This window comes from Mustela nivalis (assembly GCF_964662115.1).
Source record: "Mustela nivalis genome assembly, chromosome: 6".
Lineage (NCBI taxonomy): Eukaryota > Metazoa > Chordata > Mammalia > Carnivora > Mustelidae > Mustela > Mustela nivalis.
In genome coordinates, this window is record NC_139025.1 from 9,289,770 (window position 1) to 9,424,588 (window position 134,819).

The window sequence follows — 134,819 nt, forward strand, 5'->3', positions numbered from 1 at the left end:
ATGCGTGCACAGCTGCAGGGACAGACGCGACTACTAGGAGGTGGCAGCCGTCTGCGGGCGTGGTCTGGAGGTTGGGCTGCTAATCCTGTTTTCACAGCAGCTCAGCACCAAGCCCGCAGACGAGTGGCTGCCTCAGAGCAATTAAGATGTCCCTTTGCCTGTCATGAGGAACAGCCATGTCTCCCAAGATCACAGGGACACAGGACACCTTTTTGCAATTGTCCCAGACAGCACCAGGGCTTCCCATCCAGTCTTTTAAGTTTCCCCACCACTGAGGGGAAGTTTGGACCATTTATTCTCTTTTGCACAGCACAGGGAGAAAGCAAGGGCAGCATTGCTCCTGGCCCGCCGGCGAGGGAGGCTGCATGTAAGCTTCCCCCACTCTGCTCGGCACAGGGCAGCTATCTGGGGAAGGGGGCTACCGGGCGGAAGCCTTTCCTAAGGACAGAAGTAGAGCGAGTCCTTCCCCATGCTGCCCCCTCCCCCAAGGTATGCCATCCTGGGCTGGTCTGCACGGGAGTCTCCCTTGCTGGTCAGAGACCACCCCCACTCCCCTAACACCCCCCCATAGCCACTGACTTGGAGGAAGGTTAAGGAGGCTGACTCGGACAGAGCACATCCAGGTCTGCAAGAGAATGTGGGAGCCAGACCCAGTGTAAAATGCAGGTGTCTGAGCACCCTGTGCACCTCCTGACCCCAAACAGCTTCCAGACCTTCTGGGCATTCTCCCCGAGGGCAGCTGAGAAGCAGGGATTTGCTTAACGAAGTGCTTCACTGGGGCCCGTCCCCCTGCTCTGACAGTGCCAGTCACGTGCTCTGTGATCACTGGCAAATCGGGCAAATCGTGCCTCTCCCTCCCACTGTCAGAAGATCAGGTGGGCGCGAGGCCACCATCTCTAAAATCCCTAAGTTCTCAGAGAGGAAAGAGCATCTGCTGGTGGCTGGTCTGAACTCGACCGCTCTGCCCAACTATAGTCTGAAGGTCCTTCTTCCTTTTTGAAAAAGAAGAGTAGGTCTGTTCGGCCGAGAACCCCCCACCCCTGGAAATCCTACCCCATCACCAGTCATCCCCCTGTCCTTGGATTTCCTGATCCATCTGGGTCTCAAAAGGGGCCAAGTGTCTGGTGACAAAGGTGCCCTGTCCAAGTCAAACAAAGAACATTCTATGGCCCAGGTCACACCACCCATATTCCAAAGGGCTGAGTAGGAGACCACGGCTGGGCTGGAAACACTCCAGTTCCGAGGGCAGCTCCTGCTGGGCACCCCACACACCAGGTGCAGCAACTTGGCATAAAAACAAGACACATACGTGAGTATTTACTGCCAGCAAGCGATCGGCCCACCATGTCCATATTTCACACCTAACCGGCTATTTCCTCTGGTCTTACGTTCTTGGAATATAGGTTCAAAAATTCCCCACTTGGCTCCTTGCAAAGGCTTTGCCCCATCGTGCCTCCAGGGGCTGGAGGCCACACGCCCATGTCTTCTGGATCAGCTTGATGACAGCCCAGAACACTGGAAATTGGGGCTGCTTGGGGGAACTCCTGATGCATGGTCGCTGCCCCCGGAGAGGCCATGCGCGTGGTCAGAACTCCTGGTTTCAGAAGGTGGGACCAGCCAAAGGCCAACAGCACCAGTGTTCCCAGCAAAGCCTGGCCCTGCTGTGAGCCCAGCACGCGCTGAGCTGGCTCGGAGCTGGTGGGTGCCCCGAACCTCAGAAGGTGAAGGCGTACACCACCCCAACCACCACAATGTTCCCCAGGGTCGCTATGATGGCAATCCAGAGCAGGACCGCATCGTTGGAGGACCGCGGAGACTCCTCCGGCTGGCCCTGGCCACTGGAGGCCGCGTGGACGTTGGTGGAGGAGTTAAAGAGGGAGTACTCCGTGCTGAAGTCTTCGTTGGGCGAGTCCATGAAGGCGCCTCCCATCATGGGCAGCTGCGGAGAGGGAGAGAGAGAATTAATCTGGGCACACGGGCTGAAGAGGAGCCTGGTCTGGTCTGGTCAAGCCATCGGGTGCTGGGACACAGCATCTCATGGGCTCTTCTCCTGTTTGTTATCATGGATGGTGCTGCTACAAATGGTCATAGAGATGGTAATGCTTGGAGGAAGACGCCCTCATGCCCATTTTGCAGATGGAACCGTTAAGGCACACAGCTCGTCCACAGCTGTGGGCAGTCCCTCCACACCAGCGTGGGTTATAAAACACTTCCTTCCTCTTCTCTTTGCAAAGTCGTGATACTCAGCACAGACCGTTAAGGAAAGAGAAAAGAGGAAAAAGAAAAAGTGAGAATCAGCCTCGCTGCTTTAGGATAATGGCTGCTAACACGGTGATATTTTTCTTTCGCACTTTTTTCAGTGTGAGTCCGTATGTGTGTGTGAGAGAGACAGAGAGAAAACATGTTCAAACACGTGGTTTTATATTAAGTTCTGTATAAAAATTCCACAGAACACCATTTTACCCATTGTATACTATTCAGCCAGTTCAGGGCGCCTGGGTGGCTCAGTCGTTAAGCACCTGCCTTCAGCTCAGGTCATGATCCCAGGGTCCTGGGATCGAGCCCCGCATTGGGCTCCCTGCTTGGCAGGAAGCCTGTTTCTCTTTGTCCCACTCCCTCTGTTTGTGTTTCCTCTCTCGCTGTGTCTCTTTCTGTCAAATAAATAAATAAAATCTTGAAAAAATTAAATAAGTAAGGAATGAAGTAAATAAATAAATAAATAAAGCAGTCAGAACGGCTAATTAAGAAGTCAGGAAATGGCAGATGCTGGCGAGGATGCGGAGAAAGGGGAACCCTCCCACACTGTTGGTGGGAATGCAAGCTGGTGCAGCCACTCTGGAAAACAGCATGGACTTTCCTCAAAAAGTTGAAAATACAGCTACCCTATGACCCAGTAATCTCACTACTGGGTATTTACCCCAAAGATACAAATGTAGTGAAAAAAGGGGCCTGTGGACCCGAATATTTATAGCAGCAATGTCCACAATAGCCAAACTGTGGAAAGAACTTAAATGTCCATCAACAGATGAATGGATCAAGAAGATGTGGTGTATATACACAATGGAATACTATGCAGCCATCCAAAGAAATGAAATCTTGCCATCTGTAACGACGTGGATGGAATTAGAGGGTATTATGCTGAGAGAAAGATAATTATCATATGATCTCCCTGATAGGTGAAATTTAAGAAACAAGACCGAGGATCACAGGGGAAGAGAGAAAAAAATGAAGCAAGATGGAACCAGAGAGGGAGACAAACCATGAGACTCTTCATCTCAGGAAACAAACTGACGGCTGCTGGAGGGGAGGTGGGCGGGAGGGAGCGGGTGGCTGCGCGATGGACACTGGGGAGGGCATGTGCTATGGTGAGTGCTGTGAATTGTGTAGGACTGATGATTCACAGACTGTACCCCCGAAGCAAATAATACATTATATGTTAATAATAAAAAACAATTTAAAAAATAATGCACTGATTGAGCCCCTAGCTATCCCTGCACTTGGGCGTACATATGTGCTTCTACGTGCATTTGTCTTTATTGCCGCAGACTCCCGGGCAGGGAGCTTCTGAGTCAATGGGTATGAGCACTTCAGAGCTTCTGGGGCACAGGGACGCGCTCCGCAGAAGAGTGATTCTCACTCCCAAGCCTCACATACAAGGATGACCACACATTTGCGCTCCAGAAGTTGGAGTAAAGGCTCCAGGCTGGGGGTGGGGACGTGGCTGCTCAAAGGAGGGGGTGACCCTCCATACAGTCACAAGGAGACCTTTCCTGCTCTAGGTCTTCTGGGCCCTTTCAGAACGCCCCGGAGGCTGGTGTCTCCAGGGCTGGCCCCTGCATCTGTTAGGCCCATGGTGTGTGTTTTGGATGGCACCGGGGAGAATGAACAGTGAACAGTTACGCTCTCCTTCTGCACACTTCCCGAGCCCTTGCTACCACTGGCACGGAGGTCCGGCCACACCCAGGGGGTGTGCAAGAGATTTCAAGACTCACCACTTAGCTCTCCTGTTGGAGGGACCACTGTATCCCCATTTCACAGGTTGGTAGGCAGAGGTCAAGGCTACATGGCGAATTCATGGTGGAGTCAGGGTTGAGAGCTTCTCGCTCTGCACACAGTCACCCCGACTCTGGGTTCGGACTCCATGTTGGGGCTTGGAGATGTCAAGATCACTGTCCCCAGGAAGTCTTGGACCCCAGGGGAGCAAATCAGGTGCCACTTCACTCCCCCATTCTTCTGGCAAATAAGTTTGAAGGGTGCATGGATTAGGTTCCCGGGTTCCAGACTCTAGATACAGCGGCGAGCAAGACAGACGGGTCCACACTCCAGTAGGGGGATGAGAGCAGGGAGGAGAAAGAGAGACCAGAGGGGAACAGGGAGGGACCAAGACAGGGAGCACGTGTGTGGGGAACGTGAACCATCGGGATCGACGCAGGGAGGCTACCTTCGGGCAGCTCTGTGCTTGGCCACCCACATCCCAGCAGCCTCCGCAGAGCACCTGCTCGGCCGAGAAGCGGAGCCTCTCTGGGCTTGCTCAGAGAATCCCGACATTTCGTCCACGACACGGCTCTGCCCTTTATCTGGTGGGAACCCGCCAGCTATCACAACCCTGGCGGTGCAGGGACAGCAGGGTCCCTGGGGATCTCGGGCCTGGCCGGGGCCCAGCCTGGGGGGGCTGCAGCCCATGGGGGCATGCTCACGGCGTGAAGATCTGGCCGGCGCTGCGTGTGTATGTGTGTCCCTTCTTACACGTCTATCACGGTTTAGCCGTATATTAAATTAAGACGTTGAGTTCAATGAACATGTTTAGTGCATGGGAGTAGCTATCAGGACGAACACAGGTGAGAAGACCAACTGACATGCATCCTACGAGAAGTGCAATGAAGAGTTTAAAGAAGCGAGCCGGGACCCCCTCTTGGCCCCAAGCTGGTGTCGCAGATGGGATGGGTCACAGCCTCCTCAGGCATAGGCAGCCCGAGGGGGGCTGAGGGGCTGGCGCGGCTGGGCGGGCGGTGGAGCCTCTGAGTCCAGGGCCTTCCCATGAAACCCATTCCTGCTTTGGGTCTCAGCCCATGGTCCTCTGCCCGGGACCCCTCCCTCCCGTGTGCCCCATGTTCACCTCGCGGCCTCCCGTTCGGAGACACAGCTCCTCCTGTCTGCTTCCCCAGTGGCCTGGAAGTTCCGGGAGGCGGGACCAGATCCGCTTATTCTCCTCATGGGGTTCCAAGAGCATTGCACAGGTATGGCATACAGTGGTGCCTAATAAAAACCTGGCTGCTGCTGATGAATGATGGCCTCTCTCAACTCAAGGGCTGTCACTCCTATGTTGGCTAACGGCCTCTCTGGCCTCTCCCGATGGTCCTGCCACCTGCAGGGTTCACGGAGGGCAGTGGGTTCCTCTCCTCAGCCCCCCCCACAGCCGGCGCTCCGGGCACTCCACAGCCGGCGCTCCGGGCACTCCACAGCCGGCGCTTCTCTAGGGTCTTCCTCTGGCGGCCCACGGTGGAAGCAGGACTGTGGTGAGGCCCCAGAAACTCTGCTGGTAGCATCTTAGTGGGGGACTCAGGCCAGGACTCCCCATGCACCTGCACTTGGTCTGCAGCTGCCTCCCCTGGGCCTGCTGGACCCCCCAGAGTGCACCCACGTTCCAGTCCTCTGCCCGTGGCCGCCTCTCCATCCCTCTCCCCCAGCCAGGGCCCTGCTGGGTTTCTGGGCAGAGGCCCTCCTTCCACTCCACTGTGTGGGGGACCCGCTGCGGTCTGGGGCGAGACCTGTGCCCCCCTCACCTCTCTCTGAGGTAGGGCTGGTCTCTCTGGGTATTTGCATCAAATCACTGGGGAAAAGGAGGACACTGGGCAGAGCTTCTTGGCGGGGAAGAAAGCGCAGCCCCAGAGAGCAGAGCACATGGCCCTGCCGCCGCCACCCTGCCCAGGGCCGCTGCCGTCCACCGGCTCTCCCCCAGCACCCGTCCACCTGCGCTGCTCCCCTGCACGTAGTTGGTGTCCCCGTGCTAGTATCCTGTGGTGGCCTTAGCGAGTTGCCACGAATGATGACACACATTTATTCTCTTCCAGACCCAGAGGTCGGAGGTCTGACATGGGTCTCCAGGGGCTGCCACGCAGGTGTTCACTGTGCTGCGGCCTCCTCTGGCTTCCAAAGCTCCCGCATTGGCCTGTGGCTCCTTCCTCTGTCTCGCAAGCCCGCACTGTGCGATCTTCCAGCCTCTCTCAGACCCTCCCTCTGCCCCAGTATGGGGACCCTGGTGAGTCCCCTGGGCTCACTTGGATAATCCACGATCATCTCTGATCTCAAGATTGTTTTTTTTAAAGATTTATTTATTTGAGAGAGGGAGAGAGAGCACATGGTGGGGGAGGGCAGAGGCCGTGGGAGAGAGGGAGAATCTCAAGCAGACTCCCCGCGGGGCACGGAGCCCGAGGTGGGGCTCAATCTCTCTACCCTGAGATCATGACCTGAGCCAAAACCAAGAGTCAGGTGCTTAACCTACCACACCACCCAGTCGCCCCTGATCTCAAGATCCTTAACCTTAATCATACCTGCACAGTCCCTGCCCCGTCAGGTAACCTATTCAGAGGCTCACCTAATTGGAGGTTGGTCTCCGCTACACAGGGAACTCTCTGGAAAGTAAGCCTTGTGACCTACACACCTCAAGCTCTCTCGGCCCCACTGTTAATGTAAAAAAGGTGACAAACCTGACCCTGTGGAATTAATGACCTGAAGTCAGCAGAAGGGCTCCCCACCAGCTCTGCTCCATCAACCCAGTCCCACAGACCCCCTCGGGGGCACAGTGCATTCTCCAGACAGCGAGGTCCCCTCTGCCCTGCATCTGCCACAACAATCTGCCCTGCATCTGCCACTCGGTACTGTGCCAGGGACCACGGCTGTTGTCAGATCGATACTGTCCCTCTGAGGGTGGGAACAAGGGTGGGTTCCAGTTCAAGACATATTTGGGGGTGAATTTGTATAGTAAAGCTGGTGGGTCCTGCAACTGACTTGCCTGTAAGTAGTGAAGATAATTCATTGTCTTCAGTGGAACCAGCAGGATTCTTGCAAGGAGGAGATAAAACCATAGGTGATAAAATGTGGCCCAAGACAGTCACTCAGTAATTCCTCATATTTTCTCCTTTTATCAGTCTTTGCAGAAATTCAAAACCAGGAGCTTGCATGCCATCTTATCCAACTGCTTAAGTAGAAAGGAGGGAAGGGGGACCCTGGCGTTTCCAGATGTGCATTTTATGCGATCCATTAATCAGGCACTCTCTTGCAGGTGCAACAGACCGCCCCCCTGCTCCCCAACTTATGTTCAAGCTGAGAGATGCTCCAAGTTTGGCCAGTGCTGTCATTTGATCCATCTGTCTAAGATGTTTAGTTGTTCTGATTTTTTTTTTCCCTTGGTAAAACAGAGTCCACATTCAAAGTGTCCATAGATGTGAAAACAAGTTTAAATGGTGAAATCTCATGAATAGAAAACAACAAACAAAAAGATCAGCCTCAATTGCATTCTTGGGAAATTGGAAACGGCTGACCAGGAGGACTCATGGTCAGAGCGACGGGCCGTAGCTGGAGTCACCCCAGAGACAGATGGTGAGAGAAGCATCTGAAAGGTCTCTTAGAGATGCCCCTCCTCCCCTACTGGGTGACAACCGGGCCTTCTCACGCCAGTGGGCAGATGCGGTCACTGGCCCCCTGGGAGTGGAACCCTTGGATGAGGTTTCAACTCAGAGCAGATTTGGGGGTGAAGACTTCTAACTTCCCACCTCGTAGAAGCGAGAGGCCCATGGAGGCAGAACCAGATCCCGGGCATTTGAGGCTGAGTCACAGCGTGGGGCGTTGGCAGGAGGAGCGGGGAGCTTGTTTCCCCAGCAGAGGAGGTGGTTACAGCCAGCCGGCCGGGTCAGAAAGAAGCCCGTTGGCATGTTAAAGAGGGGACACCAGCACAGGTCAACATTCAAGGTCCTTGCTGTTGATCAAGGCTGCGCTTCCTGACGGTACGTTTCAGGAGAGCAGGAGCCTTCCTGGTTTCCTGAAGCAAACCCAAGGCCCAGAAAAGAGCTGGTGCTCAGAAGACAGAGGGGAAGCAAAGGAACTCCAGGTCCATCCATCGGCCAAGAATTCCGAAGGCGCGCTGAGCCAGCGCTTCCCAGCTGGGTGATCCGGGCCCGCTTCCTAACCTCACCTGTCCAAGCTCAGGTTTCCCCCCGGAAACCCAAGGGCAAATACCAGACACTGCCTCCCGGATGAGGGCTGCCAGGCGTGGCACAACGCTGTCTGCGGTGGGAGGTGGGGAAGCGGGAGTCGCCAAATAAACTCAGAGAGCATCCCCGACACTAAAAGCGAAGTCAAGGATGATAATGTGGAGGCCAGACTCCGCAGTGCACCTGTCCCGGAGGAAAAGGGCGGGCGCAAAGGAGACTGGTTTTGCCCTTAACATTTTACTCTAAGAAAAGATGAGCAAACAGGATGAGCTCTTAGAAAGAGTCTCTTCCGGTCACTGGGCACTCTTCAGTATTTTCAACCTCTAATGTGAAGAGCAAGGCTTAAACAACAGGAGTGGGTCACAGACAGGGTGGGTTCTGATCACCACTGCGGGCTGGCGGCTCCCCCGGGGGACCCTGGCCCTCGGTGCTGGAGACCAGAACAGTGTGGAGGGGTTCCAGGAAAGTGCAGATGTGAGGACCCCAAGGTTCCAACCGTGGCAATTCACATGGTTTCCACCCCAACCCCCTCTCCCTGCACACAGCAGAGCTGCTGGGAGGAGGCCCGCCTCCGGGGGCCCATCTGTTCCTGCCGAGATGAGGGAGGTTAGATAAATCTCCCCTAGGCTGGGCCTCTCCAGAGGAAGGAACAGAAGATGCTTTCAAAGGAAAATCTTCAAAGAGATGGCTCTGGCAAAAGTTCCCCAAATAATGCCCACGCTTCAGGGGAGGGGACACCGGAGACATTGGGTGTTTGTTGTTGGAGGCTCTGGGAAGTGGGCTTGCTGGCCTCGTGCTGGGTCCCACCAGACCCTTCTCCCCCAGAAATCCACAGGGTCCCTGCAGTATCTCAGCCACACATAGGAGCTGATCCTCTCCTGGACTGTGGATTTCAAAGCTAAACTTAGACGAGGATAGATACATCCATACTGTCCCCATCTCCAGTGGGTGGGGACACTCTGGTGCCTCTTAACGGCTGACACACCTGGCCCTGCTTCCCTCTCTGAGCCTTGCTTACCCAGGAGCTGCTCAGAGGAGTGACGGCCAAGGCCAAGCTTGGGGCTCAGAAGCCCTCGCCAGACTCTAAGAAAGCCAGGGTCAGGTGTAGACGGTCCTCAAGTGAGGGTTGCATGGTGAGGGCCCTTGGGTAAAATCCGCACCCCCTCCCAGTGCAATCTGAATTTCAGAGAAACAATAACAAAACCACTTTTTGATGTAAGTATATTCCAAGTATTTCACTGGACCTACTTAGAGGAAAAAAAATCTTACTGAAAAATGATCTGACATTTAAATTTAACTGGGCCTCCTGCATTTTTATTTGCTAAGTCTGGCAACTCTGTGTGCGGCCACTCTGAGAAAGAGCTGCAATTTCAGAATTTGTGCGAGGGGCCACGCCCTCGGGTCTGTCTCTCCAGAGCCCGCCATCTGCAGCCAGGCCTCTCTGGGTGACCTCGTTCCCTGGAAAATTCAGGAGGCCTCCGGCCGGCCTGCAAACATTATAAAGCCAATTTCTTCCCTTACTACCTTCTCACGGGATCTCTGTGGTCCAAATATAAAGGCTGGACAGCCTGGGAGTGCCATCCATCCATTTATTAGTCATTCAACAAACACCGAGGGCCTACTGGGCACCTGGAGGCGCTGGACTGACCCTAGGGGTTCCCAGGGGAGACCCTGAAGGGCTTAACATTTAAAAGGAATACAGATAAGCTCTCAGCCATAAAACGGCATTTAGCGCACTTTAACAGAGATGAGAACCAAGCAACAGGGTTCTCACAGCATGAAAGAGGGCAGGCTGTTTTTAATCCCTTGAACCAAAGAATCAGGCACAAGCCTGAGCCCTGGTTCTGTTCCTTTCTGGCTGTGTGCCTTGAGCCAGTGACTGACCCTCTCCAGGCCTCTGTTTCCTTTCTGTCCCAGGAGGATGATAGCAGGGGCCACTCTGTAGGGTGCCGTGGGGGTGGAGTACCGCGTCCCGGCTCTAAGAAGCCAGCTATTGTTAGTATCATCCCCGCTGTCATTGCTGGAGGGCACAGAGCCAGGCCTGCTCCCCGCTCACGCTCACGGCCTCACCATCACCATCGAGGGGCTTTTGTGATTTTCTCCATTTCCCACCTTGAAGACGCAGGCGCGGTGAGCTTCCCGGCGTCCTCCCTCCGTCTCCCAGTGTCGACAGCTAAAGCCCTAGAGAACCCCCCTCTTTGTAGACAGAGGGCAGGGAAGAGGGGCTCCCGGGACCCAGAGAATCTGGGGGAATCCCTAATTTCTTTCTCTTTTCTCTCTCTGGCTGCCCTGGGGCCAGCCCCAGTTGCTGGGTGGTCTTCTGTGGCAGTGGTGGGCTATGGCAGGGACAGGGGACCTAAAGTGTAAGGCAAAACCCTTCTCTCTGGCTGGAGGAACTGAAGAAAGGGCTCTTACAGTCGGAGATGTGTCGGGGAGTTAGTTCTTATCCCTCCTCTCTCACTCGCTTGCTCTCTCATCTCCTGCTTTGCCCTGCGGGCAGCGTGATGGTTCAGACCCGTGGCACACAAAGGGCAATAAAGTCGACAGACTCCCAAGTGGAGGGTTAGGGAAGAAGGTCCCTGGGAGCCAAGGAGTATCCCAGGGGGAGAGAGCGCAGAAAGGATCCCCTAGTTCTGCACAGAACCTGTGCACATTCTGGGCTCGCTCTGTGCCATATAGGCATGTGAGCGACCCAAAGAAGCCTCATGAAACCCTGGATAAGTCCAGACGCACCCCTGAGAGAGGCCCGTGCTGGACAGAGTCGGACAGCACCGCCGCGCTGTTACCAACAGACCCACGCTGGGACCACCACTTGCAGAAGGCAGGGCAAAAATCTCCCGAACAAAAGAAATATCCAAATGGTCTCACTGACTCATTCTACCAGACCCACAAGGAAGAATAATACCAACTCCTCACAATCTCTTCCAGAAAATAGAAGAAGGAAGGTCACTTTTTAACTCTTTTTGTGGAATGTTTTCCAAATCAGGTTAATAAAGCCAGCGCAACCCTGTTACCAAAATCAGAGATATGACAAGAAAAGAAAATGGAAGATCAATATCCTAATTAAACGTAGACAAAAAATAAAATGAGAGATACTAGTGAACTGAATCCAGCAATACATAAAAAGATACTGTATTTTTTGTTGCCTGGGTCAACATTCAAAGATCGGTTAATGTAATTCATTATCCTCACAGAAGTAAAAAGAAACAAAACATAATTGTATCCATAGACACAGGAAAATCATTTGACAAAATTAAACATTGACTCATGGTAAAAATTCTTGGCAAGCTACAAATAGAAGGGAACTCCCTAAATCTGATCAAGACCATCTATAAAAACCAAAAACCATCACCAAGAAACAGCTTAAAGCTAACAGCATACCTAGACTATTAAACAAATCAATTGGTTGTCTACAGTCAAACAATCAACAATTGGAAGGTGAAGACAGTGTAGCATTTGCACAAGAGATACACAGATCGATGAGAGAGAACACAGCATCCAGAGCTAGATTCACATAAATATGGTCAATTGAATTAAAAAAAAAAATCTCAGAAGAAATTCAGTGAAGAAAGGGTAGTCTTTTCAACTAATGATGCTAGAACACTTGGTTACCGATGTGCCAAAAAGATAAATAAATAAAAATGTCCCTGGAACCTGACCTCTTATATAAAAATTACCCCCCAAGACCCCCCCTCATGCTTTACACAAAAATTAACTCAAAATGGATTACAGACCTAAATGAAAATGAAAAAGTATAATACTTATAGGAAAATACAGAGAAGAATGTCCGTGACCTTGAGTTAGGTAAGCAAAGAATTCTCAAATCCAACACCGAAAGTGCAATACATACAAGAAAGCATTGGTAACCGAGATTTCATCAAAATTAGAAACATCTCCTCTGCGAAAGGCACTGATAAGAGAATGAAAAGACAAACCATCTACTGGAAGAATATATTTACAAATCATGTATCTGACAAGGGACTTGTAACCAGAATATATAAAGAACTCTGAAAAATCAACAATAGGAAAACAGTTTGAGAAATGAGCAAAATTTTGAATGGTCACTGCACAGGAGATACGCAGAAGGCAGAACAACACATGAAAAGTTGTTCAACGTCATCAATTATTAGGGAAATACAAGATAAAACCATCACGAGATACCACTGTACACCTATTATAATGGTTAGTTTTTCTTTTTCTTTTTTTTCTTTCTTTTCTTTTTCTTTCTCACTTTTTTTTTTTTTTTAAAGATCATTACTTAGTTCTGGCGAGAATGTAGACCAGCTGGATCTCAAATATAAGGCAGGTGGGAAAGTAAAATGGTACAGTCGTTCTGGAAAATTTCGCAGTTTCTCATAAGCATACATTTGCCGAACGACTTGGAAATCTTGGTCCCATGTATTTGCTCCCCCAAAAATGAAAACGTACACTCACAGAAAAATCTGGGCAAATGTTTACAATAGCTTTATTCATAACTACCCTGAACTGGAAGCAATGCAGATTGTCTTTCAGTAGCACAGAATAAAACAAAACCACAAAACGGCGATAGGATCACGCAGTAAAATACTAGTCAGCACGCAAAACAGATCAGCTCCTGACGGACAGCACGCGGGGGACTCTCCAGCGTGTGAATAAGTGAGACAGAAAAGGCTTCCATCCCCGTGACGATCTGGAGGAGGGAGAAATGACAGGGTGACGGCGGGAGCGGGCGTGGGTGCGGGGTGAACAGGAGGGCAGCGGCAGGAAGTGTTTGGGGTGAGGAAGGGGACTGTGGTTGCGGTCCCAGGACTCTGCGTTTGTGGGAACTTACAGAGCTGTATGTACGGCCTGGACGGGGTGTATGTTGGAAAGGAAATTACAGCACACCTCGAAGGCCACCGCTGTCTCTGCAGCCCATGGGAGCCATGCAGTGTTCTCCATGCCCTGGGAGGTGGGGGGAGGTGAGAGGGGCGGGAAACACCAGCATTCCCACTGTACCGGCTGGCCAGAGCTGAGGCTCCCCCTGCAGAACTGGGCTGGGGAGGCTGGGGAGGCTGGTTCTAACCTGCATAGGGCCCTGAAGCCTGGACTCTTTCCACAGCCCCCGGATTTTCCTGCATGTATGGCCAAGGCAGGTAGGGAAACTGAGCCACGTGGTCCATGGCAGAGGTCACTGTGATATCTCCACGGGCTGGCTGAGGGCTTAGGACCCTGACCTGAGGAAATACTAAGTACCCTGCCTGTTTGGCCTCCTGGTGGCCGCTCACACCTTTCCCAGACCAGGAAGCCCATCCCAGACCTCCGCGTACCAAAATGCCTCCCAACTTTCCAGGTCCAGCTACTATTTCTGGAACCTTCCCTTGACGTTTCAACTTCCTTTGGTTCTCAGAGCATTTTATTTGTGGCTCTCCTGCCATCTCCCCACTGCCAGAACACTGCGAAATGCATTCATAAGATGCGGGGTGTGTAGCCACACGCACGCACGCGGGTTACCATCCATCATCTGACCCCTGGGGCTGGTCTCCCTCTGGATGTTTGGGGCTTTCATTCCCACAGGCATGGAGCACAGCTCCCCAAATATGAGGGGTGCCACCTCCCAGGCCTGGCTACAGGGCAGGGTCAACAGGCTTCCCTCTCCCCCTGCCACCGGCCCCACCTGGAGGCAGGGCACGGGCTGTGGCCGGTTGGTCAAAGGCTGGGGGTCCCCACGGGGCTGTGTGGGGAGTGTCAATGACCTCAGCGGAGTGACGGCAGCAGATGGTGGAGCTTGGCACACTGAGGTTTATGCCGCCAGGTCCAGGGGAGGCCGAAGGTGTTGGTGAGAAAGCCCCTTTAGGAGGCAGGCACGGAGGCCAGTGGCCACTGGAGGGAAAGGAAGCAAAAGACCTCACAAAGCAGATTGCACACCCAACACACATGCAAATACGTGTTCACCAAAACACATGTGCACACCTGTCTATACAGCATCACTCCGAAGAGCCCCAAACCGGAAACAGCACAGTTGCCCATCAGCTGGAGAATGGGTATGTCAACTGTGGCGTATTCACACAATGGAATCCTACACAACGAGAACCATGAGCCACAAACGTAACGACCCGAAAAACCCAGACTCAAATAAGAACGTACTCTGTGGTCCCGTTTATTTCAGCGGTCTCAACTGGGAGTAATTCTGCACCCCTGAGGACCTTCGACGATGTCTGGAGACCATTTTGATTGTCACAACTGAGGGGGAGGGCGCACTACAGACTACCTAGTGGGTGGAGGCCAGGGCTGCGGTGACCATCCCACAGTGCCCGGGACATCCCTCCACAGCACAGAGTGATCCAGTCCAATATCAACAGCATGTCGACTGAGAAATCCTGATTTTTATAAAGGTCATGACCAGGCAACACTAGTATCTGGTGTCAGATACTATGGCTGCTGCCGGAAGGGGTGAAGCCTGGGAAGAGGGACCAGGGTGTTTCAGGGTAGAAGGCTGGCTGTTCTGATCTGGGCGCTGGTTATGGGCGCTCCCTTAAAAAACACCCATCAAGCTGTACACGGTCCTGTGTGTCTGCCCTATTTCAAAAGTTGTCCTTTAAGAAGATGAAGGGAACAACTAAGCTTGCCCGGGAATCTCGGATTTGATTTCAATGACGTTTGAGATGGAACCTCTGCTCAGAATAGCCACAGCTTATGGGATGTTCTTCCCCTTCCCGGCACCCGAGGCAGGGCTCCGAGTGAGCTCGCCCGTCTGCAACGTGCAGACAAGAGCCTCCTGAGGTGGCCATCATCACCCCACACTTGTGGGGCTGCCTGCAGGGATGGAGGGGAGATATGGTGACCCAGGGGCATCCTGGGGGGGGGCGTCACAGCAGGATGTAGGGCAGGTGGTTTAGTCGCCGGCACGGCTTCAGGTTGGACCTTCAGAATGGCCAGTGGTTGGACCTTCAGAATGGCCAGTGGCCCAGCTGGGGCGCTTGCCTTCCTTGACCCCTTCCAAAAAGGACCCAGAATCTGCCTGTGGGAAGAGGGAAGGACTTTGCCCAGGATCAGTTCCTCAGCTGGCAAAGGACAGGAATGGGAAGGTGAGCGTGAGCACGTGAACTTGGAAGTACATGTGTGTGAGAGAGGAGGGGGAGGCAATGTACGAACCAGAGAATCCACGTGCACAGGGGCATGACACTTTGTGATCCACACACCAGTTCAGACTTGGAACCCGGGTTACTGGTTCCCGGTTACTTGTCACCAGTAACAAGCCCTGGTTGTCTCCTCCTCCCAGAGTCCTGGCATTTCTGCAAATATGGTTTGCAGCTTATGTGCCCAAGACTTCCCCAGGGGGAGAGACGAAAGAGGCTGCGGTGGTGCAGAGAGCCCAGTGAGGACGGAACTGGTCCCAGAGGGACAAGGTGGGCTGGGTTCCTCTCCAGGGACCCCAAAAAACAGCAGCTGTCCGTGCTTCATGGGACACAAACAGGGAAACCAGTTATTTTAAAAATAAATGACGAGGTGAAGAGTGTAGGGTTCTGGGCACTGAGAGTTAATCACCAAGGTAAATGGACAATCCTCGAAGGACTCCCAGAGCGCCCTCCACATGGAAAACCCTTCTTTGGTCAAAGGGCCCATGCCTCATGGGTTCCCAGCCCAGCTTGGGTGCCAGGTGGCCTGTGGGCCAATCGTCTTGGCTCAGTACTGAAGTCGACTCCCATCCTGAGAGCGGGGCTCTGGGGCATGGGGTCTTAAGTGGAAGCAGGACTCCATCCGGCTCTGTGAGATTCCTCCCTGGGACCTGGGAATGTGCTGGAAGAAATGCTAATGAGCACAGGTGTGAAGACTTCTCCTCGATGAGGGGTTTGTGCCAAGGGCCCCATATCAACTCCAGGTTGTGAGAACACAGGTCAGCATGGCACAAGACGGCCTCTCAAATAAAGAGAGCCTTTCCCTCTAAATGATTAACATTTACACTCCCTACAATGTAAGAGAGGCAGCATTTCACAGAGCTCAGCTCAACATCCTTAGTGCCCTTGACCTCCACCTCGCGCCTGATTCATGAAGCCGTGGTCAGTCATCAGCCTCTGAGCCCCGGGACTTTGAGGACAGTGAAGGGGGCTGAAGTCTTCAAAGGCCACCCACCTCCCCAGGCAAGTTGCCCTGGCCCCATGGGGGACACCACGTGTCCCTCTCATGTTACCTTGCTCCTTGACTGTCCCATACTTGCCCTAGTTAGACAGACTGCCTCTCAGGGAGGTGGGATTTCCCCATCTTAGAGACGGTAAAACCAAGGCTTCGATAGGTTAGACATTCCCGACGTTCTGGAGGCTGAATTCAAAATGCCAATTACAGGGTTCCTGGCAACATTCCAGGATGATTCTTATGGAAATCAATAGTCTGAGTATCAGGGGGTTCACAGCAGTATTACAGGATGATTCTTATGGAAACTATGTCCCCGTGCTCAGAGGCTGGAACAGAAGATGTAAAGGCAGCAAGGTGTCGGCGGACAGTAACCTTGCACAGAAGCCCGACGGATGGGCTCTGCTGAGGAACGCGCCTGCGTCCTGCTCACCCTCTCCAAGAGCCGTGCCAGCCGGCTGTGCTCCGGCCACCAGCCGCACGCTTGCTCCCCTGGAGGCAGAAATGGAGAGTGCAATCGGATCCTGCTTTGGTCTCTTTCAGAAGTGGGAATTCCATTTCTCTTCCCCAAGGGGGTATCAGCAAGGGGCTCTGCCTCCTTCTACAGATGTTGAGGCTACAGACCCAAGGCAACACCAGCCTCGGCAGTGAGGCCCCCGACCCCGACCGCTGGCCGCAAGCTTCAGGCATCCTGCTTACGAACGCTCCCCTGGGCATCCCGCCTACACCCCAAACCCCCGAGAGCCCTGTCACGAAGTCACCAGCCCCAAGCTACTCTGGGATGCTGTCCTCCAGAGAACTGGCCTCCAACTTGGCTAATCTGTTGGAAGAGCACAAGGAAAAAGGCAGTTCTGCTCTTTCATCAAATCGACCCCACACAGCCAGTCACCCACCTGGCTCTGTCTTCCTTCTTGTCGGCTCTGGTCAAGGGCAATGCAGCCACCCGATGCCAACACGTGCCATTCGAGTTGGCTCCTGTTCACGTGCTGAAGAGTTGCTAATGAAAAACAGCTTAGGAAATAAAAATAAAAGCTAATATTTATGGAGAGCCTGCTCTGCACCCGGGACGTGTTGGGTCCTTTTAGGACACAATCGCATTTTGTCACCAACAGCTCCATGAGCTGGGTGCTGTCCCCATGCCTGCGGGCAGGGGAAGAAAGGGAGGCCCAGAGTGAAAGGAGATGGGGAGGTTATTGGACACCTCCATGAGCCAGTGGATACTTCCTTCTCTTGTGGGGTGTCTAAACAGTCCAGGAAGGCAGAGGTGACACTCGGGACTCACGAAGGTGACAGGGCACCGTGACATCAGGACCAGCACTGAGCACACACAGGGAGCTTCTAGAGTGACATCTGTGTTCATTTCAGTGCCTCCTCGAGGAGCACTGTGACATAATCTCCTTTAGCAGCCAGGGGTGGCGATGGGTCGGATCCCACACCCTCAGGGACCACACTGCCTGCCCCCCACCCCCCGACCGGATGTGCTGGGTGTTTCCACCCAGCCCCCCCGCTGCTCAGGCAGCCGCCTCTGCTTCATGCTGGACTGGACTGCCTGTCCACTGCCTGCGGGTCCTCTCCTGAGCCTCTCCCGAGCCTCTCTGGAACCGGCAGCGGGAATGAGCAGGAATTCACCAAAAGGGGCTGCTCTGGATGCTGTCACTTTATGGTCCAGCTTCCATCTCGCCCCAGCCCAGCAGGAGGTGGGTGACTGGGGGCTCAGAGGGGTGTAGTCATTTCCCTGAGCTTGCACAGTTCCAAGTTCCAAGTGACCGACCAGGAATCAAAACCCACATGTGCCAACGCCTCACTCTTTCATTGCTCTAGGCTGCATTACGGCTTTCTCTGCTGGGTTCCCATAAAACTTTATTCCTACAACCAACAGAACTTTCAATACATCGTCTTAGATTTATGACTTTACATGATATTCATTATATCATTGTACTCTGTTACATTAGGTGATGTTATGTTGTATTACATTGTTCTAGCTCGCAGTGTACTAACATGTTATGTCACTTTATATTATGGTTAGCTGTGCACTTGAATGATGTGACATTACATAATGTTACATTATATTCCAGTCGGCTGTATCCTAACATTATGTTAGTTTGTTGCAGTGTGTGATGCTATCTTAGATTACATTGTATTATAGCTGTGAACTAAGATTATATCATAGTACATCGTTAAGTCACATTATAGTAAATTGTATTACAATAAGCTGAGTTCTGATCTATCTTTCTTAGGGAATGTGAGCTTCCTCAGAATAAGAACAGAGTCTAATCTCCCTTTGGATTCCCAGTGCCTAGCATGTCAACTCGCACAGAACATTTTATTTAAAAGAACCTGCTCGGGCGCCTGGGTGGCTCAGTGGGTTAAGCCGCTGCCTTCGGCTCAGGTCATGATCTCAGAGTCCTGGGATCGAGTCCCGCATCGGGCTCTCTGCTCAGCGGAGAGCCTGCTTCCCTCTCTCTCTCTGCCTGCCTCTCCATCTACTTGTGATTTCTCTCTGTCAAATAAATAAATAAAATCTTTAAAAAAAAAAATAAAAGAACCTGCTTGATCGGTGGCTGTACCTTGTGCTATTTGAGACGTTATCTGTAGGATGCATAAAGTTCTACTTGTGACTAAACACGTGTAGACTCAGGAAAAACCTAGGACCCAGGAAAACAAGGATATTTTTGGCAAGGCTCAGAGCACTACTGAATTAAAAGGAAAAAGCAAATTCACCACTTTTGAAACCGTTGCCATAGAAACTCAGTACAACACAGCAGAAGAAAATGCTGGCTTGGTCAGAACACACATCAACTCCAATTACCAGTAATGGAGGGAACGCTTGCCTTGGGGGACAGAAATGTCAGGCGGCGGGGCTCCAGGGCTCCCAGGACCCTGTCCTCCATGGTGTGTCCATGGTCCTCCGTGAGAATCAGGGGGGCAATGCTTATTTTGAAGGCACTGGCTGAGAAACCGGGGGAGAATCAGCCAAGACCTGGTGGGGATGCTGCTGTCCTCCCTGGTGGCACCTACTAGCCTTTCTACGGCCCGGGCTTCCTGGGGTGGCAGGTCTGCCCCGCCTCTGTTGGTTCAGCTTCAAAAAGCTCCTGTCACTATCACTGGGTATGAACAGTTGAGCACACCCAAAACAATAAGGAGTTTTAAAGTTTTCCCCCTAGGAAATAGTGGGCCAAAGATGTCTTAGGTTAGTACTTATTCTGTCCCAACTCATTCACGAATATCTTTGGGATGATTCAATAGTGGGACTAGTCCCCTGTATGCGCCCACATCCTCCTGACCATACTAAACTCCCTTTCCCCGGCGCAGTGGACTATCAAGGCCTTGGGGAGAAGGCTGGGAAATTTGTTAGTTCAACTGGTCATTCATTCACCGGCCGGACAAAGCAGCTACTACGTGCCAGGGGGACTGGCTGGAAGCCAGAAATGCAAGGAGAGAAACCATGTGCTCTTTACTTTGGAGGAAGAGGGAGAAGGGAAGGAAAAGAGAGGGGGAGGAGCGGGAGACAGGGTAGAGAACAGAACTAACAAACGAAATTAATTGGAACAGAGCATCACTCGCGTCTGCCAGGGAAACGCCCTGGAGGGAAGGGAGGCAGGGCCAGGACCTACCGTGATTACCTCCCTACCCCGCGGCTTTGGGGTCTTTTTTCTTTTCTTCCTTCCTTCCTTCCTTTCTTTCTTTCTTTCTTTTCTTCCTTCCTTCCTTCCTTTTTTTCTTTCTTTTAAAGGTGAGGAAAGACATCATTTGAAAGTATTCTTGCCATTAAGTGGAAGATGACTAGCGCCATAAGAAAAATATCTAGGTCATTTTTTTTTTTTTTTAATCTCCCTTCCTCTGCACCACAAAATCGTTTTCAGTAGTCACTGTGGCATGAGACAAAGGACAAGAACAGAAGCCCAGGCACTCTCCACTGGGAGGACTATCGGGACCTCCAGGGGAACGTTTTTAGTACACTGGTCTCCTCCCAGTGATGATGGTCCGGGTGAATGGGCCGTGCCCCTCCTCCACAGGGACACCTGTGTCAACAGGAGAAGAGACCGGACACAAGTGTCCTAGGAAGCTTCCAGAAGGTCTCCATGCGGGGGTATCCCTTGAGGTAGGTCCCAATAGATGTACAGAAAACACGTGGGCAGACGGGGGCATTGTTCGTCCACTACTTGCTGACACGGGGAGCGGGGAGCTGGTGAGAAGCAATCTCTCCCTATCTTCTGCTGCCCGCAGTTACCGTGTCAGGAAGCTGGCCATTGTTGATCCAAGCTGGCTCAGAACACGTGATGTACACTCACTGGTGTTTCTTTTTTTTTCATTTGTTCATTTAAGATTTAGGTACCTTAGTGGCTCAGTCAGTTAAGCCTCAGCCTTCAGCTCAGGTCACCATCCCAGGGTCCTGGGATCGAGCCCTGCATGGGGCTCCCTGCTCAGCAGGGAGCCTGCTTCTCTCCAGCCTGCCATTCCCCTGCTTATGCTTGCTCTCACTCTCTCCCTCTCCCTTGCTCTGTGTCAAATAAATAAATAAATAAATAAATAAAATCTTTAAAAAAATTTATTAAAAAAAAGATTTATTTGAGAGAGAAAGAGAGAGAGAGAGAGCAGGGGGAGGGGCAGAGGGACGGGGAAAGGGAAAGAATCCCAAGCGGACTCCGTGCCGAGCAAGGAACCCGACGCGGGGCTCCATCCCAGGACCCTGAGATCATGACCTGAGCCAAAAATCCAAAGTCGGACACTTAAAATGACTGAGCTCTCCAGGCATCCCTGCACTCACAGGTGCTTCTGCAAACCCTGCTGGGTTGGAAGCCAGAGGAAGAATCTCCCCCATCCGTGTTCATGAAGCCACGTCACAGCCCCCTGCATGTCCATGGGCTGGAAATCCAGCCCGTGTGTCGTAAAGAAAACAGGGCCCGAGAAATAAAGGAGGCTGGAGCCCTGGGCAAGCCCTGCCAGAGAGAAAGGCTGGTCCTCGGAGCTGGCACGGAAGCAGGGTCCCAGCGTGGAAAAAGCCAAGTGCCAGAAAAACAAAGAGAGACTGGGCTAGGACTCTCGTGATTCCTTGCGAGGACCTCAGAGTCCCGCTCCTCAGGTCAAGAGTGCTTTTAAAGAGCAGGATTCCTCTGCCACTGACATTACCCTTCACAACCTGGTCCTGAGCGCAGCCATCCGCCAGCGGGGGCTTGGCCAGGGGCGAGGAGAGTGGAGAGTTAACTCACAGCTGCAAATCAGCAGGGGCCTAAACAAAAAAACCTTCCCGGTCTCAGCCTCCAAACCTCAAACAGACACACCATGATCCTAACCTCCTCCACCTTCCAGAGATTTTGCAAGGGTCAGATGAAATGGTTTTTCCTGCAATGTGCTGAAAGTCACAGTCTTACCATTTTACCATGTACTGATGTTTGTTTTATGACTCAGGACTGTGAAGACCCGAGTTGTCACCTTTGATCCCGAGTGCACACAGTAGGTCCTCACTATATGCTCCCAGGCTTGTCTGGGCTAAATCAAGTCTGTATTATGCTCCGCAGGAAACCTGCCTGTTGGAGAGAAATCGTCTCAGAAACAAGGCTATATTCTCCTCAAGAGTATTTAGGGCTAACGAGGCTCCGGGCGCCCCAGGAAGGATGTGCTTGAACAGCCCAGGAACAAAGAAAGCGCTTCGATCCTCTGTTGAAAAACCCCGATCCAGTTTCAGCTGGAAAGTTTGGAAAAGGGATGTGGGCCTCCCCTCTGGGTGGTCTGGCAAGGAAACCACTTAGAAAAGCGGTCTTGAGGGTACCCGATCGTTACCAGCGGCGGGCAGGGCACTGGGGAGGAGGCATTTTCTCCTAGAAGACTTGGAAAAATGCCTCCTTTCTAAGTGATAATGACAGTCCCAGTGTTGCAAAGGATTAGCGTAGAGATGCACGCGGGGGCTATAAAATCAATGTCTGCTTAGGGCGCCTGGGTGGCTCAGTGCGTTAAGCCGCTGCCTTCGCCTCAGGTCATGATCTCAGTGTCCTGGGATCGAGCCCCGCGTCGGGCTCTCTGCTCCACAGGGAGCCTGCTTCCCTTTCTCTCTCTCTCTGCCTGCCTCTCTGCCTACTTGTGATCTCTGTCTGTCGAATAAATAAATAAAATTTAAAAAAAATCAATGTCTGCTTTTGCGAAAGGCAGGGAAGAAAGAAGAAGAATAAAGGAGAGATCTTTGATAAAGACCCACTAGTCCTTCGGGTTTTCTTCCTTCCTCTTTCCCTCCCCACTTCCTTTCTTCCCTTCTTCCCTCCGTCCTCCCTTCCTGGCTGGGAGCCGTCAGCAGCTGCGACGCTCGTGGCACTGTCGCTGTGGGCTCAGGCCACTCCCCCTGCGGCCACGGACCCCCACTTCATCCAGAGCCCACCTTCTTCCTCTGCGCCAGGGGACATCAGCCCAGCGGTCGGACTGGGGTGGGGGGAGGGCAGCTTCAGAGACCGTGGGCGCCTCCTGCGGGCACTGGATAAGCACAGTGACTTTCTGAGAAAAGCTGAGAGCAGATAACAAAGTTGACGGCCAGGGCTTCGACTTCAAAACATGCCAAGGCTCGGGGCCGGTGGCTAGAGGATTTCTCCCCACAGACGTGGATTAACTCCTTATTAGGGTGGGACGTGGTTACCAAGAGAGAAAACCGAGCATCAGAATAACATCCCCTTGAGGATGATGCTGATGTGTTTATTTCTTTAAACCCTGCTCAGCCAGGGGGGCACCTGGGGGGCTCAGGTCGTGATCTCAGGGTCCTGGGATGGAGCCCCACACTGAGCTCCCGCCCCACACAACTCTCCCTCTGCCTTTCCCTCTGCTCCTCCCCCCAACTCCTGCTCTCTCTCTCTCTCTCTCTCAAATAAATAAAATCTTTACAGAAATAAATATCTCTCAGCCAAAGGCATCATCTCTTACGTACTGGTCTTAGGGCCACTAACGTGTTCTACCAGAAAGAAAATACAGTAAACTCAACACACGCACACACCCAGACCCTACTTCCTGCTGTTAGCAGGTGTCCCCCACACCCAGCCCCAGCAATTGCACGGGGCTCTCCTGGTGGCCGCCTTTGCTGCTCAGCAAACACCCGAATAAGGGCAGGTGGCTCCCCGAGTGAGCTTATGGACAGTAACACAGGGCGACAACACTTAGGCCCGGTGACAACAAGTCATACCACACCCCTGCTACTCCCACGGGGAGAAGCGCAGGGATTGGGAGCTGGGCCATCCCTGTCTGTCCACTGTCTGATGTGGCCACCAGGGAGCTGTGTGACCGGGGACCCATCCGTCACCCTCCCGAAGCCTTCCTCTTCACATCTGCACAGAGACCTATGAGAACACCCTCACTAGGGAGCCGTGAGGACTTCCTGGGACAACAGGTGTAAAGCTCTTAAGCTCAGTGCCCGGCACATGGTGTTAAGGTGGGTAATAATTTAATAAGCTACCTTATTCCTTAATGTTACTAGTCGTAATAGTAGTAGGAGGTCATGGTGACAGTGTCTTTATTTTTATTACTTTAAGGTGATGCATGCTCTGTAACGAACATTTGCAAACTCTGGAGTTCGAGCTCAATGTTTCTGGCAACTCAAGAGTCTGCAGCAAGTAAGCCACGAAGGGAAGGGTCAGGAGGGGACTCAAGGCACCCACCCGCTCAGAGGCGCAGTGGTCTAGGAGAGATGGGCTGGTGGCACTGTAGGAATTTGCAGACAGGTGTGTGTGTGTGTGTGTGTGTGTGTGTGTGTTTAAGATTTTATTTATTTGAAAGAGAGAGAGAGAGAGATCACAAGTAGGCAGAGAGGTAGGCAAAGAGAGGGGGAGAAGTAGACTCTCTGCTGAGCAGAGAGCCTGATGTGGGTCTCGATCTCAGGACCCTGAGACCATGACCTGAGCTGAAAGCAGAGGCTTAACTCACTGAGCCACCCTGGTGCCCCAGGTGTTTGTGTGTTAAGAAACAACCGATCCCATTAGGGGCTCCCAGCTTAAGCAATATCCTGCACTTCCTTCTGCATCTGACAGGTGGGATTGGCATGGCAGTGGGAGATGAGTAAGCTACCAGTTGCCCTCGGCCTGGCCACCAGCAGCCAGCTGTGTCCCAGAGCCTCCCCTCCCCCACATAAGAGATGTTGGGCCACAGCACGGAACTCCGTGAAGGTCAGTCTTCCTGCCCCCTCCCCCCGTTAACATCTGTCCTGTCAATGCAAAGTGTGTCCCATTGTTCTCTTGCTTTCAATTTAGAAATAACAGATATGTACACATACAGTTTAACCCAGTGTGCTGCACTGGCTCCACTGTGTGCCCAGTATTTACCCACGGCCTCTACATGCAGGGAGAGGTGGCCAAGGACAGAAGGCTTTGGCATGAACCCCGCCCACCTCCCTCTGGCTTCCAGGAGGGAAAGTCTGGAGGGACCTCGAGGCTGGCACCAAAAATACGTGGTAAGAAAGATGGATCCTATTTATCCACAAACAGGAACTGATCAGGGTATTTCATCCCATCACACTGGGCTCTGGAGTCTGCACGGCTCTGTGTTGATTTCAGAAGCCTCATTCCCACATCACGGGAAATACACGGGTCTCTCGAGAGTTTCCATGAAAATGAATTACACAGGAGAAAAGAGTTAAAAATACTTCATTGCATCAATGCAAGATCCATCGATATTTCAGAATCCTGTTGTTTCAAGGGATTAAATTGTTTTAACCCTATTACCGCTATTTGCAGATTTTGACTTTTTGCTACTATTCCTGGTCAACATGGTGGGTGCAAACCGAGCCCTTTCTGTAGCTCCTTCAGCTAGAACTATGGAAAGCCTGTCACTCCCCCCCGAGAGGACCCTGATCCCTCTGGGGAGGACTTGAGCCCTCCAAGCTCTCTGCTTGAGAGAACAGACTCTGTGAAGCGTTTCCCTGAGTCAGCCGTCAAGCTCTACCATACGTTCGAGGTGTGGCCGTGTGGGAAAACCCACCACGTTAGTCTCCATTCAACATTGTTCAGATGAACAATATCCATGAGAAAAAATGTTCTCAGATCCGGGGTTGGAATCGGGAGCTTATTAAAAGTCTCCGGCAAGGAAGTAGACTATGAACCCCCCCCAGGAACATTCTAATAACAGACATCATTATAATAAGCCACTATTCACAAGATTTTTTAAAGTAGAACAGAGAGGAAAGTGCTGGGGGTCAGGGAACAGGCTCAGAGGCTCAGAAATGATGTCATTAAGGAACATTCCGGTGGATAAAACTCTGCTGGGTCAGAAGCAGCTATTTTCAGGAGACAAAAAAAAAAAGCATTTGTGAGTAAGCTGTGTGCAAAAAAAGAGAGAAAACAATTCTTCTGTGTGCAACCAGAGCTGCCTCCGGAGTTGTGGCCAGGGAAAGATGCTCCCCAAGGCCTGGCAGGGATGGGGGAACAGGGAGAGGGAGATGAGGGGCAGGTGCTGGCTGCAGGAGGGCATCTTTGGGGGGAAGACGATCTTCTTCTGGACCCAGATGGCAGTCACAGGGGCGCTCACATGGTAGGTCGGGCCCCGAGCCTACCCCAGGTTCGACGATGCCCTGGGCAGACTCATGGCTCCCATGTGTCATAGCACAGGACGCAAAGCAAGATCAGCAAAGGGAAAATGTGCATAAAGGAGGAAGCCCGCAGGAAACTAGGCACCAGTTTGCAAGGGTCTCCTCCTGGTATGGTCACGCAGGACGCACCCAACTCCCCAACAACAAGTTGTGACAAAATGTCCCCACTGCAGCCAACTAAGGATACACAGCACCAGAATTTTTACTGGGGGCTGGCCACACAGGAACCCCCGGCCGGCACACACCCACATTCCAGACCCCCGGGAAGGAAAGCAAGAGTTCTGCATGAGCCCTACTGTTTGCACGAAACTTACTGTTGGCACAAGCAGCGTCTGCACGGTGAGCCGCGCTTCGCAATGAGGAGGGGGACCCTCCAGCCAAGCGCCAACTTTGTAAGTAGAGATTTCACCCGATGGCAGCCAGGCCTGGTATGTCCACAGTTTCTGGCACAATACGTAGATTCATCAGGCCGCACGGTTAAGAGTCTTGCTCTATCTCCTGTAAATTACACGTCACCAGAAGCAAACAAGAAACCAGAATCCAGACAGGTTTGCTTGAAATTTGAGAGACCATGAAGCTGTTGATATGGGGTCTTACCTTCGCTTAGGCAGATAAGAGGCAAGATCACGAAATATTTACATCACTGTTACCTGATCGTTTAAGTTAAAGCCAAATGGATTCTGCAGCTCATCCTCCAAAGGTCAAGCTGGATTCTGCTTACGGAGAAGAGCTCCCAGCATTGATATTATAATGAATGCTGTTTCAAGGGCTCTAAAGGCTATGGACTTACCAAGCTGAATTGTTATCATTTGTTAGAATATTTGCTGTAGAAAACTATTTGGTCAGCTAAGGATTTTCTCCACCAACCTGGCTGTAAGTGACCCTTTGACCGCAGAGCCCGTGATCTGACCAGAATCAGTTCAACATGCTGATTGTGTTAAAATGAGGAATATAGTGGGCACCTGGGGGGGCTCAGTGGGTTAAAGTCTCTGCTTTCGGCTCAGGTCATGATCCCAGGGTCCTGGGATCAAGGCCCGCATCGGGCTCTCTGCTCAGCAGGGAGCCTGCTTCCCTCTCTCTCTCCACCTGCCTCTCTGCCTGCTTGTGATCTCTGTCTGTCAAATAAATAAAATCTTTTTTTAAAAAATGAGGAATATAGCTAAAGGCTCTTGCTTCCTTGTATGTAATTCTCCTGCAAGTCGATCACTGTGAGTGACAGCCAAGCTTCCAAAAGCAACACCTGCAATCTCACCCTGTCATGTAGCACCAACCTTGACCCATAATGGAGCTAAAAAAATGGGGAAAGAACCATCAGATTTGAGATGAGGTTCTGGGAGAAGGGACCGGTCTGAGTCAGGAGCCTCTGCCAGCTGGAGCCAGATGTCATGGCTGATGTCTCGTCCCCCTTCCTGGGCCCCCCTTCCCTCCATCTAGACAATGCTCCGTGCCAGGCCTGTGCCCTTGGACTTCCCAGTCCCCACCGAATCCTTCCAGCCTAATGTCACTTGTCAATCTCACAGGCCACGGAGCAGGTCTAGAGCTGCTAAGTGACTGGCTCAAGTCACCCAGGAGCCTGGACGGCAGAGCACGAAGTTGAAGGCAGCTGTGTCCTCCAAACGCCGACCCACAGCTGGGGAAGGTGACCCAGAGGAGCTGCCTGGGACCCCCAAAGAGACTTGTTAGGGTCGTGGAAGGACGGATCAGTTATTACGACTGATAAGAAGGCAGAGGAAGAGCAAGGGGTCTAAGAGGACTTCTGCTTTTCTTTTTAAAGATTTTATTTTTTTTATTCAACAGAGAGAGAGAGAGAGAGAGAGAGAGCGAAGGCACGCGAGAGCGCACAGGCAGGGGAAGAGGGAGGAGGAGACTCCCCATGGGGCAAGGAGACCGACATAGGGCTCCACCCCAGGACTGTGAGATCAGGACCCAAGCTGAAGGCAGATGCCAAACCTGCAGGGCCACCCAGGTGCCCCTAAGAGGACATCTTTCTTAGAGGCCAGCTCCAACCACCAATGCAAGCCCTGCCCCAGGCGCATTCCCAGGCCCTCGACACTGTCCCACACGGGACCGACGCCAGCTCTGTGTGAAGAGGGCTTCGATGCCAGGTGCCTTCCTGCTCCTGCAAGTTGCAAGTCTGTGGTCGGCGGTCTGAGCCGCGGGCGCTCTCCCGGCCCAAACGGGAAGCCGAGTCTCCCAGGTGAACAAATGTCCCAGGGCCGACACCCAGAAACTGAACACCCACGTGGAAGGGGTCTCGGGCAGGAGCCTGGGCCCGGTCTAGAGTGAGTGTGGCGGGCAGGAAGCCCCTGGGCTCTGAGCGTGCCGGGGCCAGTGGGCCTTGGGCATTACAGGTGTGATGAGGACAGGGACACGGGATGGGGGTCTGAGCCTCAGTGGGTGGGGGGAGAGGGTAGGAGGGCGCCTGGGCTTCACTCCTGTCCTGGCCCCCCTCCTTCCTGAGGGACCTCACTGCCCCAAGGTCAAGCTTTGCAAGCCCCCAAATAGACAGAACGTGGTGCTGGCTGGAGCCCAGGATTACAGGAGTCCAGGACCTGCCAGCCTGTTCCCTCCAGAGCCTGTGGCCACCCCAGAGCTGCTGCAGCCTCCAAGCAAGCCGCAGGCACAGAAGTATAACCACAGGGCCTGAGACGCCACCTCCTCCAGGAAGCCCTCCCAGAGAGCCCGCCATAGCAGGCTGCTGGAGGTGCCTGCCCCACCCTCCCCTCCGAGTACCACCCATTCTCTGGCTCCGCTGCTCTCCCACCAGATGGCTGGGCCCTTGGACCTGGTACCCAGCACGGAGCCAGACCCAGGCGAGTGGCCCAGAGGACAGCTGTCCAACGAATTAAGTGGACTAAGGAAGGAACATGAGACTTGGCCCGAGGGCCCGAGGGGTAGCATCAGTCTGCTCGTGCTGCAGTCTGGGCCCCTCTGCATTCCAGGGCAGAAGGGTTCACCCCCAGTGGGCACCGAAGCTAGAGGACCTGGCATCTGGCTACCATTCTGTCTCTTGGTGCAGTACTCTCCCCAGTCCTCAGCATGGCCCCTCTTGCAAGCAGAGCACTTTCCAGATGTGGCCCTGGGCTGCCCTGTTCAGGAACCTTCTCGGACCACTCACCAGCTGCTTCCTCAGCCTTCTGCCGGGCTGCCCTTTCCCCCCTGGGAGCTGCTTCTGGCCCCCTGGCCACACCCTGCGGCAGGGCTGGGATCCAGCCTGGGGTAGGGTTACCCACTTCTGCTCTCTGCACCTGGGGTTCCGGTTTTGGAAGCAGAGGTGCTGACCCGCGCTCCTGTATCAGAGCCGACTCTGAGGCTTATGGCAAATCTAAAAGCACCGTGGCAACGTGAGGGATGCCCGTCACTGCCGGTCTTCCGAGTCCCTGCTCGGGCTGAGCTCAGATCTAGCAACGCGTCCACCACACGGCAAGGCCACTGCACCCAGGGAGGGCGGTTAGGACATGGTGGGCACTGCACAGCGACCCCAGGGACTGATGGCAGTGGAGGCCACTTGTCCACCACTGTGACATGAATCAAGCCAGAAGGGGCCCTGGGGTCTTCACGTTCCTCTCCACGATGGATCCCGGGATTGGAGGCCTGCATATTCCTCCCTAGAATATCCCCTCACACCACGGAACTTTCCAGACTAAAAGTATAGAGAATGGGCTCCACCTCGGAGTGCCCAGCAGACATCACCTGCCAGGAGGCAGCTGAGCAGACTTTCCTTTTGCAGAAGGCATTGTTCCTTCCTGTCCACCCAGGGGACGGTCCACCCTGCTTGCCACGGGGGTAGGATGAGCTGGGGGGTATGCATGGGGGGTCCATCAGCCCAAGCTGCTCCAGAGGATGTCCTGAGGACTAAGCCTTGCTTTGGGATGAAACACTGGGCGCTCCAGCCACTGGGACCGCATGCAGCCCACTTGGAGACTCCTACCTGCTCTGGCCCCAAGGAGGACTCCAAGTCTGGTACCTTCCTCCTGGCGATGGCCCCCGATAGAGGAGTGCTCTCTGGGACCAGCAGCCCTGCTGACGAACAAGCTCAGAACTGAGAGGCCCCCTGACCACCGACCCAGCTCCTGGGCCAGGCGTGGTGACCAGCACTTTTGTCATACGTGGAGAAGGAGGTGGGATCCGCCGCTGCTACGGAGGGTGCGCAGGGAAGGGACAGGACCTGTCCAGGTCACGCACACCGGGAAGAGGCTGAGGAACATCTGGACCAAGGTTTGCTCACCTCGACTCCAGGAGTCTTTCCATGTCCCCACGCAGTAAGAGGTCCTGTGGTCCACTCCCGCCGGCCCTATTTTGCAGACCCAGACCCAGAAAATGCAGCATCACAACAGGCACCCTTAAGTGGCTGGGCTCTGCTCACATCTGCTCACATCTGGCCTCTGCTCACAACAGCTCCATGAGGCAGGAAAAGTCATCATCCCCACTTTACAGAATAAGGACACTGAGGCCGAGGAAGATACACCGCCTTGTTTGAATCTCCCAGCCAGTTTCCAATTCAGGATTTGAACCCCATCTGTTTGACTCTTGGTCTCCAGCTCTCAACCACCACGCTACATGGAGGCCCTAAATGGAGCCTAAGGAGGGGAACATTGTCACCCAGGGTCACACAGTGTGCAAGCAGCATTGCAGAGACAAGACAGCAGGTGTCGGGGACCCGAGGTACCCCGGCTTCTCGAGCCAATGGGACAACGGCTGGGTCAGTTCTGTGTTCCCTACACAGGAGACTCATGGGGGCCCTGCCACGCAGATGCCCCGCACACGGAGCAGTCTGCAAGGTTTGCAAAACCAGCTCGTGCTCCGCAGCCCCCTTGGAGGTGGTTCTCCCGCATCAGTTCTCTCCAGGGAGCGGCTGGCATGGCCACCTTTCCCAGCAGGTAGGGAACGTGCGTTTTCACCCTCATACTGTTTTCTGGGAAGCTCAGACCCCAGGAACAGCCCCGTCACGGCCCTGCTGAGCACTTATCTCCCGCGGGCATGCTCCAAACGCGCTTACCCCCTCCTTTCATTTGTTCCTAAATCCCAGGAGGCAGGTTCTGTGACATGGATGAAGAGGTGGAGACTCGGAAAAGCTGGGCAGGAGCCAGGCTCTGTGCATTCTGCTTGGAGCCTCCGGAGCCCAGCTTTTAGGCACTCACCCTGGCCGTGGGGCTCAGGGCCAGGATGGAGACTGGGCCCATCTGACAGGAGAGAAGGGGCAGGAGCACGAGCACCAGGTCAGAGAGGGATGGCGGAGAACAGGGCTGAGAATCGAGCGATGGAAAGATGAGCTTCCTATCATGGTGGCGGCGGCTCCGCTGCCTCCTCTCATCGGACCACTGGGTACCCGCACAGCTCGCATGCTTCTAGAAGGCGATTCCTAAGGACGCCTCACAGCACTTCTACTTCAGGGTGCAGAAGCAGAGGACCAGAGAGGCTAGTGCTTTGCCCAAAGTGACACAACTCAGGAATAGCCACGGGAGACGCAGGCCCATATCGGTGCATGGTGGTGCGCGGGAGAAGCCGGAACACCATTCTCCATCCATCTCTCACGCGCCTTCTTGGCAAAGGAATCGGCCAGCTTTTTGTCTCAGACTGTCTTTTTTTTTTTTTTTTTTTCTTTAAGATTGATTTATTTATTTTACAGAGAGAGAGAATGAGCTGGGGAGGGGCAGAGGGAGAGAAGAGAGAGAATCTGAAGCAGACTCCCTGCTGAGCGTGGAGCCCATCATGGGGCCTGAACCCACAACCCTGAGACCATGACCTGAGCTAACATCAAGAGTCAGACGCCTAACCGACTGAGCCACCCAAGCAACCCGCTTCAGACTATCTCTTAAGGACGTTTGCAGAGCAAACTGCCCCGAACAAAGATGATGTTCCCTGTACAGCTGAGGGCACATCTGTCTCCTGACCGGGGTGACTCCCTCGGAGACAAAGGTGGGGCAGGTTTGCCAGCAGCTCCCTTGAAAAGAGCAGGTTTTCCTAAGCATGGGGTTTCTCGGCTGTTCCACAAACCCAGGGAGCACGCAGAGAGTCTCCCCAGCAGCTGGGCATCACCCCCCTGGGGCCCGTGCAGTAGGGTGTACTGATGAGAACATGAAGCTCACACTGCTGGCTGCTCTCTGAGTCATAGAGTTCTCTATCCAGGAGCCTCATGTCTTCTGCCAGCATCATTTAAATTACAGCAGGCAAACTTACACACAGGGTAGAATTTCAGACGTCTCGCAGCTTTTGACATATCTGTGCTAAGGTTCAAAAAGATCAATTGTACACATTCTGGAAAGCAGAACTGGCTACAAAGCACTCGGAAAAGAGATGCCCCTCATCAGTAGGATTCAAAGGTACAGCATCACGGGAGGCAAGATATGACTCTCAATGGCCACATTAACGGGTGTATCAGGGTTAGATCCGAGGAGGTGATGGATTCTTCTGGGGCATCATGTCATATTTTAAGAAAATGGATTTACAAGAACACTGCCTGACCTGGTGAAGACTTCAGAGAGAGTAGTCATTTGGGAAGACAGTTGAGGGAGAGAAATAGCTACACTCAGTCCGAAAAAGGAACGGTACCAAGGGAGAATAAAGGAGGATGGCCCAAATGGAGTAACACTTACTGGTATTCGTGCACTAAGGTGTACTTTTACAACCATCATCTCATTTCATTCTCCTGCCCACATCATGAGCTAGGTATAAAATGGGCTACCCATTTTACAGAGACACGGAAGCTACAAGTTAAAGTATCTTACTTCAAATCATTCGTGGCAGAGCCAGCCCTGGGACTCAGGCCTTCTGCCCCCCATCCCAGGGTGCTCTCTGTGGTCCCCCAGTGCAATCACAGAAGAGCCCATCACGTGCAACCAGGATTAGACTCGGTGCCAGGGATGAAGGGTAGATGATTTTTGACTCAAGGGAGGAAGTCTGTTGTGAATAATTCCCATTCACTGACACTTAGTAGGAGCCACATTCCTGCTGGTAAGCCTCAAAATCTTGAGCTTGATCATATAACTTATCACAACTACCATGACCCCACTGCACCCTGAGCATGCAGAGGCTTGGAGAGAGGAAGTGATCTCCCTGCTGCACAGTGAAGTCATGGTCTTGCCAGGTGGTAAGTTCCCTGCCCATGCAGATGCACAGGTCACTTCACAAGGCATGCTGGGAGGGATTTCTGGCATTACAGTAGGTCTTCCTGGGGATCTGGTCCTAGAGTAAGGCAAACATGGGAATCAGAGTTCACTCTCCAGTTCCCCGACTCAAGGGGTCACTGTGTCCATCCCATGGGCTACTAAGAACCTATGGTAGGCCAGGTCCCGGGGTTAGGGACCAAGGGTTCCCCTTGGGGAAAGAAAGCTGTGACCCAGACCCCAACAGGAAGTGATGCAAGGGGACACAAGACATGGTTTTCTATCCAGCTTTTCTTGTGCTTCTTGGGATTCCTGGCCCTCTCAATTCACTGATTCAGTATTTTCCCCATCTGGCCCTGGGCTGGGCAGTGGTGATCCCAGCATAAAGGAGACAGGAACCCCGAACTCAGGGAACACCAGGATTCTCTGATGTTCTGATGGAGGAGGAGGGAGAGGAGCTCTTCCAGAGCAGCTCCCCCTGCTGCAGCCCTGCACTCCGCCCCCCACCCCCACCCCCTTTAGCCTTCTGTGGGCCTCTGGCCAGCCTCTGGCGCCAGCCTGTCTGGGCTCTGGAACAACTCCCTGCAGCTACGGTCCCCTGTGCACACACAGGCTCTAGGGAGGGAGACCGGCTAACAGAAGGCTGTGAAAAAGAAGCATGCTGGTCCGGGGCTTGGGGCGCCTTGGAGGCCCGCTGTGGCACAGCAACCCGTTAGCTGCTCCCCACCTGGCACCTGGGCCCTGGCTCAGACCCAGCCCCATCTTACCCCTTCCTGCCTGGGTGACTTTGGGCCAGAAACTCAGGCTCTCAGAGCCTCGGTCTCCCCGTGTGTGACATGGGCGTGCAGTGGAATTGTCCTCACTGGGTAGTTGTGCAGCATGGAGCCCATCCTTAAGGAGCTCAAGATTCATCCACACTGTCCGCCCCCTCTCCCACTGGGGGGGCTCTGTGTGGCATGTTGCCCGCAAGTCCACCCTGCCTGCTAGGTTACTGGGATGTATGGCGAGGCCGCAGCAGGATCTCCATGGGAGAAAGAAGAGCTGGCAGGACCTCAGAGAGGAGGCAGGACATGCCAACAACACTGCCGGGCTCGGGCTCGGGAGAGGCGGGGGTGCAGGGGTCTGGGAGAGCAATTAGTCACCTCCCTGAGGTTCCCCCTCCCCCGCAAAGCTGCTGGAGGCCAAGTTAACTGCATTTGTAACCATCTCCCACAGCTCAGTGCTGAGGGAATGGATGAGGGGAGGTTGCAGGGTCTGGAGAGGACACATGGAGTCCCAGCTGCTGCCTACCAGCCTGCTTCACCCTTCACTTCCATCCCTCTGGGGACTGAGCCTCCCCACGGTGCAGGGGCGTGGAGGGAGGCCTCAGGGAACCCATCCTTGCTCACTAAGCCACCTGACACCTGTGGCACAGCACTGGCTCTCTCCATGTCCCCTATGCCCTGTCCCAGGGCACCTGAAAAAAAAAAAACTCACATGGCAAGGTAGCATGGAAAGGAACTTGCCCAGCCTGTGCAGTTTGGCTTCCTAACCCTGGCATCCGAGAGTCACCTGTGAGATTAAGTCCATACCCCACCCACATTTTATAACATTCAGAAGATTCTGAGATGTGCCAGACCAAGCAAGGGTCCAGGGCTGGGAGTTGGTGGGGGGAGACAGTTGGCCAGAGTCAGACTCAGGTCTTGAGTCCCCTTCTCCATAATGCAGGAAGGAGGAAGGTGGGAACATAGTTGTTGAAAACACCTATGAAAATTCTGCTTCCAGCCAAGTAACAGGGACTAGATCTACCCTTCCAAATGAAACAACAATAAAAATGTACAAAATACATGAAAATGGGTTGCAAGACATTGGACATCAGGCAGCAAAGAGTACTGACTTTTGAGAGACAGGAAACAAACTAGGTGATCCCTCCAAGTGACTCAGTTGCCTACCTGAGGAGAGTTTCCAGGTTGTGGAACAGGACAGGGAAACCTGGCAGAGACCAGTACGTTCCTTGATGGAAAAGATGGGACTAAAGTCTGGGGAGACCAGTGCAGCTGGAGACAATGAGGCAGAGCATGGAGGGGAGAGAGCTATACACAAAGAGAACCCTAGGGGTCTGCAGAAGGACCCTTCAGATATCCAGGAGAGGATTGATGGGTGCAGGTGTGTCAGGGAAGCAATGGAGGCAGGAATCACCCAAAAGGATGACAGGGAATAGTGCCCAACATCCACACAGGCTGGAAACAGTTCCTGTTTCCAACAGTCACTTTGAAAATTTTGCAATCCACAGGCACTGTGTAAATTACTCAGAACTGCCTGCCTCACCAGCAGGAAAGAAGGGCTCTTTGACTAAAGATGGTTCCAGTCTGGCCTCACAAACCTTAAAAGCAAGACCCCAAAGGATAAAACTGTTTCCAAGTAACATCACTGCATCCCAGAACAAAGCTCAAGAATATTTATTTATAGGAATAAAAGGGTATTGAGCATCCCACAATGTAAAATTCACAATGTTTGGCATCTAATCAAAAATTATCAAGCATACCAAGCAGCAGCAAATATGACTCATAATGAGGAGAAAGCAGTCAATCAAAATCAGCCAGAACCGAGGCAGAATTAAGAGTAGCCAATGAGGGCCAAGGGGGCAGTTGTTCTAATTACTCCACAAGCTCAGAAAGCTAAAGAAACACTGAGCATGCTAAGACAATTGAAAATATAAAGACACAAATCAAGCTTGTAGACATAAAAACTACCATGCCTGAGATAAAAAATACACCACATGGGATTCACAGAGATTAATGTTCAAGAAAAACACTGGTGAACTTGAAGACACATCCATACTAGTTACCCTAAATGAAACACAACCAGAAAAGGAGACTCATCAAAAATGAATAAACACCAGGGAGCTGGGAGACACCTGTAGGCAGCTGGATGTATGTGTAAATGGAGTCTCCAAAGGAGAGGAAAGGTGGGAACAAAAAAGCTATGTAAAGAAATAATGTAAAGCTCATATGATGCAAGAAAAAAACCCCAAAGAACCCAGATAGAAAGTGGGCAGAGGATGCGAATTGGAGTTTTTCCAAAGAAGACGTTCAGAAGATCTAACAGGTGCATGAAAAGGTGCTTGACATGACTTATCATCAGGGAAATGCAAAACAAAACCTGCAATGAGCTGTCACCTCACACCTGTCCTAGGGGCCAGCATCAAGAAGAAAGAAGACCGAAAAAAACTAGAGTTGGTGAGAATACGGATGGAAGGCAAGACTTGTGCACTGCTGGTGGGAGTGTAAATTGGTGCAACTACTGTGGAAAGTGGTGTGGAGGTTCAAAAATTCAATTAAAAATTAAAAAATATAGAACTACCATGTGATCCAGCAATTTCAGTTCTGGGTATATAGCCAAAGAAAATGGAATCGCTTATGCTCACTGCAGCATTACTTAGAACAGCCAGGACACTGAGACAGCCTAGTGTGTATCAGTGGATGAATGGATAAAGATGTGATATGCCCGCACGTGCATGCACGCACACACACACACACACACACACACACACCCCAGAATACTATTCACCAGAAGAATGAAAGAAATCTTGCCATGTGCACCACCATGGATGGGCCTTGAGGGCTTAATGCTAAGTGAAATAAGTCAGAAAGAAAAACAAATTCTGTATGATCTCATTTATATGCAGAATCTAAAAAAATCCAGATTCATAGAAACAAAGACCACATGGGTGGTTGCCAGGGGCAGGGGCTGGAGGAATTGGGTGAAGATAATCAAAAGGTACAAATTTCCAGTGACAAGATAAAAAATGTTCTAGGGATATAATGTACAGGACAGTGACTATAGTTAAAAAGTACTGTACTGTACATTTGAAAGTTATTCAGAGAATAGATCTTAACAAGTTCTTACTACAAGAAAAAAAGAATTGTAACTATATGAGGTAAGGATATGGTAATCATTTTGTGATAAACACACACACCAAATCACTGTTTTGTAGACCTTAAACTTACAAACCCACAGATGGGAAAGCTCCCAGATCCTAAGCACAAGAAACATGGGAAAAACAAACAAAACAAAACAAAACATTGCACTAAACCACATTATAAGCAAAGTTCCCAAAATCAATAAGGAGAAAGCTGTTAAAGCAGCCAAAGGAAAAAAGACACATTATGTTTAGAGGGCCAAAATCCGATGGCAGCAGATTTCTCAGTGGAAACACTGCAAGCTAGAAGTTGGAGGAACAATATCTTCACTGAAAAACAAACTGTCGATCTAGAGTTCCATGCCGAGTAAAAATTAACTTTCAAAAATGATAGTTAGAAAAAAGGAGAGAGAGACTCTTCCCAGCCAGACATATAAAAGTTGGAAGAATTCATTGCCAGCACTTGTGCACACTAAAAATGTTAAAGTCCTTCAGGCAGAATGAAAATGATACCACATTTGTGATCTACACAAAGGAATAAAGAACACTGGAAGAAATAATCTTATGAGAAAATATATAAGACTTTTTTCTTACTATTTAAATTGCTCTAAAAGATCCTTGAATTTTAACAAAAATAATAATGTGGCGTGAGGCTTATAGCACACAGAAGTGAAATGTGTAACAACAATAGCACAACAGCTGAGAGGGGAGAGTAGTGTGAAGTGGTATAATATCATTGCAGCTCGGCTGTGATAACTTAATGGTCCATACTAGAAATCCTAAAGCAACTGCTAAAATAACAAAACAGTTAGAGCTAGTAAACCAACAAAGGAGATCATATGGAATAACAAAAGATTCCTTATCCAAAGTAAGGCAGAAAAAGAGGGGAAAGAGAACAAAGTGCAGATGGGACCAACAGGCAACAATGAGATAGTAGATATAAACCCAACCACATCAAGAAATCACACTAAACAGGAACGACTTAAAGACTCTAAGCAGAAGGCAGAGATTGTGAGATTGCATTAAAAAACAAACAAACAAACAAAAACAAACAAACAAAAAAAAAACAAGCCGACATGGCAGAGAGATCTGGGTTTGAATCTCAGTTGTGTGTGCCCTAAGCCTCAGTTTCCTCATCTGTAAAATGGATCTTAAAATTGCCTATTCCACAGACCTGTCATAAAGGATTTAGTGAGATTCTGTGTGTTACACAACACAGGGCCCGCCTGGTGCCCCCCTAAGAATTTGATAAATGGCAGTTATAATGGGAAAGTACAGGGGCATCTTGAGGGGACAGAATGAGGGGGCAGTGAAGAGGTGAGTCTCCATCATCTCAGAAGAGAAGGAACTGGGGTTCAGTTCCTAAAAGCAGAGTGAGGAGAGTTCAGCACACAGGAGCTGCTCCATAAACACTCAAGTATTTGATTGGAGACTTGCAACTCACCTCCGGATGCCCCAGTTCTCTTAGCTCTGTGACATGGAGTGTCTTGACTCCCAAAATGCTGTCTAGAAATCTGGTCTACAAAAAGTACCATGAATTTTGAGTCTTCCTTAACCGCTCATTACGTCCCTGCAAAAACGTAGCATTATATTCTCTCTTGAAGCAGGTCTAATTACAAAGATAAAATATTTAAATCTTTTAAATGAAAATTGGAAGTATAACAAGACAGGCCCTACAGTTAAAAACATTTGAGATAAATAGACAATTTGTATTTAAATGATAAATCTTGCTTTAAGAAAAGAGAGCAGTTGCTGGCTGGGGAAAACATTCTCTAAGTAGGAGGTTGCCAGACTCCCTAGAATTCTATTTTTCTGGGCAGTGCTGCGTTCTTCTGGGGAGAGAAAATTTCTGCTGGTGTCTTGCAGATCTTTTGGAATCATCCCACAAGCCCATGCCTGTAGGGACGGCCATGTCCAGAGATAACAGAATAACCTCTTCAGCACGACTGGATTCTTTTGTGGATTTTTCCTTCTCCATGAAAAATGATTTAAAAAATGCAAATTAACTATGAGCCCCCCAAGGTCTAGGGAGAGAAAAGGGCAGGGGATTAGGGATGGCGGCTGATGAATCTCAGCTATGATTAGACCACACAGGCTGTCTTCCGGAAAGACTGCCCACTCAGCTGAGGGGAGAAGTGTGTGTGTGTGTGTGTGTGTGTGTGTGTGTCTTGGGGTTGTGGTGGGGAGATGCCCTCTCTTCAAACCTCAGGTCTCCCCAGCAGGTGCTGATCTCCCTCCCCGCGTCTCCTCCTCTCCTTCCCTCCATAACTCAAGAACTTACTGTTTCTCCAGCTAGCACCAATTAGGCTGAACTATATGAAATTGTCAGGTAAAAATGGCCACGGATCAGCAACGTGATGCAGTTCAGCCTAATGATGTCATGGCCTACCTTCTTAGCAGTAATTTATTTTTCTCTTGGAGTTGGCAGTTCACAAGGTTTTGCCAAGTTCTACACACGTCCCACTCATCTAGGGCACACGCGTGGGCAGCCCCAGGACCAATCCCGCACCTGCCGGGTTTGGCCCCTGGAGCAGCCAGTCCCCAAAGATATCCACTCCTTCTGTCCCTCCTGGATGTGCGCGCTGTTCCCCACACTGAGAGGTGGAACCTGATCCCTTGCTCGGAAACTGGGTCTGGCCTTTGGACTTTCTTGGCCAAATGAACAGAGTTACTGACATTCTGGGACTTCCGAGCCTCATTTATAGGAAACCTCGCAGCTTCTACCCAGGAATGCCCGTTCAGGGGGAAGGCAGTGCGGCACAAGGAGACCACCGCACTGGGAGAAAACCCCAGCTGCCTGAAGAAAAACAGGCAAGACGAAAGGCCAAGTGGTGAGAATGGTCAAGTTGAACAGAGTCACCAGACGTGCGAACGATGCTGGGTGTCTTGACTCCAGGCCCTGCTGCCCCTGAGCAGAGACAAATGGCCAAGCCGAATCCTTCCCAAATTCTGGTCCCACAACATCGTGAGCAAAGTAAATGATTGCTTTAGGCCACTAAGTAGCCGAAATAAAAAGCACTAAGTAACTGAAACAGTTCATATCATGGGTGGCTGGCTTACCAAAAATTTTTAATGAGTGGCCAAATTTAAAAATCCAGACTGCATATAAAAATCCAAATTTTCAGTTTTCTTGAAAACCTGGAAGAACCCACAGCCCTGGACCTGTGTGTCTGTGGGGCACAAGTTAGGGGCTAGAGATGCCTGTGCCTTCTTCTAGGCCAGCCCTCTGCCCTGTGGGTCACCCCACCCCATTGTCCTCCACGGCATGAGGTCAGCTATCTGGCCCTAGTCTCCCACGCCCTCCCCACCTGTCTCTCCACCAGCTAAGTGCCCTGACTTGCAAACTCCACACCCAACAGGAGACACTATTTCAAGCCCTATTCCATTCAACCCTTGTGCATGCTAATCCCTCTGCCTAAATGTCCTCCCTCCTTCTCTGTCTACGTAACAGCTAGGCTTCCCTCGGACAGCTGAAATCAAACTTCCAGAACCCTTCCCTGACCTGTGGGTTAGGTACCTCGTCTGGCCCTTTACCCACACCATGTCACATATCATACAGCAGGCCCGTGGCCTTCTCCTCCCTAGAGCTCCGGGTCGGGCCCACAGGAAGCTGAAGGACTACATGAACTGTTCCACTGGGAAGGCGATTTTGTGCCCATTTCACAGATGATGAAACTAAGGTGTAGAGAAGTGATCTGCCCCCTGCCTCTCGAAGACCGGTGGGCACTAGCCCACGAATCAAGATTTGGATTCTTTGTGGGTGTTCAGATGTTACTATGGGGTAAACTGTGTCTCCCCCCAAAACATGCTCCTGAAACCCTAACTCCTGGTATTTGTGAGTATGGCCTCCTTTCAAACTAGGTTCTCTGCAGGTATAGTCAAATTAAATGGAGGTCATCAGAGTGGACCCTAACCCAGTATACCGACGTCTTTCTAAGCAGAGGAGAAGAGACACAGAGACACAGAGGGCAGGTGCCAGGTTTGCTGAGGGAGAGATCAGAGAGATGCAGCCACATGCAAGGGGCACCAAGGGCCACGGGCAAATCCAAGGCTAAGAGAGGCCTGGAATGGATTCTCCCCGGGGCCAAGCCATTCGGTGCCCCTTTGTTAAGGGCAGTCCCAGGAAACTAATAGAGTCCTCCTTAGGAACATGTTTAAAAATGGACATAGGGGCGCCTGCGTGGCTCAGTTGGTTAAGTCACTGCCTTCGCTCAGGTTGTGATCCCAGAGTCCCAGATCTAGTCTCGCATCGGGGGGTCCCAGCTCCACAGGGAGTCTCCCTCTCATGCTCTTTCTCTCTCTCAGATAAATAAATAAAATCTTAAAAAAAATAAAAATGGACATAAACACGGGGTGCTTGGGTGGCTCGGTCAGTTAAGTGTCTGACTTGGGCTCAGGTCAAGATTTCAGGGTCCCGGCACTGAGTCCCGTGTTGGGGTCCCTGCTAGGTGGGGAGTCTACTTGTCCCTCTCCTTCTGCCCCTCCCCCTGCTCATGCTCTCTCTCTCTCTCTCTCAAATGAACAGATCTTTTAAAAAAATGGACATAAGCACAACACTCTGTGTTCAGGGACTTAGGATCCCCTGGGGCTGCTCCACGGCGGGGCCCTGGGTCCCCCCCGCACCCCTGCACCCCCTGGGTTCCCCCCGCACCCCCGCACCCTGGCACTGGGTCTGCTCTGAGAGCTGGTGGACCCACAGGCAGGACAGCCATGGGGTTTGGACTCCACGCCTGGTCCTCCGCTTGCTGGCTGAGCCTCCCTGGCGCTCCCCTTCTTCCCTGTCTGCGTGACGGGACTCGCAGAGCCGCTCCCCGTCTATGGGTCTCCCACATGCGGCAGGTGTGGGCAGGAGGAAGGGGGAACCTCAATTCTGGAGCAAGTCTCCACGTTATCCTTCTGGGTCTCGCTTTTTAAGTTGCTGAATCCATACTCAGTTGACTTCTGGGGACCGCAGGACCTTTTGTGACCTGAAAGGGGCCAGGGAGCCCAGGACCTGTTCCATCCAGACGAGGGGACGGAGATGGCCCTAAGTGCGGTTTCAGCTTTGAGTCTCCAACCAGACCACACACTGGCATCTTCTGGGGAACGGCAGAAAATACTGATGTCCGATTCCAGCTGAGACTCTGGGGGGAGCACTGGGGGTGGGGTGGGAGCACAGGTCATCCAAGCTCCCAGGGGATCCTCATGGCAATAATGTCGGGAACTCCTGAGTTTAGACTAGTCACTGTAGGGGTGGCACAGGACAAACACAAGACTGAGCTCGTGTGTCCTGTGTGTGCTCGTTCAACTCGGCCTTAACAGCCTCGAGCACGCCTCACCCTCTTGTTCATTTCTGCACACGCGGCAGGTCCCTTAAAGGTTCACTCTCTCGTCTCATTGCAGAGGTATCGGGCTCTCTGCATTTCCCCTAGAGCAAGCATTCTAGGACTCATCAGTGGACGCTGCAGTCTCCTTAAAAGCTAATCTCGGAGATTCCAGAATGCCACCCACACTGCCTTCTCCTGGTCAAGAAAGTCACTGATGTCAACCCAGATTTAAGGGCAGAGGAACCATGATGTGGAGGGAGCGAACAGGGCCATCTTTGGAGTAAGAGCCACCCCAGCAATGACACAGGGATTTGGGGCTCAGTCCTCAATGTCTGTGCTGTCCTCCTGGTCCCCAGCTCCCTGGGCATCTGCACAGCCCTGCCCTTCTGGTCACCACTGACCATAGAGAAACAGGTGCTCAACGTGCCAGGGGGTCTGGGGACCCAGGAACTGTGCAGAGAGGGGCGAGGGTATGTCCAGGGTGGAGGAAAGGGTGGCTGAGCACCTCCGGGGCTCAGGGGTGAGGTTGGGTCCACAGCTTCTTCCACACCCCCTCACACAGCCCCACGCACCCACACCAGTGAGGGCGGATTTGCGGCTGCGGAGTTGCGGGAGAACTGGTGTCCACTCCCTCCATCCATAAAGCATGTCTTTGTAAAGCTTAGCGTTTGAGAGGCCACTCTTTCTGAAATGGCTTATATCCTCTGGACCCTTTAAAGCCAGGGGCAGGAATCACAGTCCACAACCCTGAGGAGGGGGAGGAGCTCTTGGAGTCCCAGGGAGCTGGCTTCATTCCCTCAATTAATCAAGCAGGTGGGTGCTTCTGGCTCCACTAATGCCTCTAGCCTCTCTGCTCCACTGGGGCTGGGATCTTCCCAAAGTACCCAGTTTCAATCACAAACCATTCCCTGCTCAACGACCTACAATGTCTCCCACGGCCCACTGATTCATGTGAACTTCCCACTCAATGGTTGGCACCTCAATGACCTGGCCCCAGCCCCCCTCTCCCAGATGTCCTCTGCTCCTACCTTCCCCCTTCCTGAAGGAGGCTGTGACTATATTCTGGGCCTCCCTCCTCCTGCCTCTCTGCCTAGAGCCCACCAGGGGAGACCTGCCTGAAGTTCTACTCCGTCCAAGTTCGAGTCCTCCAAGTCCTGATGGTGACAGGTGTTCTGGGGGGAGGGGCATCCAACACAACAAAGGCACTGTTTTCCTGTTCTTGCCTTTTCACAATAGACATCCATCTGGTCTCACCCCCGTCCAATCACCTAACAGAAACTTGCCGAAGGCCTACTATGTGCCAAGCGTCTTGGTTGGCTCTGATCCCGATCCATTTCCCCTGCTGGGGATGACCTGGCCCATCACGTCTCCAGTCCTCTGGAAGTACCAGAAAGAAAACCTACATACATCCCCTTTCACTTTGTCGCCAGCACCCCAGTCCCACCCCATACGCCCAGCACGGGGCTTGGCATGAGCTTTTCGGCACTTTTGCCAAACAAGTAGATGGAGGCATTAATATTTCCCTGTCACACTGTCCACTGCTGATGTGCGGGGACATGCGCCGTGCTGGCAAATTATTTAATCTTATTCAAGTTTCACATCCTGATCTGTGAAAGAGGGAATAACAGTGCCCATGTCACAGGCTTGTCCGGATTTACTATAATACAGTGTGCAAATGGTGGGCACACAGCAGGTGCTCCCTAAACCTCAGGCTTTCTTCCTAGGATGGCTCGTTGTGTTTCTGTTCCTTGCAACTGATTCGGGACTGAACATGTCACCAATGCCCAAATATCTGTTGGCAGGAATACACTGAGCACACAAAACTTGAGAGTAAACAAAAAAGAGAGACAGAGAAAAAAGAACCCAATCTCTGTGCGGGCTCTGCCTGCAGATGGTGGAAAGTCCTATGTTTATTTTGTCGGGTTACCATAGCAACCTCCAAGGCTCCAGCCAGCCCCAGGGTTAGCCCCGATCAATTTATCTCATCTCGTAACCATGGATGCAAGCTGTTTGGTGGGATCCTGAGGAGGCAGGCAGAGATAGGTGTGTGTGAGCCCCCGTCTCCCCTAGACATAAATCTGGTGAGGCCACTCCAGTTAACCTGTAGCTAAAGTCACCACTGTCTAAAATGATGCCCACATGACAATATTTATAAACAAGGGTTTAGAAACAGGAGACGGAAAATTAGGCAAAGACCAGTGTTGCTGACTGGAGCAAGGCACGTTTTGGAAAACTAAACAAGAGGCTGCCTAGAGCTGGGATCTGGAACCATCCTGGGGACCCTGCATCCTTCCATGACTGGGTTCGGGATCTCGTTGTCCATACAACCTGGATTTTGCTATTACTTTTTCAAGAGGCTTCCACTCGGGGTGGGGGGTGGGGATTTTAGGGAGTGAGAAAGGAAAGTGTTCTCTTCAAATCCATCCCCTGAAAAATTAAACAGCAGCGGGGCTCCTGCTCCCCATGCAGGGGACAGAGGGACCCCCGGTGGCCTTCCTTCCTCTGGGCTCCCATCATAAGCAACTCATAGAAGAGGCAAGGTCCGAACGTGGTGCACTGGGATTTACTCGTCCAGACCCAATGCGGTCTTCCCGGGAGCCAGACTGTCCTCGGCACTGGGTCTCGGGAGAGGCCACGCAGCTCTGCAAAGGGGGTGTCTGCCTGTCTTTGTTCTAGCTCAGGAGAGCTGAGCACGAAAACATAAAGACCCAACGCTCAGAACTCCAGGGGACTCTCTTTCAGCAGGGATCAAGTGACGAGAGGTCATCTGTTTTTTTCCTGACATTGGCAACCTGTTTTGTGTCAAGGGAAGAGTTACGGTCGCGTTGGGCACTGATGCCTACAGACTCCCTACAAAGGAAAAAGAAGGATAAAAGGATAGTGGCGCTCCGGCGCTCGGTTGGTCACAGAGCGGGTCTCACCTCCTTCCTCAGGCTGCGGGGGCTGTGGTCTCCACTTAATGGGGGAAACTGAGTGGGGGGCGCCCGAGGTCTCCCGCGTCTCGGGAGGACAGGGAATGGAGAGCAGCGAGGGTGCCCGCCCACCCCGGTTTGCACGGATCTGGGCTGCACGGCCCTGAGGGAAAGGCCCGGGTCCTGCAGAGGGGACGGCAGGGAGGGGTCGCCTCGCAACGCCCAGGCCCCTAGCAGTCTGGGAAGAGCTCGGCCCTGCGTTCTCAGGGCGCACGGCGGGCCCCACCCCCCGGGAACCGCGCTCTGTGCCTCGGACGCGAGAAATCAGGTCGGGGATGCCCGGCTCCGGACAAAGGACTGGGACGTAGATCCCCGGCGGGCGCCACCGCCCGGCTCGAAGCCTCCCGGCGCGGCCAGAGGTGCAGGCAGGGCGAGCCCGTGGCCCCGAACCTCCCCAAACTTGTAGCCCAGGGAGCGCGGGGAAGGCGCCCCGTTACCTGCGCGGCCATAAAGGACAGATCCATGGTGTCGCCGCTGCCGCCCGCGCTCGAGTCCTCGCTGCTGCTGCTGCTGCTGCTGCTGCTGCTGCTGCTGCTGCTGCGGGTCCAGCCGCCTGCACAGCTGGCCGGGAACGGGCGGAGCAGCGAGCAGACACCTCGGATCCTGCGGCCCCGCGGACCTCAGCAGCCTCGGCGTGGCGGCCTCGGTGGGCTCTGCGCGCTCGGCTCCGGACCCAGACCCGACAGAGGCGGGGAGCGGGGCGGGGCTCGGGGGCCCGGGAGCCCCTCCACGTGACCGCCCCCAGCCCCACCCCAAGGGCGGGGCCGGACGGAACCCCCTGCGCGTCCCACATCCTCTCCTGCGTGGGGGGCCAAGTGGGGAAACTGAGACCGGGGTCGCCCAGCTGATGGGAGTAAGAACTTGGGCCTGGACCCCAAGTACAACGCTGTTGGCTCCCCGTAGGGGCTGGCGTGTCTTGTTTGAGGGTCAGAGTCAGGGTGACCCAGCTTTCTTTGCCCGCTCTGTGCCCAGAGTTCAGTGTGCCTCAGGCCCTGGAGCTGGGCGCAAGGAGGTTTAAGAACTAGCTTGGCTTGTTCTTTATTTCCTTCCCTTGCCTCACTTTCGGAGCAGAACTAACTCTGGGTTCCGTAGGAGTAGTGAGAGCCGACGGCCATGGTCATGGCTTCTCCCCGAGCCCCTGGAGGGGAGGTGGGCAATGATGGAGGTGCAGAGACCTGCCCAAGGTGGTCCTCTCTGCTTGCTGAGGACTGTACCCTGGGGTGGGGGGACTGGGCGGACCACGGGCATCTCACCCAGAAGGCGCTCTGCAATTGGGCAATTGCCCGCGTGGCGGGCCGGGCCTTGCTGGGGTGGTGGAGGGTGGGAGGCATCCTGACCTCACCCCAGACTCAGTTGTGAAGGGAAACAGACAGGACAAGAGGTGACGGATTGATGGACCGACATCTGCCTCTGCTTGTTTAGGTTTTTCTAAAACCCCAAACTCCCCTGAGCAACATCTTGTAGTCCATACCAGTACGGGGCTGTGTATCCTTGGACAAGTGTCTCCCCTCTCTCTGGGCCCCACTTCCCTCATGCACTGCAAGTTCCTGAATCCATTCTTGTTTTCTTTTCTTTTTTTTTTTTTTTTTTAAGATTTTATTTTATTTGAGAGAGAGTGAGAGCAAGAGAGATCACAGAGGCAGAGGCAGAGGGAGAAGCAGACTCTCCTCTGAGCAGGGAGCCCAGTGTGGGGCTCCATCCCAGGACCCTAGGATCATGACCTGAGCTGAAGGCAGAGGCTTAGTAGACTGAGCCACCCAGGCACCCCCGCTGAAGTCCATTTTTAATGCTCATTATGTCCTTGCCCTGAACCAAACTCTTTAACTACAATGTCCTTGAACAGAAGAAACATTCTAATGTTACCACACTGGCTGAGTAACAAGGAGGACCAGAGGATTTAAAAGGCTGTCCACAAAAGCTTGAATGGAGGTATTTAACTCACCCTATTGATGTATAATTTACATAAATGTATCTATTTTACAGGTCCATGTCAATGAGTCTTGATACATATATACACCCTTGTAACCAGAACTATAATCAAGATATAGAACATTCCACTCATCCCTCCAAGTTTCTTCTTATTCCCTTAGGGTCAATACCCACCATCCATCGCCAGCCTCAGGCAAACATTGATCAGGTTTCTAGCACTACAGTAAGATTTATCTTTTCTAGATTTCTGTATAGATGGGATCATACCAATTGTTGTTTTTCTTTGTCTGGCTTTGGGGTTCAGCCATGGAGACTCATTCATGGTGCGGCATATGTAGGTAGTTACACTGTGATTGCTGAATACAGACCCTGTGTATATGGACCAGTCTTGTTTGAATCTTTTCTCCTGCTGATGGACGCTGGAGTTGTCTCCAAGGTTTTGGCCATCATGACTAAAACACTGAACATTGGCTACAAGTCTTTGTTTCCATTTTCAAAGGGCAATGGCTTAGTTTTGTGTTGGTAATAGCTGCCAAACTGTTACAAAGTGTTCGTACATTTTATATACCCACCAGCAGTGTAGGAGAATTTTGGTTGCTTTGTGTTCTCACGGAACACTTGGCATTGTTATTAACAGAAGCTGTTCTAGTGGGTGGAAAGTAGTACTTCATTATGGTTTCCATTTGCATTTTCCTGATGACAATGATCTTGAACATCACTTTAACTTACTCTTGGATGTTCGTATATTTTCTTTTGCAAAGGGTTGGATCCAGTCTTTTACCCACTGAAAAAAAAATTGGATCAATTGTCCTTTTATTAGTGAGTTGGAAGAGTTCCTTACGTGTTTCGGAAACAAATTCTATGTCAGATATATATACCGTACACAGTCTCTCTGGGCCTCTGGTGTTTTAATCTTCTTAATGGTGTTTTTTGTTGTTGTTGTTTTGTTTTTCCCTGAAGAAAAATTCTTAGTTTTGATGAAATCCAATTGATTTTTTTTCTCTTTTATGGTTCATGCTTTCTGTAGCCTAAGCAATCTTTGCTTACCCCAAGGTCATGAAGGTTTTCTCTGTTTTTTTCCTGCCTAAAGTTTCATACTTCTAGCTTTTATGTTTAGGTCTCTGACCTATTTTTGTTTTTATATACAGTGTGAAGGGAAGTGTGAGGTTCTTTTCTTTTTCTTTACCAAATGAGTGTCCAAGTGGGCCAGCACCATTAGTTGTTAGACTACCTTTTCTCCATTGAATTACACAGGATGGAACTAGATTTAAGAAGACACAAATTTTAAGGTGGTACTCACTCTCAAGTGCCAGCTCTGCACTTATGTGATCCTGGGAAGGAGTATCTTCTTAAATTTTGATTTCTGAGCACCTTGTTGACGTCTCCCATGGACTCCTAAGCACCTCACAGGCAGACCTGGCTGTCCCCGGACTGCCTTATCCAAGTGTGTGATGATCCAGTGAGGACACCCAGACCTCTGCCCGGAGTTCCAGGTGGGCATATCCATCTGTCTACTCAGCAACTTCCCCTGGTGGTTAATGGTATCTCGAATTTAACCCTGCCAGCACTGAGCTATGATTTCCCTCTTCTGTCCAGCTCCATCACAGACAACTAATAGCACTCCCCAGGTCCTCCATGTACAGTTCTGCATATTGCACACTGCACAAAGGTGCCTGGTAGACAGGCAAGTAGGGGTTAAAATTCAGCTATGTTTCTCTCATGGAATCTTGTGTATGGATAAGGGGTTATGTCTATCCAGAAAGAGGCTCAAAAGTTTGCTCTTTTCCCCAGAGGCCTCATGAGGGCCAGTAGATCCAGTCTTCTGTCTCCCTTAGACCCCTCTAACCCTCTCATTCACTGTGCTCTGGCCACACTGAGTTTCTTTCTGTCCTAGGAACACACCAAGTATGATTCCCTGCAGGCAGACAGTCTTTTTTATTCCTTCTGTTTGCAGCTGTCTTTCTCCAGATCTTTCTTTTGATGGTTTGGGTTTCATTTCAAAAGCTACCTCCTCCAGGAAGCATTCCCTAGCTTAAGTAATCTGTCCTTAAAATAAAACTAATGGAGAAGGGGGGGGGACCTTTGTTTTTTTCCATAATATTTCTCTATTTAAAAAATTTACTTATGGTTTGTCTCCCTCCCAATCCCATCTTGTTTCATTTATTCTTCTCCTACCCACTTAAGCCCCCATGTCGCATCACCACTTCCTCATATCAGGGAGAACAAACTGAGGGTTGCTGGGGGGAGGGGGTTTGGGAGAAGGGGGTGGGATTATGGACATTGGGGAGGGTATGTGCTTTGGTGAGTGCTGTGAAGTATGTAAACCTGGTGATTCACAGACCTGTACCCCTGGGGATAAAAATATATGTTTATAAAAAATAAAAAATTAATAAAAAAAAATACCATGAGAAAAAAAAATTTTACTTACTTGTTGGGAGAGGCAATCTGCCAGGGCCTTGAGCATCCCAAGCTTATTTGTTTATTTATTTATTTATTTGACAGATAGAGATCACAAGTAGGCAGAGAGGCAGAGAGAGAGAGAGGGGGAAGCAGGCTCCCCACTGAGCAGAGAGTCCGATGCAGGGCTTGATCCCAGGACCCTGGGATCATGACCTGAGCTGAAGGCAAAGGCTTAACCCACTGAGCCACTCAGGCACCCCAAGCACTCCAAGTTTTAAGCCACCTGCATGCTCTGGGTCCTGGCAGTTTAGCCTGGGGGAAGGGAACATATCTATGCATGTTCCTCTTAGAGGATCTGGGTCCTGGGGACAGTCTCCAGATTGCCCTTATGCCAATTACTGGTGTAGAATCCATGTGCGAAGAGAACTGGGGATCCTGCGAGGGGAAATATTCCATTCCTTAAAAAGCTGTGAGTGTGAAGGCCACACAGGGGGGCCTGATCCTGACATTTGCTTTATCCAGGACCTAGATGGAGAGACCACAGGGCCACAGAGACCCTGGGGGGGATGCCCTCCCTTCCCGGGAGGCCCTTAAAAGGGTTTAAGAATTCATGAGATTCTCACTTAGTGGCTTATCAATTATTTAAGGCCCTTCACAGGAGCAGAGACGGCCCAGGACCCACCTGTCCTTTAGCAGGCAGAGAGAATCCAGGGCAGTGGTGGAGACAGTGAAATGCACAGGAAATCCTTCTGTCCTTTGAGGTCTGGCTCACTCTCTCTCCTCTGCAACCTTTGCTGTGAGACCCATTTCTTCTGACCATTCGAATGCTCCAAGATGATCACTTTCAAAAAGTAATTCCTCAGCATCTCACCCTCTGTCCCCCATGACTGGCTCATGAGCCGGATTCCTCCTGAATCTCATTCTCAGGAAGACGGGCTGCAGTTGGAATTGGACATGCTTCCTGAACGACTCTGATGCCAGCTTCTTTTATCTTTATCTTAAGCTTTCTCTTCCCCAGCCTCCCCTAGATGCTTATCAAATTGCAATTCAATGCCATTCCATTTAACAGGTGTTTTCTGAGTACCTACACTTTGCTAGGCATATACTCTCTCATACATTGCTCCCAAACCTCAGAAAACATAGCTCCAGAGAGGTTAAGAACCTCGCTTGGGTCTCTCAGCAAATGTGGGCCAAGGCAGGATTTGAACCCAGATCCAGCTGATTGCAGAGTCCATGTGCCTTCTGTTCCCATCAGGAACCTATATTTTAATCAGACCAGCATAAAAACAAATCATCACAAAGTGACGAAGAAGTCATTCATTCATTCTCTAATTCAACGAGTATCCCGTTGATCCATTCAGTCTGCCTTTCCAGAGCACCTGCCATGTTCTGGGCCCTATTGCCAGGCAGAGCTTCAATAACAAAGACAAGGAACTGCCATAGGGTCCCAAGCCCTGCATTTAGGAAGGCTGAAGAGTCAGGCTTGCCTCTGGGTTCAGCCTCTTGCTAACTGGAAGCCATCAGGCAAGCTACCTACATTTTCTGACCCAGAGTTTACTCACCCCTAAAAATGGAAAGATTGAATGAGATGATGGAAAGATGGTCTAGCACTATACCGGGCACACAGTAGGTGTGTTGTCAATGGAAGGGGAGAAGGGAGTTTAGTTTAAGTCCACATGCGGGCCTGGCTGGCTCAGTCGGAGGAACATGCAGCTCTTGATCTAGGGGTTGTGAGTTTCAGCCTGTGCTGGACGGAGAGATCATTTAAATAAATAACACTTAAAAAAAAAAGTCCACAGGGGAAAGGAAAGGTGTTAGCCTTATACAAGTGTTGCTCGTTTGCTTGTTTATTCCAGTTTAAACACGGATTCTGCTAGAACAAGTTCACCAGAGGATTACAGAGCAAGAGATATTTATTCATGAAACGCACCAGCACCTAGCAAAAGCCTAGCTTAAATGAAGTATGCTGGGAACATTCCCTAAATGAACAAACTAATGAGCTAATAAGCATTTATGGTTGAATAAACAAAGGGATGAAATGAAGTTGGGGGCTTTAGGAAGTAAAGTGTCTCGCTCTAGGCCCCCTCTCCCCTCCTTGGACTTTCCTGCTTTCCTTTGCTGATCCACACACATCAGGTCTGATTTTTAAAATGAGTGAGTGCCAGATGTTGGACCTTTACTTGTTGCGGCACTCTTTCTTCTTTGATGCGGGGCTCCCAGATCATGGGAAAGAAAAGGGAACTTGAGGCAGGATTCCTGGACCATTGCCATGCCCACATCTCCTAGCGCCATATCATATTATGGGCAGAGAGACCGTCCCTCATAAAGAATCTTTCATTTACTCCAAAACAATGACGAAGGTCCTCCCAAGAGCTAGGCACTGTGCCGGGCTCTCTAGAGGGTGAATACATCCTCCCTGGGTCCTAGTTCCATAGGAGGGAGTTGTATCCTGTTGATAAATGAAGATGACTATTTCCTCAATGTAAGCACAAGACAGACCTGCACTGTCCAACACAGTAGCCACTGGCCACGTGCGGCCACTGAGCCCATGAAATATGTCAGTCAGCACAGCGATCAGACAAGAAAAGTAAAGTAAAGTAGAAGTTTAACTGGCCTTATTTGCAGCTGACATAATACTGTACCTTAAAAAACCCCTAAAGACTCCCCCCCAATAGGGACGCCTGGGTGGCTCAGTTGGTTAAGCGGCTGCCTTCGGCTCAGGTCATGATCCCAGCGTCCTGGGATCGAGTCCCACATCGGGCTCCTTGCTCCGCAGGGAGCCTGCTTCTCCCTCTGACTCTTCCTTCCACTCTGTCTGCCTGTGCTTGCTCTCATTCACTCTCTCTCTGACAAATAAATACATAAAATCTTAAAAAAAAAAAAAGACTCCCCCCCAATAATTAGAAGTAATAAATGAATTCCATAAAGTTGCAGGATATGCAATTAATGCCCAGAAATCAGTTGTATTTCTATACATTAATAACAAAATAGTAGAAAGAGAAATTAAGAAATCAATCTCATTTACAGTTGGACCAGAAAGAATAAAATAGTTAGAAATTAATTTAACCAAAGAGGTGAAACCACACCTGTACTGTGAACGCTTAAAACACAGATGAAAGACAAACCATAAGTGACTCTTAATCTCACAAAACAAACTGAGGGTTGCTGGGGGGAGGGGGTTTGGGAGAAGAAGGTGGGATTATGGACATTGGGGAGGGTATGTGCTTTGGTGAGTGCTGTGAAGTGTGTAAACCTGGTGATTCACAGACCTGTACCCCTGGGGATAAAAATATATGTTTATAAAAAATAAAAAATTAAAAAAAAAATGAATACACTAATATTAAAAAAAAAAAGAAAACCACAGATGAAAGAAATTGAAGAGGACATAAACAAACGGAAGACGGAAGAATATTCTACGCTCATGGACCGGGAGAATGAGTATTGTTCAGATGTCCGTACTCACCAAAGCAGTCTTCAAATTCATGCAATCCTTATAAAAAGACCAACAGCATTTTTCATAAAACTAGAACTAATAATTCTAAAACTTGTATGGAACCACAAAAGACCCGAATAGCCAAAGCAATCTTGAGAAAGAAGAGCAAAGCAGGAGGCATCACAATCCTGGTATCATAATCAAAACAGTATGGTAGTTTGGTTCTGGCACAAAAATAGACACATATATCAGTGGAACAGAATGGAGAGCCAAGAAGTAAACCCCAAATTATATGGCCAATTAATCTTCAACAAAAGAGCCAAGAATATATGATGGGGAAAAGCACAGTCTCTTCGATAAATGGTGCTGGGAAAACTGGACAGCTACATGCGAGAGAACGGAGCTAGACTATTTACCATATACAAAAGTAAATTAAAAACAGACTAAAGACCTGAACGTGAGTCCTAAAACCAGAAAACTCCTAGAAAAGAGCATAGTAATTTCTCTGCCATCAGCGATAACAACATTTTTCTAAATATGTCTCCTAAGACAGGGGAAACAAAAACAAAAATAAACACTTGGGACTACTTCAAAATAAAAAGCCTCTGTACAGTGAAGGAAATCACGAACAAAAAACCAAAAGGCAACCTACTGAATGGGAGAAGACATTTGTAAATGATACATCTGATAAGGGGATAATATCCAAAATATATAAAGAACTTGTACCCCTCAATGCTAACAAACTAATCTGATAAAATACGGGCAGAGGACCTGAAGACATCTTTCCAAAGGAGATATACAAGTAGCCAACAGACATGAAAACATGCTCAATGTCATCAATCAAATCACACATCAAATCCCAGTGAACTATCACTTTACACCTGTCGGAATGGCTAGAAACAAGAAGACAAGAAATAACAATTATTAGGGAGGATGTGGAGAGAAGTGAACCTGATGCACTGTTGGTGGGAATGAAAACTGGAGCAGCCACTGTGGAAAACAGTGTGGAGCTCCCTCAAAAAAAAAAAAAAAATACCGTACAATCCAGCAATTCCACTACCAAAGAAAATGAGAACACTAATTCAGAAAGATATATTTCCCCTTATGTTTATTGCAACGTAATTTACAAGGGCCAAGATATGGAAACAGCCCAAATGTCCATCAGTAGATGAATGGATAAAGAACATGTGGTGTGTATGTATACAATGGAGTATTACTCAGCCATAAAGAAGAATGAGATCTTGCCACTTGTGATAATCTGGATGGATTTAAGAGAGTATTCTGTTAAGTGAAATAAGTCAGACAGAGAAGGACAAAGACCGTATGATTTCACTTATACATGGGATCTAAAAGTCAAGACAAGTGAATAAACAAAGAGCAGAATCAGACCTATAATTACAGAGAACGAACTGATGGTTTCCAGGGGCACGGGGACAGAAACATGAGTGAAGGGAGCTGGGAGAGGCAGGCTTCCAGTGAGGGAACGACTAAGTCCCGGAAATGAAAGACACAGCATAGGGAACATAGTCCACGACACTGTAATAGCGACAGACGGCAGTTATACTTGTGGGAGTGTAGCGTAACGTATCGACATGTTGAATCACCACGTTGTACACCTGACACTAACACAACATTGTGCGTCAACCACCCTCAAAAAGAAAAAAGAAAGAAAAGGAAATAGGGCAAGTCTGAATTGAGACAGAAGTATAAAATACAGGATTTTGGAGACTTAGTATAAACAAGTAATGATTTTCACTATTGATTTCATGTTGCAATGACATTTTTTTGGATCCACCGGGCCAAATAAAATGTATGATTAAGATTGATTTCACTTGTTCCTTTTTGCCCGTGTATGGGGCTGCTAGAAAGTGTAAAGTTGTATATGGGTCCTGCGTTCTGTTTCTGGGAACAGAGCTCATCTGCAGTGCTGGGGTGGGATGCAGGAGGGTGAAGGCATCTGAGACAGCTCTGTGGCCTTTAAAGGAGGGCTGGCTGAGCAGAGAGGACAGGACCACCTTGCCACCAAGTCCCAGTTCTTTCTTTGACTGGGGAAGACGGCCACCGGTCCCACCCCAGCATCTCCATCCTCTGCAGGGAGCTGGGGGGCCGAATGCTTAGTCAGAAACCCATGCACGGCTGCCTGTGTCTCTCACACACAGAGAGGAAAGTGTCTGCCTCTCCCCAAGCCCCCAGCTCAGTCTGGCCGAGATACCCCCACCTGCTTCCCTTCACAGGAAACTTGCCCAGCTCCGGGCACCGCCTCCAGAAGGTAAATGCTGTTTCTGCTTCCACTGTTGGCTGCGCCTCCGGAGGCTGATGAACTGATTTTAATTAAAGCACTGATTGCATTGGGAGGAAATGGTGGAGGACAGTGTGGGTCTGCTGGGGAGGGTGGCAGGGCTGTGACGTCACAGGAGGACGCTTCCTTGACCAGCTCTGTCTGCCCCAGGTGGCTGCTTCCCAACCTCTCCCCCCGGAAGTCACAAGGACGGAAGATGTTGATTGGTATCACGCAGCCACCAGGCTGCCTCCATTTTCCCGAGCATCCATTGCCCAAGCCCTTTTGTGTCCACTCCTTTGCCACTCCAGGCAGAAGCCCTGCCAGGCCAAGGTGTCTGCATCTGGGAGGCACCGTTCAGGGAGCAGAGCAACTTGCCGGAAGTCATGAGCTAAGAAGCAGAGGGGCGGAACTTGAACTCAGCACCTGGCCTGGTGCTCTGCTGTCTGGCTTCATAGCCCAACCCCCAGGGGAGTAAGATGTGTCCCTCAGGGACTTCCAGGGTCCGAGACTAGCCACATTTGGCCTCTGATTCTACCTAGACACAGCTGTGATCTCTGGGAGCCTCCATTTCTCCATTGTGCCAAATGGGGCTAACATTACCGACTCTGCAGGACAGTGAGAATTGGATGGAAACCAGCACCTCTAGCAGAGCCAGCGCATCCCTCATGTGTGTGGCTCCTGGTGACATCCTGGCCAGTCTCTGAGCTCCTGGGCATGGCTTTCCCACCCTCCTGGCTCTGCCCCTGCCAGCCTATGCACATTCCTCTTTGCACTTCCTTCTGATCTCTCCGATCTGGTCCCGAGGAACTGTTTTGACAAATCCAAAGAGCCCAGTTCCCTCTCCCTCCCAACCTTTGTCCTGTTCCCTTCTGCCTGGAACCTGTTCCTCCCTCCTGTCCCTGCCCTCTCCTGCCCGCACCTTGCTTACCCCTCGTGGCTCCCTGCAGACATCCCTCCTCCAGGAACCTGCCAGGGACTGGATGATGTCGTTTCTGGTTCCACCCTCATCAGAGCACTCATTCCTTACCTTGTGTCTCTCCCTACACCACAAAAGCCCCTCGAGGGTCCACACCGGGCTTCTTCGCCTCTGGGATCCCTGCAGCTATCTCCCAGATCTGAGACCAGAGGGAATAGATGACTCTGGGACCTGGCCTGGCTTGGATGCTGTGGGTTGAATTATGTCCCTCCGAAAGATATACTGAAGTCCTAAACCCCAGTACCTGTGCAAGGGCCTGACTCCAAAAGAGGGTCTTGCTAGATGTAATTAAGCTAAAACATGGTCATTAGGGTAGGCCTTAATCCCTTGTGACTGTCCTTGTAAGAAGATATGGAGCCATGGTCACGTGATGATGGAGCAGAGACAGACACCCAGCTGCAAGTCAAGGAAGCTCAAGGACAGCCAGCTGCCACCAGCAACTGGGAAGAGAAAGAGGGGTGTCCGCCTAGAGTCTCAGAAGGAGTCCGATTTTGCTGACACCCTGATTTCAGGCTTCCAGCCTCCAAGACTGTCAGAGACTCTATTTCTGTTGTTTCAAGCCACGCGGTTTGTGGTTCTTGGTTACAGCAGCCCTGGGGACCCGATAGGGATGCCCGGCTCTGCCGCTGATGGGAGGGTGATGTGCTCATCGCTCCAGTTTCTTATAGTCATTATGGGACTCACCCTGCGGAGCTGGGAGCTGTGTAAACGAACAAACAGTGTGAAGCCTGGGAAACACGAGGTACTGGAGAAAGCTTAGCTCCTCTTATGCTCTGTAATAACAGGAGCCCAAACATTTATGTTGACAAAATAAGCTGATAAAAGCCACGCAGTGGGTGATGCAGAATTGTTCATTCCCTTTTTCTTGCTGCTCCCCTGGGGCAGCGGCCACTGAAGTTTGGAAAATGAGAGGGAAGGTATATTGTTTGTGCCTGTTCAGCAGACATTCTCTCTCTTCTGATGACAATATCCCCAGTTTCCTTGGGTCATCCCTGTCCTTGGCTCTCTGTCCATGTGGCCCCTCCAGGACTGATGCCACCCCCAAGCGGCCACAGGAATTTGATTCAGGAGTGAACATGCAATCCCAGGTTGGTCCGATAAGATTTAGCCCTAGTGTTTCACCTGGAAAGAGAGGCTGTCTCTCTGTGAAGTTGCTAAGCTGGTAGAATGCAGATCTGGAGGGGCTAGTGGTCATCTTCCTACCCAAACCCACCCACAGGGAAGCAGAGCTGAGAGATGAAGGAAGAAAGTTCCCAGGGCCATCATCTGAGCGCCTGGATCCTGTGGTGCCTGAAGGTGCCTCTACCTCTGTACTTCCCTGCTCCTGGAGAAAATATATATGAGTTTTGTGCCCTGAAACCAAAACATCTGGCTCAATATTGAAATTCATAGCAGAAGTGGGGTATTGCAGAACCTAAAATGAGGAATCTGCTGAATGGGAACTGGTGTGAAGCATAGACAATCTTTCAGTCTACAGCGGGGAAGTTATTTGGAGCCAGCAAGCTGGTTGAGAGTCACTTGCCTCTCCTGGGATAAGGACCATGTACTTGCTGGTACTCGCTTTAAGAGGAATGGTGGAGAAAGGATATTGGAGCAAGCTTGTCGTGGACTTCAGTAAGTTCTTACAAGAAAGAGATGAGCTTTGCTGGAAGCTGGCCACCCCAGACATGATGGGGGAATAAAAGCTGCCTTTCCTGAGAGAGTTTTTCTGCCCGTGGTTAATAATACAAGTTGACTGAGAGACAGGTAAGAGAACAGGGGAAGCCCGTTTCCCATCTGCAGAATTTGCAAGCCATGGCCTGGATGCCAAGACCCCCAGCACAAGCAGAATTCTAACTTTGGGTGCTCATCTGAGGACTTTCCCTGAAACAAAGAGACCAGACTCTTAATGAACTTTTCAGGTCATTGGGCTTCTAGAGAAATCCCAGTAGTGGACAACAGAAAGCCTGAGTTGCTTGTCCCTGGAGGCAATCAGGGGGCCTTGAACATCCTTGATCAGAAATTGGATTGCCAGAGACATACAACATTCAAAGGAGCATCCTTCTTGACCCAACAATGACGGTCAGCACATGAGGAGGATCTCCTCAGAGAGTGGATGAGGGACAGCCAGAAGTGACCGCCAAGGACTTGTTCATTGCCAGGGGAGATTCCCTGTGACCATCCCTAGGGGAAACAATAGGAACAAGTAGTAGTCTTATATTGCTTCTCCTTGTCTTCTTTTCCCAAGGGGAGTTTTGTTGTAATTTTTCTTTTTCTGTCTCCACTGTTGTACGAGAGAAGTGTTAGAAGAGAGATTTAATGTATCATTCAGCCGTCCGGTAGCTGGGCATCTGGAGATCATAATCAGATCTAATCGAGATTCATGAAATTCACTCAAGAGTCGTGGATTTGGATCTGGATCTGGACGTGGCTTTAGGTTGTCTCAGGCTGGGGGAAAGGTCAGTGTTGGATTATACGTGATTTCGTCGAATCCTGTTGGGTGGAGACATTGTGAAGGTGTGGGAAAGCTGTGGTATGTGCAGGTTGGGGACTCAAAGGGCAAGGTGGAGTTGACATGTCGTTTTTACCCTAACCCCATCCATCCTTGCCTTTTCTGCTCTCGGAACCCTGTTTCTCCTGTGGGGAAAAGACCTTCCCAGCCTCCCACAGAGTGTCTGATCGGAATGACAGCTTCTCTGCCACCCACCTTCTTAGACTTTGGGCTAGCTCTGTGATCCAAAACCTAGACAATCCGTGATTACATCCCAGAGTCCTTCAGGGGTAGACATATTAATTCCAACAAAAGTCAAGAGAGTACTTCCTCTGAAACTACTAGGGAAAAGATGTTCCATTTCCCTGAGGCCATGAAGGGGATATAAGGCACGTCTAGAGCAGCTGATAGCTTCTTCCTCAAAGGAAGGGAGAACCTGCCTGAAGTCAGGTCATCAGAATGCAAAGACAGAGTAAGACAGACAGGACAGCAGTCTCTGAGCCCCTGGCACTCTGGAATCCTGGAACCTGCAGCAAAGTGAGCCTGTAAATCTTCTCTTTTGCTAGCCAGCTTGAATTGAGTTTTTGCCGTTAAAGTTGAAAGAATCTTGACACAGAAGAACTCAAGCTCATTCTTGAGGTGAGGGCATTTGGAATAAAAGACCCCTGGGAATTTCTCTAGGGTTTAGATCTTCAGTGTTCTTCCCCCTCTGACCCGTGTGGATGTCTCAGAAAACTCCCCATCACTAACGGCAGTATTTCCACAGCTGTGTGAACCCAACAGAAATGTGGATCTAGTTAGCCACTGAGGTGTAGAAATCATCACTGGTGGACTGAATTTAGCCCCCCCCCCCCGCCCAATACGGGGTGTATATGAGTGAATATAAGTATGTCTGAGCTCTAGAGGGTTGTTTTTTATTTTGACATCATTTCAAATACCAAAGGGCCATGAGAATACCACGAATCACTCCAATATACCACCCAGATTCAACAATGATTAACATTTGGCTGCATTAGCTTTATTATTCCCTCTCTCTAGATATCCAACTCACTAATTTTTTTTTGAACTATCTGACATGAAGGTTTCAGATATTGGGCATCTCTAATCCACAAATAGGTATGGTGTGTTTTTAAGGACAAGACAATTTCTTTTAGTATGATGCTCAAAACCAGACAATTTAACATTGATACAATATTATTATTTAATCTATAGGATTTATTCAAATTTCATCAATTGTCTTAATGTCCTGTGGGGTCATTCTTATTCTAATCCAGAATCCCACTTTGGGATTAAGCATTGCTTTTAATTTTCATTGCTTTTTCTTCTCCTTTAGACTGGAATGTTTCATGAGTTTATCTTTATTTCTCTGGACACTGGCATTTTTGTTTTGTAAAATGTTCCTTACATTGCTGGTGTCTTGGTCTGCTTGAGTTGCTGTAACAAAATACCATAGACCCGGTGGCTTAAATGACAGAAAATTATTTTTCACAGTTATGGAGGCTGGAAGGCCCAGATAGAGGTGTCATCTGATACTGTCTCTGGCAAGGCCCTGCTTTCTGGGTCCCAGATAACTACCTTCTTGGTGTGTCCCCACATGCAGAGAGAGACAGAGAGCGTACTTGGTGTATCCTCCTATAAGAGCATTGATCCCATCATGAAGGTCCATCCTCATGACCTCATCTAAGCCTGATTACCTCTGAAGTCTCCATCTCCTTGGTTTAGGGCCCCAATATACACACCTGAAGGGACACAATTTACTTCCAAGTAACTACATTATTTTGATGTTCACATTGTCTCAGATTTCTCCTTTGGAAACCCTTTCAAGTGGGTTTACTTTGGTTTCTGTGTCCTTTTTACATTTTCTTTCTTTCTTTCTTTCTAGCACTTATATATTTTAAAGACACAATTTGATGTTATAGACTCGTGTCCTACTTTTTTTGTCCGAGCTTGAAGACAGACATTTTTCAAAGAAGCTTTAGTTTCCTTCAGTGTGATTGGTGTTTAGAAATTAAGATCTAGCAATCTTTGGGCTTCTGAACCCAGAGTGGAGCACCTTTTGAGACTCTGATAAGCTTTCTAGAAGCGCAGAGACCTTGGGGAAGCTCTTAGTCTCTCATCTATAAAATGCAAATGTTTTCCAGTATTTCAACCATTTTATTGTTAGCGGCTGGGTGCTCTATTCAAAGAAGCCCAAAGGAGAAAACGGATGTGACCGGGTGAGTCTTTGAGAAATTAGTTGGTTTCTGTTTTTTTTGGGGTTGCAGGAGATATCTCAATAAGAGCAAAGAGGGACTTGTCCCCTTCCCTGTCCCTGTAGGATGGGCAGTCAGGCTTTGAGTTCTAAAGTGGGGACTCTCTTGGCTCAGAGAGGATTTCATGGCTTTTGTGTTTCGTAATTAAGTTGGTTCTTCTCACAGTGGGAGGGGTTGTTTATTTCTGAGCTTTGAGGAGGGGTATGAAGTGGCCATGAGATTGGAAAGGGACAGATTTTGCATGTTCCTAGAGTGGAGATGCCTGAGCTCTGTTCCTAAAAACAGCCTCCATTCATGGGGTTGGTGAATACAGGTGCCACAAAGCAGGAAGCTAGGTCTCTCCCCAAATTTTATGGTTTAAGTAAGCCTTGGGTTTTCTGGTATAACTGAAGGGAGAAGGAAGGAGTCCTCCAGTGTTAGATATCAGACACTTCTTAGAAACTTTACTGAGAAGAACTCAGAGCTGGATCTGATCTGATTTGATTTGATTTCTTAAATGTGGAATCTTGTGTTTATATGTGTTGGTTGAGAGTTATCAATACTTAGCATATAGATGAAAGGAGAGTTCTCTTGTTGAAGAGGGTTATCCAAGGGTGTATGGAATTTTCCATATTCTGTAAATGCTCTGCTGAGTTCTGACATGTGGCATCGCCATGCCCACTCCTGGGTGAAGCAGTGGTGACATCTCAGGACCTGGAACCCAAAGTTTTATTTGTAAAGTGAGAATAATGACAGTACATCAGAGGGTTTTTTTTTAATGAATGTTAAATAAGAGGATCCATGAAACGTGCTGCCCATAGAATGTGCTCAATAAATAATAAATCTTAGTTTACTAGTTAATTAACTTCTTTTTTATTCATTCATGGGGCTCCAGGTGCTTGCTCTTCTCTGTGTTCTTAAAGCACTGGCCTGCTTGATCCACTCCCTGGTCTTTGGCTCAAAGTGTCCTGTAGACAAGGGTCCCAAGTAAACGCCAAGGCCGTCATAAATTTGCCATCTTCAGTTTTTCTATAGGGAGTTCTTATCTCATCCTCCACACATTTCAACCAACCTTGACATCAACAAGGTGGGGGCTTGGACATGAGTAGTTCAGCCTCGGGCTCCACCTTGCCTTATTGGCCAGAAAGGTGCCATCTTGCATTGTTCTAGAAAGAGTTCTCTGCCACCTGATGGGGCACAGCTGGGTATTGTTGGCATCCTGCCTTCTCTTGGGGAAGAGGGGGAGGAGGAAGAAGGGAGAAACAGGCATGCAAAGCAGAAGAGAATCCCAGGACCATTACCTTGATTCCCAGTACTGGATATTAAGCTAACTAGGTAATTGTTTTTCAGGTGGAAAAATCATCACTTTGGGTATCTGCTGATGCATTCAATCCAAGTGAGCCTGCATTATCACCATGGATGCCTTCATGGACCTGCTGACTGAGGTAGCACATCTGTCCAGTCCACACTAGGTGGGAGTTGTAAGTTTTTAAGATGAGGCCCTGGGGAAGGTTTTGCTGCTAATGAACTGGAAGATAGTGATGTGAGGGTCGTGTCCACATCATGCCATTGGGACTCAATCCAAAACTGTTTTTCAATTGCCACAGTGGTGACCTAAGCCTCAGAAGTAGCGTGTGGGCAAGAAAAGCAGCTGACATCACAACACTTTTCCAGGTGTTTTCTCTAGACACCCTCAGAGGAGGCTGGTGTGGTAGAAAGATCACCCCCCAGACAAGAGGCTTAGGGCCTCACCCTGCTGTATAGCAGCTGGTCGAGAGACCCCAGACTTTCTCTTTCTAGTAAGGCTGGGCTAGTGGTCAGTGAGCCTTTCAGAGGCAGTACAGAGCCGAGGTCAGGAGTGCCTGAGGTCGGCTCAGCTGGTCACTGTCTTCTGCCTCTCTGCACTGTACTTTACTCTCTTGTAAATGGGGATGATCACAGTACCTGTGACATTGGTAATTTGAAAATAAAATGAGATGATGAATTAAAGCAAATTGCTCATACATAATTTTTATGAGCTTTTTCTGCTTTATTTCCTATGCTATTAACTTGGACTCCACAAATGGTCTACATTTTCTGCAGAGAGAGTCTGAGGCTATTCTGGAGTTGCTTACCGTGCCCATCCTTTCCATATTACCTCCATAGAGAGCCTGTTCCATCCCCAGCTCCGGCACCAGCAGTCCTTGTGATCCTACCCATAGCTTAATGGATATCTAACTGCAAGTGGGCCCATTAGATGCTCCCTCTCTTAAGAATTTGGCATTGAGGTGAAGGCTGGGTTTTTAGTCATGGGCGGCTAGCAGAGTTAGTCCTGAGGGAGAACACAGATGGCAAGTGGAGAGCAAGTTATGAGAAGCCCCACAGGCTGGGAGAGATAAATGTAGAGATTGGGTTGAGTTAGATGTAGAAGGGATAGGGAGCACAAAATTAGGATGTAAGTTCAGCTGCCATGGTGGAAAACCAAAATAACACTGAGTTAAACAAGACTGAAGCATATTTTCTCTCACAAAGTAGTTCAAGTTGGTTGATTTATCTTTACTCACAAAGTTACTTGGGTGTAGGCTCCTTCCATCTTGTTATTATACCATCTCTTGGTGTTGCCCTTGACCCCATGGTCCAAGACCCCTACCCCCACCCTATGTCTGCCCTCTAACTATCCAGTTGCAAAGAGGAGGTTAACACGTTTCCAGTATCCAAGTACTCTCTACCTTTGTTATCCATGACCTTTCCTTTGACTTTAGACCCATATGTATTTTGCCTCTTCTGAATATGTTTCTATTCCTTGTAGTCAATATGTTTCTAACACATCCTAAATATTAGAAAAAAAAATAAGTCAATGGATCAAATGTTACTTTAAGTTTCCTCTTTACAATTCAGAATCAGAAATGTACATGCTCTTGTTAAGACTCTCAGGGGAACTAAGCACCTTAGCTCAGACATCAGGCTTATTCTGTCCATTACAAGACTGTGAAAACTGACATTATTTATCTTTATACTGTCAAAAGTATGGCAGATAACATTTATACATATATATATATACATATATATATATACACACACATATATATGTGTATATATATATTTGAAACATTTGAAATATATATATATTTTCATTGTAGGTAATTCCTTTTTACCCTACAATCTTTCTACCCCTAAAAGTAGACTAGGTGGTTGAGGCTTATGGCCTCAAAGGAAATTATTGATCTCTGAGAGAACAAAGTTGTCAATGGAGTTTATTATTTTTATACTCAACGGAGTACATTATTTTTATACTCATAGCTAAGGCAACAATCACAAAAGCCAAGGTTTCAATTGATTATAAAAGCGAGTATCTTGTTGAAGTTCCAAAGGCATCTTTTAAAAGATAACTCTGGCAATTGGAAAATGGCATGAAGGAAGGCACAGAAGTTGAGAAAGAAGCTGGGAGCAAGTTACAGCCATTTGGGAACACAGCATGGAGATAGCTGTGATGACATGATGGATAGAATCAGTTCCAAAGGCATTTCTGAAAGATGGTTAGGAGGTGGAGCCAACAGGATTGGGAACTGATAGGGTATGGGAGACCGACCTAAAAAGACGATGGTGGGTTTCTGGTATGGCCAACCAAGTGGATTGTTTTGCCATTTTTGAGGTGAGGACCCTGGGAGAGGAGAAGGGAAGAAGGTGAGATTCTATTGTTAAGCATGATGTTGTTGAGGGGTTGATGAGCCATCCCAGTGACGATGTCTGGTAGGCAGGCAGACCTGCAATTCTAGGGCTCAGAAAAAAATCCCAGAATGGAGAAAGAGAGGTTGAAGTAGGGCTCTAGTAGATAGATGCCTGATTCCAAAGCTCATGAGCATAGATGCTCATAGACTGGTGAGATGAGACTGAGTTACCTGGAGGGATTATGTATATATAACATCTACTGCACAAGTCCAGGCATGCCATACACTGTGCTAGATACTGAGTATTCCACAGTTAGTAACTTCATCCATGGTCCTTCCCAATGGGTGTAGTGGGTCTTGCCTACTTTCAAGACTCAAGAATCTATGGCTAAATATGTGTTAAACATATATGTATGTATTTCTGTCATCTTGAGAAATTAATCCTTCCTAGGGATTTCCAATAGGACAGAAAAAGCCTGCATGAATCATCTGTGCATAGCAAATAAAGCCACCAATTGTGGTAACAGGCTCTCCAGCATGGCTTAAAACATAACAATGTTGCTGCTCAAAAAAATCCCATGTAGCTTTGCAATCAAATCTATCACAACCTCATGAAAGACAGGATGGTTGGAAACAAGATAAAGCAACAATGCTGAAGACAAGTGTTTGAGTAAAAAAGTGACCAACCTGGGGCGCCTGGGTGGCTCAGTTCCTTAAGATTCTGCCTTTGGCTCAGGTCATGATTTCAGGGTCTGGGATCAAGCCCTGCGTTAGGATCCCTGCTCAGTGGGAGTCTACTTGTCCCTCTCCTTCTGCTCCTCCACCCACTTGTGCTAGCTCTCTCTTTCTCTGTCTCTCACATAAATAAAATCTTAAAAAAATTAGTAACCAATCCTTAGACAATGCTGAGCAGCAGTGCTCAGTATTCAGTCCCATACTTGACCGTAGAGGAGACTTTCTAGGCCTCCACTGTGAAGAAGAACTCCTAAGGGTTGTTGATACTCAGCAGAGCACTAAGGGTAAGATGTGACACAGGAATTCCATTCGTATGTGTGTATCTTTGGAAAATGGAAAATAAAAATATGACATAAGGAGGCAAGTGCAGAAATACTGATGGAAGCAATGCTAGAATAGGAAAGAAAAGGAAACACGCCCAGCGCTTACCAGTTAAGGAATGTATAAATAAACTAGGATATATCCATAGTGCGGTATGTCTGCAGCCCTTTGAAAACGAGGTGGTGTTCCAAACACTGACACGTAAGATTTCTAAGACATTAAAGAAAAATTACTCACATTCTGTATTGTTATAAGGCACAGAAAGTCAAATTTATCCTTTTCAGCATACACGTCTGTGAGTTTTGACACATGTAGGCAGTCGTGGAAACCCCACCACTGTCAAGATCTAGAAGAGTTCCATCATCTCCCCAAAGTACCTCTCACCATGTTCCTTTGTAGACAGCCACTCCCACATCCCCAGTCATAAGCACCCACAGACCTGTTATCGATCCATACAGTTTTGTCTTTGCAGGAAGGTCCTAGAAATGGAATTCTAGAGTATGCAGCCCTTTGTGTCTGGATCCTTTTGCTTCACCTAATGAATCTGATGTATAACCATGGTGCTGTGTTTCAGCAGTCCTTCTGTTTTTAATGGTTGAGAAAAACATTCCACTGCATGCATGTACCAGATTGTTTATGAATTGTCCACCTAAGTAACTTGAAGTGACTGTCCTTCCTTCCTTCCTTCTTTCTTCTTTCTTCCTTCTTCCTCCTTCTGTCTTTCCCCTCACCCTCCCTCTGTCCCTCCTTCTCTCTCTCGCTCTCTCTCTTTCCTCCTCCTCCCTCTGCTTGGCAATTACCAATAAGCCACTATAAACATTCGTGTACAGATTTTTAAAATTGAGCTATAACTCATGTCTCTTAAATTTACCATATTAAAGCATTCAATTCTGTGGTTTCTTGTGTATTGATAGAATTGTGCAGTCATCATCACTGTATAATTCCAGAACACTTTTATCACACCCATATGAATTCATTAACATTCATTATTCATTATTCATTATTCAATAGCATTTGCTCCCAATTTCTTCCTTCTTTCAGCTGTGGCAACCATTAATCTGTTTTCTCTTTCTATGGATTTTCCTATTTAAAATATTTCATATGAATGGAATCACACACTATATGGCCTTTTGTGTCTGGCTTCCTTCACTTAATGTTTTCAAGGGTCATCATTGTTGTAGTGTGTATCACTATGATGTTTCTTTTTATGGCTAAAAATACTCCATTGTATGAACAGACCACATTTTGTTTACCTATTCATCAATTGATGAGTATTTGATGTTTTCATTTTGGAGCTGTTGTGAGTAACTCTGCTATGAACACTTATGTGTAAATTTTTGTATAGATATATCTTTTCATTTCTCTTAGGGTAGGATTGTTGGCTATAATGGTAACTCTGTATTTCAATTTTTAGAACTGGCAAACTGTTTTCCAAAGTGGCCGCATCATGGAACATCTCTATCATAGATCACATATTAGGCCACAGAACAAGTCTGTACAGATTAAGAAAGACTAAAGTCATTCCATGCTTCTTTCTGAACACAATGCTATGAACCTGAAAGTGAACCACAAGAAAAAATCTGGAAGGAGCATAAAGACAGAAGTTGAATAACATCCTACTAAACAATGAATGGATCAACCAGGCAATCAAAGAAGAAATTTAAAAAAAAAATCACAAGGAAACAAATGAAAGTGAAAACAGAACAGTTCAAAATCTTTGGTATGCAGTGAAAGTGGTTCTAAGAGGGAAGTTTACAGCAATACAGGCCTAGCTTAAGAATCAAGAAAAATATTTTATTTTTCTGCTTATTTTAAAAAAGCAGAAACAAATGATAGAGAAATGAAAACAAACAAACAAACAAACAAACACACAATAGGACAATCAGTGAGACCAGGAGCTGGTTCTTTGGAAAGATCAACAAAACGGATAAACCTCTAAGTCAGACTCATAGGGGAAAAAAAGAAAAAAGGAAAAAAAAAAAAAAGAAAAGAGAGAGAGAGAGAGAGAAGACTCAAATAAACAAAATCACACATGAAAGAGGAGAAATAAAACCCAACACCACAGAAATACAAACAATTGTAAGATAATATTATGAAAAATTATATGCTAATAAAACGGAAAAACTAGGGAAAAATGGATAAATTCCTAGAAACATATAACCTACCAAAACCAAATCAGGAAGAAATAGAAAATTTGAACAGACTGATTACCAGCAATGAAATTGAATCAGTAATTTAAAAAAAAAAAAAAACTCCCAATAAATAAAACTCCCGAACCAGATAGTTTCACAGGCAAATTCTACCAAACACTTAAAGAAAAGTTAATACTTATCCTTCTTACACTATTCTGAAAAATAGAAGAGGGAGGAAAACTTCTAAGTCATTCTGTGAGTACCATATTATCCTGTTGCCAAACCAGATAAAGATATCACCAAAAAAGAATATAGGCCAATATCTCTATGATGAACATAGATACAAAAATCCTAGCAAGTTGAATCCAACAGTACATTAAAAAAATCATTCACCACAATCAAATGGGATTTATTCCTGGGATGCAAGGGTGGTTCAACATTTGCAAATCAGTCAATGTGCTACATCACATCAATAAGAGAAAGGACAAAAACACACATATGGCTATTTCAATAGAGATAGGAAAAACATTTGACTAAGTATAACATCCATTCATAATAAAAGCTCTCAACAAAGTGGGTTTAGTGGAACATACTTCAACATAATAAAGCCCATCTTTGAAAACCCCACACTGGGCATCATACTCAATGGGAAAAAAGAGCTTTTCCTCTAAGGTCAGGAACAAGACAAAGATGTCCAGTCTCATCACTTTTATTCAACATAGAACTGGAAGTCCTAGCCACAGCAATCAGATGCAAAGAAATAAAAGACATCTAAATTGTTAAGATATAAGTAAAACTTTCACTATTTACAGATGATATGAGACTTTATATAGGAGACCCTGAAAACTCCACCCAAACACTCCACTAAAACACTGGTAAATGAATTCAGTCAAGTTTCAAGATACAAAAATCAATGCACAGAAATCTGTTGCATTTCTATGCACTAATAATGAAGCACCAGAAAGAGAAATTAAGAAAAAAAAATCCCATCTACAATTGCACCAAAAATGACTAAATATCTAAGAATTAACTTAACCAAATAGGTGAAAGACCTGTATTCTGAAAAGTATAAAACATTGAGGAAAGAAATTGAAAACAAAGCAAAGAAATGGAAAGATATTACATGCTTATGGATTAGAAGAACAAATATTGTTAAAATGTCTACAAAGCAAAGCAATCAACAGATTTAATGCAGTCTTTATCAAAACACCCAACATTTTCCACAGAACTGGAACAAGCAATCCTAAAATTTTTATGGAACCACAAATAGCCAAAGCAATCCTGAAAAACAAAACAAAACAAAACTCAAGGTATCACAATTCCAGACTTCAAATTATATCACAAAACTATAGTAATCAAAACAGTATAGTACTGACATAAAAGTAGACACATAGATCAATGGAACAGAATAGAAAACAGAAATAAACTCAAAATTATATGGTCAATTACTCTCCCACAAAGGAGGAAGGAATATACAATGGGAAAAAGGCAGTCTCTTCAAAAGTGTTGGGGAAACTGAACAACTACATACAAAAAAATGGAGCTGGACCATGTTTTTACACCATAATGCAAAAATCCTTAGGAGCATTTATGTTTACAATTGTTGTCTTCTTGATGGATTCAGTCTATTCTCATCATATAATGTCTTTCTTTGTCTTAATCACACTTTTTTTTTTTTTTTTGTCTTAAGGTCCATTTTGTTTGGTATTAGAAGAGACATTCTAGATGTCTTTTGGTTCCACTTTGCATAGCAGATTGCTTTCTATTCTTTTATTGTCAACTTATTCGTGTCTTTGTATCTAAAGTATGTCTCTTGTAGATAAAATATACTTGGATGGTGGTTTTTAAATTCATTTTGCCAATCTCTGCCTATTAATTGGAGTGTTTAAGGCATTTACATTTAATGTTACTGATAGGGTAGAATTATGTCTGCTATTTTGGTATTTGCTTTGTCTGTGTCTTAGATCTTTTTTATTCCTTTATTCCTCCATTATTTTGTATTAAATAGATACTTTCTAATCCCATTTTATTTCCCTTCTTGATATCTATTGATATATGTTAGTACTATATATATGGTAATCCAGTTCAAATTAATACAAATTTAATTTTTATAGTCCACAAAGTCTTTGCTCCTATATAGCTCTGTTCACTTTCCTCCTCCCTTGTGCTATTTTTCCCTCATGCTATTATTATTCTACACATTGAATCTTTATATATTTTATGTCCATAAACACAGATGTACAATTTTTGCTTTATGCAGTTTTTAAAATCAGATAGAAGAGGGAGAACGTGACATAAAAAAATACATGTTTGTCATCTTTTATGCTTACCGTAGAGTTATGTTTACCAGTGCTCTTTATTTCTTCATGTGGACATTTGGACTGGGGTTATTGTCTTGTGTCCTTTCCTTTCAGCCAGTGAGATTCTCTTAATATTTCTTGTAGGAAAGGTCTGGTAGCAACCAATTATCTAAGTTTTTTATTATCTGAGAATATCTTAATTTCCATATCTATAGTTTGGGATTTTATAGCAAGCTATACCCATAGTTTTGCTGGATACAGAGTTCTTATTTGATAGGTTTTTACTTTCATCACTTTGAATATATCATCCTACTGCCTTTAGGGCTCCATGGTTAATCTGAGAAATCATTGATTATTCTTACTGAAAATTACTTGTATTTTTGCTGCTTTCAAGATTCCCTCTTTGTCTTTGGATATTGAAAGTTGGGTTATGATATATATGTGTAGGCATGGAAAGTTTTGAATTTATCCCCTTGGAGTTTGTTAGGTTTCTTAAATGTACATATTAATGTTTTTCATCAAAATTTACCAAGTATTAAGCCATTCTGTCTTATATATACTTTATATACTTGTATATACTTTCTGTTCTTTTCTTTATTTTCTCTTCTTCTGCTCCCATTATGTGTGTGTTACCACATTTGATGGTGTTCCACAGTTTTCTGAAGCTTTGTTCATTCACCTTACCTTACTCTCCTTTTAAACTCTTTTTGGGGCACCTGGGTGGCTCAGTCTGGTAAGCATCTGTCTTCAGCTCAGGTCATGATCCCAGGGTCCTGGGATTGAATCCTGTGTCAGGCTCCTTGTTCAGTGGGGATCCTGCTTCTCCCTCTCCCACTCCTCCTGCTTGTGCTCTTTCGCTGTAAAATAAATAGGTAAAATCTTTAAAAAAATAAACTTTTAAAAATTTCTGTTCCTCAGAATAGATAATCTCAATAAAATGATCTAGAAGTTTCCTGTTTCTTTCTTCCATCAGTTATTTGTTACTTGACACTTGTTAGCCTGGTGGCAGGATTAACTATGCAACTAGAAGTGAAAAATGAAAATTTGGGGCACTCCAGTTTAAAAAGTTATTGAATATTTTAAGCTGGTGACATCAGATTGTTAAACCAACTACAGGAACCTTTAGAACATGTGTCCTTTGTGATGCACACGTCACATGCCCACAGTATCATTCCTGCCTCTGGTGGGGTTGGAGAGACTTTTTTTTTTTTTTTTTTCATTTGACTAAGCCTTAGTTTTAGGCAAAAGCTCTGTCCCTAGGTCTTGGGTGTGGGGCTTCTCAGTGATCTTGCCTACCTCCAACTGGGTTTGGTCAGTGGACAGTGATGATGCACCTTCCCCAAAAGCAAAGGACTTTTTTTTCCCCCTTTTTCTCTAGCTATAATGGATTTTCACCAGTGCCTCAAAGGTGACAAGGTTTATTGTCCTATGGCAATAATTGGTTGCAAGAAAAGTTATGAATTTACAGATTGCCTGACGTTTTTGATGTTGTGAAGATGGAATCGTGTTCTTTCCATTTTCCTATGTCTTACTTGGAGACTCGAAGTCAAGAGTGTCTAAAAAACTTTTAAGTATGGCAAGTTGCAGTTCAATGAGCCTTATCATGCAGCTACAGCACCTGTCGATCCCAGAATTCTTGTTTCATCTCAATTCTTCCTACCCCAGTAGAATTATTTTGCAGCAAATCCTATACCTTATCAAATTTAAAACATAATGTCATTATAAGATATTTTGTCAAGAAATATTTAACAGCAATGACATAATAACTCAGTGTGAGCAAATTCTCTCTCTTGCTTTCTCTCTCTCTCAAATAAATAAATAAAATCTTTAAAAATAATCAGAGGGAAGGGATTAGATGGGAGTCTAGGGTGACATAAGTTTTATCTTGAATGTCTTTATTAACAATGAGAATATAGTCTTGTATTGTGTAATCTAAAAAGTATGAAAAGGAAACAGGAAATGAAAAGAATAAAACAGGCTTTGAGATTTGACGTGGGCTTGAATCTTAACTCCACTGCTGACCATATATGTATGACCTTGGGCATGTCACATCACCTCTGGGGCTAAGATGTGGGGTGGAGGATAGAGATGGGGAATTTTGTGGGTCAAATAAGAATCTCTCACAAGATTTAGAGGATTTACTGATCCACCCTATGTAATCTTTCTGACATACAACAGGCACTCAATAAATGTGAGGAACCTAATTTCCTCTGTGTCTCACCCGATGTAGAATTATGAACAGGTACAAATGCACTGAAGAATAAGAAATCCTAGTTCTAATGGGCTTCTTCTGCCCCTGTGTGGTGTGTTTAAGTTATTGCTAGGATTTTTCTAACCCTTGGAAAAATGAAAATGAACACTCTTTTCTTTCTTTCTTTTTTTTTTTTTTTGCACATATTATATTTATTTATTTATTTTAATTTTCGGCATTAAAGTGTTCATTATTTTTTCACCACACCCAGTGCTCCATGCAACACTCTTTATATTCATCTTAAACTGGAATTCAACTCTTTTACCTCTTGGATTCCAAGACCAATTCTGCAGTGCCTTATTTGGGTTTCTGTTTCTGACAAGGGCTTACAATATCTCTGTTTTCTCCAGTAGCTTGTAAACCTCTTGAGGTAGGAACTTATTTAATTCTCTTTCTTTTATTTCCACCAAAAAATGGGATAAAACAATACCAAGCCTGCATGGCTGTTGTGATGTGATGCATTGCCTGAAGTCTGTGAAAATATTTTGTAAATTACAAAACACTTCCCAGATCTCTTCATCTACTCTTTCACAAACTTTTAAAAAAATTTTTTAAAAAGATTTTATTTATTATATTTGAGAGAAAGAGTGAGAGAGAGCATGAGAGGGGAGAAGGTCAGAGTCAGAAGCAGACTCCCCATGGAGCTGGGAGACCGATGCGGGACTCCGGGATCATGACCTGACCTGAAGGCAGTCACTTAACTAACTGAGCCTCCCAGGCGCCCCTCACATATTTTGCTAATGAGGCACACTGTACAATTAGGAGGGCACAGCTCATTTCCTGAAAGAATTGGTGGCCTCATAGGTGACACAAGAGAACAAGCGTTGGAAACCATAGAGACCGTAGTCCAGCTTGTGCAAAGTGCAGCAGGCACCTGGAGGAGGCAGGGAGACTGGTGTTGGGGACAGAGCGCAAGTGAGAAGCTTACACAGCAGATAGATCTGAGCTGTGTGGAGGCCATAGCAGCAGTTCACTGTGACAAATATGATCAGAGAGGGAGTGTCCACAAATACATGGGGGTAGGAGCCAGGGAGGCATGCCAGGGTCCTGTATGGAGGCACATTGAGGACCATGCTGGATGTGGCTGGAGAAGGGTCTGAATGGTAAGAGCTAAGCAAGTACATGAAGAACCTTGAACTGTATTGAGAAATACAGACATAGATCTTCAAGCTTAGCCTGCTGCCTTCTAGGAGGTAGATAATCAACAGTTACCCATGCAATTGAATTAGATGGACGTGAAGGTAGGAAGCTTCATTGTTTCTAACTTGAACTGTCAGTTGTCTTCCTAGAGGCAATTTTCAAAGTTTCAGCTTCACCATGTCTGTTTTAATGACAGCATTGCCCCCAACACATTTCCTAGACCAATGTGTGAAATGGATATTCATTATAAAGAAAAACCTCATGTCTTAGGAATCCATCAAAATCCTAGAAGAGAATACAGGCAGCAAAGTCTTTGACCTTGGCCACAGCAACTTCTTGCTAGACACAAAGGCAAGGGAAACAAAGGAAAATATAAACTATTGGGACTTCATCAAGATAAAAAGCTTTTGGACAGCAAAGGAAACAGTTAGCAAAATCAAAAGACAACTGACAGAATGGGAGAAGATATTTGCAAATGATATATCAGATAAAGGGCTAGTATCCAAAATCTATAAAGAACTTACCAAACTCAAGGAACAAATAACCTGATCAAGAAATGGACAGAAGACATGAACAGATGTTTCTTCAAAGAAAACATCCAAATGGCCAAGAGATGCGTGAAAAGGTGTTCAACCATCATTCAACATCAGGGAAATACAAATCAAAGCCACAAAGAGATACCACTTCACACCAGTCAGAATGGCTAAAATTAACAAGTTGAGAAAAAACAGGTGTTGGCAAAGATGGAGAGAAAGGGGAACCCTCCTACTTTGTTGGTGGGAATGCAAGCTGGTACAGCCATTCTCGAAAACAGTATGGAGATTCCTCAAAAAGTCAAAAATAGAGCTACCCTATGACCCAGCAATTGCTTACTGGGTATTCATCCTAAAGATACAAATGTAGTGATTTGAAGGGGCATGTGCACCCATTGTTGATAGTAGCAATGTCCACAATAGCCAAACTATGGAAAGAGCCCAGATGTTCATTGACAGATGAATGGATAAAGAAGACTTGGTGTGTGTATACGATGGAATACTACTCAGCCATCAAAAATATTGCCATTTGCAATGACATGGAAAATACTAGAGGATATTTTTTTAAGCAAAATAAATCAATCAGAGAAAGGCAATTATCATATAATTTCACTGACATGTGGAATTTAAGAAACAAAACAGAGGATCATAGGGGAAGAGAGGAAAAAAATAAAAGAGAAAACCAGAGAGGGAGACAAACCATAAGAGATTTTTAATCATAGGAAACAAACTCAGGGTTGCTGGAGGGGATGTGGGTGGTGGGAAGGATGGGGTGGCTGGGTGATGGACATTAAGAAGGACACGTGATGTACTGAGCACTTGGTGTTATGTAAGACTGATGAATCACAGACCTGTACCTCTGAAACAGATAATACATTATAGGTTAATTAATTGAATTTAAATTTAAAAAAGAAAAAGGAAAAAAAGGAGAAGTCTCATATCTTGACAATGTGATTTTTTTTCTCAGAAAGTGATCCTTAAAAAAATATGGCTTTTTAAAGAGGCTACTATACATGTGTACTTCTTGGTTCAGATGTGGTTGATTGGGTGATTCAGAGGTCATACCTAGATTTCTCAACATCTAAAAGCGGAGCTGAATGCCTTTAAGCTAGAAGCTAGGTTTCTCTCAGAAGAACTTAAAGTATTATTTTAGAAGTCGATAGTCAGCTTTCACCAGATTTGTTGCCTTGAGGCTTTTAAGAAAAAGGAAGAGAATGGAATCCAAGGGAAACACAGTAGGTTGGAATGGAAAATAAGAATAAATTAGGATGTAAAATACATTTGGTGGGTGGCATAGTCAGTGGCACATCCAATTTGGCTCAGGTCATGAGATCAAGCCCCACGTCAGGCTCCATGCTCAGCGCAGAGCCTGCTTGAGATGCTCTCTCTCTCTCTCTCTGCCTCTGCAGCTTGTATTGGCTCTCAGAAATAAATAAATGACTCTCAAAAGAAAAGCACATTTAAAGTTTTATGAGTGTGATGGTAGAAGACAGGCTTCCAACTGGCTCCCAAGCTTGGTTTTTATCCAAACACCCACTTGAGGGAGAAGCCAAGTTTAGTTAGTAGAAAAAGAAGCAAGGAAACTAACATAAGGGGGGAGTCAGCAAATATATAAACAAAAAGGTGCCCTGATAGTTTAAAACAATATACAATTTTAACCTGTGATATGGGCAGAGATTTAAAAATATCAGCCATCAGTGTGGCCCAGGTAAAGGAAATGGGCACAGAAGATGGGGTAGGGGATGGGAGAGCATTCCATCTGGTTTCCATGGAAGGACGGACGCACTCACTGCCCAGCTGCTAGGACAGTTGGCTGCTGGCACAAAGCTCACAACCTAATCCTCCCTCAGCTGTGTTCCCTAGGACTTCTCACAGCCCATGACTGTTCCACAGGGACACAAAAGCCAGAGCCCTTTGCCTGGATTCAGGACAGCTGGAGGCACTGTCCAGTTCTAGAACTACCCGTGAGGTCTGTTCATCCCTCCTCTCTCCAGTCTCGCTTCTCCCACTGCCTCGCTGACAGTTGTCCTTGTGAGAGCCCTTCCAGTAAAATCTCCATCCGTGTCTGTTTCCATCTAAGGCGACTGCCTAGGGAAAATGCACATGTTTCCCTTGTCAAGCCTACTTGACTTGATTAATACTTTCCCTTATGAGATCTTCTTTTGGTTCTATATGTATAAAATGCTTTCCACCAGGAATTAAATTAATGTGCACCCTATTTTCTTAGTTTTAGTAATTCATACTTCTATATGCAGCTCTAGAATTCTCATCAGGTTTATCTATGTAGTGGGATCTAATGAAATCTCCCACGGTTGACCGCCAGCTCTCATGATCAAATAAGCCACCTTAGTTTTCCAACGTTTGAATGATATGTGATCTGATTTCACAAATAAGAAGTCTGAACATCTTCAGTTGGGAGCTTTCCCATTTTAGGAGGTCAGTGAAGACGGGACCATCGCTAGCCATATATAGGCAGCAGGGGGCTCTAGTGCATAAGAAATGGGCCTCTGCCTATGGGCTAAATTCCCCCAATAAATAGTTTGCTTTCTCTGAACAGAATGAACACCAGACTGTCCCCAGCTCGTGGCTGGGGCCCTCGGAGGAGAGGCCTCTGTCTGCTACCAATGGTGTAGACAGCCTCAAGTCTGGGGGAGAAGGATTTGAACTCCACCCTGCAGCATCCCCACACAGGATAGTCTTAAATAGGCATTTCCCATGCTGGAGGGTTCAGACCAAAGCTCCAGAAACGTTTCTATGAGCCTTCCAGACACCCGAAGTCTGATCATCCACCTGCTTGAGGGTGCTCTTACGTAAACGATTGTACTTGACCTTAAAAAGTGCAAAGCACCTAATGATATTCTTTGATGACATTTTCTCAACAGTGACCCAGTCACTGTTTTGTAATAATTCAAGGCTTGGCAGAAGGACCTCACCTGCCCCCAGCTCTCTCTTGTCCCAGCCTCTGTGCTGACGTCACCACAGACGGATTCTGCTGGCTCCCACGTGTGCTTTATTTGGTAACTATGCTCTATAGGAAGACCAGCAGGGCACCTCAGCAGACTAGTCCTGGGCCCTGATAGTCAGTCTATAGCCAGAGATACTTCTCTTCCATCACAGTTTTGTGGAGGTGTGGCCATGGCCGTGGCAGTGAGAACAGGGTCAGAACATGGCTGCTGCTGCTGCTGCTGCTTCTTCTTCTTCTCCTCCTTCTCCTCCTCCTCCTTCTTCTTCTTCTTCTTCTTCTTCATGTTCAGTTAGCCACTCTATAGTACATAATTAGTCCTTGATGTAGTGTTCAGTGATTCATTAGTTAAGTATAACACCCAGTGCTCATCACAGCACGTGCCCCCCTCAATACCCATCATCCTGTCACCCGCTCTCTTCATCCTCCTCCCCTCTGAAACCCGCAGATTATTTCTCAGGGTCCATAGTCTCTCATGGTTCATCTTCCTCTCTGATTTCTCCCCCTTTGGATTTCACACCTCTCCCCTATGGTCCTCCGTGCTATTGCTTATGTTCCACATGTGAGTGAAACAATATGATAATTGTCTTTCTCTGTTGGACTTTCTTCACTTAGTGTAATCCCCTCTAGTTCCATCCACGTCGATACAAATGGTGGGTATTCATCCTTTCTGATGACTGAGTAATATCCCATTGTATGTATGGACCACATCTTTATCCATTTGTCTATTGGATGTCTCGGCTCCTTCCACAGTCTGGCTATTGTGGACATTGCTGCTCTGGACATTGGGGGGCATGTGCCCCTTCTTTTCACCATATCTGTATCTTTGGGGTAAATACTGACAAGTGCAATTGCTGGATCATAGGGTAGATCTTTTCTTAACTTCTTGAGGAACCTCCATGCTATTCTCCAGGGTGGCTATATCAGCTTGCATTCCCACCAACAGTGCAAGAGTGTTCCCCTTTCTCCACATCCTCACCAACACTTGTTGTTTCCGTTTATCCAATGGAAAAAAGATAGTGTCTTCAATAAGTTGCTGGGAAAATTGGGTGGCTACATACAGAAGAATGAAACCAACCACTCCTTTACACCATACACAAATATAAACTCAAAGTGGATGAAAGACCTCAGTGTGAGATAGGAATCCATCAGAACCCTACAGAAGAACATAGGCAATTACCTATGAAGAGACATTGGCTATAGTAACTTTTTCAAGACACGTCTCCAAGGGAAGTGAAACAAAAGCAAAAATGAACTTTTTGGGACTTCATCAAGATAAAAAGCTTCTGCACAGCAAACGAAATAGTCAACAAGACTAAAAGGCAGCCCACGGAATGGGAGAAGATATTAGCAAATGACAGTACAGACAAAGGGCCGATATCCAAGATCTATAAAGAACTTCTCAAACTCAACACTCAAAAAACAAATAATGCAGTCAAAAAATGGGCAGAAGACATGAAAAGACACCTCAAAAAAGACATGCAAATGGCTAACACACACATGAAAAATATGTTCAACATCACATCATAGCCATCAGAGAAGTACAAATCAAAACCACAATGAGATACCACCTCACTCCAGTTAGAATGGCAAAAATCAACAAAGCAGAACATGGCTTCTAACTCCAGCTTGGCCCTTGGCAGACTCAGGCTCGAGCTGCAGGGAAACTCCTCCGTCTCTGAACCTCATCTCATAGCATAAGCCGAGCCCTCGTTTCCTTGGAGGCTCTAAATCTGGATTCTATGAGATGATGGCATGAACACCACCAAACAACACTGAAACTCTGTGGCGCAGTTGGCTTTTGTCTTTCCAAGCGGGAGAATGGGGTCAAGGTGCTGTCTACAGGCTCCGTCTCTTTCAGAGCAGGCAGGGCTCCCAGGACCCCATGCACAGGGCTCACCCAGCTGCCTGTCGCTCATGCAGATTCCCTGCCCCCTGCCCAGCCTGGCCAAGCCAGCACTGCTGGTATGGGCCCTGTGCCCTGCACATAATTGACCCCTGGGGGATTCTGATGCTCGGTAAAATGTGAGACTGCTGCCCACAGGATAGAGCTCTTTCTCTCTCTGGCTCGGCTCACCAGCCTTGCAGAATCGGGCCTCTACCCAGCACACCACCCTGGGTATACTTCTTCCAACAACATGCACACCACACCCACACCCACCCCCCCATCCCCAGCTGGAACCTGGAACCTGGAACCTGGCCATAGCAAGCTGCCTGAACTCTGGAGAACACACCTGAATGATTCATAGAGCTGTGATTTTGCCGATGTTGGTTCCTTCTCCACGCCAGCCCACCTCTCCTGGAGACATAAGATCAGCTGCTTATGCTTCATGTTTAATTTGAGCTGTTCCTGAATAGTGGCCCTCAGAATACATGGACTCCCCCCTCTTTTATAACCTTGTGTCACATCCAGCCTCCTTCACCTCACCTGTCATCCTTATGGTGCCTTGGTGTGTCCACCTCCCTGTTCTTGGCCTACATTCCATGAAGGCAATACCAGTAGTATTATCTATCATTATAGCCCCAGGGCCTACACAATGGCACCCAGCTTTTTAAGTGTCTGCTGGATGAATGAATGGATAAGTTATTGTCTACAGAGCTCCTAAGAAGAAGGAGCACAGGATATAGTCAGCTGAGGTCTGGGAGCTGGCCTTGGTCAGCTTTGATGAGGAGAAGTGAGAGCCATACTGGAGAGTGGTGGAGAATCCTATGGGGCACCTTGAATACACTGATATCAGAGAACAGCTTGAGAAGTTTACAAAAAAAAGGAATGTTTGTAGCTGAAGTGGGAAGGGGGCATTGACCATCTGGGCTTTTGTCTTACATTGAATGGAGATTAGCCTTGATGATTTAAATGGTGCAAATTTCAGGAAGCTGATTATCTTGCTTTTATTGCATACTTCTTTGTCATCCCGGACTCTCACTAGCTAGCACAGTGCTCAGTACATGGTTGCAGAGGGAATGAAATTGAGAATGGTGCAGAGTTGACTTCTAACAGGGAAGGGACAGAACATCAAGTGCAAAAATAAACTGGAGGTAGAAACAGCAGAGCCTTTGAAATCAACAAATCTGGTTTCCAATCCCAGTTCTGCTATTTGCTGTGGATCTTGGGCCAGTCACCTAACTTCTCTGAGCTTCAGATTCCTCCTGTATAAATGGAGGTAGAAACTTCAACCATAAATTGCTGTTGAGATGATAGGAGACACGTTTATGAAGTCCTGGGCAAAGTGGGTACTGGTAAGCAGTAACTGTTGCTTTTTGAAGTTTCTGTGGATGCCCATTGAAACAAGGAACAGAAGCTCCCCAAAGAGCTCTGAGTCTCAGAAAGGGTAAGACTCTTCTGGCCTAGGTGCCCTGGAACAAAGCTATAGTGGTGTGGAGAGAAACGTTCCAAGAAAGCTGGCTTTGGTTGGAGCTGGGAACCCAAGAAGTAAGCGGTTACCCAAGCTGGCTGGGCTGAGAAAGGGTAAGGATCATTTGCTGGGTACCCATCACTCTTTCCTGGTGGGATGAGCAGTGAAAGAGGAGTCTTCCTAGAAGAGTCTGGGCCACACAGCTTACTGAAGGGCTAGAGTCAACAAGAGGAGGGAGGACATTGGTGAGGCCTCCAGCCTCTCTCTCATCCCTCAGAAATAACAGCAGAAAAATGAGTTTAATCAAAAGAGTTTCCAGAAGTCCAAGGAGCAGTAGCATTAGAATTCGATAAGATTTTGGAATCTTTGTAATAACCTAATTGTGTTACTTTGTTATCCAATGTCTGTTTCTACTCATTGGCTAGAGGAAAGTAACACATAGTAGGAATATTAGTCAGGACAGGCTAGGCCCTGCTGCAGAAACAAACATAATTCTCTGTGATGTAATACAATAAACTGTGAAATTCAAGGAATTTTGTGTAAAGGTCAATGTGTTCAGGAGGCCCTCCTGTACCTTGTAGCTATGTCACTTGGTGCATACTTCCTCTGCAAGAGAGAAAGACAAATGTGATGTCATTCACAGGCTATTGGTCAGAACTGGTCACATAGCCCCAACCTAACTGCAAGGGAGGCTGAGAAATGTAGGGAAGCACACAGAATACCAGGTGAGTACTATCTCTACCAAGGGCTCCAAATGTCCCTTTGATGTCTTCTCCCATTCCCCCTTCTCCTTAGCTCATTTAACCCCTCCTCCAAAATCTCTTCCAGTTGCTACATGCAGTTTCAAACTTAGGATTTCCAAATATTGTTCAACCATCTTTACCATCAGGTTTACATGGTTCCTCTTGGTCTAGAAGTCTCTGAACGGAAAAAACAAGTCACTTGCTTGAACTCACTCTCAATATATATTGGTAGAACTGGAAAAATAGAACCTCAATACATTGCCTCAATGACATTACTCCCTGGGAGATGCTCCTCGTTAATTGTTCTCTGTTAGTCCTGATTCCACCCTCTGGGTGTTTTTTTATTTTTTTTTTTAAATTTTTTTGTTTAATGAGGCTTCTTGGTAGCATGGAAGTTAGTCACTGAGGAATAATCCCTCTCTGGGGGACTGCTTGGTTCTCTGTCCCACTGGGTGTTCTAGAAGATTGGCACAAGGATTGCCTTAAGATTTGAACTGTGAAAGGCTTGCTCTGTCTGGCTGTGTGGTTCCTTTGGTAATATGACCCTCACAAACAGCACATTTCTGACAGATTAGCTTCCAGCTGGGTCCATGCATCAGTAACTGCACCTAAACCTAGTTCTGAAACTAGTTCCCAGTCTGATTCTTTCTTTGCTCCCTTGGCCCATGTCCCTCTCTATTTAATGGAGGTCCCATTAAGGTTATCTGGAGCTGTAGGTTGGCAACCCACACCCTTACTCTGATCTTGACTGTTAATTTGATCTTTACTGGGAAGTTTGGCTGGACTTTGTACCTTAAAGCCTCTTTTGATTCCATTTCTTCCTGTTCGGGATCTAAAGAGAGTTGGCTTTTTTTTTTTTCCCCATCCATGCAAAGCCCCAAATTTCAGGACTCTCTATTTTCCCATTTTTTGTCTGAGTCCATCTCTTCTTATAATATCTTATCAAATCCAGCCAACAGCAGTGAGTACACATCACTAATGATATTTTTCCAACCCCTGCCCTAGAACTGCCAATTCAGTGAGCCTGTGGTCTGCCTCCCCAATAACTGCAGGCAAGGGTTTCACCATATGCTGTGCTATTTTATAATAAGCTGAATTGACATATTTCCATCCTGACTTAATTTTCCTCAATTCCCATCCCCCTACCACTAAGGAAGCATCACATATATCAGGTTTGTGGCTCTGGCAGAATTCCACTTCCAGTCCCAATTTCTGTTATGATAATTAGCGCAGGCAAATTGGTTTGCTACAGCAAACCAACCCTGAAGGTCCTTGGCTTATGTGACTATTGGAGGGGCTTGGGCAGTGAAGACCAGAGTCTTAAACTGAGTTTTCTGGAAACAGGCTCTGAGGATTTGTGTGTGGAAATTTATTGGAGAGTGTTCTTGGAAGATACACCTGTGAGGAAACAAGGAAGGGAGGACTGGGTGGAGGGAGAAGCTGACTTACAATGTGTGGCCTGGAGATCTCAGCCAGTCTGGTAGGGAGCTCTGGATTTGGGATGGCCCTTCATTGTTTTCCCCAACAGGAGCCAGAGAGATAGGCTGTTGTATCCAGGCATCAAGTCAGTTGCTGGTCAGTGGCCATACCCTTGGAGAGGATATAGCATTGAGTGTGGATTTACCTCTCTCAGATAGCAATTCCGAGTGAGACACCTAATTGTGAGCTCTCTGTCAGCAGTTGGGAATGTGTATATCATCACTGAAGACAGGGCTTGGGAGGGGACTCTGTGGTGCCCATCAGAGGTAAAACAAAGGTCTAGGTGTTCCAGGGAAGGAACCATCATGGATCCCACTACCCACAGCACTAGAGCATCCTGACTCCAGTGGACACTGAGGAGAAGAGTATTTGGTACCAATAAACCCAGCCACCTATCTCCAATGTCCCTCAAGTAATAATGGCTTCTTCCCGTTTCCCTTCCATTGTCAGTGGAGTCTCTCACTTGTAAAAAACTAAATAGGGATTCTGGGAAATTGCACCCTGTGCATTTTCCCCGCAATGAAGGTAGAAGGAGGTGGGAATGCTGCCAAGCTGGACAAGACCCCTGATTGTGTAGAGATGTTCCATAGATGGTCGAAGACATGAATGGTCCAAAAACTGGGAAAAGCTTTATGCCCAAAGATATCAATTCTGGAATCATTTACAAAAGGAGAAATCCGGACCAACCCAAACATGCAGTAATGGAATATTTGAGTGAGTGTGGGCATGAAATCATGCAGTCAGGCTGCAGGCTCTTTGGAAGCCAAGACAGACCCAGCAGGGTGCCCAGCTCTGACACGCAGTCAGTGCGTGATGGGCGATCTCATGGCCCACTTGCTGGGCCCTTGTGGGTATCAAAAGTAACTAGCAGCCATTAAATACAACTGATGATATTGAGTGGGCATGGTATTGAATGGGAAAGCAGGATTCAATATCTTAAGATCACAGTGATTAAGATAATTGAAGTTTATATGCAGGGAAAGCAGGCAGGCAGTGAAATGGGAAGGAGAGCCACTCCAAAGGCTCTGGTCAGTGTCTTTGGAGGCTGAGGGGCTGGAGGAATCATAGAAAGAGTGGGGGGTGGCCTTCCAGAGGGAGGGGGCTGAGGGAGATTCAGAGGAACAAAGCAGTGAGCCCCAACACAAATGGTCAGCCTGAGGGATACCTTAGCTCATGGCCAAGCCAGCTTAGCACAGGAAAGGAGCACACTGTGCGTGGATGGGTGTCCTTGCCTTCTTCATGGGTCCCAGCTGGTTATAAAAGCTTCTCTGGGCCCAGATTTTCCCCCAGAGATCTTATGGTGAGTCAGAGGTAGAAATAGACTATCTTTGGGTTCTTAGGATGCATATCGTCTATGTCTCTTGGATGAATAGGGCTCAGGTGGGTGAAACTACTCACTATAACATGAGAGGAGCAGGATAAGTCGGATGTGATGACATCAGGTCTATGACCTTGTCACTGCACATCTTTGTCTCTCTCCCAACTGAGTATTGTCAGGACAGCAGCTGTGGGCATGCCCTGCCTTCATCATGCCATCCCCATGGCATCAGTATCCTCCTCCCACCTCTTCATTCTCATCCCATCAGTATCATCATATCATGGTCATCCCATCGTCATCATAATCACCACCATCAGCATCATCCTACCACCACCACCACCACCACCATCTTCATGACCTTCATCATCCCATCATCACCATCATCCTGGTCTCTCCATCTTCATCATTCCTTCACCTTCATCATCTCACCACCACCGCCAGCATCAGCACCCCACCCTCCCCATCATCCAGTCCTCTTCATCATCATGACCCTGTCATCATATAATCACCCCCACCATCATCATCCCACCATCCCACTCACCACCACCATCCCATCACGTCCATCATACCATCCAGTCTGTCAAAGGCGTTAAGAGTAAAAATCTGAAGTTTCCCAGTGAAGGAAATTCTGCCATCAGACTGCAGTACTAACTCCTGCCTGAGTCTCTAGCCTGCTCGCCTGCCTTACAGATTTCAGCATCCACACCATTCCTTAAAATAAATCTCTTTATGTATCTATATAAATGGATGATAAAGATATATATAAGGAAATAGATATATGGATATGTGTATGGATATATATAGATAGATAAGGATTTATAGATATATAAAGATATATAGGGATATATGATATCTATACATAGATATAAAAGATATATATGAGGGTATATATATAAAATATATAAACATACATTCATATAGAGAGAAGTAAATTTTATATATATGTCATCTTATTGGTTTTGTTTCTTCAGTGAACCCTGACTAGTCTAATGCCTTCATGTGACCCATGAGAGACTAATCAGAGAAGGGAAGTGATATACCCAAGGTCACACTGTGAGGTGGTAGCTGGATTCTGCACATCTTGGCCCACAGAGGCTCTTTCTCGCCCTCAGAGGACGGTTCGGGCGCTCTGCAGTGGTGAGAAAGCCGAGCCTCCCGTTGCTCTCTTTCATCTCCTTTCAGGTAAACCCTTTCATTATGTGCAGAAGCCATGGGGTTTGGGTTAAAGTGGATTGGTTTTCATGTCTCAGAACCTTAGCACGAGAGGGAAGGTGGGTCGTGCGGAGTGAGGGACATTTTCCCGGATTCTCATTTCCTTGAGATTTTGCATAATTTTGGTCATTAACTTTGGGGAGCATTGTCAGACCGTTCAGTCCCCTGGGGGGTAGTAATGATGTCTGTGGTGTGTGAAATGCTGTTCCAGGTAGAAAATTCCAGGCAAAGAGGGCGTTCAGCATTGTGAGTTGACCCAGTTTTTCAAAGAACCCGAGAGGTTTGCTGTGCTTAAAATCCCGCAGTTCCATTGTCCCTTGTCAAAGAAATTTCACCTCATTGTCACTTCTGCCATCCTTGCTCCAGACAGCACATCATGTCCCTGGAAGTCTCACAGCTCTGCTCCCACCCCGCACAAGAGCAAAGAGCCGGGGGCCATCCTTTGCTGAGGCGGGAGCACTAGACTGGGAGTCAAGGCACCTGATGTCAGACCCTGCTCTCTCCTGCCTTGGCTGTGCAATTTTGCTGGAACCATTACCCTCTCTAGTCCTGCCCAACTCAACCCCTTCTTCCCGAGGATCTCACAGGCCATGGTTTATGCTGAAGGGTGGTTGCCGCGTCACACAGTGGAGAGCTCACACTCTGGGCAGAGAGATTCGGTCCGAGTCCCACATGGCACTTATTAGCCCTGTGATCTCTAACTTGTTACTAAGCCTCAATCTTCTCATCTGTAAAATGGGGTTATCACAAGTCATGCCCCGGAAGGCTCTTGTGAGAAATGAGATAATGCCCTGGTGACTCACGAGTTTTTTGACCCATGATCAGTATTCGGATGTCTCTCTCTCTCCTACTAAATCATGGGCTCTATAGAGCAGGGGCTAGCTATTTACATTTTTACCTTTGATCCCTAGCCCAGCACATACGGAATCTTCAAAATGTGTGGAACGAGTGCTTAGATAAAATGAAAATACCCATTTGTGGATTAGTAAATGAATGAAAATAGGCATTCGTGAACAAATGGAGCTGGATAGGAATACTCTTAGCAACCCCTGTTTTCCAAAGGCAAGTTCAGCAGTGCCACTCTGTTGAAATGGAATTGTTTTCAGGAATCTAGTACATCAGAAGGGAGAGTAAGGTCTTGAATGAGGGGAGGTGGGGCTTCCTGGATGCTCCCAGCTCAGCCTACCCCTCTACTCTCACTCTCCCAGGAGCAACAGCGAGCACCATCTCTGGGTTTCTCCCTGAGGACCCCAGAAAGAGGATGCTTATAAAACCCAGCTTTAGCCCAGCCTCTCCCACCCACACACCCAGTGACCCATCCATCCATCCTTAGGAAATACTCCTCAGGTAGCAGAACCCCTCTTCATGAAAGTGTTCTCTGTGCTGTTATTTATGGTGGCAGAAATTTGCAAACAACTAAAAAGAAACAGCAGTAGGGATATTTACACCACAAAGTAAATTAGGAAATTCCACTCCGTGGGATAAGCCCCAGCTGTAACAACCATAACTCTGAAAATAATCTGCAACACAGGAGAAGACAAAGTGAAAAGTGATTGGAGCTTTGTAAAAATATGTCTCCATCTGAATAAAGGATGCAGGGGAACGTGGGCGAGTGAAGACAGAGTTGTGCTGGACTGGAGGGGTTCTGGCTGAATGTTTTCCCTTCTCTCTCATTTCCTTTATTGCTAGCATAAAGCTGTGTGTGCAGTATATACAAATCAGGAGTGAAAGAAAAAAAGACTTTTTTTTTTTAACTACAGAAGCATTCACTAGGAAATTCTGATAGTTTCCTCCTATGTTAAAGCTGTTTCATGAGTCCAGCATACACTCAAATGGGGAAAGGTATTAAAATGTGCATTGTATGTGTGTGTGCATGTGGTGTATACATTGTATGTATGTGTGTGTGTGCATATTTGCACGCACGTACATTTCATGTATGTGTATGCATGTCTGTGTGTACTCATGTGCACTGTATACGTGCATCCATGTGTCCACGTAAACCCACGTGTATGTAACAGGCTGTGCGTACATTGTGCATGCACACACGTGTGTGTGTACATGTGTGTAGGCCTATGTGCAAGTGTCTATGTGTGCATTGTGTGTGCACATGACTGTCTAATGTCTCTCAGAGGCCAGCCCAGGTGATTTTCAGTCCTGCCTCAGCAGAGAGACCACAGGCCTCTCTCTGCCACCCGTCCCCTGTCTCATCCCATGGACTGGGGAAGCTTCACCAGACTGGTGTTTCCAGTTCCGAGCGTCATACACAGATGGTCCCTGGCCTATTCTTAGTTCGGACAGATTCTAGAGGAAGAAAATAAATTCCTCCCCTGCTCAGGAACAGCAAGTTCCTTCCAAGTCGTGTCACCACAGGGAGAAGCAAATGCTATAAAGCCTCATAAAATAACCAGACACTCCTGGAAAGAATGGATTGTTGTGGGGTTTTTTTATCAAAAAAAAAAATTTCAAGAATATCTGTGTTCAGCACGGTGTAGTACAAAGACTATGACCCTTGGAATAAAGGAGTTCTCATCTTTGTCGCTTCTGGCTGTTGGACTTTGAGCAAAGTGTTTAATGCCCTTGAGTGTCTCTTCTATAACTGCTTTCTCATCTGTGTTTGGGGTGACGGACTTAATGTTTGTGTTCCAGACCCCAAATTCATACATTGAAACTATACCCCAATTCTGATGGTATGTGAAGGTGGAGCCTTTGGGAGGTAATCAGTCTTAGATAAGGTCATGAGGGTAGAACCCCTGCAGTGACTGGTGCCCTTGTAAGAAGAGGAAGAGACACTGGAGTTCCCTCTCTCTGCCATGTGAGGACACGGTGAGAAGACAACCATCTGCAAGCCATGGAGAGAGCTCTCTCCAGGAGTTCATCAGCTGGCACCTTGGTCTTGGACTTCCCAGCCCAAGAATGTGTGAACCAGACATCCATTATTTCAGGCACTGTGTTATAACAGTGGGAGCTAAGACAATTGGGGATAACTATATCTAATTCTAAGGTTGATGGGAGGACAAAATGACATAATATATAAAAGCATTGATGTCTGCCTTTAGGCAGATGGTAGATACTCAGTTAATATCCATCCCAAGTTGTTTTATATCTTGATATGTTTCAAAATGACTTTCCTTTCTTCTCACCTCCCTGTGCCATCCTCCTTTCTTCTAATATTTAATAAACGATGATAAGGAGAGAGAATCTGGAAATACATGAACTGAAGAGGTCCCTGTCTCTCCCTCCTCCATTCTGTTGGCCACATCTGTGGGGCTCAGGGACAGCTGTGCTGTGGTGGAGCCCTGGGTTTTGTGGCAATTACAAGTGTTTCTCCTGTGGGATGGAGCAAGGACCCAGAGACCAGCTTCTGGGAGTTCCAGGGTGAGGGCCGAGCATTTTGAGAGGCTTAGTGGGAAGAACTTGGCCTTCAGAGATATCAAGACTTTGGGAGGGATAAAGGAGAGGCAGGCATGAGTGGACCTAGTCCCATTGGCCATTGAGTGCTGATGAATTCATGAAACAATGGACTATTTCCCCACCGCACTTGATGCCAAGGCAGGACAGGGATACTTGTGGGCAGAGTGGCTCCTCCAGCTGAGATTCTTAGCAGGGCTCTGAGTGTTGGTCTGCCACCAGCTCTACTTTCTTACCTGCAATACTTCTGTTCCTTTGAGCATGTTAATAGTCAAATTAAACCAGAGTCCTAAAGAAGGGACAATAACCAATCTTGAAGGCTTTGGAGCCAGAAAGAGGGAGGTAAGTCAGGATACAGAAAGCAAATGTCTCTAACAGAGACATTTTGAATTTTAAGATAAAAGAATAATATATAATTATTCAGGAACTAGGGTGATTCTGGGACTGAGATACATTGTTTCTGAGCTAAAAGAAGTGAGCAGGAGATGGTCATGGTAGAGACCCAAGCTAGTGGTCTCGAGGGACAAGTGTATGAAATAACTGAAATCTCAGAACAAAATCAGAGAGACTAAGGATCATGAAAGAAAAGACAAGAGAATAAAAGTAGACACAGGGAAGTTAACACGTAAGCAACATGACTTCCAGAAGAAGAGGGAGTTGGAGGAAAGACGATTAACAAACAAGAAGAAGACAATTTTTATGAGCCAAAGGAAAAAAAAACAGTTTGTGAATTGAAAGGGTTCACCAAGTTTCAGGCTAGATGAGTAAGAAAAGACACAGAATTAGGCCTATCTTGCAGGAATCCCCAAACTCTAAACACAAAAAGAAGCTCTTACAAACTTCCCAGCAGAAATAACAAATTCCTATAAAAGAGAAAGAATCTTACTGACATTGGACTTTTCCTCTACATTGACTAAAAAACTGGAGATGGTGGCAATCCACAGACAGCTGGGTGAAAATAATGAAGATACTGATTCCTAGATTCCACCAAAGGTATTCTTTAGCAAGTGTATCCTGCCAACAGTGTGCATTAAATGAAGAAGCTTGAAGAGGGAATTCAAGATGGGGGAGATAAGGAGCGAGGAAGCAATGGTGAGCAGTGCTGTGTAATAAAATGTATTATATATAAATACGTGTATGCAGTGAAACATACATGAATGAGGTTAGGCTGTCTAGGGTCATGTAATATGTTTGTTCAATAAAGACTTTTAAAGTAAAAAGGAGCAGACTATGCCACATGGTTCAAAATTGAAAGTATGTGTGTATTCATTTATTTATTTATTTTTGAGAGAGAGAGAGAGAGAGAGAGAGAGAGTGCACCAGTGTGTGCATGCAGGGGGCGAGGCAGAGGGAGATGGAGGGAAGTAGACTCCCCACTGAGCACAGAGCCTGACTTGGGACTTGATCTTATGACCCTGTGATGGTGACCTGAGCTAAATGTTGACCAGATGCTTAACTGACTGAGCCATCCAGACACCCCCAAAGTGAAAGTATATTAAACCATCTCAATGAAAACTCAGAGTTCACAGTAGTGGGGCTGGGGGGAAAAGTAAAAACATCCACACAGTCTTATCCACCGTGGAAGGAGAAGGAGCAAAAAGGAAGAGGAAAGCATCTCCAGCAGTCCTCTTCCCAGACAAGGAAGAAATTTGGGCAATATAGAGTGTCTCAGTGAGGATGCAATACCTCTTTGGTGGGAAAAATCATAGTTAACATCTCTGCTCCAAATATTTCTAACAAAATATATCCCCGATGAAGACAGCGGACTGAAGATAAGTAGAACTGATGGAGTGGAAAATGCTAAAAGAGTTTCCAAATTAACAAAGGGAGAAGAGGAAATGAATAATAGCTTCTCGGTCACGTGACCCCAAACCAAGACGGAGAAAAGACACAGAGTGAAACAAGTAATAAACGTGAAACAAATGATAAGGAATAGAATAAAGTCAATGAGTATTTACACTAAATGTGAATGACTACATTTTCCCCCTCAAAGACAGAGACTTTCATATTAGATTAAAAAAAAATTACACAAAACCTGGCGATTCACAGACCTGTACCCCTGGGGATAAAAATATATTAAATGTTTATTAAAAAATAAACTAAAAATTTAAAAAAATTACACAGTCACAAATGTTTAAAATGAAGAGGTTGGCAGAGATACATTAGTCACAAGGTAAAAATACAAGAATCAGTAGTCTTGAGGGGAGGGGTGTGGGAGGAATGGGGTGGCTGGGTGATGGACACTGGGAGAGTATGTGCTATAGTGAGTGCTACAAATTGTGTAAAAATGATGATTCACTTCACGGACCAGTATCCCTGAAGCAAATAATACATTATAAGTTAATAAAAGAAATACAACATAAAAGAAGAAAAAAGAAAAAAAAGAAAGAAAGAGAAAAAAGAATCATTAGGTTTTGTCTCTTCCAAAAGTAAACAGAAATAGAAATGGAAATAGGGAGAAATATTTTGTTTGTGTAATGACAAAAACTCTAGAATATTTAAATATAACTATAATAAGAAAAGACAGAGTCTGTGTGAAGATCATTAGAAAAATCTCATAGAGGAATATAAAAGCAAGAGCTGATCAAAAGAAGGAACATAGTGGGTTAGAGAAAGAGATGTCTTATGAAAGTGTCAGTTCACCTAAAAGAAGTACGTAAATAAAATAAAATTTTAATCAGAAATTCAAAGTCTTTTGTGGGGGGGGTTAGATTATTGAAAAATATCATATGTAAAGTTATAAGGAAAAATAAATACCTGGTGGTTTTCCCTCCATATATTCCAGGTTGGGTTTGGGTCTGGAAGGAGGCCATCCACCAGATACCCAAAATGTATAGAAGAAGAATGAATGAATATCCTTATATAGTATCAGAATATCTTGCAAAGCCATTGCAGTCAAGTCAGACTGGTACTGGGTTAGGACCAGAGAAATAGATCAGGTGGACTGAATCATGCAGGACCCACTTAGCCTGAGAAAATATGGGGGCTTTGTTAGGGTGGGAAAGTTGATTGTTGAAGAAATGATGTTGTATAACTGTTTATCCATGTGGAAGGAAATAGGAGTGAGTTTTAGATGATACCAAAAGAGGTAGATGGATTACTGACTGTGTTAAAAAAAGACAAATTTAAAATTTTGCAAGATATGCTGTGTTTATTATCTGAGGATGGGAGAAACTTCCTGAACCTGGACTCCCTAAAAGAAAAGGTAGACATATTTGTGTCTATACAACTTTAAAACATATGTGGCAAAAAGCTCTCGTGAACAAAGTAACCAAACACATGGTAGATTTGGAAACAAAATTTGTGGCAGAGATGACAGTCAACATTTATACAATTTAAACATGTGTTTTAAAATTTGATAAGATAAACAACACAGTAGAAACAGGGCTGCTTAGGGATGACTTGGGTGGCTCAGTTAGTTAAGGGTCTGCCTTTGGCTCAGGTCATGATCCCAGGATCCTGGGATCAAGTCCTACATCAGGTTCCCTGCTCAGTGGGAAGTCTGCATCTCCCTCTGCCTGCCACTCCTCCTGCTTGTACGCTTCTTCTCTCTGACAAATTAAATCTTTAAAAAAGAGAGAGAGAGAGAGAGAAAGGAACAGGGCTGCTTATATGAGGAAGCAGTGTATACAGCAGCAAATCCAAATGGCCAGAGATTATATGGAAATTCACTAGCAGTCAAAAATATGCAAATCACAGTTATGATGACATATCACTCTATTCCCCAAAGCCCAGCAAAATTTAAGAGTGATAACAGTTGCAGGAAAGCATGTGGGAAAAAAGGCTCTCTCCTCCATCACGGGTAGGAGCGTGAGTTGTTAACAACCTTCCAGGAAAGCCATCTGCCAACATCTGTGAAAATTAAAAGTTAATACAAACCTTCCCTTAGCAATCCTGTTCCTGAGAATATAGCCCACAGAATGAAGCCACTACATGGTAGCTCATGTGGACCAAGGTGTCTGTTGCTGCAGCAGTCTGGAAGGTGAAACCAACTGGAATTAAATAGGTGCCTTTTCCCCTGTAATTGGTCAGCTGCATGGTCCTAATACTCATAAAATCAGGTAACACTCTGTGTGACATTCGGGCCAGCTGTGACCATTTTCTTTTTCTGGGGCATTTGCCCTTTGCACGGGGTGGCAGAGACAGAGGGAGAGCATCTCTGGGACCAGGGCTCTCCCCCAGGAAAGCTGCATGGAGGTGGGTGTTGGCTCGGGGTCTCTGGGCCGGCAGGGTCTTATAAGCAGAGCTGAGGGTTGGACTCTGTCTGCTGGCATGAGTCCCGACATCCTTGTGATGAGAGCCACACTCCTGGAAAAAAGGGAGGAAGAAAGGCAGGGCTGGACGCAGAGTGACCACATGCCCTGGTGTTTTGTTCTCCACTTTCCAAGCCAGTCCTAATGGGCGTACCACGATGGCCCATGGCCATTCCTTATGTATGGTTGTAGCGTGTGTGTCAGCATTACTGCTTTCATTGGAGTCTCAGAAGAGTGTGTACCCCCAGAATGTTAGGAATCACTATGTTAAGGTAACATTTTTTCCTTTGGAAAAATTAATCCACGGTTGTGGGTTAATGACCTGCCCTGTGTTGGGATGCTCTGCCCCAACATTAGAGGCTTTCTGTTTTAACGGAGGACATTGGGGCCACCCCATGCACGGTCCAGTCCTCCTGGTATGGGAGCAACCTGCCTGCTAACATGGGAGTGCCCACTCAAAGAAGCAGCTGGAAGCCATCTTAGCCCCCTCCTGGGGGTTTGCAGACCGGTTTTCTTGTCTTTTTTTTTTTCATTGTATTTAAATTCAATGAATTAATATATAATGTATTATTAGTTTCAGAGGTAGAGGTCCGGGATTCGTCGGTTGCATAGAACACCCAGTGCTCCTCATATTACGTGCCCTCCTTGTTGTCTATCACCCAAGAGAGTTTCTGAATTAACAAAGGGAGAAGAGAAAATGAATAATAGCTTCTTGGTCACGTGACCCCAAGCCAAGAAGATGGAGAAATGACACAGAGTGAAACAAGTAATAAACGTGAAACAAATGATAAGGAATAGAATAAAGTCAATCAGTGTTTACACTAAATGTGAATGACTACATTTCCTCCCCGCCTCCCCTCCAGGGAGTCGCTATGATTAAGAGTCTCTCATAGTTTGTCTCCCTCTCTGGTTTTGTCTTGTTTATTTTTCCCTTCCTTCCCCTATGATCCTCCATTTTGTTTCTTATGCTCCACAAATGAGTGAAATCATATGATAATTGTCTTTCTCTGATTGACTTATTTCATGTAGCACAATACCCTCTAGCTCCATCCAGGATGTTGCAAGTGGTAAGATTTCACCCTTTCTGATGGCTGCATAGTAGTCCATTGTATATATGGACCACATCTCTTTTATCCATTCATCAGCCAATGGACATCTGGGCTCTTTCCACAGTTTGGCTATTATGGGCATTGCTGCTACGAACACTGGGGTACAGGTGACCCTTTGGATCACTATGTTTTTATCTTTGGGGTAAATACCCAGTAGTGCAATTGCTGGGTCATAGAGTTGCTCTATTTCTGAGGAACCTCCATGCTGTTTTCCCAAGTAGCTGAGCCAACTTGCATTCCCACCAACAGTGTAGGAGGATTCCCCTTTCTCCACATCCTTACCAACACCTATCATTTTCCGGCTTGTTCATTTGAGCCATTCTGACTGGTGGGAGGTGGTATCTCATTGTGCCTTTGATATGTATTTCCCTGATGCCGAGTGATGTTCAGTATGCAGACTGTTTTTCAAACTTCAGGTGTACAGGTTTCCCTGAGGGCACATCCACATACAGATCCTACTCGCTGAAAGTCTGGGATAGGAAATCAGGGCCAAGGCAAGAGGGTTTGTCTTGTTAGCCAACACACAGAAGGTTCTGATGAAGAAGGTCTGCAGACCAGGTTTTGAGAGACAGTGTCCTCAAGTCTAGGTGGACATCCAAAGAGCTTCTCGCTCTGGACTGTCTTGTAGCATGAGGCTAGACTCAGAGTTCTCCTGCTGCCCTTGCTATAAATATCAATGGTGTGCACTCTCACATTCACCGCTGCGCTGCTCCTAACAGCCAATATTTCTGGTCCACCAACAAATGGATGGCCAGGTAAAATGTGTATATTTTATATATATTCGAACACATGCTCCATCAGGGTGAACTTTGAGGACATCTGCTGAATGGAAGGGACTAGACACAAAAGGACAGCTATCATATGTGTCCACTGATAAGAGATACCAGGAGCAGCCCAACTCCTAGAGATGGAAAGTAGGTTGGGGTTTCAGGACCTGGGGATGGGGAGTGGGGAGCTGAATGGGGACAGAACTGCATTTGGGCAAGATAAGAACATGTAAACAACGATGGTACAACAGTGTGTACGTACATAGCACTTTTGAGCTGTATGCTTCGCTATAGTTAGGATGGCAAATTTCACATTATGTGGATTCTTTTTAAAAAAAAAAAAACCAGAGTTTAAAACAATAAAACAAGAATGCTATTTACTGAGCATTGACTCTGTGCTTGACACTGACCGCCACGTCTGTAACTGCTCTGCTCTTTATAGAAAACCAGACTGGGGCCATTAATTCCATCAGTTCACAGTTCTCAGAAATTATTCATCCATTCCGCACACATGGGAGAAATGTCTTCACTCTCCTGGATGTAGCCTCAAGTAGGAGGAGTGAATAAGGGGACCTCGGGGTTGCCGCCCCCACGGCTTAGGCTGTACGCAGGAATAGGAGTCAGGGGACAGATTGGTCTGTGCCCTGGGTGATAGTCTGATGGCATGGCGGCCACTCCGTCTTTTGAGGGAGGGGGCCTCTGTTGAGCTCACTGCCACCCGCATCCCTTCTCTGGGCCTCCGCTTCCACCCACCCTGTGGTGAGGCAGGACCAATGCTGACCCTGCTGCTGCTGTGTCCCAGGATGGGGAGAGTGTGGGCAGACTTTCATCATGGGGAAGTGGAACAGGGTGTCTGCTGAAAACAACATTCCTCATAGGGTTAGGTGTCCCCTGGGTGCAAGCAGGGGAAGCTCTCTAAAAATTCTTCTTCCAGAAGTCCCATTTTCCCCTCAGACTTCTCCCTCCAGACCTGGGGAGAAATAAAATGTGCAGAATGAGCTGCTTCCCTCTCTCCTAAATACCGAGGAGGTTTGCAATGTTGGTTAAATATCGCAAATGTGGGTAAAAGCCCAGGGCTGATGTGATGCAGCACTCCAGGGTCACACAAGGATTTGGGGATGTCTCCTTCGGAGGAGGGTGGCTGGTGGGGAGGGGGGAGCAGCTGGGGGGGGGAGCAGGACACCTGGCCTCGGGGAAATGCCATCCTTCCATCCCAGGAAGCCTGCCCTTGCCTGGCTTCAACCCCAGCAGCTTGGGAAGTGGCATCTACATCTGGTTTGGTTTCATTCCACTTCCTGATCCAATGGCCCTCTCCTTCCATACACACGATGTCACCTGCTGCTTGCCTTTCCAAATGTGTATTTCCCGGTGTGTCTCCAGGAAATCCTATAGCATCGTTGGGGGACTAGATGCGTCTCGTTGATAAGACGGATCATAGGTTAGATTTCTCTTTCTTTGCATCTGTCACCCACGTTTGGGTGAGAAATCAAGCTGACAGCTCTGGGGTTGTGCACACGGCATGTCCCTTTCCACCACGCCCCCTGCCCCTCATGGGGGTGGTCCAAGCTGCTTTCGGTCCTTTGCTGCTGCGTAAATTACTGTGCAACAAACATCTTTGACTATTGTCTCCTTGAGCGGTGGTGAGAACGTCTCTGCAGCTAGAAGCCCAAGGGGGAGTCGCTGCTCATTGAGCAGGAGAGCACCCAGGATGGACACTTCAGGCGCTGCTCTGCAGACTGGCTTCTCCAAGTCCACGCGCATTGGCACTGCAAGGGAGACCCCATCTGCTCTCATCCAGGCTCACACTTGCATGACCTGATCGGGCTCTCACTGTGCCCCTCTGAGGAAGGCAGGTGATTCACGCTTCCTTGAATACTGAACACTAGCTGTCTCACCCAGAGCTGCCTCTTTCTCCCTTTGTGCCTCAGTTTCCCCATCTTGGGAGGTTGTGGAGGTGCACTGAGTGGAAGCCTATAATGCTCACACTACGCTTGGCATAGAGTAAGTGCTCGATTGATGTCGGCTAAGCACAGTCAGTCGAGTGTTTCAGCTTGAATACATCCAGTGATGGGGAGCTCACTACGAAGGTACCAGTTACCCAAAGTCAGAGGGCAGCAGGTGGTGGAGTCAGGTTCAAGTCCTGGAGGCCTGCTTTTGAAGGATATGTCCTGCGTTTTGTTCTGATTGAAGAGATGGAAGTCAGCGGGTAGGGTTATAATACATGGTCCCTCCCAACACCCCAAATCTGGCCACAAAGGAGCACAATCCCCTGGAAATTTCAGCCCAGGGGTCACTGATGATGAGCATTGGACCAGAAGGATGGTGTGGATTTGGGGTTTGGTGGAAATGGACACATGTCAAGGGAGAGACAGAGACAGAGAGAAACAGTGAGACAGAAATAGAGACACATGGAGACAGAGAGGCAGACAGAGAGACAGATGGGCAGATAGAGAGAGAGAGAAAGAGGGGCTGGGAAGAGGGACAGCCAGAGAGAGAGACAGACAGACAGATACATAGGGAGAACAAAAAAATGTAAAGAAGGCTCCTAGCTGCTCTCCTAAGACTGGAACCAAGAGACACTTGGTTCCCAAGTATCCCTCTACCCCTACACTAACCCCCCCTTTTATTTAAAGTTTCGCTTATTTATTTGAGAGAGAGAGAGAGCATAAGTGGGAGGGTCAGAGGGAGAAGGAGAGAGAATCCCGAGGACTCAGAGCTCAGTGCAGAGCCAGGTGTACGGCTCAATCTCATGACCCTGAGATCATGACCTTGAGCCAAAATCAAGAGCCGGATGCTTAACTGACTGCACCAACTAGACACCCCTAAACTCCCTTTTTCTTTAGTGCTGCCTGCTCGAGTGAGTTTCAGTCCTTGCAAACAGATGCACCTTGATTGAAACCGATGGGGGGGGGACCCAGGATCCCTACTTCTCATTCTTTCCTCTAGCACTTACGAAAGAAAGAACGAACTGTCCCGTTAGCCTCCTGAGTAGATGTTCTATCAGTATGACTGGATTATTCCAGTGAGAAATCAGAGGCGGGCCACACACCCAGCCATCAGAGGCTGCAGAGCCAAGCTATCACCACAGCAGAAAGGATGCAGTCCTTTAACATGATAAAGGTGCTGGTGACAGAGACGAGAAGAGACCTGCCTGTCAATGAAAGAGTTAAGCGGAAGAAATGGAAGAAGCAGGAAGTGATATTGATTACAAAAACATCAGACGATGCTGACATGTTGATAATGATCAGCAGAGGCCCCGGTGAGGCATCACTGGTACTTTTGGCAAGATAACAGAATTTTATATTTTTACGTAATGCTGATGCACAAAGCAGGTATGAAATCATACTATCTGGGCCAGTATTAAAACGCACCTTTAAAGCCTTTCTGATAAAACATCTTGCATGTGAAATACATGGTGTGCCCTGATAATGTCCTCCACGGGGTCTGTGCCAACAGGCAGGACGGTCGGTGGAGAAGAGCTGGGGGCTTGGAGCCTGGGAGACCCAGGGTGAGCGCAGGCTCCACAGTTAAGTCTGCCTGAGACCATTGTTATTACCTGCCCTTGGTCCACCCCAGCCTGGTGGGTGATGGACTCACGGTGCTCAGTTGATGTCCCTCGTCTTCCTCATGCCTTGTTCCTTAATCAGACAGGACTCGAGCAGCCAATGCTGAACTCGCATTTCTGCGCAGCTGTCACATTTCCTGTAGGGAGCTGGCCACGGGGACACAAAGGGGAGTACAGTACGGGTTTCAGCCATGAGTGACAGACCCGGATGGACTTAGCACCCCACAGCATAGTCTCATTGGGACACAGTTTGTCTTGTCTCTCTCTTCCGGCAACCTCCAGGTTGGGTCCACATGGAGGCTGGTTTTCCTCATGGTCAAGGAACCATGGGGCCAGTGTTCTTCCTCACTCATGGCCCGTTGGGGGAAGGACAGGAGAGACGCAGAGACTGAGAAAGAGAGAAATCTTTCCTGCCACTCTACAGGCAAAGCTCTTGTCTTCCGCAGACTGGATCAGACAGAGCTCATGCCTGCTCCTGACCCAGCAACCGTCTCCATGGCGATGCCCTGCGCTGATTGGCTTAGCCCTGGGGTCTGGACCATCACTGCTGAAGAGGATGTGGTGACTTCAATAGCCTGGACTACTACAAGCCCATCCTCAGCCCTGGATCCATTTCTTAATTTTCGTTCTGCTCTACAGTGGGGGCATGGAGTGGGGAAACACTGGGCAGCCGGTGCCCATTGCACGGGCTCTCTGTCCTCCGAGCTCACAGCTTGAGGGAGGAAGTAAGCCCATCATCTAATGCAGGAGCTGGAGGAGAGACACACGGGGCTCCCCTCTGGGCGGCAGAGGAAGAATGGATGACTCAGCCTGGGATCTGAAAGACGCCTGGGGATCCGCAGCTGACTGGGTCAGGGGAGGTTGGAAAGCCTTTCCTGACCAGGAAGAGGCAGAGGCAAAAGTACCAAGGTTGGACACGGTTGTGCTACGCGTGCCTAACTGAACACTAGAGCCATGGGCATGGGTTGGAGTGGTGAACCGCGTGGAAGTCACGTCTGGAGCACAGGATGACCTGTCTGTGGGCGAGCCGGGCACCCGGCCGTGACTCACCAGGGCCCTTCGGCAAACCTGACGATAGACGGAGGAGCACGTGCCTCCACGGCGGGAAGTGGCGGCCAGTGACGAATGTGTGCACGCAGAGGTGGTGCCCAGAGCACACACTGGAGGGATGAGGAATGGGACCGATACTTGTCCCGCATCTGGGGTTTGGGGGTCAGGAGCGGACTGTAAGGGACCCGTGAGGCATGACCTTTGCTTCCAGCTTTTGATGGGACTAAATAAAGCACAGGCTTGAATCGGAGCGGGGAGCCTGCCTGCTGCAAGGGCTCATCCTGGGCTCTGCGGGCCCCTGAATGATAGCAGGGGCTCGGGGGTGCCGTGTCCTCGCTCTCTTTGCGGGGGCTGTGGCCTCACGTTGCCGGCTTTCAGCAGTTTCCTTCTCTCTCGGTCTGTCTCCCTGCCTTTCTCTCTCCTTCTTTCTCCCCTTCCTTTCCCTTCCCTTTCCTTCTATCCCCTCTCCTCCCCTCCTCTTCCCTCCTCTCTCCATCCCTCCTCCTCCCCTCCTCTTCCCTCCTCTCCCCTTCCCTCCCCTCCCCTCCCCTTCCTCTTCCCTCCTCTCCCTTTCCCTCCTCTTCCCTCCTCTCCCCTTCCCTCCCATCCCCTCCTCTTCCCTCCTCTCTCCATCCCTCCTCCTCCCCTCCTCTTCCCTCCTCTCCCCTTCCCTCCCCTCCCCTCCCCTTCCTCTTCCCTCCTCTCCCTTTCCCTCCTCTTCCCTCCTCTCCCCTTCCCTCCCATCCCCTCCTCTTCCCTTCCCTCCCCTCCCCTCCCCTTCCTCTTCCCTCCTCTCCCCTTTCCTCCCCTCCCCTCCTCTTCCCTCCTCTCCCCTTCCCTCCCCTCCCCTCCTCTCCCCTTCCCTCCCCTCCCCTTCCCTCCTCTCCCATTCCCTCCCCTCCCCACCCTTCCCCTCCCCTTCCCTTCCCTCCCCTTCCCTCTCCTTCCACCCCAATCTTGGCAGCACTTCATGCGGATACTCCACACATCTGTGCCCGATATTATTAAGGATTCAGAGAATATGAGTTCATAACTCCCAGGTTTATTGTGGAGACAGTTTACATAGCTGGAAAAAGTCCACGATAACACACAGAAGATCTGAGATGAGGCCGTCAGCGCTAAGTGCCGGCTGCTTGACCAGGGCTGGGCCCGTGGTGTTATGCCCGGGAGGCTTTGGATGGACAGAAGTCAAACCTGTGTCCGCTGAGCACCTCCTCTGTGGCCGGCCCGTGCTGGCTTCTGGAGAGACGGATGAGGGCTGTATAGTCCCCTGTCTGCAGGGAACCCAGGGGCTGGGCCGAGGGATAGGCGCCCAGGCGTGGCAGGCAGCGAGAGTGGCCAGAAGCTGCTGGTCCCAAGCATCTGGCCCTAGCTGGACACTGGCAGCCCCGCTCTGTCCCTGGGACGTGGAGTCCTCATGTGCAAGGGACCTCCATGACCTTGCAGACTGTCTCAGATCTAGTTATCGTTGAGTCTCTGATTTCTATTTTCTGGAACCAGAAGTAATTGCCGCTGACCACGCTCTGACGAGTGAAGAACACGGGAAGCGGGATGGGAATTTCTGGGAATTGGGGGCCCCAATGTCTGTCTCAGATGCTCTCCGTTACGCCCCGCCCTTATCCACCAATCTCTCTTGAGCCGCGCTGGGCTGGGCTAGCCTTGGGGAGGCCCTCCTTGCCCGTCTGAAGAGAAGAGCAGGCCCAGGGCTTGGTTCTCCTCTTCACGTGTGGCCTGGGCTCCAGCAGCTGCGGGACCTGGGGCATGGGTCAGGACACGTGGCTCCAAGAGACCGGTGGTGGCCTGGGATTTACAGGTCACACGCGTGATGCCTTTTGGAATTTCTCAGCCCACCCTCACCCCCACTGCATTTGTGATTTGGGAATTTCAATTTTGCTTCCCTATTATGCACATATTACCCGGAGGAGCATGGAGATGTCACGTGTAATTACTGCGAATTGTTTAGCAAACAATTAGGGGACGAGAACAAACAAGTCCTGTGTTTCCAAACCTTCTTTAATCACTTTGCATCGCCTCAGAACCTGGAGCAAATATTAAGATAATTAATTGCAGCCAGCCTGTCAGTCCTAAGGACTGCGGTCCCGATTAATTATGCAGAAGCGCTGCCGAGTCCAGGAGCGGACCGAAGTTTTGTTCAAGGTCACGCTCCATTCTGGATCCCTTCTCTGTGGGCAGAGATTCAAGTCAGTTCTGAGGCTCCCTCCAGGATTATCTGTTCCTGGCGTGGCTGTCATCAACGGTGAATTCCGCACAATCTCGCTGCTTTAGCCGAGCACCTTTCATGTGACCTTGTGAAACCTTCCACGCTCGGAGCGGGAGAGAGGGACTTCCCAGACATTTTATGGAGATCGGGTTGGGGTGCTTTTGTTTACCCACTGGCCATTGGGAGCATCACATGGGTCTGGGAGAGTCAGAGTATCTGGAAGCTGAGTGAGGGAGTATCAAGAGGCGTAAGTGCCCCCTCCGAGTCTGAGACTGGTCGAAGGCAGGTGAGTTTTCGCTGGGGTGGCTGCAGAGGGCCGAGGGCACAAAGGCAGGCCGCCATACTGGAGATTCAGCAGCCCTTGTGTGGGGTCCAGCACATGGTGAGAGATAGTAGATGTGAATTTGGATCAATGGATGAGTACACAAATTCAAACTTTATGCCTCAGTCCTCCGTGCAGAACAGGTGTTAAGTTGAATCAAGCTCTTACTTACGCTCCCTTTAGGATTCAGTTTACCTGTTACCTCCTTGGGGAGCTTGCCATGACCGCTTTTTCTGCATTTGAGGTCCTCCCTGAACTTCCCCTTCCCCTCCATCCGGGCTCAGACCACGCTGCACAGAGACTGCTTGTGGGGGGCAGGGCTGCATCGCTGGGGTCCACTTAGGATGTGGTGCATAATAGGTTTTTGGTCAGTGTGTTTGTTGAGCAAATGGAAGAACCTGAAAATTAGAAACCAGCAAACAAAAAGAGATAACTGAGTGGAGAGTGGTTGTCCATGCAGGATACACGGGTCTGCAAACACACGGGTCTGCAAACAGAAAAGTGTCCTAGCAATGCCCCAGGGGGCTGGGTGGGGTCTGTGCATAGGGGAGGGAGCAGCATAGAGAAGCTCGGGAGGCAGAGATAGGCTGGGTACATTCAGTGGCGAGGTGGGCAGGCAAAGGGCTGTGGCTGTTGGGCGTGGTCTCTGCCTGTCAGGGTGGCTGAGATGGCTCACAGGCTGTCAGCACTGGGCGGGGAGGGAAGCGGAGGATTTCCTCCTTGGCCACGAAATCATTGGGGCTCCAGGCCACCACTCCTGGATTGGGTGGCAAGAGCCAAAAGGCTTGACTCTGAGAGAATGAGCACATGGTCACAGGTATTAATTGCCCTGGGTCCCTGGGCTTTGGAACCTGCCCCCCAGGAGCCCTTGTCTGGCCGTTCTGATCCCAGCTGGCCTGTCTGGGCTCATTCCCCATAGCAGCCGCACACCCCTGACCTTCTGGGCCTGGCTTGGGCTGTCAGGACTCATTCTTAGCTGCGGATCTGGGACAGTGTGGCACAGCAGAGGGAGCCCTGACTTGGTTTAGCATCCCGCCCCTACTGTTTACTGCCACTGCGCTGTGAGATGAGTTTCCTCATCTTTCCTGGTAAAATTTACATCAAAGAATGCCTAGTAAGGTCCAATAGAGTCTGCTGAACAATGACAGATTGAACAGACGTGTTCGGCACTGCTCTCTTCTGAAATCCCAACAAAATCACAGTAAAGGCATTTTTAAGAAGTCTTAGCCTCTCAAGGCCAAAGAGGGAAGGAGAGGAGACCGCACATTCACGAACTGGAACCAAGAGCTAGAAGCAGGTGGGTGAGGGAGATGGCTATGCAGCCCGGGGGCACGATATGCTGAGCCATCTGGACCCGGGCAACAACCGGGTCGAAGCCTTGAAGCCTCGAAGCTGAAGCCTCGAAGACCAGAAGAGGTGTGCCAGTTTGGGGCTGGAGACAGGAGAATTGGTTGAAAATTCAAAACAAGGTTAGAATAGTTCCCTCTGCCACTTTGTTGGGCATGTCCACTCCAGCAGAGGATCAGAGCTCTGTTTTCTGGGGAGGTAAAGTGAGGGGGTCTGGACTTAGGATGTACAGGAGGCTATGTTGGAAAACAGGGGGGTTTGCTGGAGAACACCACCTGCCAGAGGTCCGTCAAGTCCAAGGGCAGGCACTGGAAGGGGACAGGCAGCTTTGGGCACAGGCAAGAAGGTCCACACTGTCTGTAGAGAAAGTCACAAAAATTATAAAGCTGATTAAAAGTCAGCCTGCTTCACACACATTAGAATGGCTATTATAAAAAACAGAAAGTATTAAGTGTTGGCAAGGACCTGGAGAAATTGGAACCCTTACGCCATTATTACCAAAAATAATTTTTCATATGGGGGGGTTGTCAATATGATCTGTCTTGGAAATAGGCTGGGTATGGTTCTGCTAACAGGATTGAAGGAAATGCTTATCTTTCTCCATTGGCAACCAGAACGATATCAGGAGTCTCCCAGAAATGTTACCCGTCTGATCCCAAGATCCGGGATTTCCCAAGGAAAATGCCCAGCCAGATCACCTTATATGAGCACCACAAGAGCTCACCCACCACCTCAACCACACTTCCCATCAGCTTTTTTTTTTTTAAGATTTTATTTATTTATTTATTTGACAGAGAGAGAGAGAGAGAGAGATCACAAGTAGGCAGAGAGAGAAGGAAGCGGGCTCAGAGCCCGATGCGGGGCTCGATCCCAGGACCCTGAGATCATGACCTGAGCCGAAGGCAGCAGCTTAACCCACTGAGCCACCCAGGTGCCTCCCATCAGCTTTTTAACGACTCCTTGTAAATACCACTAATCAGCCAAGAAAATCCGAGGACACGCTTAATATATAAAAGCTATCAAAACAAATGAACCGAAGTCACTTGAAAGAAACAGACGTGGTGCAGAGAGGAGTCAACTTCAAATAAATTATCCTCACCGGTCTTAACAATTAGTTTCATTAACATCTTCTCTTGCAGGGAAGAATGCTTTCAACGGAAGGAAGTGCTATACGAAGGGCCATTCTGGAGCTGAGAGAGAGCTCTCGGAAATTAAAGGATGTGATTGCAGAAATAAAAGTTCCATTAAGGGGTAGCATGATAAAAAGGTGAGAAATTTGGGAAGCAGAGGAAGAGGCAGAGCTGGAAGGGTAGTTCAGTGATAAGAAACGTGAGGAAGGTCTAGGAGGTCCGATTTCTAGATAAAAGCGGTGGCGAAGAAGGAAAAGGAGAGGAGGAATTCATCCATAAAAAAATTCAGGTTGGTTTCCCAGGTTTTTCTTCTGGTCTTTAGAGACCCACCAAGGCCCAGGCCAACGGAGGGAGATAGGGTCACCCACACCGTGGGCAAGGAGGAATCCCACAAGCTTTCAGAGGGGGAACAACTTCCCATGAAGAACTGGGAATCAGAGTGGCTTCAGGCTTCTTAACACCAGCACTGGATGGGAGGTGACAGGGGAGACACGTGTCCCAAATTCTGCAGGAAGACGATTCCTGCCTAGAGCGCCATGTCCAGCTAGACCCGCAGCACAGGGTGAGCGTGGACGAAAGACAGTTTTGCGGTTACAGCTCTTGTACCCCTTCTCGAGAAGCTTCTGGAAGACATGCTGCACCCAATGGGACCTATAAGCCAGGGAAGTGGGGAACAGCAAAAGGGAGAGGTAAAGCAGAATCCCCAGGATGCTGGTGAAGGGAGACCCCGAGAAGTCAGCTGGTGGCAGGTGGAGGGAGGTCAAGTTCAGTGGCGGCAGGTCAAAGGTTCCAGGAGAGGCTACTTCCTGCTGAAACTGACAGATCACCTGGTGTGTTGGGACACATCGGGGAGAGCCTGGCCTCTTGGAAGAGTCCAGTGTTGAATTAGTGATGAGCACATAAAAAATCTAGACAAACGGTGTGGGGGGAGAAAGAGTGATTGACAGGTTTAGGTTTGGAGAACCCCGAGATAGAATGAGGTGTTCGAGAGATGGACTGGGAAGACCCTGTGAAGGACAAAGAGGGAGAGGGCGGAGAAGTTGGGAGAGCCCGACCAGGCCATATACAGGGCTGACCCAAGAATCTGGGCTGCATGCATTTCCCTGAGAGAAGCATCTGGAATGACAGCAAGGTCTCCAGCCAACGATGTCTATTGGAAGAGCTTTGAGTTTTGTAGGAACAAGCCTGCCCTCAGTCACTGGGCTGCAAGGGTGTGGCCTGGAGTACGCGTGGCAATGGACCCAGAGGAGCAGGCAGCCAGAGTTGCCTGCCAGGCCAAGTCCTGCAGCAGCAAGAGATCCGACAGGTGCATGTCATGTCACATGGCTCGGCTTGGTTTTGACTTCCTTTAGTCATAATAATGCAGCACCGGCTGTTGATCTAAACGAAATGGTGGATGAACCATGGGAGGGTGAAGGCAGAAAGTGTGTGCATGGGGGGTGTGGGAGGTCGTAAGAGAGAGCCACGTTCCGTAGCAGAAAGTGAATAGATGATGCCCCAAGCCATGTGTGTACCTACGGATGTGAACGTGCGATGGACCAGCAAACAGAGTCAGATGTGGCTGGCCCCGAGGAGTGGGACAGTGGAGAAGGCAGGAGAGGCACACTGGCAGGTAGCGTGTGTGCTTGGGAGCTCGAACCAGGAAGCTCGATCAAGCCCTGGGCACCCGGGAAGTGCTCACTAAGTCGTGGGCATGACCACAGTGATGTGGTTTGTGCATCTAGTGCCAGACCTGTACAGATCTTCACCTAATATTTGTCCCATCCGTCCTTGAAGGGTGAGCAATGAACAATGGTGCTCGCTTTTAAGCGTTCCTTACTGAGTGTACAGAGCCTTTCAGGATCTGTCTGCCTCTCCAACCAGCCACCTTATGGGGAGCCAGAGCTGATGTTTCACTGCACATTAATTCTGCGAATCTGTGGATGCCCACTCTCCCTCCCTCCCTTCCTGGAGCAGGTTGGGTCTGTGCTGCGGCGCAAACCTCTTAAGGGTGGAGGAGAGGAGGGTGGCATGTGCGTTTTAATAATCAGAGAACGCGGGTCGGCGGGGGTGGGGGGGAGTCCCGCCGACTCAGGTGACGTCACAGCCCACAGATGGAGCTAGCAGGTAGGTAGAGCAGAGCTGGCTGCACCCACAGCTGCTCCAGCTGCCCCCGTGGTAAGGAGACAGACAGGGTGGGGGTCGCGGGAGAGGCGCCATGCATACCTGGAAGTCCCAGCCATGGATGGGACACGGAGGGGACGGCCTGCCTTCATTGTGCCAAGACGAAGTGTCTGAGAAGGTCTGGGTCCTAGCCCCTGCTGGCTGCATCCGGAGCACCATGGAACCCTGGGCAGGCTGGCCAGCTCTGCCCTCTCTGTGGCCTCCAGGCTCCCCAGCCTTTGCAGACAGAGAGCCTGGCCATGCATGTGGCTGGGTTGGCGAAGGCTAATGAATGCAAAAACGTAGTACTCACCTGGGTTTTTGGAACCGACTCTGCTGTCATCTAGAGGACCTGGCAGTGTCTGCCCTTTTCTGGGCCTCAGTTTCCCTACTGGTAAAATGGGGGTTCCCCTTCATGCCTTCCGGGGCTGGCAGATTTCTGTCTGTGCCCATGCACAAAGCCTGCCAGCTACACACATCTGCAGAGCAAATGAAGGAAGGCTGCCACCTGCTCTGGGGGTGGTAGGAACTGTCCTTACCTCTTGAGTGGAAGACACAGAGAAAGCAGGGAGGATGGGGCATGTAAGGACAAACAGGGGAACCCGAAACGTGGCTTTACTGGAGCCTCCCAGGGCGAGACGGAAAGACTGCCGCATACGCAGTGCATAGGCGAGGCATAGTGCAAACAGGCAGGCAGATGCTGAGGGTTACCATGGCAACAGCAGCTGGGGAGGAGTTGTGGGGGGTAGGCGGTCAGAGGATGCCAAGAACGGCTTTTCTCCCTTCTTGTTTTAAATGACCGGCTTTCTTTCTGCAAGGGAGAGAGAAGGCGTGTAACAGGGAACAGGGTCCAAACAGGAGAACTGGCGTGGCAGCAGGTCATCTTGGAACGCGTAAGGAAACTCATCCCTTTTTAAGCAAATCAGCTGAGCCGGCTTTACGACTTGAAGGAAGTCCTACATTTCAACAGCATCAGGAGCTTCCTGGGTGCCTCCGGGTGGGGCAGGGCTGTTGCTTGGCCTTTCACATCCGTGATTCATTTAGGTCTCACCACGGTTGCCATCGAGGTAGAGGATGGGGCCCATTTCACAGGTGGGGAGACTGAGCTTCGGAGAGGGTAAGTGCCTGCACCCAGGCACAACACAACACAGGTATGTCTGGTCCCAGAGGCAGCCACGTTGCCCTGGCATCACCAGCGTAGGGTGGCAGCTAGCCACAGAGACAATTCTCCATGTTTTTTTTTTTTTTTTCAGGGTGAGATCCCAAGACCTGTGTGGTGTAGAGACCTGTGTCATGTAAAGACTTCACCTTCCCGCGCCAGAGTGCCCGGAATGTCCTCTTCTCTTGGAGTTCTCCAGGTCAGCCTGCAGTGGAGAGGGCTGGGGTCAGCACAGGCTCTGAAGGTCATATCCTGCCCCTCCCGCTTAGCAGCTGCATGACCTGGGACCGTGCCTCAGTTTCCTCTCCTGTCCGTGGGGATGGCCTTGGACCTTTTCACAAGCTATCACAATGACTGAATGTGCTAATGTGTATAGAACCTTCTCAAGCATTTGACCCAGAGCTCATGCTCAACAGACCTCGGGCACTTTACTGAGCACACTCATTTTAAGGGAAAGGGAAGAAAAGCTAAGAGGAGGGGGGTTCCCCAAAGTCTCACAGCAAATTAGGGCAGAGCAGGGGTGCCTTGGCCCAGTCTCAGCCTCCTGAGTGGGCAGGTGTGGTGCCCACCACCCCACAGTGGAGCCACTGACCCGCATGTCTGGGGCATGCAGCTCCTCACCCACCGTGAGCCCCACTTCTGGTCACAGGTGTAAGAAGCATGTAAAGAGCACAGCACTGGCTCCGGGAGCTCCCAGCCAGGGATGGGTTCTGAGTGACTGGAGCCATAACCCTGAGAAGCCTTCTTGTGGCCCCTACAGAACCACTCTCTTCTAGTTAAGGTTTTGCAATGGGAATTCTAGCAATTCATTGTGTAGATGGATTCACACTGCCATAGTTCTGTCATCTATTTGGGCAGTCCTTTTGGTTCATTTAAACAGGGCACTGCTCTGATTTCAGGTAGGGTGAGGCTTCTGGGGGTCAGAAGACAGGAGTGAGGGGACAGCAGGATTCCCAGGAGGCTGGTGCGAGAAGGAACCCTACAGCCTCCAGAAGACGGGTCTAAACGGAGGGAGATCATTTCGGAGGGGATCATTTCAGAGCCTCCTGCGAAGAGTGGGGGATCCAGACAACAAGGGGGCATTGAAGGAAGAAAGAGAACTTACAGTCTCTGAGGACCTACTAAGTGCCCAGCACTGGCTAGGAGCTTCTGTACACCTCCACCTGCCGAATCTTCGTGGTGGGTATTTTTGTTCCTGTTGTGCAGACTGGAGACAGAGAGTGAGCTCAGAAACGGAGCTACTGGCTTGTCCACAAACAGGCCTTTACCTGCCAACTCCCACATACGGGGATGATGGTGCTCTAGCCTGCAAGTGGGAACGGGGGTGTGAGTCCTTGTGGTTTACGCGTGACATGCTGGGGGATGTGGTCTCCAGAGACACAGGCTGCTGGGTTTATATGGCTTCGGTGTTCCAGGGTGACAGATAAAGAAGGCATTCCTTCTCACTGGGCGCTGGCACACACAGCATTCTGAGGACTCGTCAGAAGAAAGGGGAGTAGAATGTCATACGTGGGCCCGCAGAGGCCAGTGGGGCTGCCAGAGGCTGGCGGTCACGGCCAAGCCATCCGTCTTCCCAAGGTGGATGAGTCAGCCAGGCAGCTGGAGTTGGTGGCACGTCTTTGGGGAGAGATGGTTGTATTATTAGAAGGTGTTGACGTGGTGCTCCGTTTGCAAAACACTCCTTGGTTGCTTTTAACTGGGGAGATATTTGGAGCAAGTTTACTGATGCTTGAACATCAGATTTCCTTGGCAAAGTTACTTTTAGGTGATTCCTGTTAAAGGGACGGAAACTACAGAGCTGCTCTGGAGAGCTGTTAGATGTGACAGCTTTCTGTGGGGGGTGAGGAATGGAGCCAGAAGGACGCCTAGATAGACCCCAGCTGGTCTGACTCACCATTAAAGAGTTTGGACGCTGAGGCCCAAGAGAGTGCAATGACATTCTCAAGGTCACCAAGCCAGTTAGCAGCCACACCAGGAACCCAGCTCGTCTGGCTCTGAGCCCTCCACAAAGTGGTATGGGGGTCTGGAGGTCCAGAGGCAGAAGTTTCCAGGAGTCGGGGGTGGGTCACCGGACCACCATTAATAGCACGGGAACTTACTTGATCCCAGCAGGCTGGCGTTGGAGCCAAAATATGAACCTGGGTCTGCAGATTTCCAGGCAGGAAATTTGACTGTTACTACACCAACGTTGTCTCATAAGCCCCTCCCCCCATACTGTTAACTTGCCCAAAAGGAGTTTTCTAGTGAAATCAAAGATCTGAGCAAGCTAGAAGCAGTGCAGGAGGGTGATTTGGACGCTGTTCTTGGACACTTGGGCTCCAGGCCCTAGTGTCTGGCTTCCTTGGAGATTCTATGAGTACCTAACAGTCATTATAAATTCTGCTTCCTTCTAAACTGGGTAGATTAGACCCTATTGTCTGCCATTAAAAGTCCTAATCAGCACAGATATCATCATCATCATCCTGGCCACGATTCATATTGTGGGTTTAAAACGACTCAAGAAGGGGCCCGTCTGCCTTTGTCTCAAGTCATGATCTCAGGGTCTTGGGATTGAATCCTGCACTGGACTTCTTGCTTGGCGGTGAGCCTGCTTCTCCCTCTGCCTGCCGCTCCCCCTGCTTGTGCTCTCTCTCTCTGACAAATAAATAAAATCTTAAAAAAATTTTTTTTAAATGTCTTGGTATCTGTCTGTATTTCTTCCCTCCCCCCTCTCCTTCTTTTTTTTTATTCACATAACACCACAGACTCTGAGACAGCATGTATGCATGCATAGTGGTGTTCATTAATTGTTGGCTGCTGGTTAGCTGGTTAGAGAGCCAGATGAAGTTCCCATGACAAAACATGCCGCAAGCCTTAGCTTTTATTCTTGGTGGGTGTTCTTATTTAGCATGATTTTGGCTGTCTGTAATAGATGGCTCCATTAAAATTTGCTTAAACAATAAAGGGCATTAATCATTTCACATAACCAGAAATTAGAGTAGAACCAGAAACAGCATAGAGTCAAGTATTGCTTAATTCAGTGGCTCAATGTTATCATCAGGGCCTGTTGTCCTTTCTTTCTACTCAGTCATCTCCGTATGGTAGCTTTCATTCTCAAGTTCACCCCTTCAGGGTCACAAGATGGCTGCAGCACTTCCGGTCTTCACAGATAGACACTAACATTTGGTAATGCAAAATACCTCCTTACTACATTTACATACTTCTTTTGAGGTATCCTTTTTGCCTTTTGACAATTTGATTATATAGTCTCTAGGGTAATTTTCTTTGGGTCAATCCTTTGGATTTCTGTATCTGGATGTTCATATCCCTCCCAAGATTTGAGAAGTTTTCAGCCATTATCTGTATCAAAAACTTTCTGTCTCTCTTCTTCGGGGACTCCCTCAATGGTTATCAAATTAGTTCATTTGACGATGTTCCATAGACCCTGGATGCTTTCTTCACTCTTTTTAAAAAATTCTTTTTTTTATTTTTGTTCCTGCTGAGAGTTTAGCTAAGCTGCCCCTTGGTATTGCTATCTTTGTACCCATTTTGGATGGCTGGACATATTGCAGGGGCCTTAAACTGATACCAAACCCTCATGTAAGCACATGTTCTAGATAATCACTTGCAGACTCAGAAGTAAATGAAAGTCCCCAATATGGCTTCCCAGCAGCCCTTGTGCTCAAAAGTCTCTCCACCTCCCAAGGCCTTCGCCTTATGCACTTCTTAGATAAGACTCCATGGAGTTTACCAGAATCTTGCTCTTTTTGGTTTGACCTGATGAATCCAGACTTTGCTGGGGAGCCCCAAAGCTCTTCAACCATAAGAACCACTGATTCTTTCTTCTGTATGTTCAAGTCTGCTGTAGAAGCCCTCTGTTGAATCCTTCCATTCAGAGTTCATCAGCTCCAGGACTAATTGCTGTTAGGTTCTTTTCTGTGTTTTCTACTTCCTTATTAAACTTGTTTAGGTCAAGCATCATTCCTGATTTCATTTAGTTGTCTATCTGTGTTCTCTTGCAACTAATGGAATTCCTTTAAGATGATTATTTTGAACTCTTTGTCAGGCAATTGGCGGACCTCCATTTCTTTGGGGTTGGTGTTTTGTTAATCCCCACTGGTGAGGTCATGTTTGTTTGATCCATCATGATCTGTATAGCCTTACACTGGTGCCTGCATTTGAAGGAGTAAACATCTCTTCCAATATTTATTTATTTATTGTTCTCTCCTAATATTTACAGACTGGTTTCATCAGGTAAAGACTTCTCCTGTCAGGTCCTCATGCCGATGGTATTGTCTCTGGGGTTACAGTTGAGTGGGGTTGGATCCAGGCCACATGGCGGCTACTGGGTCTGCAGTAGGGTCTGTGGTTGGTAGGCTGGTCATCAGGGGCCCAGGAGAGTGTGTGCTCTGTCTGGTCCCTTGTTGAATGGAATGGCCTTCAGGACATTGATAAGTAGAGTTGGCATTGGGACAGGGTCTATTTCAGGGTCTATAGACAGTGGACCTGTTCCAGGTACACATATGGGGATGGCTCCCCCTGGGACTCTGGGAGCGCTCTTGCCAGGTTGCTCAGAAGGTCCCTGTACATGGCCAAGAAGAGCTGGAACTGAGTCACAGGGCTGCTCTGGGGCCCAAGCTGGGATAAAGGTCTCCAGGTTTTTCTCTGAGAAGGTCACATCTCCCAGATTTCCCTGAGCAGGCAGGAGTGTTCCTGGCCAATAAGGGGGTGGGGCTAGAGCCAGATTACAGGACCATTTCAGGATCTGTGGTCAGACTGTGGTCAGTGGGCCTGCCTCAGGGGCATGGATGGATGTGTCTCCTGCCTTGTCACCAGGCAGGTGGGCCTGAGGACTAAGAGGGGCTAGAGCCAGGTCATGGGATGCTTCGGGGCCCACAGCTGGGACTGAGGTTATGAGGACTGTCATGTGGAGCACAGGCTGATGTAACTCCAGTTGCTTCCTTCATTGGATGGTGCTGGTGACAGGACAGAGGCCAACTGGGGCCGGAGTCGAGTCTGTAAGGGGGATGGGGCTGTTTCTGGCCTGTAGTCAGGACGACAGTCAGTGAGTGTACCACGTGGGCAAGGGTCTGCCTCAGGATTTCACAGTCCCCTCCCTGGAACCCCATGTTCCCACAGATACACTTTTGCCATGGATGGCTGCCAAATTATTGTTGCTGGGGGGGATATTGGTGATTGTGCCTCTTGCTGATGTCCCTCCTGAAGGTACCCCTTTATGGAAGTGAGGATACATTTGCCAGAAGGCCCTCCCCCAGCCTACATCTCCTGATGTCTCATTGGCCAATATAGCTCGTACGGCCACGGACCCCTCGGTCATGGAAGGGGGCTAGGCTTACCACAGCCTGGGTTTCCTTTATCCATTTAACAAAATGGGAGCTTTGTTAGAGAGGAGAGGAGGGGAATGGCTCTTGGGTAGACATAAAATTTGCTGATTGTCTTCAGCATGCCAGCCCTGGAGATGTCCCCTTCCATATTCTTTTAAATCCTGCGAGCCTCTCTGCAACACACAAGCAGATATCTCTAGCCCCATTTTCCTGAACTTGATGTCCAGGAGGTTGTAGGCTGATGCGCCGAAGGTCACAGAGCTGGTTCCCGGGAGAGATGGGATTCGACTCTGGTTCCCGTGGTTCCTCGAGCGCCCTACCTGCAGCTGATGCAATGTTTTGCCAAAGCTGGAAAAAACCCTCAGAATGGAAGTAGCCAGCGAATTGCAGGAGGAGTCAGGAGAACGTATTCCCTTGCTGGAGTTAACCTGGTAGTTTAACAAGCAGTTTAAAGGCAAGAGAAACAGCTTCCTGTTGGCTGTTGAGAACCTGACTCTGTGCTGCTGAAATATTTACTCTTCTGTAATTGTTGGCCATCCCTCGGGCTCGGGCCAGCTGCTCCGCAAGAGAAAAGAATTCTGATGTGACTCAGTGGGACTTGCACAGGAAGGAACTCCTGCCAGTGTGTAACTGTGGTCTGCTAATGGCCTCCCTGGGAGGCTCATTGGGGATTTATTTCTGGGTAGAATTAATATCTCTTTAGAGAGAAGAATCTCAGCTGCTTTTTCTGGAGGGAATGGTGGGCAGTGGGGGTAGATCTTGCTAATTTCCTTTCTATGTGTCTGGCAAAGGTTTTTCCCCATGGGCTCATGGGCTGTGCTGGTAAATTGCTTTGGACTTGAAAGCAGTTTTATTTCTAATTCAGATAAATTCAGTTTATTTTCACTCTCAGGTACTGAAAGCATCCACCGTGTGCCACGCCCTGTGCCAGGAACTGTCAGGCCACATCTAGAAGGTTCCAAGTTCCACTGTCAGCTAGCAGAAGATGCTGATAAGCCAGATGGTGGGCAAACCCGCTGCAGTGTGGGTGTGGGGCTGTGCATGTCTACACGGGTCACTACCCTCACCAGGGAGGGCGGGGACAGGAAAGGAAGGCTTCATGGATAAGAGAATGCCTAGTCTCAAAGAAAGGGTAAGAAAGGGTGTTACAGGTGAGGGCATAACCACCAAAACCAGAACTACTTGTCACCCCCCCATCCATGCCTGCACTATATAGTAGTAAAAAGAGCAAATACAGTTCATCTCCCATGTTTCAAATCCCATCCTAAGTGTTTTACATTTATACAATGATTCAACTCTCATAGCAACCCTGTGTGTGCTGACATTTATTACTGCCCTTTTATGAATGAACAAAGAGGCACATGGAGAATCAACAATTTGGTCAGGACAGAGATGGGAGCAGAACCCAGGCAGCCTGGCTCCGGAACGCTTACTCTGAACTCCTGTGCTGGATACCCTCTCTTTGTGCATTACATGTATAAAAATTATTTGCACACTGGATACATTTACTATTGCAGCAACATTTGTGTAGATGATATGCATGAAGTTTAATATTAAAATATAGGAATTCACACTTTGTTCCATTCTTTCAATGAATTGTCTTGGGCATCTACGCCCTTGAAGTAGAGAGTGAACCACATCAACCACATCAACCACAATGAACCACAATGGAGTGTGATTGACATAAACCAACTAGGGTGGGCCTATGTTTCATAGCAAGTGGTACTGGGATGAGAAAAAAAAAATCTTCCTTTGTTTTGACATCTCAGCCTATGCTGAACCGTCTTCACAGACCCTTTCCCAAAGTCTTGGCTTCTAACCTCACACCATCTTCCTTCTCCTGAGAACTGGTCTCGGAGTTCTAGAGATCTTGACTTTGTTTCTGACATTGTGATACACAGTGGGTTAACAGGAAAGAAGAGGATGACCTAAGGTGTCCAGGGAGCTGTTCTTCATGGAGATGAGCAACAGCACTCAGTGAGCTGGCAGGAAGAGAATGTTCTACGCTTGGAGACTATTCTCCTCCCTGTGTGTGTGTGTGTGTGTGTGTGTGTGTGTGTGTGTGTGTATTAGAGATGTGGCTGTCCCCTGTGTTTCTTCATTAATAGTTAAGTACCTTCTATGTATCAGGGACTGACCTAAACACCCAGGACATCTTTAGGTCTTTGACTCTCCAACACATGCTATCATTTCTCATTTCTTAGTTTTCTGACATCCTGTTTCCTCTATGGGAATACTGTTCCCTTCACTGTCCCAATTCTTTGTCCAGATGATTCTTGCTCTTCCTTTGGGTCAGCAATGGGATAGTTCCCTCTGTGAAAAGTCATCCTCCAACTTCCTGAATTGGGGTCCGTGCTCCTTGGGATCCTATGGTGCCCTTGACTTCCCTAGTCGCCATATTTCTTAGTACTCTGCAAAATGTAATGTCTGGCTTTCTTGTCTGTGTCCCTCCCAGGAAAAGAATAGGGGGAGGATGAGGGTCCCCGATGTGCCCCCTGCTGTATTTCCATGGTGCCTGGAAGCCATATAGTAGGCACTGAATAGATTTTTCATTGAATAACTAAATCAGTTCACAGGATGAATTTTCCAGGCAATGGCAACCACATAAACATAAATTATGCTTCTTCACTGAGGATTACAGAGGACCCTGTCTCCTTCCTGCTCAGATGGTCATGAGTCAATTCTTCTGACTCTTCTATCTCATGGAATTAATATCCATGGAGTGGGTAGCGCCTTCCTCAACATCTCCTGAACAGATTATTACTTGCCACGTACTGCTTTGCTCCCTCCTGTACCTTAACTTATTTGATTCTTAGAACAACTCTCTCAAGTAGGTTCAATTATGAGCAGCATCTTCAGCTTATAGATGAGGGAGCTGAGGCACAGAAAGCAAAGTAATTAGCACAGGGCAAATATCTTCTATTTCAGTCAAAGTTATGATAGGAAATAGCACATATACATTGGTAAATTGAGGAAGTTTTGATTAAAGAGTAATTTAGTTGAGGGGCACCTGGGTGGCTCAGTCGTTATCATCTGCCTTCGGCTCAGGTCATGATCCCAGGGTCCTGGGATCAAGCCCCACATTGGGCTCCCTGCTCAGCGGGAAGTCTGCTTCTCCCTCTCCCACTCCCCCAGCTTGTGTTCCCTCTCTCACTGTCCCTCTCACTCTGTCAAATAAATAAATAAAATCTTAAAATAGTGATTTGGTTGAAACATGAGCTTGCCCATATTTGATAACTTTTTATCTTCAAGATAGTAATTTTATAAGATTAGACCAAATACAAATCTAAGGATAGAGTTCAAGGCAATCAGTAAATGATGGTGTGGTACTTGTGGCTAGCACCTCGAGTTGCTGGGACCACCATCTGAAGGAGCAAGAGGAGGGGATGGTTCCCAGAACTTCGAGAGAATTATGGAGAGAGGTCACCCATGAGAAGATGTGGCTTCCAGCAAGCCCATAGTGATCCCTCAGGGAGGGAGCTGAAGGAATAAATTTCTGAACCTTCCTCTTCATAATTCCTGCATTTTCTACTGGGGCTCCCCACGGGCTGAACTCAACTGGAAGCTGGAGGTCAAGGGCACCTGTTGTGGCCATCCATGGAATTCAGCCTCTTGGAGCACAGAGCAGAGTAGAGAAGTGTAGAGTGGTCTGGAGAAGCAAATGGAAGACATCCAGCACTGCGAGTACATGAGGGGGCCAACTGGCAGCTCTGGGCCCATGCTAGGGAACCAGTGCCTCTCACTCTGAACTTGGTAGAAAGAGCGGGGTCTATACCCACTGGGGCACTGAATTCTCCTCTCAGGGATTTCCACTGAGTTTCTCAGGGACTCAGCCTCAGTAATGGATTATTCACCTTTCATATTAATATTTGATTTCTAACAAGAGAGCTGGTTTCAAAAGGGCCTTGGTGCAGAATGGAGCCAGTCTGAGCCCAGGGTGTAGCCCACTCTTTGCAGGTCTGCCTCACCTTTTGCAGTTAAATATTTTAGAGGGTGGAGGCAGACCAATTGCATGTTTCATAAATGTTTTATAAGTTGAGGCTGGCTGTCAAGATGATGGTACATTTGTGAACATTGATGACATCTGACCGACTGAAGGTAGCTCACTCAGACCCCAAAAAATCGACTCTGGAAAGAATCATATGAGCCTGGAATTTAAAAGCCTGTGCTTTGAGAAAATTTTGAGATTAAAAACAAAGAAATTTGGGGATGGTCAGAGGAGAGTAGGGCGGGAGATTGGACAAAATAGGTGAACGGGACCAACAGGTACAGACTTCATGTACAAAATAAAGAAGTCACGGAGATAAGAAGTACAGCAAAGGGAACGTGGTTAATAATATTGTAATAACATGTATGGTGACAAGTAGCATCTATACTTACCATGGTGAGCATCACGTATTATGTAGAATTATTGAATCACTCGGCACATGGATGGCTCAGTCAGTAGAGCAAGTGACTCTTCTTTTAAATTTTTTAAAGTTTTACTTATTTAAGTAATTGCTACACCCAATGTGGGGCTCAAACTCATGACGCCAAGATCAAGAGTTACATACTCTTCCAAATGAGCCAGCCAGGCACCCCAAGAATGTGACTCTTGATCTCAGTTTAAGTCCCACATTGGATGTCTAGCTTACTCAAAAATTTTTTTAATTAGGGGCGCCTGGGTGGCTCAGTGCGTGAAGCCTCTGCCTTCGGCTTAGGTCATGATCTCAGGGTCCTGGGATTAAGCCCCCCATGGGATTCTTTGCTCAGCAGGGAGCTTGCTTCCTCTTCTCTCTCTCTACCTGCCTCTCTGCCTACTTAAAAAAATTTTTTTAATTAAAAAAATTTAAAAAAGAATTATTGAATCACTATGCTGTACACCTGAAACTATTGAGACATTATATGTCAACTATACTTCGATAATTACTTTGTCTAAAATGACTAAACGTGATTCAAACATGAACAGGTAATGATAGAAAAAAAAAAAAGGATTGTGGTTAATCAAATTCTACCCACCTGAAGTTCATTAAGGAAATGAACAAATAAATAAAATGTGTGTTATCTGAAAAAAATTTTAAAATTAAAAAACCATCAAAACATTGGGTTCTAGACAACCTGGTGTTCTGAAACAGTGCTAGAAAGTTCTGGCATATGCACCAATAGGTCATTGGGCTAGGAGACAGGAGACAGCCAGGAGACAGGACTGGAGACAACCCCATTGTTTCTCTCCTTTTGGCATCTTTGTGCTTGATATCTTCTCTGCCTAGAACATTCTGTACCTTTAATCCCAGGATCAAACCCTACTCACTCTTCAAGTGTCACCTTTTCTAGGAAAGCTCCCATTATATTCCAGTTCACCCCAGGCTAAAAAGCCTCCTGGATAAGAGGCTGGTGACTGATCCCCCACCAGCCTGGGACTTAGCTTCTCTTCATGGCCAGAGACCATGTCACAATCATCTCCAGAGCTTCTAGCCAAGCCTGGTGCCTGGTGGTCCACACAGTTTGGCTGCATGAATGAACAAGTCAGTAGATCCTGCAGTTTCAGGAGAAGCAGCCTTGGGCTCTTGGGAAAGGGCTCACAGAGGCTCTGTATGAAATGTCACTGCAGGTTGTTGTGTTTGCTCTGTGGGCTCAATGGGGTGGGGGGCAGCTGCTGGAACTCTACGTGTTTCAAAAAGGCAGAAAGTGATGCAAGAGTTAGGTGCACTGGGCCACTGGGCTCTTTCCTGGAAAGCACATGGGATTCCAGTCCCAGGAGGTCAGTCTGTCCCTGATTTTCATTTCAGGGAACAACCAGTGGAAGTTTTCAGCAACATGAAGTTAATGTCCTAAAAATCCAAAAGCCTTTGGTTATCAGACAATCCTGGTTTTAATTCCCCTCTATGTGCTTCTGTTTCCTTATCTGTGACTTAAGGATAACCACACCTAGCTTTTTGGGCTACTGCACGTCTTAAATGAGATTATATATACCAATTGCTGGTCACATATTCCACAAGGTGTAATATGGCTTCAGGCTGCTGTACCTAAAGTTAGGGAAATCAGGTACAGGACTCTGCATGGTAGCATTGCCAAAAGACGTGCAGAGGGCTCTCTAGGAATTATGAGTACCAGTCAACAGGCTCCATGTTTCTCACTCTTCCCTCAATGTTTTCCATTCCCATTGCTCTGGATCTATGTCCTAGTCTATGTCCAGAATGTCTTTGATCTCAACCAAGACCCTTACAAGTGATTCTTTGTTGCTCTCTGACTCACACCACCATCACCAACACTGCTTTTCTCTTTATTTCTTAGTATTATTTAAATATGTCTTTTCTGGGGCAGCTGAGTGGCTCAGTCAGTTAAGCATCTGCCTTCAGCTCAGGTCATGATCCCAGGGTCCTGGGGTCAAGCCATGCTCCAGACTCCCTGTTCTCCCTCCGCCGCTCCCTCCTGCTTGTGCTCTCTCTTCTCTCAAATAAATAAACAACATCTTTATAAATAAATAAATAAATAAATATTTTCTGTCATTTTAGGCTGAATGCCCTCACCTCGAGGGCAGAGGTAACATCTATGTGGTCTTTGTATCCTATCCCAGTGCCCAGCCTATATCTACCACAGGGTATGGATCCAGGAAATGTGCACTGAGTGAGTGTATGAATGAGTTCGTGAGTGACTGATTCAACGATATCTAGCTGCCATAGACTTAGCATGGAAGACAGCAAAGGAGCATAAGTTGTTGACCTTGCTCTTCCAAGAACTTCCTGTCCAGCTCTGTGAAGTGGAGAACAAACCAGAACATGTGAATGGTGCCAGGTGTATTTGTGGAAGCTATGGAGGGGTGCCATCTACATCTCCCTTCAGGACAGAACCCCCATTCCACTGCAGGGGGTGCAGTCTCATGATAGCCTCCCTCCCCAGCACCTTTAGGCTCCACCTCAGCTTCCGATCAGAGACCCAGCCTACAACTGAACCCAGCAAGGGTACTCTGGCCTTGCATTTGCTGCCCAACCCAGGGCTGCTCTGGTGGGCAGCCTGCACCGGAGCTCACTGTTGACCTTTAGATCTGCACGGGGTCCTAGGTTCTCCCTGCTCACTCCCGCTTCCTCTCCTCTATCTTTCATTCTGTGCTGCCCCCATAAGTCTTTTAAATTCCTAACTTGGCTTTGGCATCTGCTTCCCAGAGGACCCAAATGACATTCTCTCTTACTCATTACTTATCTGCAGTGCTTGGTAGGGCCATTTAGGGCTCCACAAGTATCTGTTGAATTGAAGAGCAAACAGATGCCAAAAGAAGGTGAAAATCTAAGTAAAAGGCTTCCTATAAGCTCTTATGGGACATCCATTCATGTTATGGCTCTTTTTAGCCACACTTCATCTTGGACCTCTTGTCATTGGCAAGTACCTGTTGAACACTTCATCCCTAAGAAACAACATACTGGTTCTCCTCTCTCTTGAAATGACAAAGCAACTTTTGTGGATATTGTCTGCCATAGATGATATTTCCCCTCAGCTTCAGAGCTATTTTCCATGCATGAGGGAGACTATTCATTCATCCATCCATCCATCCATCCACCCATCCATCCATCCACCCATCCATCCAATCAATGGTTACTGTATGCCAGACATTGTTCCTGGGTCTCCAGTATATACCAGAAGTTTAAAATCTCTACTTCGCCTGAGCTTCTGGTTTAGTCACAGGATCTTCAAATCGCTGCTGGGATTAAGAGTGGTAGATTGATAGCCTTTCGAGGAGCTCCAGGCCAAGGGTGTTGCATGTAGTGGGATCTTACACTGGCCCCCTTGATTTGCTCTCCAGTCAGTTCTTTCAGTGATCTGCAGGGACCATCAACAAGTGTCCTTGACCTCCGGATTCCACTTGGTCCACCTCATAGGAAGTTCCAATGGGAGACTAGGAGTGGGAGAGCAGTCAGGAGGAGACCTACCAGCTCCTTCCCTGATGTACTGCCTGAGTTGGTGAGTCCCCACAGCTCCTGTCAAGCAGCTCTCTCCTGTGGCTACTCCGTCTGGGCTCTGGAGACTTCTCTCTCCAGTGAGGCTTTCAGGTTAGGGGAGAGAATATCTCTGTACTCTTGCTAGCCCTGGGCTCCTGCTCCATTCTGTTTTGTTTCTCTTAACTGACCCAGACCTTTGAAAGAGCTGCTTTAGGCTCACTGAGCCTAGAAGATGTCTAAAGCTGATTCTTCTTCCCAGAGAGCACTTCTGTGGATTCTTCAGAGACTCTATTCCACTCCGGTATGAAGGACCACCTATCTCTCATTCCCTGGACCAGAGCATCTTTCTCTAGCTGGCCTCAGCTTCATTTTTTGCAATCTCCTCCACAAGGCTCTCCTTATAGAAGTCCATTGCCCCTCCAGGTGGTCCTCTTGGGTAGGATTGAAAATGGATTTCCCTAGCTGTCAGTCCAGTGTCACTCATGTAACCCAGGGGAAACATATTTCCGATGTACCGACAAACTCTGAATGCAGCCAGTCCCAACATAGCCATACTCTGTTGGTGTGTGCCTATGGTCAGTCAGTTAAACCCCTGTGTTAAAGAAACTAGTCCTCTAGTATTATGTTGAACAACACTGGAGAGAATGGGCATCCCTGTCATGTTCCTGACCTTAGGGGAAAAGCTCTCAGTTTTTCCCCATTGAGAATGATACTCGCTGTGGGCTTTTCATACATGGCTTTTATGATATTGAGGTATGTTCCCTCTATCCCTACACTGTGAAAAGTTTCAATCAAGAAAGGATGCTGTATTTTGTCCAATGCTTTTTCTGCATCTATTGAGAGGATCATATGGTTCTTGTCCTTTCTTTTATTAATAGGATGTATCATGTTGATTGATTTGTGAATGTTGAACCACTCTTGCAGCCCAGGAAGAAATTCTATTTGGTTGTAGTTAATAATCCCTTTAATGTAGGATCCTATTGGCTAGTACTTTTGTGAGAATTTTGACATCCAGCTTCATCAGGGATATTGGTCTGTAATTCTCTCTTTTTCTAGGGTCTTTGGTTTTGAGATCAAAGTAATTCTGGCCTCACAGAAGGAGTTTAGAAGTTTTCCTTCCATTTCTATGTTTTGAAACAGCTTCAGAAGGATAAGTATTAGTTCTTTAGATGTTGTAGAATTCCCCTGGGAAGCCATCTGGCCTTGGACTCCTGTGTGTTGGGAGATTTTTGATCACTGATCAACATCACTTGGCATGAGGAAAGTACAGATCAAAACCACGATGAGATGCAATTGCACTACTGAGTATTTACCCCAAAGATACAAATATAATGATCCAAAGGGGCACCTGCACCCCAGTGTTTATAGCAGCAATGTCCACAATAACCAAAGTATGGAAAGAGCCGAGATGTCCATCAACAGATCAGTGGATAAAGAGATGTGGTAGATATATAGATATGTATATATAATGGAATATTACTCAGCCATCCATCAGAAAGGATGAATACTTACCATTTATATCCATGTGGATGGAACTAGAGGGTATTACACTGAGCTAAATAACTCAATCAGAGAAAGATAATTATCATATGATTTCACTCATATGTGGAATACAAGAAACAAAACAGAAGATCATAGGGGAAGGGAGGGAAAACGGAGTGGAAAGAAATCAGAGAGGGACACAAACCATAAGAGACTCTTAACTATAGGAAACAAACTGAGGGCTGCTCGAGGGGCGGGGGTGGGTGTATGGGATAACTGGGTGATGGGTATTAAGGAGGGCACGTGATGTGATGAGCACTGGGTGTTCTATGCAACTGATGAATTATTGAACTCCACATCTGAAACTGATGGTGTACTATATGTTGGCCAGTTGAATTTAAATTTAAAAAAATCAAAACGAAAGACATTAGTCCCCTATGTTACCTACTTTCAACCTACAGGAGCCCCCCATTATTCTCTGAGTTATCTTCTTGAAGCCCCTCTTTAGAAGTGAAAGGGGAGACATTGCCTATCCTCTAGAAAAATGGGCTTCACTGCCCCTCATCCTTTCCAAAAACATACTCCTTGCAAACTCTTTCCTAAGCTCCATGCTTGACCCTTTAATACCCCAGCATGAGTAAGAGGCTATCTCAACACCCACTTTGACATCTAATATCTGTTGTACCTTGGTGCCTTAGTCATAGCTATGAGACACCCCATTCTATAATTTTTGTGTAATAGCTGCAGGGGAAAGTTGGAAAGGCAAGCCAACTTTAAGATAGCTTGACCTTAAAGCTAAGGTATCTTTGAAAGGATCAGAGTGAATGATGGAGATTTGGAAGGTCTGCCCATGGGACTGCAGGCAAGTCCTGGTGTTCTCATTAATATGATTTCAGAAGCACTTCGTGGGGGTGTGATTAAAGTTCAAGAAGGCCATGAATTGCACAGAGTCATAACCGGCTTTCATCATAACAGCAAATCACTGTTCTTGGTTATTCACATGTACGAAAACTCATTTAATTCTTATAACAAAGGCTCTATTATGAATACTCCCACCTCACAAGCAAGACCATTAAAACACAAAGAGGTTGAGTAATTTGCCAAAGTTTTCTGGCTAGTAAGTAGTAAAGACAGGCTCTGAACCAAGTAGTTGAACTCTAAGACACTGTTTGTCTTAATCACTGTCCTCTATAGTCTCCTGATCAGTCACACCTCCATTCGTGGGCATCTTGAATTGAGGTCAGCTGGCTTTGCCCAGACCTCCCTTCTGTATTCTCGATACCTGTCTCCCTCTTCGTTGTTGCTTGACAAGCTACACAGCACTGTAGGGTTGACTGTGCCAAAAATTTGGAGTTCTAGTCCATGGATGGATATTTAGTGGTGTTTACACAAGTCTGGGTTTTGGAACAAATCTAGCTTTTTATCTACCTGACTGTCTGCCTCCCAGACTTAGAATGCCAATATATATTCTCCACTTGGATCAGGATTCCAGGGCATAAAACCTTGTGGCCAGCTGTTAACAAAGAAAATAAATATTTCACATTCCTTGGCAGGAAGGAGTGACACATTTCCAAGGGACATCAGGAAAATGGGTTGTGCCTTCTTTCCACCAGCTGGCAGCCACAGCCTCTGCGGGGGCAGCCAGCCTGTAGCCAAAAACAGCTGGCATAGTACGAGTCACACCAGGCCTGGCCCTTCCTCCTGGTGTCATTAGGCAGGTAGATAGTTCTCTTCTGGTCATGCCGCCCACTCGCAGTGTGACTTTGGGCTCGTCCCCTCCCCTGCCTGAGCCTGTCTCCCCAGCTGTAAAGCAGAAGGGGTGCACCAGAGGACACCGAAGATCCCTTGGCTGTGTCTGTATAATTGTTAACTTGTGGGTCCTTGCATGCTGGACAGCTAGGGGCTCAGGTGCTGAAGAAGGTCCCCAGGGTGCTAGCAAATTTTATAATCAGATGTGTTAAGTAAAGGGTGGTTGGGAGGAAAGGCAACGTTTGGGTGATCAGGATCCCAGGACAGTGTCCTATGTGCTCTTCCTTCTATCCTATTACCCTGACAGAGTGTGAGAAGAGATTTGATTGCCAGTGACAGGAAACACAAAATTTTTCTAAGTTCCCAAGACCCCAGCCCAGGAAGGGAAAGATGAACACCTCCTACTCATCTTTGTGTCCTGTCGCACATGGGCTCCACTCTCTCAGAAAGGCTTCCTCCCACAGCAGAAATCAAATAGGCCGTATAGAGTAGTGAAGCAGGGGCGCCCTCAGGTCAATCTTCCTGGGCCCAAACTGCAGCTTTTCTACTTACCAGCTCTGTTCCATCAGCAGTCTGTTAACCTCTTCAAGCCTCGGTGTTCCCAACTGTATATATGTGGATGATATTGGAGCCTACCACCTAAAATAGACATAGTATTGTAAATGCTATATGGTGGTCAGCAAATTTTGGTGATGATGGTGACAATGATGTCCACTGGCATCTCACGGCTTTGCCATCAAAGGGACTGCTGCTGTTCCCCGTCTTTAGTTCTAATTGTCCTCAGTTGGGTCAGGTGACTATGCCCATTCATGCTGGGCCTGTGGGAGGTAAGTCCTTCTAGAACCACATCAAATAAGAGAAGAGCACTGTTGAGGAGAATGGGTTGTTTTTACAAACAAGATTGTAGGTGTCTGCTGTAAGATCCTAGTAGCAGATTCCCCATGAACTAACAAAGCCAACATTTCAGGACCTCTCAGACCTGAACAGGTTTTTTACAAGGCCCTTGGTGCGGTACCAACAATGTGTCCGGAGGGTCATATGTTTTTATAAAAGTAAAATATTTTAACCACAATTGGTTAATACTGCTGTCTCCTTCCAATCTGACCTCCCCTTGGTCACATCCCCTTCTGGACGAGGTGACACTGGCGAGGCTGTGAACATTTTTGGTATCTGGCTAAAAGTATGTTGAGCTAGGGACACATTTATTTTTAGTTTTGTGAAATAAATGTATGTCATTCTCAGCTACTTCCATATATAGTTAAGCTATTACTAGCTCGCTCAGTGCAAGAAGAGCTTCCAGGAAAACTGTCTCTCATTTAACTGACTTAACGGGCATTATGACCAAAAGTGCACCAGAAGTGTGTGGTTAATAATGGAGGAGGAATATAGTTTGGAATATAATAGGAAGGAAGCTTCTCTGCAGAATTTCTGATTCTTTCAAGAGTCCAGAGTCTCATAGTTGGATGGTTTTAAGTGCACATGACAACTTGGATTTAGGAGCAAAGACAAAACAAAACAAAACAACAACAAACAACAAAAAAACCCCTCACACTTTATGAAACTGTACACGCCTTGCTTGGTGAGTGATATCTCAGAGAGCCTGGTGAATATTTTTGGAGGCTCAGAAGACATAAACAAAATGGGAAAACTATCCAAAACGTGGGTGTGTAGTTGATATTTTAAATTTGTATTTCCCTGATGATTAATGAAGTTTTCATAATGATTGGTCATTTGTATGTCTTCCTTTGTGAGATGTTTGTTCAAGCCTCTTACTCAGTTTTTAAAAAGTGGGTTGTTTTCCTCTTACTATTGAGTTGTATAAGATCTTCATGTATTCTGATTACAAGTTTTTTGTCAGATAAATACATCATCAGTATTTCCTTTTAGTCTGTATCTTGACTATTCCTTGTCTAATGGTGTTTTTGATGAGCAAAAGGTTTAAATTTTATGAAGTGTAATTTATCAATTTACTATTTATTAGTAGGTGCATTCTGTGTCCTCCCTGGGAAATCTTTGCTTATCCTAAGGTTGAATAGATATTCCCTTGTGGTTTCTTGTAGAAGCGTTATAAATTTGGCTTCTACATTGTCCTTTGAGTCATATCACATGAATTTTGTATTATTTGTATGAGATAGGAAGTCAGGGTTCAATTTCCCCCTCCATATATATTTTCTTTCTTTTTTTAAAAAATTCTTTTTTTTTTAAAGATTTTTATTTATTTGACAGACAGAGATCACAAGTGGCAGAGAGGCAGGCAGAGAGAGAGGGGTAAGCAGGCTCCCCGCTGAGCAAAGAGCCCGATGCGGGGCTCGATCTCAGGACCCTGAGATCATGACCTGAGCTGAAGGCAGAGGTTTTAACTCACTGAGCCACCCATGCTCCCCCCCATATATATTTTCAATTGATCGAGCAGTTCTTGATGAAAGGATTTTAATTTCCCCATTAATCTGTATTGGCACCTTTGCTAAAAATCAGTTGGCCTATTAAGTGCGGGTTTCTTTCTAGATTTTCTACTCTGTTCTGTCGATCCTTTTGTCATGCTTTATACCAAGAACACAACATTTCATTAATTGTAAATTTGAGTGATCTTAAAATTAAGTGATTTAAATCCTCAGAATTGTTCTTTTAAAAATTATTCAGGCTTGTACATGTCTTTTGCATATCCATATATATTTTAGAATCATTTTGTCAGGTACCGCCCAAAGAGGATGCGGCAATTTGATAGGGATTTTGTGGAATGCATGGTTCAAACTTAGGGAAAACTGAAACCTTACCCATGTTAGTCTTTGAATTCATGAATGTGGAATATCTCTCCATTTATTTGAATCTTTTAAAATGTCTCTTAGCAAAAATCTGTATTTCAATGAGCAGATGTTGCCTATATTTTTAAATTTATTCTTCATTACTTCATATTTTTTGTATTAGCATTTTTCTCCCACGTTTAGGGGGAAAGCATTCAGTTTTTGGCCATTAATTGTAATTTTACCTATGGATTTTCTTATTATACATCCTTTAACACTTTTTAAAAAATTATTTATTTTAAGCATAACAGTATCATTATTTTTTCACCACATCCAGTGCTCCATGCAATCTGTGCCCTCTATAATAACCACCACCTGGTACCCCAACCTCCCACCCCCTCGCCCCTTCAAACCCCTCAGATTGTTTTTCAGAGTCCATAGTCTCTCATGATTCACATCCTTTAACACTTTTATAAAATTTGCTTATGGGGCACCGGAGGGGCTCAGTCTGTTAAGCATCCAACTCTTGATTTTAGCTGTCATGATCTCAGGTAATGATCTCAAGATCAAAAGAGCAAGCTCCATTTGGGCTCTGAGCTCAGCGGGGAGTCTGCTTGAGTTTCTCCCTCTCTCTCCCTAAACCCCTCCCTCCCCATGCTCTCCCTCTCAAATAAATAAATCTTTTTCTTTTTTTAAAAAAAAAGAAAGTTTGCTTATGCTCCTAATTTTCCAAGATTTTAAAAAAATCATGAAGGGGTGTTGAATTTTGCCAACTGCTTTTTCTGTATCTATTGGGATGAGGTGCTGAGCATCGTATGCTTTTCAACCTTTATCCTGCTAATGTGGTGAACGACACTGACTGATTTTTTTCTAGGATTAACATATAATGTATTATTTGTTTCAGGGGTGCAGGTCTGTGATTCATCAGTCCTACATAACATCCAGCGCTCACGACAACACATACCCTCCCCAGTGTCCATCATCCAGCCACGCCAACCCTCCACATACCCCATCACCCCAGCAAACCTCAGTTTATTTCCTGAGATTAAGAGTCTCTTATGGTTTGTCTCCCTCTCTAGTTTTGTCTTGTTTCATTCAACCTTTCATTTCTGAGAAAAATTACATTTACTTTGTCACAGCATATTTTTAAAATATATTGCTCAATGTGATTTGTGGATTTTAGAAGGATTTTTGCATCTATGTTCTTGAGAGATAACGGTGTGTAGTGACTCATCTCATTTATTCCCTTTCTCTTGGGGATCAGTCCTGTGTTGCTTGTTGCCTGATGATGTTGGAGACAGTAGGTCCATATATTTTGTCTAGTTTTTAGTTGTTTATGGCAGGAAGGCTGGTTTGGTACCAGTTACTCCATCTGGACAGAAATAAGAAGTCTGCTCAAATTCTTAAAATATTTGTTGTGACCTATTTGTCATTATAAATAAGGGTTCACTTTAGCTCCTCATTTTGTGTTTGTAATTCTGTGTCCTTTTTCTTAAGGAGGCCTGTGCATTGTAGAAACTGTAGACTTCCCCCAAATCTGTCTCTCCTGACTACTTTATTTTTTTTTTATTTTAAATTTTTAAATTTTTTTATTAATGTATAATGTATTATTAGCCCCAGGGGTACAGGTCTGTGAATCATCAGGTTTATACACTTCACAGCACTAACCATAGCACATACCATCCCCAATATCCATAACCCCACCACCCTCTCCCTACCCCACTCCCCCTGGCAAACCTCAGTTTGTTTTGTGAGATTAAGAACTAAGACTATTTTCTGGAACTAAGATAAGAGTTCATACTCTCTTCTTTGGCACTGCCAGTGAAGGTGGCGACCATCTGCCACTGGGCATCACAGCCACCCTCAGACCTGTGGTGAAGCCCAAGATTATTAAAAAGAGGACTAAGAAATTCATCTGGCACCCAGTCGGACAGATATGTCAAAATTAATTAAATTAATAATTAATACTACTAATAAATAAAATAAAATGCAACTGGCAGAAATCCAGGAGGGTATGCAGAAGATTCAAGGACCAGGTCTTGACGCCCAGCATTAGTTACAGGAACAACAAGGAAACAAAGTCCATGCTGCCCAGGGGCTTCAGGAAGTTCCTAGTCACAATGTCAAGGAGCTTGAAGTGCTGCTGTTGTGGAACAAATCTCATTGTGAGATTGCTCACGGTGTCTCCTCCAAGGACCACAGAACCATCCTGGAGAGAGCAGCCCAGCTGGCCAGCAGAGTGGCCAATCCCAATGCCAGATTGCTCAGTGAAGAAAATGAATAGACAGCTTACGTGCATGTCACATTTGCATTAATGAAACTGTTAAAAAATAAAAAAAGCGTTTATTGCACGACTACAAAGAGCTCCATGAAAACCCAGAGGAGAGATGAGGGCACTGTCAGTTTTGGGAAAATTCCCAGTTGGAAGTGTCAGGAATAGAAGCTTCTCCCTGCTGTGGTATATCCACCTTGCTCTGCCTGTATCAGTCAGCTATTGATGAGAGACAACCACTGAAGCTGAGGGGTAACGACAGTGATGACTTATTTCCCATCGCATGTCCTCAGGTTGACCAGAGTGACTCAGGGTCTGGGTGGCTGGGGAAGTTCTGATCCTAGTGGCCCATTTTCAGACTCAGGTTACTGTGGCCCCGGATACCCAGGGCATATTCTCTCATGACTGTGTCACAAGCTCTAAGGAGAAAATGCCAAATACAAAAGCAAATTCTAACCTCAACTTGGACCACGCTCCCTAGTATTCCTTTAGCCAAGGAAAGTTATATAGCCCAACCCAAAGTAAAGACTGGAGAATTAACAATGGGAGGTGGGAAGAGAAAAGACAGCATGTGATATTACCATCTAGTAGTGAAGAATCAGAACCAGTAGTTCCATTGATCACACTGTCTGTAAGTTTTATTTGCCTCTTCTGATCATTATCTTCAAGATTTCAGGCTGTGGACACGGTCCCTAGATATTCCCAGCCCTCTCTACATCATGGAAGCTTTCAGTATATTTATCCTTCTGACTAGATCTTTCCTGGAATCTTCTATCTATATCTCTCGGGAATTTCATTGGCCGAATCCATCTTTCTGAGTCAGGCTACCTATATCAAGTGTCCTATCAGTGGAAAGGCCACCTTTGGGTCAGTCATCCATTCCTGGACCTTTTTATTTCTTCTTCTTCTTTTTTTTTAAAAATAGATTTTATTTATTTATTTGACAGAGAGAGAGAGGGATCACAAGCACACCGAGAGGCAGGCAGAGAGAGAGGGGAAAACAGGCTCCCTGTTGAGCAGGGAGTCCAATGTGGGGCTTGATCCCAGGACCCTGATCATGACCTAAGCCAAAGGCAGAGGCTTAACCCACTGAGCCACCCAGGTGCCCCTATTCCTGGACCTTTGGTGGCTATCCATGAGCAAGGAAGAATCTGGTATTGCTTTCTGCAGGGTACAATTGGTAAGGCAGCCTCAGTCAGAAGGGGAAGATGGGGCAAGGACTGACATATCTTGTAATAAGGATCAGCATGGGGTAAATCACGAGAAGTTTTGTAGATTTTTCTCAAAGATTCTTTACCTGGGAGGAAGCAGGTGGTGGAGGCTGGCAGAGGTTGGGAGATAGTGGCAGAGGATAAAGCAAAGAGTGGAGTGTACTGATTTTTTGTGGGAAGCCTGGGGATAAGGTAACAGGGGGAGGCAAAGTGATCATTTAAAATGTCTACTAACCTATACAGTATGGGAACTGGCTAACAAGAATGGGCTACCAACATTAAATCTTGGTGTGTCCCTATCCACCCCTCTAAGACAAAAAGTGCCCACACAAGTCATTTGTCTCAAGGTCATACAGCTAGTAAGTAGTAGAAACTTTCTTTCTTTCTTTCTTTCTTTCTTTTTTTTTAAAGATTTTATTTATTTATTTGACAGAGAGAGAGAGAGATCACAAGTAGGCAGAGAGACAGGCAGAGAGAGAGGAGGAAGCAGGCTCCCTGCTGAACAGAGACCCCGATGCGGGGCTCGATCCCAGGACGCCAAGATCATGACCTGAGCTGAAGGCAGAGGCTTAACCCACTGAGCCATCCAGGCGTCCAGTAGTAGAAACTTTTAACTCCTTCCATTTTCCAAGGTGAAATCACTTAGAAAGAGAGTCTGGGATGCTGTGTTGGAAGAGGTGGTTTTTAAGGCCGACCTCCAAGGAGATGAATCAAGTTCTTTACTCTTTTATCTTAGGGAAATAATGGTAAGAACTTTCACTCAGTAAGTACCTTCTATGTGCTAAGCACCTGCTAGGCACTGGACAAGCATGATCTGTAAATCCTCACCGGATCTTTGCAAAGTATCATCCAGTTTTCTAGATGAGATAAGGCTCAGAGAAATGACATACCTCAGGAAAAGAAGTGCCATGTACTATCACAGATGGAGAGCACTATGGTGACCCCTTCAGGAAGCCTTGACTAAGGTTCTGTCTTCTTCTGCAACAGTGGGAAAGATAGCATAGGGGACATCAGGAGTGGCCTGGAGATTCAAGAATGATGTCGTTAATTCTTTTTTTTTTTTTTAAAGATTTTATTTATTTATTTGACAGAGAGAGATCACAAGTAGGTGGAGAGGCAGGCAGAGAGAGAAAGAGGGAAGCAGGCCCCCTGCTGAGCAGAGAGCCCGATGCGGGACTCGATCCCAGGACCCTGAGATCATGACCTGAACCGAAGGCAGCGGCTTAACCCACTGAGCCATCCAGGCGCCCCGATGTCATTAATTCTTGATTGAGACTGACAGTTGGTCTCCTTCTGCCCCATCCACTCCACAAAGATTCTTCTGAAGGTTAAGTTTCTTGGTAAGTTCTATCTATACAGAAAACTTACACATTTTCCCATCCTGCCATGTTCTTTACAAGTCACACATCTTTGTCTTCCTAAACATTTTTCTGTGTTCATTTTCTTTGTGGGTAGAAGACAGAACTAAAATATGGAATGATTTATGAGGAGCTCACTATGCTCACATTTCAATATGCAGTGACTTCCAAGTTTCTAATACTTAGTTTCTTCAATTGAATAGACCTTTGCCACCATCTCAGGTGAAGCTACATGGCTAATTTTGTCCCTAAGAAGATGTTGAAACATTGAATCTGATTCTTGTATCCTTATCATTATTCCTTAGTAGGAAAAATGTCTTAAATACATACACACACATTTAGTTGCTGTTAATAGTTAATAGAAGCTTACTTTCTTAAGTTTCCCAACATAAAAATGTAATCTACACAATTACACTGAGGGAATGGATTTATTAAATTCATGGCAAGAGAATCAAAGTTCAAAAACATCAAGATTCCGGTCCGAACGGTTGCCAAACTATGGAAAGAACCAGGATGCCCTTCAACAGATGAATGGATAAGGAAGATGTGGTCCATATACACTATGGAGTATTATGCCTCTATCAGAAAGGATGAATACCCAACTTTTGTAGCAACATGGACCAGACTGGAAGAGATTATGCTGAGTGAAAGAAGTCAAGCAGAGAGAGTCAACTATAATATGGTTTCACTTATTTGTGGAGCATAACAAATATCATGGAAGACAAGGGGTGTTAGAGAGGAGAAGGGAGTTGGGGTAAATTGGAAGGGGAGGTGAACCATGAGAGACTATGGACTCTGAAAAACAACTGAGGGGTTTGAAGTGGCAGGGGGGGGTAGGAGGTTGGGGTACCAGGTGGTGGGTATTATAGAGAGCACGGATTGCATGGAGCACTGGATGTGGTGAAAAAATAATGAATACTGTTTTTCTGAAAATAAATAAGTTAATTTAATTAAAAAAAAAATAAAAAGATTCCGGTCCGAGATCTATGACTGATCAGGAGCAGACTGGGGACTGGAACAGAAGACTTGTCAGGTTCAAAACCCCATCCTCATTTCTGGTTGACTTCCTGGCTCTCAGGAAGAGCTGGGGGTAGTCACTAGCAAGGACTGAGAGATGGGCTTTCTGATCATGTTATTTGCTCAAATACCCAAAGCAATGGACTTGTCCAGTGAGTTTTCCAGAGGGAAGTGAGATAGGAAAGAACTGTTGCCCAGTTCTGGTGGCCAAGCCAACGTCCAACCAGACCACCGCACTGAAGCTGAATTCATACCTCTCTAAGGCTGAGGCAGAGTCTTAGAACTTCAGAATCCAAAGTTCTACACCAGAGTCTTGAGAATCAAAAACATTAACGTGGACTCTTCAGAACTAAATACAAAGTTACCAAAGAAAAAAACATGGTCAACCTGAGTCAGATAATGGCCTCAGACGCTGGGACAATAGAGTCTCAGAGGGCAGGAAGGGAGGAGGGTGTTAAGGCACAGGGAGACAAGAGCGTTGTGGGGGTGTCGTCTGACTTCTGTTCTATGAATTATCAACACAAGTCTCCTTGGGAGCTGACTCAAGGGGTAGGTAAGCTAAATGTGTATGGACTCCCAGAGGAACCCACAAGTTTCTTCTGGAATATGCAAGTTTGTGAGGAAAGACCTGAAGTGACCTTTCCTGGGCTGGAGGTCCCACAGATTAAGTGACACACAGGCATCCCAGAAGCTTGGATGTGTAACTGGTCCATAGTGATGGGTCATCATTGGTCTATGCCTTTGGCCTTTTATGACAGAAGTGACCACTTTCTGATGAAGAGAAAGATGGCAGCTTATGGGTAGGGAAGATTGGAGGTGTGAACTTTGGCTTTTGCCAGAATTAAGGCTGACCCACCTCTTTGCTTGTTCTAACTTTGATTCCTTTAGTCCCAGTGAGACCGATCCTAGTTAAAGACATTGTCCTTTTGTTTCCTTACTAACTGTAATGCTTAAGACTCTTTGGCTATTACCCCACAGCTTCCTGCCCTTGGCTGGGAAGTGGGATGCTCCTCCTATCCAAACAGGACATTGAGTTGTGCTGTCCTCTCAGTGACCAAAACAGGCAACAGAGTTGAACTCCAGGCTCTAAGGACAAGGGTATGTACCTGACAGGCTGCTATCCTAGGCAGCGAGGTGCACTGACCCTTGATTATTCTGCAGTAGAGGCGTCCGATCTGACTCCTGTTCTGCAGAATTCCCCCATTATTGTCTCACAAGCATGCCTCTTAACAGAGTCTTGGAGGGAAAAGTTCATCTATTTTGTGATCTTGTTTCTCACAGCAATATGTTGCTCGTTTTCTTCCAGAAGCATGCACCATTTTGTGTAACTTGTTTATGAACAACAGAAAATATCAACTGTCTGTTCATTCCATCTGCTTCCTGCGAGAGGGAAGAGTCATTATGTAGTGATGTCAGACAGTCCCCTGGCCCACAATGGGGTCTTTCTCAGGGTGTCCCATCATAGAAATCCTGCCTTTAGTGAAGCAGAAGACACAGGGTCTTCTAGGAGACCGCTCTCAGAGGCAGAATTGGGAATTTGGTCTCTGGAACTTTATCTTCCCAACGTGTGACATTGTGGAAACCAGTCTGGGCTCCCGAAGTCGCTATCAGGAAAGTGCTTGCATGGCAGACGAGACTGTTTCTGCAGAGAACAGGATGCAAGGAGTCTGGTGGGCATTCTGATGCTCTGTAGGCTCCTGAGGGGGAGAGAGATGTCCTAAGACCAAGCGTGGCAGATGGCAGTGTTCACAGGAACGTGGGCAGAGGTCCAGGTGCTAAGAGGAGAGGGAGGAAAGGGGAGAGGGAGGAAGAGAAATAAGGACAGAGGGAGGCAGGAGGTGGTGGTGAGGGAGATAGAGACAGACACTCTAACTGAAAGACTTCCTGTGATTTGCCATCCGGCAATGTATGACAGCACACCTGTCCTCCAGGCATTCCGCAGGGAGCTCTATCTGCATTGTCTCATTCGGCTTTCCTAATGACCTGGAGATCTGGGAGGTTTGTCTAAGACCAGCACAACCACCTGCGACCCGGGGTCCTGGCCCAGGTCATCATCCTGCGTTCCACCTGTATCCCCACCTACAAATACACCTGGTCAGCTGGGAGCCTCTCTGAAGACTCGGGCCAGGCTGCCCTCTGCAGCTGAGATCTGAGAAGAAGCGTATGTTTCCTGCACCCACGGGATTCCCACCATCACTTTAGTCTGGGGAAGTGACTTCTTCCACGCTGTTGTGAAGGAACCCACTGATACTACTGGAGGGGACCATCCCAGGGTGCTTGGGCTGGTGCTTTAGAGC

The 134,819-nt window shown here is 47.6% G+C and overlaps 1 protein-coding gene across 1 annotated transcript; it reads right to left on the reverse strand.

Moving 5' to 3' along the window:
• Positions 1–1,285: 1,285 nt before the first annotated feature.
• Positions 1,286–45,744, reverse strand: LOC309866049 (uncharacterized protein C14orf132). The gene is made up of 2 exons (XM_082733251.1): positions 45,574–45,744; positions 1,286–1,939 (listed from the first exon to the last, which is right to left on the reverse strand). Exons 1-2 carry the CDS (start codon positions 45,598–45,600, stop codon positions 1,715–1,717), a joined length of 252 nt encoding a protein of 83 aa, XP_082589377.1. The 5' UTR covers positions 45,601–45,744; the 3' UTR covers positions 1,286–1,714.
• Positions 45,745–134,819: the final 89,075 nt, after the last annotated feature.

What these genes read in the sequence shown, in the direction of transcription:
- LOC309866049 (XM_082733251.1), bottom strand. Translation starts at nt 45,600, where the DNA reads ATGGATCTGTCCTTTATGGCCGCGCAG. An exon ending in TGTCCTTTATGGCCGCGCAG is followed by an intron (nt 1,940 to 45,573) that starts GTAACGGGGCGC and finishes CCCTCTCCGCAG; the next exon opens with CTGCCCATGATGGGAGGCGC.